This window comes from Lytechinus variegatus, chromosome 15 (genome assembly GCF_018143015.1).
Source record: "Lytechinus variegatus isolate NC3 chromosome 15, Lvar_3.0, whole genome shotgun sequence".
Classification (NCBI taxonomy): domain Eukaryota; kingdom Metazoa; phylum Echinodermata; class Echinoidea; order Temnopleuroida; family Toxopneustidae; genus Lytechinus; species Lytechinus variegatus.
Genome location: NC_054754.1, coordinates 21,039,482 through 21,182,406, shown reverse-complemented (window position 1 = coordinate 21,182,406; position 142,925 = coordinate 21,039,482). Strand labels below are relative to the sequence as shown.

The 142,925-nt window shown below is 36.0% G+C and overlaps 4 protein-coding genes and 1 long non-coding RNA gene across 5 annotated transcripts in view; 2 read left to right on the top strand and 3 right to left on the bottom strand.

Moving 5' to 3' along the window:
* Window positions 1-1,918: 1,918 nt before the first annotated feature.
* Window positions 1,919-4,216, bottom strand: LOC121428777 (sulfiredoxin-1-like). Its single transcript, XM_041625599.1, has 2 exons — window positions 3,311-4,216; window positions 1,919-2,443 (listed from the first exon to the last, which is right to left on the bottom strand). Exons 1-2 carry the CDS (start codon window positions 3,638-3,640, stop codon window positions 2,234-2,236), a joined length of 540 nt encoding a protein of 179 aa, XP_041481533.1. The 5' UTR covers window positions 3,641-4,216; the 3' UTR covers window positions 1,919-2,233.
* Window positions 4,217-28,042: 23,826 nt separating this feature from the next.
* LOC121428482 (protein FAM102A-like) lies at window positions 28,043-83,739 on the top strand. The gene is made up of 8 exons (XM_041625110.1): window positions 28,043-28,187; window positions 40,372-40,515; window positions 51,715-51,761; window positions 75,419-75,600; window positions 76,397-76,641; window positions 77,701-77,818; window positions 79,977-80,046; window positions 80,706-83,739. The coding sequence occupies exons 1-8, from the start codon at window positions 28,125-28,127 to the stop codon at window positions 80,749-80,751; spliced, it is 915 nt and encodes a 304-aa protein (XP_041481044.1). The 5' UTR covers window positions 28,043-28,124; the 3' UTR covers window positions 80,752-83,739.
* A 160-nt stretch (window positions 83,740-83,899) lies between these two features.
* LOC121428813 lies at window positions 83,900-86,815 on the top strand. The gene is made up of 2 exons (XR_005971839.1): window positions 83,900-85,817; window positions 85,934-86,815. It is a non-coding gene; the product is annotated as an uncharacterized LOC121428813 (long non-coding RNA).
* Window positions 86,816-118,504: 31,689 nt separating this feature from the next.
* On the bottom strand, window positions 118,505-124,565 carry LOC121429075 (inner centromere protein A-like). Its single transcript, XM_041625979.1, has 5 exons — window positions 124,560-124,565; window positions 122,173-122,452; window positions 119,948-120,282; window positions 119,190-119,573; window positions 118,505-118,726 (listed from the first exon to the last, which is right to left on the bottom strand). Exons 1-5 carry the CDS (start codon window positions 124,563-124,565, stop codon window positions 118,505-118,507), a joined length of 1,227 nt encoding a protein of 408 aa, XP_041481913.1.
* A 9,939-nt stretch (window positions 124,566-134,504) lies between these two features.
* LOC121428320 (cubilin-like) overlaps window positions 134,505-142,925 on the bottom strand; it is a 15,675-nt gene continuing 7,254 nt past the window's right edge. The window contains exons 9-15 of the mRNA XM_041624879.1: window positions 142,454-142,592; window positions 141,880-142,070; window positions 139,564-139,742; window positions 138,410-138,807; window positions 137,506-137,611; window positions 135,837-136,050; window positions 134,505-134,839 (exon numbers count right to left, since the gene is read on the bottom strand). Coding sequence (XP_041480813.1) covers window positions 134,664-134,839; window positions 135,837-136,050; window positions 137,506-137,611; window positions 138,410-138,807; window positions 139,564-139,742; window positions 141,880-142,070; window positions 142,454-142,592 — 1,403 coding nt within the window. The 3' untranslated portion in view covers window positions 134,505-134,663. The remainder of the gene's footprint in view (window positions 134,840-135,836; window positions 136,051-137,505; window positions 137,612-138,409; window positions 138,808-139,563; window positions 139,743-141,879; window positions 142,071-142,453; window positions 142,593-142,925) is intronic.

The following is a 142,925-nucleotide window of genomic DNA, read 5'->3' as shown; positions in this document are numbered from 1 at the left end:
AACTGTTTTCACACAATAAACTTTGAAATTCAATAACTTTGTTATTTGTTTTTCGATTTTGATGAAAATTTCAGCATTTTGCCCTGCAAATTTTACTCTATTAAGATGTAATACTTTCAGCCTGGACCATCCTTTTAAACTGACATATAACATGTCATTAGGCACAACATGTATTTGTGAATCATGGTCTATATTAATCTGTTAATCTAGGACCTAGGTGGGGGCAGTGGCACTCAAACACACTAGATGCAGAGATTAGAATTACCTCAAATTCCGTATACATGTAGTTCCAAACCTGGGCTCTGTATACATGTACATGGATAGTAACTCTGCCATTGATGGTAAATCCCGGGGGGGGGGGGGGCACTTCCATTCACGAGTGGATACCATGCGTGACCATGGAGTCTTGAAAAGCACCCTAAACACGTAATTTCCATATTCTGAAAATGCACCCCTTAACAAGTATTGGCGTGTGAAACCCTACCCTTAACAAGTATTGGAAACAAAACGATACTCTTGGCAAATATTCCCTGAAATGAACCCCTAAACAAGTACAGGAATGTTTTATTGTTACGGGTCCTTTGGTTGTCGGCTTTACCTTATTTGGTTTAGTACGACCCCACCTTCTACACCTCGCGCAAATAGGACTCTAAACACGTAGTGTTGGGGCAAAAAAGACATCCTTTATAAAACATTTTAATTTTGTTTTATCATCCCCGCAAATTCGACCCTAAACACGTAATTTTCCTAGCAAAATAGATACCCTTTTTTCATTATTTTTGTGTTTTTGACACCCTTTTCACGTTACGTACGTAACGTGCCCTATCGTGAAAAGGACATCCTTTTTACGTGTTTTTTTGGTCGCGCATGGTATCCACTCGTCAATGTAAGTGGCCCCCCCGGGTGGTAAATACCATGGTAACATCACTCAACAGCCAATCAAATTAAAGGTTCAATGTGAGTTATCATCAGTGATGACAAAAGTACATTGATTTTCTTTTTCAATGGTAAAAAAAAAAAATTAAGAGAAATTAAGGTTGTGCATGGATAACCAGTGACAAACTGGAGCTGTTCTTGTTTATATCTATCTTCACTCAGTTTTCAGGCATAACTGTATTTAAAAAAGGAACATGGAATTGTGAGATTGTTTCCCTATGGAATTTGGGTGCGATTTTAATTCAAGGGGAAAAATTTCTAAGTGGTGGCAAATCCATGTTTATTGATATTCCATAGAAAGGAGAGTAAATTTCATTAAACGTTTAATGTTAATAAACCTGGAACTGCAATAATACTGCATTTTATGTCAGGAACATTGATTTCCTGACAGGTAGCATCCGTGGAATTTCCTCCATTTCTGCTGATACACTTCATATGAGTGAACATAATAAGAATTATTTGCCCATTGACCAGAGATGGTAAAAATACGGCTATGAGATGTATTCCTATTCCAACCAATCCTACACCTTTCAACTCCTCGGGAAGAAAAATGTGGTGTGCATTTGGCACACAAAACCCCTGGTTTCTATGAAGATATGCTACAATGATCTAAAATTTCAAGACTACTGGACTTCAATTATCAAAGACTAATAGGCCTGACTTCACAAACATGGTTTGAAAACCCACAGTTGCATCCATGGTTTATGCAGATTTCCTGTATAAATTACGCTTAATTTAGTGCGTATCGGGCACATGTATAAAAATTCCAATGCTGATGCACGCTTTTGTCACAGTGGGCTAAATTGACACCTGTTACCATAGATATGCTATTTTATTCATGAGTCCACTGTTTTTAATTAATGAGTCCACTCTTCAAACAGTGGAATCATGAATATCTAACCATGGTAACAGGCATCAATTTGGCACACTGAATAATGCGCGCATCAGCATTGGACATTTTTTGATTTACGAAATACATGGACTCGATCGTGGAGACCCTGTTGTTGATGTTGACTAGTAACATTTGCTTGGGCTTTGACTTTATTTCGTCTAAGATGTAAGGTTAGGGCTGCAAGAAAATTTTATGTTAGGTTTAGGATATATCATTAAATCCAGGGCTTAAGTTGGGCATTCCATAATGTGTGGAATTTACAGTGGAGCAATTGTTGCCGGGGCAAATGTCACGGAAGTTGACGGAACCAGTTACAGTTTTAATTAGGGTCTGTGCCTGCAGACTACCAAACTGTCCCATCATTCAAATGGACCCCTACATCTCAAATAATTAAAAACAGGCCAATTATAGAAGGTCAGGGGTCGATGAACCCAAGTACATCCGAAGGTCATGAACAGTAGATCGAACTAGTTTGCAAGGTATAGTCTTCATCTTCAGTCTCTTATAGGCATCAAATCTGTGGCATCCACCAAACGAGTAGTAATAGTTCCCACCGGCACGACCCTTGATCCAGAGGACATCTATAGGAGGTACCTTGTGAACTTGACTCGGGTCCTACATGTTTCCAAGAAAATGAAAATTACACAGAAAAAATGTCAATGTGTATTTGAGGAAAAAACATGAGAACAAATGTATTGCTGTACACACGCGTGGCCAAATTATTTCCAAACACCCCCTAAACGAGTTTTTCTCTGAATGCAAAATAACCCTGTGGGCTTTATTTACACATTTTATGCCCCTAAAAGGCCCTAAACAAGTTGTCGCCAGAATATGACCTCGGGAAAAAAGCTCGGGAGAAAAAACATACCCTAAACACGTTTGGCTAGTCTTAAAAAAGAGCTTTCGGGAAAAAAATACCCTGAATACGTTTGACCATTGACCAGTCTTTCAAAACTATCCATTTTGGAGGAAAATCAGTGTTTTGATACCTGTAGCAAGTGCATGCGCGTTCCGCGCCCAAAACTGAAAAAACACCCATTCAAAGATGTTTTTTTGGTCATGCAAGTGTACAGCAATATATTTGACTGCCCCCCCCCCCCCCGAGATTAAATATAACATGAACCTACTACATTAGGTCGATCCATGAATATACCAAAATCAAAGTCTGTTAAGTGTGTAAAAGTTTGAAAGTATATACTGTATAATGGTGTATAAGGTAGAGATCAACTATGTAAATTGAGCTCTGTTCCATTTGAGTACTCAATTTAAGTACCAATTTTTCAAAAATATATGATCTTATACAATTTTAAATCTCTTCAGACTTTAACTTTAAGAATTTTCTGTTCAAATTCTACTGGAAGTAGGAAAAAAAATTAGAAAAAGAGAACAGCAGAAGGATTTGACTTTGGTTTTTGAATATTTTGAATAAGTAGAGCCTGGAGGGCACACATATAATGGAAGAATTCCCACTTCAGTGCCAACCTGTATGGTCTCCATCAGGGACTCAACTTTGGCTTCATCCAAGGATGGTGGAATGGGTCTAATGATCACATCCATGGGAACATCATAGACATCTTGAATCAATTCAGTCTGAATGCTTCCTTTATTTATTTCTTCACTCTTCCCATCATCACTCATCATCCTGCAGATCTCTCGCCCTACAGCGACAGAAAATACGTCTTCAGCACGAGGAAAACGGCAAGTCCTTGTTAAGATTTGTGGTTTATTGATGGAGTCCTTAGAGTGTCTCAAGGTCGCCTGTGCGATGCAGATTCTTGCTGCGATACACATGTAAAATGTCTGTCGAAACATCAAAAGGTTTAGGTGTTTTTACTTCGTTAGTACTCCAAGACTGGTCCAAGTCCAACATTATTTGGTTCACTTCAGATTTAGATTTAACTCATTAACTGTTTAGATCTGTATGAAACAGCACAAGACTAATATGTTCGGGTAGTCGTGTACATGCACATTAAAAAACATGGTCATGAACATGACAAAGTCATTCAAAATTCAGGCCTGGCCTTGGGGCCCCCTGGGCTAGTACAACCAAGTCGCAATCGAGACAGGAATCATCAAAGTTTCCGGCCGAAACTCTGGCGTCTTTATGCGTTTGCACTGCCGCAGACACTGCCTAGCAGTTACTAGCACTGCACAGCAAGCTGGATTCTGGCTAGGGCACAGTCCACAGATAAAATACAATTAATCCGCATAGCAGTAAATCTGATAATTCTGGCAGTCGTTGAAAACTTAAAACGCTTTATTCCTGCTCCATAATCTGCATAAAATTGTAAATCTTAAAAATAGACAGGGAGTTTGGGCTCGGAGATTACTCGGGAGCCATTAAACTTCCGGGTTTGCGATTTCGCAATTGCTGCCCTCTCGTGTCCGGTACCGTACCGTAAGAAAATAATTGGTGATCGATCGATTTTGCGTTTTCTTCACTCAGAATTCAGTTTTGAGGCTGAGATTAAACTCGTCTTCACTTCTCTGGAGAGTTGTTTGTGCTGAAGTAAATCTAATAGTAATAGCTTCACAGAACCGTTTCAGTCAGGAATTCCCTTTCCAGGACGTATATTGGGTTCGAGGTGAGTTTTAAATGAACGTTTACGTTTCTTTTCAGTGTCAGTGTGTAGACTGTAGTGTTCAACGTCAGTGAATGAGAGAGTGACTACGTCTGAATACTGTGCGAGTGCTACTGCTAGTGCAAAAAGAGCAGAGATAGCATTTCGAGTGCCGTGCTGTACAGCCTGTAGTGTTGGCATACTAATTCGTACGAAGTGATCAATGGGAGTTAGGCCTAAATTATAAATGTTTTACACTTTGAATGCATTTGATAGGGGAACTTTTCAAAATGAGGATTGTTCCGCTGAACTCCTTTGGCTCCACCCCCCGGGGGGGCCACTTCCATTCACGAGTGGATACCATGCGCGACCATGGGCATGGGGTCTCGAAAAGCACCCTAAACACGTAATTTCCATATTCTGAAAATGCACCCCTTAACAAGTATTGGGGTGTCAAACCTTACCCTTAACAAGTATTGGAAACAAAACGATAATCTCGGCAAATATTCCCTGAAATGAACCCCTAAACAAGCCGATAGGAATGTTTTATTTTTACGGGTCTTTTGGTCGTCGGCTTTACCTTACTGGTTTAGAATGACCCCACCTTCTACACCTCGCGCAAATCAGACTCTAAACCCCGGGGGGCCACTTCCATTCACGAGTGGATACCATGCGCGACCATGGGGTCTCGAAAAGCACCCTAAACACGTAATTTCCATATTCTGAAAATGCACCCCTTAACAAGTATTGGCGTGTGAAACCCTACCCTTAACAAGTATTGGAAACAAAACGATACTCTTGGCAAATATTCCCTGAAATGAACCCCTAAACAAGTACAGGAATGTTTTATTGTTACGGGTCCTTTGGTTGTCGGCTTTACCTTATTTGGTTTAGTACGACCCCACCTTCTACACCTCGCGCAAATAGGACTCTAAACACGTAGTGTTGGGGCAAAAAAGACATCCTTTATAAAACATTTTAATTTTGTTTTATCATCCCCGCAAATTCGACCCTGAACACGTAATTTTCCTAGCGAAATAGATACCCTTTCATTATTTTTGTGTTTTTGACACCCTTTTCACGTTACGTACGTAACGTGCCCTATCGTGAAAAGGACATCCTTTTTACGTGTTTTTTTGGTCGCGCATGGTATCCACTCGTCAATGTAAGTGGCCCCCCCGGGCTCCACCCACCAATTACATTACGGTAGATCTACAAGTACAGAGACTAAACTAAAGTTCTACTTGATCTGTATTACAACATAATCAAAACATACAGAGGGTCATCAATGGCCAAGGCATAGCCCAAATAATATGTTTATTTTATGTTTAGTCTAAGTTCGGATAAACCAGGGAAGTGGGAGTTGCGCGACAGCCAAAGTAAGTCACTGTTTTTTTTTTCCTTTTAAGTTTATTTTTCCCCGTTCTGGTGCATTTCAGGCCAAAACAAAATAACCTTTTGTGTATCAACTATCAGGGCATGATGTCTACTCCCGCGACTGCGGTGCGCATGGGATACAATACTTTGGTCTATGGAGAAAGAGGTGCTGCGAAACCAGGCAAAGTCTCGCCAGACAGAAATGGACTGATTTTTTTTGTAGGTGTTGGTCTAGACTAGTTTCTCTAGCACTTGTTTGCGCAGTGCACAGGACCAGGGGCTGTTTCATAAAGCTGTTCGTAAGTTAAGAGCGACTTTAAGAATGACTGGTGATCCTTTCTTTGAGTAAATGGTATTGTCAATGGTACACCATTGACGATGGTTTAGTGCGTAAGAAAGGTTCACCAGTCGTACCTGTACTGGTGGGTGTTTCATAAAGCTGTTCGTAAGTTAATAGCAATTTTAAGAACGACTGGTGATCCTTTCTTTTGGTAAATGGTATCATCAGTGGTACACCATTGACGATGTTTTAGTGCCTAAGAAAGGTTCACCAGTCGTTCTTAAAGTCGCTCTTAACTTACGAACGGCTTTATGAAACACCCACTAGTACAGGTACGCGATATGCAGTACATGTCTGTTAAAACACTACAATCTTAATCTTCCCAGATCCTTCTCTGCCTTTAAATTCATCAAGGTATTATTTGTGGAATGAGGATGTCTACATGTACATTTTCTATGACAATCCTTATTCACAGAATGGTTCCCCTGTCTCCTATCTGTGGAATTCTTAACACAGAAGAATGACCTAAATGTGCAATACACAGACAGTTCCTTCTAAGACTCTGGTAAAAAAAATGGTAAAAATTCCAGCTATTCCATGTTAAAACCTTAAAGGGAAGTTCTTGGCTGAAAATATATAATGTATAATGTAAAGTGTATATAATAGAGCAAAATTAACAGAGCAAAATGCTGAAAATAACGAAGTTATTGAATTTTGAATTAAAGTTTAGCAATATTTTGTGAAAATAGTTATATGCGCCTCACAATGAAAATTCATTAGGTGGACTGATGATGTCTCTTTCCCACATTCCTTTTTCTTTTATGTTAAACATGTACATGTACATGAAACTTTTTTTTCAATTTTCATACATGTGTGAATAATCTGTCTTCTTTATAATGAAATAAGTTGCACTGCTCAATGAATATCAAATGCACTATTCAGTTGTAATTTTTAAATCCAATGTTTTTCAGTTTTTGATAGAATTTTTGAATAATCCTGATTTCATATAATGAAATTGTACAAAAGAACCAGTAGGGGTACATGACATTATCAAGTTGCTCATTGAATATTCATGAAGACATGCCTAGAACTGTTTCACCAGATATTAAATGCAAATCTTTAAAATGCCATGACCTGCCATGGCTTTGTTATTCCTAGTCCGATTTTGATCAATTTTTCAGTGTTCAGTTGTCTGATTTTTCTTTATCTGTTTAAAATCATATTCTTTGCCCAGAGCATCCTTTTAAAATGCAGAACCCTCTCCCCCTTAAAATGTGTGTAAAACGTTTTTATGTGATTGTGCAGACAGTAGATATTTTTTTTTCTTCAAAAGTATATAAATTTGTTTCAATTTTTGTTGGATTTTTTCGCCTTATCTATATTTTGTAGTTGGTACACTTTGTGGAATATAAGGAACGGTTCATATTAAAATCTAAAGTCCAAGTTTAGGTTTATAGATATGTTTATATAGTTACCCTCACATACATATAATTACAGTGCAAGGAAGTTTTGTTATTTTCGGCAAAATTAGCTTCCCAGTCCACTGATTATGCGTTTTGATATTTTTGAGTAATTCTGTTTTGTTTACATGTACGTACACACAGTCAATAACCCTTTTACAATACATTACATGTAGACGGCTCTTGATGCACATAGCCATAGGAAACTACTGTCAAATAAAGTTGTGATGTTGAACAATTATTGAATCAATGGGAGCAAGCGCAAATCGTTGATTTGGGACTTTGTGAGAATCATTGTTTACCTTATTGATTTGATAGTGGACAATTGAGGGAGTTTTGATATCACCCAATACATGGAACTTGTTAATTCAAGTTTAGTTGTTTTATTTTTCCAACATAACAATTAACACACGACATAATTTTTTTAAATTTTTCAACAAAAATATTTAAGATTACACTTGAAACTATTTGTATTCATGACTGCCATTTAACACCAGGGTGGAGTGTGGCAAAGGTGTATTATTGCATCCAAATTCTACATGAGTGTCTGATGGGATTTAATTCCTGACAACCCTCACTTTGAGTCCCACGGGACTGAACTGCTACTCCAGCACATCTCCACAATATTTTAATTTACTGGTGACCTAAATTAGGTTAGAGGTAAATAGTTCAAACAGAATCCAATAAAATGACCACCTAAGTGTTTGGACCATATGCCAAATGGCTCTGGAAAAAAATGTGTAATACTTGCTGAGAAATTATCAAAATAAGCACAGAATTCCATAAAATGTCATGTTTTTCCAAACAATTAATCCCACATATATTATGTCTTATTTTTGTGTTATTGATCATCAGAATTATCAGTGTTCTGCTACAATGTATTAAGATTTTATGATTTCACAAAGATAAGTTTATTTCAATGTACCAGATCTCGATCATAAAGTACATGTGTATGGTGGCAGTTAACCCTGATTTTATAGACTTTCTCATTAATCTCATGAAGTAATTGTTTGCTGAATTGCTGTTACTACTTTCCTTTACCTTTGATACCAAAAAAGGCTGATATATCTCTCTTCTGTCTTGCAGGTTACAATCTCTAAGCTACAATCTTCTCATTGCCTTCCAGTGACTTAACCTAGGATATACATAACCATTGCTATTCCTGGTCATGCGATGACTTTCATCATGAAGAAGAAAAAATTCAAATTCCAGGTGAATTTTGAGCTGGTGGAGTTGTCCTCCGTGCCCCTCATCAATGCTGTGCTGTTCGGAAAAGTCAGGCTGTTGGATGGGGGAAATTTTGCCCAGGTTTCTTCGAGGTGAATATGATTTTTGTTTTCTTCCATATTTGATCCCTATTATTCCCTACCCCATTTTTAGTTTTGACCAGGGGATGGGAAGTATTAGAAATGACCGTGTGAGAATATTTTCAAGTTAGAAATATGTAACCTGTTTATTGCATGGTTAGCTCAAAGATTATTCTATTTTATGAATAATACAATATGTACATGTACATGTAGCTCAGAAATAATCATGAAATACAACTGAAGAGAAGTAGAGACCAAAACAAAGTCTTGGATTAATTTGAAAAAAAAGGAAAATAATACAACAAAACTTTTCACAGGTCTTGTAATGTACATGTACAGTGTACATTGTATGTCTGCCACTTTCTCCAGAAAGTTTTAGAGCTTTGGTATGGCATTAAAATCCAACAAGGGCAATGTCATTTCAGCTGTCCCAGCTGGGAGCACGTCCCCTGAACTTTGCTTGAGAATGAGAGGGGTGGGTTGTAAACTACACTCTGCTTGGCATAGTGCAAGTGTGTGACTAGTTCAAGGATATCCATTATAACACATCACTTCCTGAGAACGCTGAGAATGGGTACCTATTTTACACGCAGCTTGGGAAGAAAATTCATTTTCTACTAGGCTCTCTGCATCTGACAGGAGAGGTTTGCTTTTTGTGTATATAGTACATGTATGTACATGTAGCTGCAGATTCCTGAAAAGTAATGGTAACCAGTATGGATGTTTAAATTTTCCTCTTGACTTGTTTCGGTGTTCATTGACTGGTTTATTTTAAAAACATGATTTGAATTGAGAATAATTGATAGTCTTTATGGGCACTTCTGTAGTTTTAAAAGTTATTTCTGAAATAGGGCAGGGGCTGTGGAACCAGGGAGGGGGGGGGGGCTGGGTGTGCTTAACCCCCCCCCATTCTTTTTTTCAATAACCATGTACAAAAATGTATATAAAAATGACCATCTGATTGTGATATTTTGCATGGTCAGCACTTTCAAACCGTTCCACAGCTCAGCAGGTTAATATTATTTTACTTTTTTAGGGGAAGGGGGGGGGGGGGCTGATGTCCAGTTTGATACACTGAGTCCATTAAGGGCTTGGAAAATATATTGTGTTTTTTAACATAACATGTGTTGAAAAAGGGAAAAAAATGCCTTTTGATATTCTCTTTGGGGACTGACTTGACCTGTGTGCAGTGTGCAATACATGCATAATTTTGGTTTACAGTGAAACAGCTAGGGTATACCTGTAGTGGCCATCCCCCCCCCTTCTTTTTCTTATTCTCAAGATCTCTCTCCAAGGAGCTCCTTGCTCTCTCTCTCTGGTCATTGAATTTGTCGAAGTTGTTTCCAGGTTACATGTAGGTCATTCAGACTGCTAGTGTGACAAGCAAACATTTCTAGCTAGGCATATATTTGTTTTGACCAGTTCTGGAAAGTAGAGCACTTCTTACTGATCCGAGGCTGCACAACGAATATTTTACTGCTTGTTTGTGCAATTTAGTCTTGAACTTTAAAAAGCTTTATAAAGCTTTCTGCATTATTTATAAATATTTTTCAGCGGCATGTATTCACAATTGCCTTGTGTCGTGATGAAAAATTGATTTTTTTTTATTTGGTACTGTTCTTTCTTAAAGATCAGATACTTTATAAAGATTGTCAATCTAATGCCCAACAACAGATATAGATTATGAGACCTTTTTTTATAAGAAGCAAATTTTCTTAAATGTCTTTTTAATATACAAAAAAACGTTTACAAAACTCAGGCCTACACATACATGTACTGTATACTGGATCTTCAAGACTTGAACCATATCCCTGCTTGAACACTGGGCATTTTGGCATAAACTTTGTAGGCCTACATCTGACATGTTGGACCTTCATGAAATTTTTCTATCTCTGAATTCTGATTCTTTTGACAGTCTGTAATGCTCTGATCATGATTTGGTCACTTTATGAAGTGAAGTAAGACTTGAGAAAAATGGGGGTCGGATGTACAAAAAGGTTGATTATTTTACGGAATTATTTTCAGGCCAGAACTGTTCTCTTGAATTTCATTCACAAATATTTTCTTGAAGCAAACTGCATATATGTGAACATATGTACATACACATGTATGTAGAAGCCACTGTTTCCTGGTCCCTTTCCTTATCAAAACAAACTTATTTTACAATAACTACATGTTTCCTAGCTATGTGTACATGTAGTACATGTAGCTATTAGAGCTGTCAAGAGTAGGAAATATAAAAACGGGTGATTATTTTACGGCTTCATGACAGCCAAAATTCCCCCTGAAAACTGCAAATTGGGACGCTTTGGGGCAACCATCTAAAAAGTTTCCATAACATCTGCCACAAACAATCCCGGGGGGGGGGAGGGGGGGGGGCGTCAAATGTCTTGCTGTACACACACGTGACCAAATTATTTCCAAACACCCCTAAACAAATTTTTTGTGGGCTTTATTTATACAATTTGGCCCCTAAACAGGTTTGTCGCCGGAATATGACCTCTGGGAAAAAACGTACCCGAAACACGTTTGGTTAGTCTTAAAAATAGAGCTTTTGAAAAAAATACATACCCTATTAATACGTTTGACCACGTGATCGACCATTGACCATTCTTCCAAAACCACCCTTTTTCTTGAAATTCTGTGTTTTTGATGCCCTTTTAACGGGTGCACGCGCGGCCTACATCCAAAACTGAAAAAAATACATCCCTTTAACACATTTTTGGGGTCACGCCTGTGTACATCAAAAAAATGTTTGACTTCCCCTGGGAAACAATCATCATCATTATTGAACATTTATTTTGAGGAAATCAAAATTCTACATTCTACAATACATGTGGGCTTGCATACATGTACGAAACATTTGAAAAAAATAGTCCTTGAAAATAAAGAAATTTTGTTTTTAATCAAACAGGCTATTACTGTACAGTAGAAGTACTGGCCAGTATCATCATTTTCATTCATGAGTGACTTAAATTTTAGATCAATTGAAACTACATATTGATTTCCCCATTTCCAGATCTCATCTTTCAGACATTTCCATTTTTATTTTTTCTGTATATAAAAAAAAGGTGCAATTTCAGTCAACACCAATAAACATTTCGGGACTATCAGAAATGGTGAAATGTAACCTCTTTGTCACTTTGGGGGACAATATTTAGAAAAGAAAACTTTGTCACCTTTCCAAGGGATAGAGAGAGAAAGCAGAATACTCTAGTTCTTTTTTTTGTACATGTACATGTAGGGCCTACATGTATGTGGATATGGTATGTATAATGACTTGCATTAATCATATGACAAACTTTCATTGTAGAAAGACATACAGAGGATGTGTGAAAAGTAAACAATCAAATTGCCTGTTTGCACACCTCAGGACTCACAGTGGCTTGATCTATTCCTGACTGATGCAAGAAAGCTCTATTTAGTCCCCTGGTTACCCCTGGAGCGTTTCATCCCACAGTACAATTGGGCAGAGGCACAGTACATTTGTATGCTTTTCACACTGCACATATTTTCTGTAACCCCGAGAAATTTTTGGGGCTAAAGGGGGGGGGGGTCTTAGCCCCACCAATTTCCCCAATTTCCCGGGGTTATTCTTTAGCACACTTCGTTTTCACACTATGTTTTCAGAGTAAAGTTGGCTAGCAGGATAGTACGGTACTATCTGGCCCTGCAAAAAAGCAGGGTTAGCACTTTAGCAGGCATATTGCAGTGCTAGCACCACAAAATAATATTTTGACAAATAAGCCTTCATTTAAAAGACTTTCTCATGAAATCATTGTTTGCTGCAACTACTACCTGTATTGCCATAAAGAATTCAATATTAATACCACGGTCTCATTCGTTCTACGGCGGCCGTACGGCGAGTCAAAAACAGTCATTTTAACATTTTTTGTCCAAATACAGATGGTTTGAATCAAAATTAATAAAACGGCTGTTTTCGACTTGCCGTACGGCCGATGTAGAGCAAATGTGACGAAGGTATAACCAATCAGGGACGTCTCATCTCCCTGAACCAATTAGGCCTACATGTACACGGGATCTACAGTAGTGTCCATAACTAGCTACATGTAAAAAGTGAAAAAGACGGTTTGTATTCATTAATTGGAAACAAAAGAAGCCACTTTTCTCACTAGTATAACCTATTCCTGATAGGATTAAGAGGGATTAAAGAATGAATGGCATGTTAATCCTGGCTTAATCCCTTAATGTGATCAAGCGGAAGTCATTCCTGGGAACACAAACAATCTTGCTCACAATAGGCGGTTTCAAACCGCCTCGATCACAAGAATCCCCGTTAAATTACGAGAACTTTTAAAGGCTAAAAAATACCCGTTAATTATTCCTGCATTCACACCGCCCCGAAACACATCCTTCGGGATAAGTTCCCGAAGTTACGAGCATGCGCAGTGTGGTCTGATAAGCAGGCAAGGCGGGAGATTCAAAATCTCTAGCCCAGCAGCCACCCACGCCGCCGCGCCCAACGACACGCTGGGATAAAAGTTCCCGTAATTTGCTTTCACATCGCCAAAATACCTGCGACCTTGGAAAATCCCCACGAAAGTTCTCGTACTTTCGCCAAGTACCTACTATTTAGCGGGTATTTTCTTTCGGGGAAATTACGCGTAGTTTGCTTTCACATTACCAAAATACCTGGTATTTTCTGATCGGGGTAAATTTCCCGATCAGAGAATACCTGGAACTGGCGAACTTCGAGGCGGTCTGAAACCACCTATTGAGTATGGGCCTTCAGGGGCCCTGTAACACAAAACTTTATAGCAATGATCATAGAAAAATTTTTTATGTGGATTCCATAGACTACAATGTACAATCAATTGTAGAAATCAAGCGTAGGATCAATTGCCAACCTTTGTGTTACGGGACCCAGGCCTGTGCATCAGAATTATAGGAAGGGCTGCATGTATGCACATGTACATGTACATCTGATTACTGGCCCTGTGGAAGTGGTTTACACATATATGTCAAAAAGAAAAAGCCAATATTTTCAATGCAAATATGAGAGATGTTCATTAAAAACACATCATCCACAGGTATCACACCATAACAGGTTTCACACAAAAACAGTTTGAATACATAAGGCCTACACATTTTGGCTCCCAGTAAAGAAGAGAATTGTCTTTAAATTACTTCTTTTTGTCTTCAAAGCCTTTAATAACTAGATGCCAAAATATATCAAAGATAGCCTTTCTTCCCATAGACCAACTCGCCCTAATCTCCGTTCATCTAAAGACCCATATTTGCTTGCCATACCCAAAACTCGTACAAAATCAGGTGATCGCACATTTAGTGTTACTGCTTCTAAAGAATGGAACAACATACCCACTTTCATCAAACTCTTCAGATCAATTCAAGAAACTTCTTAAAACATACCTCTTTTACGATTAATTTCTTTTGAATGTATTTTTATTGTAATTATTATGTACTCTTGTTTTAAACTCGTTTGTAAATGCTGTGATATAGTTAACTATGGAGAGCGTACTAAATGCTAGTTATTGTTATTACATGTATTACACATTGTATAGGTCCTACATGTACGTTATAATGTGGAAATTAATTGGTTACATACATGTACAGTTGTACAGTGTAGGAGAATACCAAAAACCAGAAAAAAGGGCTCTACATGTATGTAGTGCTGAAAGAGGAAAGAGATACTGGTTGGTACAAGAATGAGAAACTTTTTACCCATCCTTTTCTGTACTGACTGCTGCATGTACAGTCAGTCATACTTCATTGTGAGTGTGATAATTGCACTCCAAACAGTGGGTGTCTCCCTCCATGGCATGACAATAGGGCAGCCACCTTGAATAGGAAACTGACAATGATGGGAATCATGTCTGGAATGTATGGGGGTACTAATCCTGGCACCCTGCTCCAATGAAGTGGGCAAATTCTGTTCTTTTTGTATACATTGATACATCATGTGGTTCTACATGTGGAGGCCTACATGTATTATTGAATGGGGCTCTTCTACAGAGTGAGTCAGAAAATAAGCCCAAACTTCAAAAATTGTCAATTTAATTAAAGAAGTGTCAATGGAAAGAGTGCTTCTCCCAAAATAATTTGATACAATTTGAGATGGTACATGTAATGTAGGCATATCAATCTACAGTTTGGACCTGTAGCCTACATGTATGTGCACTGTACATGTATGTCGGGGGGGGGGGGGGTACCTCCATTGATGAGTGGATACCAGGCACATAACGTACACGTAATAAGGGTGTCACAAACACTATACTGAAAAGAAAATTCACTAGGAATTAAGGAAAGCTACATGATTACAGTCAAATTTTCGAGGGTATAAAAAAGACTAAATGGCTTTACATTTGCCCCAGGTGTGGGAGGTGGGGGCGGTACCAATTACCCATTGTAAAGTCGACGTCGTGATCATGTCCATGATAGAACAATCAATACATCACTGTACTTGTTAAAGGGGGTCAATTCAGGGAATACTAGTCAAGGGTACCGTTTGTTTCATTTTTAGAATATGGAAAAAAAACTTGTTAAAGGGTGCTTTTTGAAACCCCATGGTCACGCCTGTGGCCTGTATCACTAAGCGCTAAGATGCGTCTAAAGCATTCATAAGTCCGGTTATAGGACTTAGTGTAAGATGCATCTTAGCGGGAGTTTCACAAAGACCACTAAGCACGTACACTACAGGGAAAAAGAAACTTGGCATGATTTTGCGGGATGCGCATTTTCCCGTTAGGCACTTTTTGATCAAAACACGATGCAATCTCGAAGCAATCACGATGCAATCCCGTTATTTTTAGGCCACTTCAAAATGGATAACGGGATTTTCAACCCGCAAGATCGATATTTCAACACGCTATCAACCCGATAGAAAATCCTTAATTCCCGATAGACAGCGGGCCACTGCTAGCGCGCGCATCAAACGCGTCCCCCGATAGAAATCCATGTGCGCAGCTCTTGACCGAGTGACCCAGTTATAGTTATAGTTACGTCTTTGGCTTAAAGGACGAGTAGATTCTCTTTCCAATGTTTATTTACGGTGCTAGCTCCATGATTTATTTTCCAGTGTTTGTTACCAATGACTTCTTCCGTTTAAAGGACGATTAGATAATCCTTTTTTATCTTTCATTTTTATCTTTTCTGTAATTTTATAAAACTTTAATCAGGTACGTATTTCATTCAAACAACGAGTATTTTCATCATTTTCTGTTCATTACGTTTTTTTTTATTTCATCATGTCTTTTATAAAAGATTCGCTTTCCATCATTTACTGTTCATTGTTGTTGTTTTTAATCAGTAATAATTCGTTCATTTAAAGGACGAGTAGATTTGCTAACCATCATTTTGTGTTCATCAATTCTGTGTTTTTTTTATTTCATCATCACGCTTTCCGCCATTTCCTGTTCATAAATTCTGTATTTCTTATTTTATCAGTTAGTCGTTCATTTAAAGAACGAGTAGATTTGCTTACCATCGTTTTTCTGTCCATTCTTTTTTCCCATTTAATCGGTCACGACTTTCATTCAAGGACGAGTATAATTCAGTTTTGAGTTTTATTATGGAGTTATGAAATAGAGATTGCAACAGAATTAATCGTAGTTATAGAAATTTGAATAAAAACACAACCTTGAGATACGAAATCCATATTAAGAATGGAACAGAGATGACTATATTTGCTAACCATCATTTTTTTGTTCATCAATTCTTTGTTGTTATTTTCATCACTTATGACTTTTCATCAAAGAAGATTTACTTTCCATAATTCCATTATTTTCTGTTCATTAATTTTTTTTTATTATTATTTTATCAGTTACGTCTGCATACGTCGTTCATCTAAAGGACAAGTGAGATTCGTCTCCCATAATTTTCTGTTCGTCAGTTATGTGTATTTTTTTAATTTCATCACTTACGTCTTTTATTCGAGGAAGATTTGCTTTCCATCATTTTCTGTTCAATGTTTTTTTTAATCCGTAATACGTCGTTCATTTAAAGGACGAGAAGATTTACTAACCATCATTTTCTGTTCATCAATTCTGTGTTTTTTTTTATTTCATCACGTCTTTTGTTAAAAGATTCGCTTTCCGCCATTTTCTGTTCATAAATTCTGTATTTCTTATTTTATCAGTTACGTCGTTCATTTAAAGAGCGAGTAGATTTGCTTGCCGTCATTTTTCTGTTCATTCTCTTTTTTTTTTCATTTCATCGGTTACAACGTTCATTTAAAGGACGAGTATTATTCAGTTTTGAGTTTTATTTATGGAGTTATGAAATAGAGATTTAGAATCAAGTTATTGTAACGGAATTAAACATATAGTTATACTTAAATAAAAAAACAACCTTTGAGATACGAAATCCATATTAAGAATGGAACAGAGATGACTATATTTGCTAACCATCATGTTTTTGTTAATCAATTCTGTGTTATTTTCATCACTTACGACTTTAAATCAAAGAAGATTCACTTTCCATAATTCCATTATTTTCTGTTCATTAATTCTGTATTTTTTTTATTTTATCAGTTACGTCTCTAATACGTCGTTCATCTAAAGGACTAGTGAGATTCGTCTCCCATAATTTTCTGTTCGTCAATTATGTGTTTTTTTTTATTTCATCACTTTTACGTCTTTTATTCGAGGAAGATTTGCTTTCCATCATTGTTCGTTGTTTTTTTAATCCGTAATACGTCGTTCATTTACAGGACGAGAAGATTTGCTCACAATCATTTTCTGTTCATCAATTCTGTGTTTTTTATTTCATCACTTACGTCTTTTGTTAAAAGATCCGCTTTCCGCCATTTTCTGTTCATAAATTCTGTATTTCTTATTTTATCAGTTACGTCGTTCATTTAAAGAGCGAGTAGATTTGCTTGCCATCATTTTTCTGTTCATGCTTTTTTTCCATTTAATCGGTTACGACGTTCATTCAAAGGACGAGTATTATTCAGTTTTGAGTTTTTATCTATGGAGTTATGAATTAGAGATTTAGAATCAAGTTATTGTAACGGAATTAATCATATAGTTATAGAATAACTTAAATAAAAAACACAACCTTTGAGATACGAAATCTATTAAGAATTGAACAGAGATGACTATATTGGCTAACCATCATTTTTTGTTTATCCATTCTGCATGTGTTTATTTTCATCACTATCGACTTTTAATCAAAGAAGATTCACTCTCAATCATTTTTCTGTTCAATTCTGTATTTTTATTTTATCAGTTACATCGTTCATTGCAAGAACAAATCTATTCCCTTTCCATCATTTTTTTAGTCCCCAAAATTATGTTTTTTAATTGTTTCATCAATTACGTCTTTTATTCATAGAAACGCTTTCCATCATTTTTCTGTTCAACAATTCTGTATTTTTATTTTATCAGTTACATCGTTCATTCCAAGAACCAATAGATCCCCTTTCCATCATTTTTCTCTTCATCAATTGTTTTTTCATCAGTTATACGTCAAAGAACGAATAGATTCGCTTTCCATCATTTTTCTGTTCATCAGCAACTCTTTTTTTATATTTAATCAGTTACTTTGTTTATCTGAAGGAGGGATGGATTCGCATTTTCTGTTCATCAATTCTATGTTTGTTTGTTTTTTCAGCTACGCCTTTCATTCAAAGAAGATGTAGATTTGCCTGACATCATTTTCTGTTCATCAATTCTGTTTTTTTAATCACTTGTATCCATGGTTCATTCAAAGAACGAGTAGTTTTATTTTCCATCATTTTTCTATTCATCAAGACAGACATTGTACCTTAATTCCTAAGAGGATTTGAATAGTAAATGGAAATGTTCAAAACAAATTGTCAAAGCCTTCATTTGCTGAAAATAATAAATTGTTTAAAATAACGTGATAAGTAATTTTCCTATATTTCCAAATTTTCACAACATAATGAAGCGCACTATCAGAGATTTTATTTTCAAGAGGCCAAACATCTTTATGGAAAGAGGGGTGCGATATTCCAAAGCTGGTGTCATATCGTAAAAAAATTGTAATAGGCCTATCTGTATTTTGGTGTATTTTTTCGGGGGTGGAAGTCTGATTGATTTTAAAAATATTTATGTATTTGATATGATGAGTGTTAAGTCATATCCATTGGCATTGCGGCATAGACCCCAACCGCCCTTCAAAGCATTATCATATTTTGTGCGAATAAATCTTTCATCCACCCAACTAATGTATAGTGAGTGGAATATAATGTGTACAACTTGTTATAAAGTTTTGTATATTTTTCTAACAACTGCGGATCGAATGCTGAGAGAGAAGAATATTGGGGATAATGGGAAATAAAATGCAGAATCGTGTGCAGGACACGGAGAAGATGACAAAAAGGACAACTCCATATTCCGTATCCGTCCGACCGGGACATTCATGAAATTTTCTGTCCCTGATTTCTTTTACTTTTGACAGTCTGTGCACTGCAAAAACTGCGGTGTTAATTCAACACCAGTCTGGAATCTATATGACCACACTAGAGAGGTGTTAAAAAAACATTGGTTTGGTTTTGGACTAATTCCAAATATGCGTTTATACAACACCAATTATTATTAATAAATCATCGATTTGAATTAAAGCCGGTGTTGTTTCAACACTTCTTTCGTGTGGTCATATATTCCAGACTGTTGTTCAATAAACACCGCAGTTTTTGCAGTGTGGTCAGTTTATGAAAATGAAGTAAAACTTGAGAAAAAAGGGAATCGGACGTACAAAAAGGTTGATAATTTTTTGGAATTGTCCAAAAGGAAGGGAAATAAGAAAGGACCAGGTTCAGGACATGGCTAAGAAGTCGAAGAAAATTATAAGGAAAATAAAAAAAGGAATAAACTACAAAAGAGGAGGAAGAGAAGAGGAAGAAAATATTTCGCTCTGTGCAATCAAAATGAACGTCTCTTTTATTGCCGTAAACATGGTAAATGCGTTTGTTTCCGAACAATTTTGTTTTGGTGCCTTCTTCAAGATCTCAAGTCGTAACGAAACTCATTTGAAAAAAAAATATTTTAGAAAAGGCAAGTACAACTCGTATCTTTCAAATGTTAGGGATGATTTCACGTCGTATAACATATTTTTGTGATATTTTTACCTCACAACTCTTTACGAATACGAACCTTCAACAATTCTTAGATTATTATTTCTTATACCTCTTTACCATGCCGTGTGCTCCAAGATCCAATCGAATCTCGTATTATTTCGAAAGTGAAGTATCCGATTTTACGTTATAAATCATATCGATATGATATGATTTATACTTCAATACATTTTACGAATCCATATGTTGAAAACCAACAATATTTCTAGATTATTCATACTTTTTATCAAGCCAGGGCGCTCCAATATCCAAGCGAAACTCGTATCTTTCAAAAGCTAATAATGATTTTTTAACTCCAAATTCTTTACGAATATGTTAAGAACCTTCAACAATTTTACATTATCATTTTCATATAATTGGATCTGGCTAAGGTGCTCCAATATCCAAGCGAAACTCGTAGCTTTCGAAAGCTAAGAAAAATTATGTTACGTCATAGATTACAAAGTCATGGATATGATTACTTTCTTCCTTAAAACTTTTTACGAATAATTATGTCAAGAACCTTCAACAAAATTAATAGATTATCAATCATTTTCATACGCTTTAATCAGACCAAGGAGCTCCAATATCAAAGCGCAACTCCTATCTTTCAAATGCTGAGTATAATTTCATGTCATAAATCATAGCTGACATGATTACGTCATAACTCTTACGAATAAAGAACCATCAACAATTTCTAGATTATATTTTGTACCTTTTTATCAGGGTCTGTGCTCCAAGATCGAAGCGAAACTCATATATTTCGGAAGTAAATTTGAGTGATTTTACATCATGAATCATATCGATATGATTATATTTTAACCTCAAAACTCTTTACGAATTTGTTATAAGAACTTACAATTATTTTTAGATCATCATTAATTTCAAGTCGTAAATGGGTGATTTCAAGTTCGGTGTTGACCTTTTTGGTGTTGGTGTATGGTCAATTTTTACACGATTATAACGCCAAACATAAAATGAAGATGGTCCCGAAAAGTCAATCACTAGTTGTTGAGATGACAATAATGTGATCTGAATCAGTTATGCAAACTTGAATAAGTTTTAGAGTTAGGGGAAGCAATCAAAATTTCAACACCATCAGGGCCGACACCGGACTTGAAATATCTCAATCAGATGATTTCCATTTCATAACTCTTTACAAATATGTTAAGGAACTTCAACCATTTTATAGATTATCATTTTATACCCGTTTTTGTCACACCGGGATGTCTCTATTATTCCGAAAATGCGTCTTTAATATTTCTTATCGGAGAACATAAATTCTGTTCAAAATGTAAATGGACATTATCTGAAATTGTGAAAGCCTCAAGACAATCTTAAAACATGTCCCGCCTTATAATCATAAGAAGGGTTTCCTCTTTACAAAAAAAAAACACATTCGGATATTCAATGAATGATCTGTGAACACGCAATATTCATGTCAGAGTAAAAATGAATTAGCAATGAAAGTCGTCAATACAGTTACATTTCCACTTCAATCCTTTTTGTTCAGTTTCGCGCAAGGGTGATCATTCCCTTTAAAATCATTTCCTGTTGTTAATGTTGTCTCGCCTTTTAAAAGGTGCGCGCGCATGTCCTGAAACTAGCTTGCGCATACATCTATCGCGCAAGAACGCGCGTCAAACCAACGGGATCTCGGTGGAAGCATGGAAATCACGTTAGAAGCGGGGATGAAAATCACGACCGCGCACGATAAAATCACGACCGAGCACGCTAGAATTTGCGTCTCACTTTTGAGTTTCCCGCTACAAATCCGTTCAAATCCCGTTAGACCATCCCGCACATTTGCTAGCGTGTTTCACGATCCCGAATGCCAAGTTTCTTTTTCCCTGTAGTGTACCGTACTTAATACCCATTTAACTAAGTTGCATACAGAGCGTAGCCCACGGCTCGTCGAGACGTAGGAACTGTTCTTAGTGTAATGCCATGTTTCCTAGTGGCCACAAACTGCAGGAGCGCTTCGACTTCGACCCTTTGGAAGTCCCCAGAGACCTTGCTTCTTTTTCTAGGCGTTTCCTAAATTTTCTGAGGCATATGCATATTGTTATTAATTTATTTTTATGAATTGCCCAACATCATGTCATTGCCTGTCTGTACACCTCCAAATATGTTTATAGTAGAGAGAGAGGGGGGGGGGGTATGAGCACTATTTTTTGTACTCAACACCCCCTCCTCGAGAAAAAACAAAAAGGTAAAATTTTGGTTAATCTTTTGTTTTTGTCGAGGTATCAAATATAACTTCCACTGCATACATTTCACTTTCAATATTTTACTTCTATATGTTGTCTTAAGAAAAAGGTTAATACCATACCTTCCCCATTATCCTCCTACAGTAGTCAAAATTATGTTAAAGTGACAAAATTCCTCCTCCTTTCACTTTTTAGTCGCAGACGATGCAGACGAAAACTTGCGGGAAATTACTACTTTTTATCTTCACACAAGGTCGAAGGACACAAAATTAGGCTTCGTAGACTCAAAATCCAGACGTTTTATTGTTGAAGACGCGTCACACACAGGACTAAGTAAAGAACTGTTGAGTGGAACTGACGCACCAACAGGACGTCAGTAAGACGGGTCCGGTCTTAGTGTATGACGAGTCGCAGTGACACTAAGTCCCGTTACACTAAGTACTGTTTAGTGAAACAGACCCAGGTATCCACTGTCAATAGAAGTGGCCCCCCTGGGATGTGAAAGCCTTATGTAGAGGCTTTTAGGGTGTATGCCTGTGCACAGTGTACATATAAACTATCATGGAAACATGGCATGCTGCATTTTAAATAGTTTCAAAGTTTTTTTTCGTGTATACTGTAAAGGTAACATAAAACACTGGAATAGACAACATAAAAATAGTCAAGTCATTCAAGATAGGTATGCATGTACATTGTTGCTCCAGTGGTTGCTTCTAAATTTAAGCAGTGCAGCATGCATGAGTAGGTGGTTTCAGACCGCCTCGAAGTTCGCCAGTTCCAGGTATTCTCTGATCGGGAAATTTACCCCGATCAGAAAATACCAGGTATTTTGGTAATGTGAAAGCAAACTACGCGTAATCTCCCCGAAAGAAAATACCCGCTAAATAGTAGGTACTTGGCGAAATTACGAGAACTTTCGTGGGGATTTTTCCAAGGTCGCAGGTATTTTGGCGATGTGAAAGCAAATTACGGGAACTTTTATCCCAGCGTGTCGTTGGGCGCGGCGGCGTGGGTGGCTGCTGGGCTAGAGATTTTGAATCTCCCGCCTTGCCTGCTTATCAGACCACACTGCGCATGCTCGTAACTTCGGGAACTTATCCCGAAGGATGTGTTTCGGGGCGGTGTGAATGGAGGAATAATTAACAGGTATTTTTTAGCCTTAAAAAGTTCTTGTAATTTAACGGGGATTCTTGTGATCGAGGCGGTTTGAAACCGCCTAGTGACTGCTAAAATCCAGGAAGTTTGTTGAACTTTTATCGATTGATTCCCTTGTGTTTACATGTATGTATTGTCCACTGCACTCTTTTTGTGAAGGTTTTCATTCAATCCTATTCAATAGCTCCAACACTGGGAGGCCCTTCCATGTTTGTACACATGATAGGCCTACATGTATATAGTCTGCATGAAACTTGAAAGTGAAACAAATTTGTGAAGGGGTTTCTAAAATATGTCTTAACACAATACCCCCCCTCCCCTTTGGCTTGTCAGATTTCTGGACACTGTTTGGGGGTATTGTGACCCTTTGTATTCATTTGTTCGTTTGCTAGAAATAGTGAGGGACATCATTGATTCTCTCTTTTGCATGTGACTATTGCATATTATTTTATGACAAATAAGCAAAACTTTATAATGTTCCACTTATAAATTTCTTATTTTACATCCCATTTTGATGACATTTTTAGCATTATGCTTGTCTGATTTTCTCTATTGATTCAAATCAACATTTTTCTAAGGTGGACTTGACCTTTAATAGCACAGATGCAGAAAGTGCAGTGCATGTACATGTATGTAGAAAAGCTGACCAGACTATAAACTGTAGTACTGCAAATTCCTGTTGATATCGGAAGTTATCCCTGAAACTTCATCCTGCAACAAGTGCATGACTCCTTTTTAATTGGAGGTCATTTTTTTAATTCATTAGTGTATCAGGTGTGTCCAAGTTTCTATTACATACATGAAGGTTCATTGATTTGTATCAAACAAAGGCCTAGAAGTGATTTCCAGGATAAATAAAAACTTGGTCATCTCGGTTTGCCATTAATGAAATGTCCCAACCACTTTTCTCTGTATGTTTACATGATGTAAATGGACATTGTACGTTAGGCCTTATTTGCATTTTCAGACCCCCCCCATAACTGTTGCACAAATATTTTGTACATGAGCAAGCATTGTGCATGTGTTTTTTTGGAGGGGGGAGTGTAATTTGTATTTTTCGACAGCTAAAAAATTTGTGCATGTACAGTGTACATGTACACACCAAAAAAATCAACAAAAACACTTTAATATGTATATTCTTTATTCCTACCCAAGAATTTGAATTCAGCTTTTTTTACATTTTGATTTTTATATTTGTTATATTTTGTTTATTTTATGCATACAAGTAACAATTGCACAAATGTCAATGACCTGCATGTTGCAAAATGAGAGCCAATGACCTTTTGTTTTGCTTTACAGATTTTTTTCTCACTTGGCTGTTCCCTTTGGTACCGTCCATTCCCATAAAGCTCTCTCATTCATTTACTTTAAATTGGCTGGCCACAAGCGATTTTGCTGGATAATGGCAAAGCTAGATTGCTCTTTCGCCACCCAAATGTGTGGCGATGCCTTGCATGCACTTGTTAAAGGGAAAATTTACCCTGACGATAAATTAAAGATCAAGTCCAACCCAGAAAAGAGTTGATTTGGATCAATAGAGAAAAATAAAACGAGCATAGCGCTGAAATTTAATCAAAGTCGGATGTAAAAATAAGAAAGTTACATGTATGACATCTTTCAATTTCACAATTTTTCACAAAGATACATGTAGAGCAGTTTAATATGCATGACTCGGTGATATACAAGAGTTGATGATGTCCCTCACTATTTGGATATTTCTTTAATACATGTACATGTAGTTTGTTTATCATGTTAATTATGTAATATTTCAATTTTTACAGATTTGACAATAGTGAACAACTTGACTGTTCACCGTAAAATGTTAAAACATCGGTGATTCCACATTTTCACGGAGGAATAAAACTTTGTGATAACATGGTACTGAGGAAACAATTAGAATATTTAGATTTCATTAAATAAAATGAAAAGAAATACACTGTAGTGAGTGGGTGATCGATGACAACAGTCCCCTCATTTGCATACTCACCTGGATGTATTTGTATGCATATGACTGCTTTGTGAAATTAAACAAAATTTGAAATTGTCATAGCTCTCTTTAATATTTTACATCTGAAAGTTTCAGTGTTATATTCCTTACATTTTTTCACTTTCTACTCAAATCAGCTTGTTGTTGAGGTGGAGTTGCCCTTCAAGCAAAAGTAAAAAAGTCGCATGCAATTCTAATGTGACACTGAAAAACATTTCTTCCAGAAAGTACATGTACATGCAAAAGGTCCCCAATATTGTATGTACATGAATGTACAGTATAACATTGCATAGTGTATTGTAATTTTCATTCGAGTCCCCATCTACATGTTCTACCTGCATTGATTATTTTACCACCGTTAGCTGTGATCAATAAAGCTTTGGTGCACGAACCTTGTCAAATGAAAGCACTCACCCAGATGTTCAGGTAGCAACTCCAAGTCTTATACCCCTTTCATAGCCCAATTATACGGCTAATAGCAGCATAAGTTGGTCGTAAAATTGGAGGAGGACCATAGTTCTCCGCATTATTTTGATGCTGCTATTATCCGCATAATAGCAGCATTGGGACAAGATTTTGAGTTTATGAACGCATTTCCAAATAATGCGGATAATTGCCATGGTGCGGTCAAAAGGTCACCCTTTTCCAACACAACCGCATCGGAGGGGGCGTGTCCAGTTGTCATGACAATTATCCGCCTTTTTCAGGACGGGCACTCGTAAGTAATGCGGCTTATTTTCAGAGTTTGTGAATGCAATTTTTATTATCCACATTACTCTTAGGCAGCTAATTGGAGGATAGGTTTATGAAAGGAGTAATAGGCCTAATACAAGAAGCAAGTCAAGTGCATACATGTATGTAGACCAATATACTGGGTTACAACTTCATACCTCTGCCAATGGAAAAAATCATTGAAGTGATTATTTCAGTAGAATTTGTTAATTCCAAATTTGATGACATTTTCAGCATTATGCTGTAATTGTTTTATTTTTCTTTTGTCTGAAAATATTCATATCCTTTTTTAGGGTGAACTTGACCTTTAAATGCTAGAATTGATATCCTGAATCAAAATTTAAAAAAATGAGCACAAATTTTCTGCAGGGTTGGTCTTTTTCAAGATATGTTGGGGTACCAGTGCCTGTCCATGGGAGTAGTTTCTGCTACATGTATATTAAATGATATTGAATTTAAGCCCATCGCACATTGCAATTTGGAATTCAATTTGAATATTCCTACTGGGAGGCTCGAACTACATGTAGCCTGAATTTGAGTAGCGCCTTACCACCATTCTTATGTCTGATCACTCTTAAAGATTTTGTTGGTTGGAATGTTCATATCAAATGAATCGCATAGTGTGCGCTGGGCCTAAAATCAATTTCACCAAGAATGCAGCTCTAGGCATTACAGATTTTGCAAAGTTCTTGAAAATGTTTTATATACCTCGTATCTATTAAAGCATGTTTGATTACAGTGGTACTTGGAAACAAATTAGTAAGAATTCAACTACGATAAACCAACCCGTATATTGTCCCTGGAATTAGAAGCAAGGTATAATTTCATTTCCAATGAAATCAATAAAACTATTAAAATAAGATGCCTGTTTGATTGTGTGTTCTGACTTCTGAATGATTATAATTTGATTGTGAGCTGAAAAGTCAGTTTTCACATGATTACATGTTTCCTTTCTTCTACGCAGTACATGAACATGTCTCCACTATTATCCCCCCCCCCCCCCGAAAAATAATTCAATATTTACAAAATGTCGAAAAACATGTCTCCATTTATAATTAAACCACAGTATCTAACAAATTGGATCCTAACTCAATTTTTTGGTCTGAAATGAATTTAATGAATATATATTGCTTATTAACTGGAAACAATGCACGGAGGGAAATTTTGAATAGGTGCTTTTATACCACCCCGATTAAAAAAATAACTGATGATTTGTTCTCTGCATTCACACCATTGAGACAATATGAGAGCCAGCAATATATTATGCATGCTGATACTTGGGCCTTCAGTGTATAGTTCTGATGAACAATCGTCTGGGCCTAGTAGCTTGCAAAAATTGCTTTCACATTGCATATTCCTTGCAATCGTGGCGGGTTCACATCAATAGTTCCTTCAATTGTTTAAAAGTATGTACCAACTTGCAGGCATTTTCTTATTGCTTTCACACCAGTTTGCAAAATGCAAGGCATTCTTTGTCATCAGGTGGCTGGGTATGAAAGTACATGTACCTACATGTATTGCGAAGAATGAAATTTGGTATGGGAATATGAAAGTGACAGGAGGGGAGGGGATTATTCTTATGACAAATTGCAAATTATCTTCTCAGAATAGGGGATCAGGGAGGGATGGGCAATTTAGCTACATGTACATGTACATGTAGTTTGCAATGCAAACCCTATAATACTTGAGAAAAGTGGTCTCTTTATTTTTTTACCAGCTCATCTTTTCATAAAAGGATCTTTTGGCTGGCCAAATTTATCTTTCTACCAGGTTCTTCTGACCGGACCCTATCTTGAACTAGATAAGGATGGGGTTATTGGGGTATATGTAGGAGAAAGGAGTTTAGTATTAGGGAAGGTGGGGGGAGGGAGGGGCAAATCATGCACTTTGAATCATTCACAATGAAGATGCAGGTACATGTAGGACTATCCATTTTCTTCATACACCTGGGTACAGACTGCCACTTTCTTTCAGTTGCCATCTGCAGATCTACATCTATGGACGCTGCAGACCTACAGAATTTCTATTCATTTCCATTTGATCTATTTCAGAATCTCAAAATTCTCTGTCATCCTAATGAAAAGAATATTTCTTATCTTTTAAATTGCAGGGAAGAAATTCAGGACCATGTTGTTCACTGGGGAACAAAGTTTAGCTTCAACTGCCGAATGAGCGCCAATGCTGCCACAGGGATCCTAGAGCCGTGCTCATGTAGAGTCTCAATACGGAAGGTAAGAACCCTGTTAAGATAAATTCCAGTTGTGGGAACGATCTCAAAATGACTTTACAAAATTTAATATAATGATCACCAAAGTGTCTGTTTGTATTAATATGTGCCAAAGTATTCTGGAAGAAATTGTGTAATTGCTGTCAAATAAGCACGGATTCTGGCACTTCCGTCGGGTCTTTATTCCAGCCAGAATAATACACCGTCCCACATGTGCCTATCTGTGTTGGCGATCTTAAGTGTGTATGTAACTGTACCAGATCTAGATCCACAATGATACTACTTACCCACGGTTTTACAGACTTTCTCATGATATCAGTGCTTTACTGCAACTACCCTCATTTCACTCTCCAAGGGTAGGGGAAGTCCATCTTGCAATGTGAACTGCCACAAAGAACTTTCTCCCATCACCTAGTCTTTTGTGCAAACCTTTCACTCGGAAAGTGGTCGGAATATATGCAGCCTATAAAGGTACATGTACATGTGCCTGCCTTCGACTTGTGTTCAGAAGACCTGAAAAATTGAACATTTGTGCTAGTCTTGTGTGAAGACCCACTTGATGTTGATAAAAGTTTCAGTGAAGTTCTGTGCCTGCAGATTACCTATCACCCGTGTCCAAATATCTCGATGGAAGGTTCAGAGACCATATTGGAGGGGAGAGTGGCTTTGAGTCTGATTTGATTGAGCACAGCTCTTTGAATGTGTGAATGTAGTACAGTATTTGGTGTAAGGACGGCATGCCTATCCCAATCATAGCTTGTTATACTGGTGCCTCATGACACCAATATAATTTGCCTTTAATACGCTGTATATTTGCCATCTTGCCAAAGATGTGCAGTCTGTGCCTACATGTACGTCTCGGAGACTGGTGCGAATGGTTGGTTGAAAAAGCCTCTCCCCTCCCCTGAAATCTGAATTTGAAGGAGAATGAAACATTTGGAACAAGATGTGGAGGTACATGAAGGGCATCTATCCCTCCCCCATATATTTTTATACAAGGTCATAAAAAATGATTTTTCTAATTTTTATCACTGTTCATCATTTATCTGAAAACATGATTAAACTACAAGATGCAAAAATTTGATGCGCTTCATGTCAACTTTCATATTGGAATGCTGTATCCTTCCTGTCTATCCTGTGTGATGCAAAATTAATTCAAGGTCTGTCATTTATTTTTACTTTCACTTGCAATTCCTAATAATTTGGATTTGGTACTTTGGTACTTTTGTTTGTCTTTTTTATGATATTGAAAAGTAAGTTGTATATTACAGGGGAAATTTTTTAAGGGGAATACTGTTCCCCCCCCAAAAAAAAGATGACGAAAATGCAAAATTTGGTTTGAATTCCATTACACCTACATGTACATGTACCTACATGTAGGTTTAAAGAACTGGGAAGGCACTGAGAAAATTAAACACAAAAAAGACACGCATCCATATGAAGACTAGCCAAATTATAATTCAGAATACAAATTACGATGATTTAAAAAAGCAATTTCTAGCAACCAGGGATATGGTTGATATTTTCTAACTTTTGCCCCCATTTCCATACCTGGTGGCTTTACTTAAAATATTTTGACATTCGAGGGGCTTTTTTTTCCCTGCCAGAAACACTATTTTTTCAGATTCACGTACATTTTGAAAGTTTTTTTGTCTACAGGGTTTGAGATGAGGTTTGAAAGTAATATTTAGGTATGGTCCGGATCTTTGGAAGAGGCACTTTTGGAGGAAGTGTATGTGTCATACCGGCATGTCCGTATTATTTCCTGGCAGATATGCATTACATGCATATAAAGTTAACCCATTACTGGGTAAAGAAGGGTACATGTACATGTATGATTTGTTGGGGAAAAACAGTATAAAAATGCTGTGTAAAGTTTGAGCAGTGTTGAACATAATTATAAAGAAAGTAGGTACAGGGGATGTACATGTAGTAGGCACGAGGCAGGATTTCATTCTTGCCTGTGCCCTCTCTAAACCATCCAGAATAGGAAATAACTTTTATTCTTTGTCGCATTGGGGCACTTGCTGACTTTAGGAGGCGATTTTCTTTATTACAAGGGCTACTTTGTCTGATCAATGAGCAATTATGCTGTAGAAGCATGCAGAATATTGGTATTCTAATAATATATTCTTGAATATTGCTTGAAAATACTGTAGAAAAAAAGGTCACCCCAGAGCATTCCGTTTTGCAAATTTTAAGGGCAGTTTTGGCTGTCACGAGGGCAAAATCATCTGTCACCATCATGTTTTTCCAGCGCTGCAAGCCTGCAACCATCCATCTTTATTGAAGCAAAGTGATTCCTTAGACTTCTTGATATGTTTATGATATTGTGTACATGATTTGTATGAAGGTTAAAGCTAGATCTACATGTATGCTAAAAAAATTTCAAGTAGAAACCAGAGCAATCACGCGCACTGGCACTACTAAGCATCTCCAAGGCATTATCCTAACTTCTCTAAAGATATCAATCATCGTCTCATGATGCTAATCTGGTAGATCAGGAGAAGACGGGTTCGGGTTGAACCCATTCCCTCCATCCTGAAAGGATAAAGAATGTTCGGTGTTGATGCCGATGTCACATACAAATCACCTTGATGCGTGCCAGAACGTGAGATTGATCTTCCTGGTCGTTGAAGTTGATGCTGGAGGATTGATCGCTATGCCAACAAGATGATGCTATGATGAGAATTCCTGCAGACAATCGATCGGAAAATGTTGTACTCTACATGGACATGTAGATGCATGAAGAGCTGTTTTCGGTGACTTTATACTGACTTTCAGATGGTTTTGTAGCAAGACATACTATTCATCTTCTTTTCAGGAGCTTTTCTTTAATATGGGATTTAGTGTCGTCCTATAGGCTAATTTGTTTTTGATTGAGCCAAAATGTTCGATGGTGCTTTTACAAGAGGTACATATAGTACATGTAGTTCAGTGCATACTTCTTTTTTTGAATGACAAAGTTTGGGGTTCTAATCCCACTCCTCACTTACATGTGTTCTTTGGCAAGGAATAAAGTGCACTTGGCATATACAAGTACACGTACATGTATCTAAATTGCCACTCTCCACCCAGGTGTCATTTGGTCAGTAGGAAATATTGTAATGCTGTGGGCCTTGTGAGAGATCTCCCAGGTACCGGTACTACATGTATATAAAATGTATGTGAAGGCGGAGTAATAATGGAGTGTTAAAAATGGTTGTTTAAACAGTGATATGTACAATGTAGGTCTAAGATTTGCTGGTCTTCACAAGCAAAGATCATATTATACATAGTGTAATGTAGGCGAGACCGGGGTTAGTTGGAACATGGGGTAAGTTGAAACGTTGTACTTTTCTTAAATGCCTGCAAAATAAATTTATGCAATACTGCCCTCAATTTATTGCAATAATGATTCAACACTGTTGTATTATTAATAGCAATAAATTGAGGGCAGTATTGCATAAATTTATTTTACAGGCTTTAAAGAAAATTACAATGTTTCAACTTTATACCCCATGTTCCAACCCCGGTCTCCCCTACAGTGAATACATATACATGTACAACCATCATTCTACCTGAAGAATAGCAATGCAGTAGGATACATGTACATGTAGGCTGTGACCTGTATCAAATTGTTCATTAGTGTAATGAGAGTGACTTGAAAAGACATCAGTGGTTTATAGATGGGTTGCACTGTCTGAAGATCACGAGAGCTAATGATACGTGTCACGACCAAACATGCTGCTTGTCCAAATTAACGTCGCCAGGAGAGTTGATTGGAATGCAATAATGCATACACATGGAAATTATTTTGGACTGCTAGTGCGAGATCATACTGTTTATTTAATAGAAGATCTCATGCAAAATTGAAATTCTTCGGCAATGCAGCCTCAAAACCAGGTTTTCAAATGGGGGGGGGGGTTGATCCTACATGTAGTCTAATGTGCAGACCCTCACTCAAGTTAAGGGTCTGAATGTGCAGCCTACTCATGTGAAGGGAGGGGGAAGCTTTCATTGATCCCCCTTAATACATTTAAAAAATAAAATAAGGGAGGAATTAAAGAGAAGGGATTGATCAACAAGTGTGTCTCTATGCAAAGACTAGCCATATATACAAAACTTGCTGAACATTTCAATTCTTTTTAATATTAGGCCAAGACTCAAAGTTCCTATCATAATATTTAATGTACTCTGTTTCCATTATTTTGCTTTAGTACAAAGCTGAACAAAACAGTCAACTACATGTACATGTACATGCATGGCAACAGGTCAAACAGCTGTTCATGAAACCACTCTCTCTCTGTATCTCTTCATTATAGTGCGAGATATAAGTCCCACTGTTCACAGTATTGCGCAGGCCAACTGACTCAAGGTGGCTGCCATCATACAATAAATTCACACTTCCCATACTACTGTACATGTGTACATGTACATGTACATGTATGTATATCGCCCAATGCAATCAGATAGTCCTGCTTGGCATCTAACAAACACTGTGTGTAAATTCAATCATTATTCGTAAACCCTCAATGCGCCTCTTTTTGTGGCAGTAATAATTATCTCCCAATCTCTTCTCCTTTGCATCGCTTCCATTTTTTCTCTTGATCTGCTTTATTTTCACCCCTGTACATGTATATTTATAGCAGACCCAAAGTTGACACTATTTGGATTTGAACTTTTCTATTTTATTATTTGTAAACTTTCACATTGCCCCTCCCCCCTTTTATTTCCTGTCCTTTGTTAATTTATTTATTCTTACTTTTCTTTTTTTTTACTAGTATGAGGCACATCATGTCATGGAATTAATAAAGGCAGATGAGGCTGATGTTAAAGGCCCCGTCCACCTCAGAAGAATGTTGAATTCAATCAATAGAGAAAAATCAGACAAGCAATACATATGCTGAAAATTTCATCATAATCTGATAAAAAAATAAAGTTATGACATTTTAAAATTTTCGCTTATTTTTTAGAAATTAGCTTTATGAACAATTATAGAATCGATGATGTCCCTTACTATTTTTTTTATTATTGTTTGAATTATACAATACATGTATTTCAATTTTTATGGATTTGACAATTGGGCCTAAGGACCAACTTAATTGACTGAACCATAAAATGTGAAACAATGGTAATTCCACATTGTCAGGGAGAAATAAAACTGTTACACAGGACAATGACGAGAAAATTTTTATTATTTCATATTTCATATAATAAAATACAAGAGAAATGCATAGTGAGTGAGTGATTTATTGTTTTATTTCATGATATGCGTGTTTCTGCTTGAAGGGGGGGGGGGGGGCTTCCATGCACATTATATTTCTATCACCATATTTCATGGTGTGGAAGAATTTGTTACAGCCCACAGGCAAATATTGATTTTTTACCCTTACTTCATTTGCTAACTAATGTTGAATTTGATATTGATTTTTTATTAAACTACTAAAAGATTAAACAAATGCAGACTGCAGAGAATACATGTATGTGTACTTGTATACTGTACATACTACATAAAGTTCTTTGTTTTAAATATGTGAAAAAATCAGACAATGATTATCTCGTACATACGTACATGTAGGCCTACACACACGATGATATTGGCCATGCATGGTAGGCCTACATGTACAACACCTGTACATGTACATGGATATTTTGGAGAAACTTTGAAAGGAAGCTACTTTCAAGAGAAGTATACTGAGAACGAAGTCAAAGCCACACAAGATGGTTCCAAATCGATTGGCCTTCTGAGACAACTGCTATTAAAAGTTTGGCTTCCCAATATTATGTTCTGCAATACATGTATTTAGTGACAACCCCCAGATGACAATCAATGTATTTGGTTTCTCTGCATATTGGATACTGGAGTGTGTTGGCTCTGAAAGGAATTCCGACTTGAATTCCTGAACGTGATCAGGGGCCCTTCTTACAAAGAGTTACGACTGATCCAATCAACCTCAACTACATGGAAATCCATCAATATCATAGTTTTTTTCTACAGGAAATTTGCTCAATAAAAGCAAAGAGAAGCACACTGAATTTTCAAGAAAATTATGTTTTTTTTCATGTATGAATATCATTTCCAGAAAGTATTTGAACAAATATGCCTTTCAGATGGTGACATTGTTGGCTTTCCATAGATGTGGTTGATTGGATCAGTCGCAACCATTTGTTAGACAGGGCCCTGAACTTGTTAAACCAGGGGAATGTTTCTGCCGTGCCTTGCCAAGACGAATTCTGCATAACGGGTAGTCCAGGAAATAGCAGTCTATTAGGTTATGAGCTGTAAACCAACCATAGGACATTGATAGTTCCAGGGAATACCCACAATCTATTTCCAAAACGAGAGACGCTGCCCTGGACAGCCTGTATTAATAGCCTAGTGACACAACATTTGCTCATAATGCGACATTTGCTCTGGTCCTTAATATCTCAGAGGGCATAGCCATAGGGTTAGAGTTTTATAGGATTATATTTAGAGTTTTTGCTTTGAACAGAATGTTTATAAAGGGCAGTGTTTATGTTTGGCTTCAGTGCAGAATCAGATGTTCAATTGGAGTACCGGTAATTGTTGCTGGAGCAAAGATCATGGAACCAATAACCCATTCCATTCATGCGCATACATACATGTAGGCTGTGTTTATGCTTCCATTTTTCAGGCCAGAATCAGCGTTTCCAAATGTGATTAGTGCAAAACACGGTTGCGTCAATGCTTACTTTCATATAAACGCTGTTTCAAAACGCAGATCGTAAACTCACAAAAAGGTGCGTTTGTAAACGTCGTTTGACCAGAATCAAGTTTTCTGGGGAAGCATAAACAACCGCGATCGTAAACGTGTTTAAATGACGTCATTTGGTACCTGCTTCCGGTGAGATGAAAATCCGCGGGGAAATACAGTCGTATTGCTCCATGTTATCTCTACGTAATAACAACATTGGGAAAAAAAAACTTTCGAAAAAATGCGCGCCCAATTTGACCTCGCTTTACGATGCGAAGCCAGCTGGAGATCATGATTTGCTCTGAAAAGTTAAGCATAAACAGCAATCCCAGAACCATGTTTACGATCGGCGTTTTGAATCGACGTTTGAAATCGCTGATTCTGTCCTCGCAATGGAAGCATAAACACACCCATAGATACATACGTGTGTTAACATGGGCATTTTCATACATTGAACACGAGCTTTATTCTTGCAAGATAGTTTACATACCTGTAGGCCTACTTGCTAATATTTACAGATACATGTACATCATACATGTAAATGCCAGTTGTGGTAATGATCTCAAAATGAGTTTGAATAGAATCTTATGAAATTACCAACCAAGTGCTTGTATATAAAAAAATATGTGCCAACTGACTCTGGTAGAAAATTTGCTTTTAAAGCAAATATCAGGTATTTTCCCAAGCAATATTGATACATTAGCTGTTATTAAAATGCTTTTCTGTGTTAGTGGCAGTTAACCCTGATTTTAACAGATTTTCTCATGGAGTAATTGTTTGACTGCAACTACTTTCTTTTACCTTCTATGAACCATGATTTAAAGTCCATTAGATCTCAAATTCTCTCTGCAATTTCATGAGTTTAGCTTCAAGTGCTTTTGTTGGCCTCCTTATTGAAACTGAATCTCTCTCTTGTTTCTATGGTAGTGGGTACAAAGTCACTTTCAATGTGAATCTTGAGAGCGAAAAATATGAATGCTTGAAAAGTGAGTCACGACTTGCACAGTATGATCAGGATATCGTTTTGGTTTCTTTACAGATCCTCCAAAAAGATAAATTATATCTGCTTCAGATCAAGTGTTTTGTGGATGAGATATACATGTATTCTACATGTACATGCAGCTATGTTTTTTAGGCCTTCACGTACAGTTGAGGCCAATCGTTTACATACACCCATGGAATTCAGTTAAATTGATTCGCTTGCCAAACATCATTAAGTATATCTTCAGAAATATACATACTACCATGATGGATTTGGTATCAAATGAAAGAGTGTAGCTCTTTCATATGAATGGGATGCCTTTGGGATTAAAGTGCATTTCAGGTAGAATTTTCTTTGAAGAAAAAAGTATTCTGGTTGCCGAATGTATTTTATTCAAACATTGTATCATAGAAATATATAAATGCCAAATCTATGATTTATATTAAATTTTCTAGCATGATATGTCACCACTGAACAAAGATGTGTAATCTGAAACGTTTGTGTTGAGAAGTAACTAGCACAAATGTTTTTGTCAAGTTTTTATTTTTGATTTGTCTAAAATATGAAGATTTTTTGGGGAAAATGACACCTTAATATTTTTCAGCTCCTGATGACAAAGCAAATCAAACTATGTCAATCTGTTTTAATATATGTGAAATTGGAAACAAGGCTTTTACATGTAATACACAGGATGTACTTAAAGGTAAATGCTAGTTTTGGTAACGATATCAAAATGAGTTTTTACAGAATCCAATGAAATGACCACCAAAGTGTCTGTTTGTATAAATAAAACGCATGTGCCAAAGAATTCTGGAAGAAATTGTGTAATTGCTGAGTAATCAGTAAATAAGCACAGGAATCGGGTAGGGCGTCGGGCCCGACGCCCTAAGCAATAATATACATTGTCCCACGTGGGCTTATCTGTGTTGGGGATCTTCGGTGTGAACATTTTTCAGCATAGATTTCAAGATTTCACAAAGTTCAGTTAATGTAACTGTACCAGATCTAGATCCTCGATGATATAACTGACAATTAAGCCTTGTTTTACAGACTTTCTCATGAAATCAGTGTTTACTGCAACTACTGGAATTTCTCTTTAAAGATGATTTTATAAGTTCTTGCAAGTACAGTACTCCCGTGAATTGTGTAGGCCTGCTTGTACAATTTTAACTTTAGCTGTGAAAGTCATTTCCAGCTTGTTTTTCAGCATTGCGTTTATGAAGTGCAAGTAATTATATGTCACTTCCTTACCTATCAATCAATACCCTCTTTAACAGTCTATCAAAGCTTTGTTCTTTATTTTATTTAAAACATAATTCATTTCCTCTTGCGGTAATTATGCCATTTTAAAGTGGTTGATGATTTGAAAATACCATTTCTCTGAAAGTATATTCTCAAAACACAAAGTAGTTTTCTATCAAGGAATGTGAAATGAAATTAATGAAAAACACTTGAAATATAAGCTGTTAACAAAAACACTTGATATAATGTAGATCCGTTTGGAGCTGTGTAGTTGGATTCAAATGTAATCTCAAGTGCAAATGTAAATATATATCCATTTGAGTGTGTTTAATGAATTGAATATGGCACATTCTGTAATTGGATAATATGAAAGAAAATAATATGCTTTTTTAATTTGAATCTGTTCTCTATTTGTATACATCCTTTTCGAAATGTGGGGGTAGTTTTAATAGCAATTAAATGGGATATTGAGAATATCTCTATGGCTCGCACAGGGGGAGATGATGCTATTTTTTACATGTATATCTATAAAAAAATGGCCCTCACCATACTAGTTAATTAATGAAATCATGTACACAGTACAGTAATAACTCTATGATGTTATCATAGTTCTTGTAAAACGCTGTTTCCAATTTATACAACCATTTAGTTGCTTGACAGTTAACAACCATAATTATACTCGCTTAACACTTTGTCAGAAGTCTCTAAGCGCTCTACAGTATATGCAGCATAATTACCCTGGCTTTAGCAGTGCAGCTGTTACGCGTGCTGCGTTTCAAGGAATAAATTCCTGCCAGGTACCCATTTACCTCACCTGGGTTGAGTGCAGCACATTGTGGATCAATTTCTTGCTGAAGGAAATTACGCCATGGTTGGGATTCGAACCCACGACCCTCTGTTTCAGAGTCCGGAGACTAATCCACTGGGCCACAATGCTCCACTTGAATTTATGCTTGAATTTATTGAGAATTAAGGGGTTTTTTTAGGAGATTTAAACATTTAAAGCTGTTTAAGAAACAATTGAAACTAAGGTTCATTACATGCAGTACCACACAGCATTGTTTAAAAATTTAGCAAATGCTGTGTATTAATCGAATTTTAAATACCCAAGTTTAAACAGGGGAAGAATAAAAATCTGAGATCTCTCCTTCTGTGAGAGAAAAAAATATCCTGTTTTTGGAAGGAAGAAATCTTATAATTAGGGACTTCTTCATCAGAACAAGTTGGTGCACTAGCTTTACAGCTCTTATACTGATCCAATAAACATGCCTAATCAGAGAATATTAGGTGTATTTTGTGCATGAGCACCCTTTTTCATTTTTTTATAGCCCAAAACAATTCCACGCCTTGTTATTTTATTATTACTTTGTTGATTTTACCCAAGTCTTCCAAAAATACACAAATTTATTTGTGCATTATGAGCAACATTTTACAGTCACTTTTTAGACATTAAAAAAAATAATTTTCCATTGTTAAGGCAATGACTGCAGTTTATCATTTTTAACAGAAAGTCCCATATTAAATATGATCGCAAACCTACCAGGATGGCGGATGTGTCAGGGAGTAATGACAACTTAAAGGCCTTTACACTGGCCCTATAAAGAAAAATACCTGACATTTTCTGATTGAGAATCCTGGCTATTCTAAAAAAAAATGTAGTATCCTGAAAGGAAGTACTCACAATTATCAAAACTGAGTTTTTAAAGGCTTTCTCTGAGGATGCAGGGATATTTGCGAATGATCATATTGAAAACTTGTTAGTTTTTTCTTTTTCTTTTTTAAGAAATACTGTAGCTTTAGAAATGAGGCTCCTTCTTCAGACTAGACTATGCACTATACGAAAACAGACAAGGCATTTTGTACAACAAGATCAATGGCATGTGTACAGCTAATTATGATATTCAGTATATTTCCCAATTGGGGCGGTGTGAGTATGCCCGTCTGTCAGATATTAGAGTTATGAGGAAGGACCTCTTCCTTATTCTCCGAAAAATGTGCAGTATTAGTTCGCTGATGGTACTCAGAGGATATAGATTACCGTCCATACCGTGTAATTCTAAGCTTCTACAGTATGCATCAAGAAGGACATCCAAAGAAGTTCCGGTCGATACACTTTAGGATTAAAGATAAATACCAGGGGGGTGTTTCACAAAGATTTAAGTATGACTTAGAGTCGCACTTAAATACCGACGCGTACATGATATGCAACGCGCGATCTTATTGATAGATACGCAATAGTGCGCGTCCTCATGACACGATCTGACCAATGCGGTCAAGCCTTTCATACCGTACGCAACTCGGTATTTAAGTGCGACTCTAAGTCATACTTAAATCTTTGTGAAACACCCCCCAGTTGTGGTAACGATCTCAAAATGAGTTCGAACAGAATCCAATTAAATTACCACCAAAGTGTTTGTATATATTATGTATAGATAAAAAAATATGTGCCAGAAAGCTCTGGAAGAAAATGCGTAATTGCTGAGAAAAATGTGCTACACAAGCACGGAATGCCATCAAATGCCGGGTATTTTTGGAAGCAATTTTAGTACACTGTCCCATATATATGTTTTTCTGTGTTAGTGATCAGCAGAATTATCGATTTTGAGCTAAGATTTCTTGATTATAGTACAAAGATAAGTTTACCGTTAAAATGTACCAGATTTAGTGTACATGTATGATAATATTTTGACAATTAACCTTTATTTGAAAGACTTTCTCATGAAACAATTGTTTGCTGCACAACTATTGGCTTTTACCTTTAAAGAGCTTAGACAAGAAGGGATGTCTGATTGTCTCTGGCTGAAAATTACTATTTCAATATTCATCCTCTTGTATAGTTCTGAAAAAATCCTGGTGCCCGAGTTTAAGACTTCTTTTATTTACACATTCAAAGAATCTTATGAGCATTCAATAAAAAAAGTCTGTTATTATGCTTCATTCACAAACATTAATTCTAAATCTGAAAGAAAATGCAAGACAAGTTAGGAAGCGGTTTCAAGAAACACAAGGAAGTTTGTAACTAGAGACTTTTATCGTCAATAATCATCACCGCATAATCCTTCAGAAATAAAGTCTTTTTACGTATCGATAATGGAGAAAAGTAAAACACAACTGAAACATCGTGGAATTTTTGTATTTCACAAAAACATTTGTTCAATATGAACAACTTGATATTTCTTATATTGTCACTAAAATATATTTGAGATAAGTTTGATGCGGGGAAAAGATGTTTCTTAATTCTGTATATTTCTTTCTTTTTTTTGCAGGAGGTGAAAGGAGGCAAGTCATACACGAAGTGTGGTTTTGTTGACATCAACCTTGCGGAGTTTGCTGGAGCAGGTTCAACATCCAGGAGATATCTTCTTGAAGGCTACGACTCAAAGAATAGACAAGACAACAGTACATTAAAGGTAGGTACCGCCTATGCTTCTGAAAGGGGGGGGGGCATTTCATAAAGCTGTTCATAAGTTAAGAGCGACTTTGGTGATCCTTAATTGTGTTGAATGATAGTCACCATTTCAATGTTAATTGGTGATTATTTAACGCATAAGAAAGGTTCACCACTTGTTCTTAAAGTCGCTCTTAACTTGCAAACACCTAAGATATGAAACAGCCACCTGGGCTTATTGGTAAATTGCCACTTGGTCTATACCAGGGCCCAGTTGCATAAATGTTACTTTTATGGTAACTTTGCCATCCAATGGTATCTTTCATGGATCTTTGATTTTGATTGGCTAATGAGCATTCTTACCATGGTAGTCACCATTGGATGGCAAAATACAGTAATAGCAACTTTTATTCAACGGGACCCTGGCCAATTAAAAAAAAATGTTTTGTTTTCGGGGACTACTTTTCACAACTTATTGCCTGAATATGCAACATTGGATAAACTTTATCAATGCAAAGAACGGGGATTTCCAGGACTACATTTTTTGTGGTTTCCTTGGGCCCATCTTACAAAGAGTTGCAATTGATCGGATCAATCACAACTATGGAAAGCACAGTCAATATATAAAGTGTATGTTAATAAAAAAAAAATTGGACATGAACATTGATTTCTGGACAATTTAGTGTGTTCTCCTTTGTTTATAAAGGACATTTTGCAAGTTTCCTGCAGAACAAATTATGATACTGATGGATTTCCATTGAGTAATGATTGATTGGATCAATTGTAACTCTTTGTAAGATGGGCCTAGGGCTCTTTTAGGCATATCAGGAGATAAATCGCCCTCAGCCCCTGTGTAATTTTTTTTCCTGTGGGCCCCATCTTTAAGAGTTGCAATTCATCTGATTGATAGCAACTATGGACGGCCAGCAATGTCAACATCTATTATGCATGTTTGTTCAAATTTTTTTCTAGCTATGATGTATATTCATGCATTCATCGTTGTCTTGAAAATTCATTGTGCTTCTCTTTGTTTTCAAAGGGCATTGTGCACTTTTCCTGTAGAAAAAGAAAATGACACTGAAATCAGTCTGATGTATACCATAAAGTTACAATTGATTGGATCAATCATAACTCTTTGTGAGACAGGGCCCGTGGTCTACACCTACTTTCCTGCTTTTATGTGGTGTCATCCCACATTTTCTGATCCTAGTCCTTTCTATAGTTAGAACATATACATACACGTTGAGATTGGGTGGTCCCTTTCAGGACCAACACTTGCCCAAGAAAGATACGTGTAGGCCTACCTCGAAACCTACAACACTATTCTTCTTCGCCATGGAAACTTTCAGAAATTACATGGAATGACTTCAGAAGGTTGATACAGAGGCCTTCATGTAGGCAGATACAGTGTACATGTGTCAAGTTCTGGTGTAAACTTCAATCAATGGGCAATAAACAATTTAGAAAAAATGCCATTGTTGCCAAACCTACCTGTAAATTCTATTCACCTTTCAATGAACCAACCGATTATTTATCCCAAGATCTCAGTAGCCCTGAAAAAGACCCGGCTTTCTTTCATGCAGGAAGCCGAGAGTTTTGAATTTCTGTTGTATGCGCTCTGTCAAATCTTGTCAAAACACTGTCAATTTATGAGTGCTTGATTGATGGCTTGTCAGTGGGTTTCAAACACAAAATGTTCCCGTTTGTGTTGTATTGTTTCTAATTGTGCAGATGATTTGTGAAGAGACCTTTTGTGACTCGCCACAAATTGACCTACGTTTCTGCTCCAAAAGAGATGGTGAATAGAAGAATGTAGCGATAGAATAGACAACCTCCCTCAGCCTTTAAAATGCTTTGTTTTGACAAGGTTTTATGTTTTCATGAAAGGAAACGTTTTGTCATTCATGCTTTCAAAGTCATTTACACCCCATTAAAGCACCAAAAAGAAATATAGGCCTATGAAGTCACGTACTAGGATTTGAATGCTTCAAGAAATAAACATTCGGCATCCTGGCTACAAGCCTATACATGTACATGTATGTCGTGTGATATTGTTATATCATTATCAAGGAAGTTTAATAGTGGTTTGACTTCTGTTTTGATCTTCAATTATAAATCATGCAATATATTGCATGATAAAATGTACTTTGAGCCTCGTTTAGCATATTTTTGGATCTTAATGGTGAAGTATGTATACACACTTTAATTTTCGTAACTACTGATGGTGAAAGAAGAGGCTGCACCCATTCCCAAGTTGCTATCCTCTGGTTGTGTATTCAGACTACAAATATATTAAAAACTGCCTAGACAAGACCTAGGCAATTTACAATGGGAAATGTATTAAAATGTACTTCTTTATAATTTATGATCACAGTGGCTGTACATTCCTGGGTTGCTACGGTAATTAATTTACTTTCATGCATTCAGACTGACAATGTATTTTGTCATATAAAACATTCCCTCATCAGATGCGATATTCCAAGCTTCATGCATTTCCTTGCAATGAACAGAGTGGCTGTTCATGTAGGCCTACATGTTATTTTAATAATGAAATGTAGAAAAATGAGAGAAAACTATTGGGGAATGTTTGACGAAAGTCTGTCATTTGAAGAAATTATAAAAGATAGAAAATTTTAAAGATTTTAATATGATAAAGCAGCTATCCAGTCATGTTACGGGCATAAATGAAATATGAATAAAATCTTTTTAAGGGGGGGGGTGGGGAGGTATGAAATAATGTGTCTGATGATAAAGCCTGGGCAGACTGCGCTGATAGAATCACTTGTTTTTTTCTTAGAGGAAAATGGCATTTTAGGGAATGTCACACAACCTACTCGCAGACAAGTTCAGCGCTCGCCTATTATGTCACATAATAAAAAACCTTTTATAACTGCTATTTTCTGATGGTTTTTCATCATACTTTCACCATTAATTGTCTAAATAAAACTTTGTCTATATCAAAACCAGGTTCCTATCAGGGTGAACTTCCCCGAGAAACAAGCTTGAGGTTTAATGATTTAGCAGTTAAATTGCTCCACGTGCATACATTGTACAGGCCCTGGGAACAATTTTTTGAAGAACAAGGGGTTGCTCGTTTAAATTTGACAAGCAATAAAAGGGGGGGGGGGTTCCTCAAGGAAACGAAGCTTTTTGGTTAAGAGAAATTTGACAAGCCCCCCCCCCCAAAAAAAAAAGAACACAAAAACAAAAAACCCTGTACCCCTGCTTTCCAGGGTGGTGGTATTGATGTAGGCATTGGTCAAGAAAAATAAATTCAGAGGCAATATGAATAAGTCATGGATTAAACAAGTCGAGACCTGCATCCAGTGCTTTCTCCTACACCTCTGTTTTAGAGTGAGATATGTTGGATATGTTTTAATTTTGAAGAGTAATACCCCTAAAACCAATCCAATTATCCGCCTAAGAGTAATGCGGATAATTCAATAAAAATTGCGTTCACAAACTCCCAAAATAATCCACACGATTTTATGAGCACCAGTCCTTCATGTTTATAATTTCGTGGAGCTCAATAAATCGCTCTCCTTATTTTTTTGAGGAGCTCAATTGAGCTCCTCAGAATCGCTCTCCGGCGTGAGGAGCTCAAATCAATTCATTACAATACATGTATGATAAATTGTAGATTTTTCTTAACATTGTATATATGCAATAGCTGTGTTAGCTATTAATTAATCTGTGGTGAAACAAGGCCTGGGTCATGTCAATACGTTTACAAGATGTTGTACGCACTCCTGCTAAAAAATAAAAAATAAAAATAAATTAAAAAAAATTGCTAAAATTTCAAATTTTACATCTTTAAATCCATGAAATGGCCTTTTTTTTCCATAATTCCTTGAAATTACTTTGATTTAGTTGAAAACTATCAGAAAAATGAACAATATTCACCACTTTCCCCGACTCTGATTTGAACTTACCTCGGTAAATATTGTAGTCCCACATGTAGACTTCCATGGTGTTGCCATGAAAATCTACATATGGGACTACATGGGACTGCAATATTTACCGAGATTAAATTAAAATCAGAGTCGGGAAAGAGATGAATATTCTTCATTTTTCTGATAGATTTCAACTTAAAGTAATTTCAAGGAATTATGGAAAAAAGAAGGCCATTTCATGGATTTAAAGATGTGAAATGTGAAATTTTTTCAATTTTTTTTTTTTTTGAGGAGCGCGATTTTTTGCTCTTCTTATTTTTTTAAGGAGCGCGGTAGGAGTGCCGGCCCGATCGCGCTCCTCAAAAATGAAGGTCTGGAGCGCCCGACCTGAAAAAGGCAGATGATTGTCATGGCAACTGCACACGCCCCCTCCGATGGGGTTACTTTGGAAAAGGGTGACCTTGTGACCGCACCATGGCAATTATCCGCATTACTTTGGAAATGCGTTCATAAAGTCAAAATCTGGTCCCAATGCTGCTATTATGCGGATAATAGCAGCATCGAATAATGCGGATAACTCTGGTCCTCCTCCGATTTTACAACCAAATTATGCGGCTATTAATTGGGTTTATGAAAGGGGTATAAAAGGCAATAATTTGACCTCCTGTTTTAAACATAGAGCAATACCGTATTTTATCAATCTCTTAATAACTTGTGAAGTGCACATTGTCATGATTTCATTTTGTGTACTGGATTTTTCTTAAAGGACAAGTCCACCCCAACAAAAACTTGATTTGAATAAAAAGAGAAAAATTCAACAAGCATAACACTAAAAATTTCATCAAAATCGGATGTAAAATAAGAAAGTTATAGCATTTTAAATTTTCGCTTATTTTCAACAAAATAGTTATATGAACGAGCCAGTTACATCCAAATGAGAGAATTGATGACATCACTCACTCACTATTTCTTTTGTATTTTGTTATAAGAATTATGAAATATTTTGATTTTCTTGTCATTGTCATGTGAAATAAAGTTTCATTCCTCCCTGGACACTGGAATTCCATTAAACATTTTGTGCTTCAGGCGAGGAGGTCCTAATCGTCAAATTCGTAGAAATTGAAAAATTGTATTATTCAAACAATAAAAAACAAAACAAATAGTGAGTGAGTGACATCATCGACTCTCTCATTTGAATGTAACTGGCTCGTTCATATAAACTATTTTGTTGAAAATAAGCGAAACTTTGAAATGTCATAACTTTCTTATTTTACATCCGATTTTGATGAAATTTTCAGCATTGTGCTTACCTGATTTTTCTCTATTGATTCAAATCAACATTTTTGTGAGGTGGACTTGACCTTTAATGTACCATTTAGTTTTATCATGATTTTACTATTGTTTTATGGTACGTGCAAATGTTGTACCATTGTAAATACATATATTTCAGTGTTTTAGCTGCAGTACAACAGGCCTGAGTACAATATGTGTATGATTGTTTTTATGGAAATACATAAACCATGAAATGAATGAAATGAAAATCTGAATCCCCCCAAAATGCCGTTATCTTCTCACCCACTATTTTGTACATGTATGTGGGGCTATAAATGTCAATACAGGTGGATAATGGCCTCACGTTGCCACGCACATGCACGTACTGTAGGGTCGCAGGCGAGGTTTGTTGATGAATATGCCTCTCGGCTTTGTTGGATAAGAGACATAAGGATATACTGGATGGATACTGATTAAAGGGATGTTATGTCGGTGAACTTATCCCTGGGGGCGTCGGATGCCTTGCATATAGAATGATCGAGTTACAACACGTATAGGCTTACATAATTCATGGTCAGTTGTCATCAGTCTGGGTTATCCTAAATTATTCTTTTAAAAAAATAGTAGGCCTATAATTGGTTCCAGCAATGCCATCACAAGCAGAATTAATTTTCCCTACTTGAAGTGGCACTGATGAAACAAGGAGTGTACATGTATGACCCTGTTCCCATTACCGTCCTAAAACTAGTTGGAATCTAGCTTTAGAAACTAGTTTAACGTGTAATAAAACCGGTCAAAGTGGTCTTGGAAGCGATCTTCCAAACCCGTTCGGAAAACCACATTTTATACATGTAGTATTTAAGATCGCTTTGCCTCCTTAAACAACCGTTCTTTGGGAAGCGATCTTCGCAAATTTTGAACGCAGTACTCCACACACTGTGTGTAGAATGTCTACGCTGCGGTTTTGATATGCATAATATCAAAAAATCGCCCAGCACTTCACTTTAGGCCTGTACTGAAAATAAACTACACTGTGCAGAGATTGTATCCTGATATTTTCGTTTGAGGAGTGGATTAACACCAATATTAAAGGGGTTCAAAACATTAGTCCAGGAGCAGAAATTCAATATTTTAGCACTTTGATTGTAAATTTCAGCAATAGATCATTGAAATCACATTTTCGGTGTTTGAGATCTTTAATATTTTATATCTCATCTGATGGCATCCTTGTGTAAAATATTAAAATAAGAACCGGTAGTATAAACGTTTAACAAGTAAAAAAAAAAGAATTTAAGAAGAAAATGTAAATGGTTTTTAAACATGTTTTTGGGGAAAATGTATTAAAAGTAAATGATTGGACAATGGAAGGAATGTGGGACTCTCAATTTGGGAAAACGAAAGATTCTGTACATGCGGCCTTTGTATTTACACCACAGTTTATAACAATCAAGGAGATTATTCATTCTTGGTGCATTTTATCCATGCAAACAAACAAGTCATATTGAAATCTTTCGCAATCAACAAAACACTAAACATTGAAATTCCCTACATTTCCCGGCAATGCTATCTCATGTTGGTGATTGCAATTAAGTGATCTTTGATCAAAGTAAATGTCAGTTTTAGGATTTGTACACAAATAAAAAGATTTTTTGCACACCGACAGCATGATAGTCCTGTCGTATTTATCTGGGAACTTCTTCCTTTTATTGTCGTTTGAAAAGTTTGTGAACCCCCAAGTCATGTTTTCGAAGACAGCAAAGTATTTTTGGATTGGAATTGTTTATTTCCAGCACTGATACACTACCATTATCTAGACTTTAATACCTCTTTTTCCTAGAGACTTTGAAGAAATGGGAATTCTGCAGATTAAAAGGCCGTTTTTTTCCTAGTAAATAGTTCGATGCACATCCTTTTTAAAGACAACAGCAAAGAGCTTTCAGACCGAATCAAAATACAGAAATATTATTTCCTGATTTGGGAATCTTCCCTGATGCACCCCCATAAGAAAATACAAGGCATTTCTGCCCTTTCCCTTGTGTGTAATGATCGTCTTAATTTTTTTTGCTTGATTAGCCTCTCCACCGCCCCTCCCCCGCTTTCAAAACCATTGGTCATTGGTAGAGGCGCTTCATATCCTTCTCTTCCAGCGAGTTGCATCATACCTTGCCTCTCAATTCCCTTTTTCTGCCTATCATGATATCTTTTCTTGATAACTAATTCGCACCCTAATAATTGACAGGAATGCATTCCATGTTGTCTTCCTCATGAAGGCCTATACTTTTATGCAGTTCCAAGTTCCAACTACGATTGATAAGAAAATAGAGGTTTGGGTTCCAAACAGTCAAACAATCCTTGGATTACGTCATAAAGCTATTAATGGAATTCAAAGATAAAGATCATAATAGCTATAGGCCTGCATTTATATATGGGTCCTCAGGGTTAATCAGAATAATTTGAATAAGGAATGAGTGGTCATGAAAATGGCAGTATTTTCTCAATGCAATATGAAGTATAAACTGAATGAATATGTCTATTATAATTACAATTACATCGCAAGGTGGCTTGCATTCGAACCCACAACCCTCTGTTTCAAAGTATAGAGACTCATCCACTGGGCCCAAATGCTCCACATGAACATTGTTATATGTATACAGGTAAAGAAGAATTTGGAGTTCATTTTATGACCATTTTTACAAGTGTCAAAGTTTGTCGCTGGGTGACAAGATAATGTGCCATAAATTGAAATTTACATGCCAGAAGATTGTCTTTTATGTCAAAGTGCTCTATATGGTTCTTGTTACATTTGGGCAGAGATGTCCCCAATCTGTTCTGTTAGTCCAGGATAGAAGAGGCATAACCTTGTTTTTTTATATATACAATATTTTTTGATGGTTTCTTGTCAATTCGAGGGTGCTGATTACGAATCTGAATGATGCCACTCGTGTAACCTTGAGCATTTTCCGTAAATTGGCAAAATCCAATATGGCCGCCAAAATATGCACATTACCCATGAAAATCATAAAATTGTCCGCACATTGGCTGTGAAATGCATGAAATTGTGTGGCAGGAGTGAAATACAATCATAAAAAATATTTTTTGACAAAAAAATTATTTTCATGATATTCAAAATGGCCGCCATAGGCCATTGAATACACTATCATGTACAACATGAATAGGGAAAACTAATTTTCACAAAAATGAGCACTAAACTGCAAAAAATCGCAATGTATGAACGAAGTAATATATGCAAATCACCATTACTAACGAGATATTTCATGTGTAATGTCATATATGGAAAAATTGCAATATTTTGATATCTAAAATAGCCGCCACTGGCCCAAACAGTATTGCGTACAATGGCAATGTGGGCCAAAAAAAATCTCAAGAGTGATCACTAAAATGCTTATTATGAAGATTAAACAGTTGGAATACTGACTATAAACATAATTATTAACGAAATATATTATTAATATGCCATGTATGTGGTGAATGTTGTATTCTGATATTCAAAATGGCTGCCAAAAGACCTAAAAGTATTATACACAAGGAGAAATGGGAGAAAAGAAATCACAAGAGTGAGCGCTAAAATGCATATGATATGTGATAGATTAATTGGATACTGTCTAAAAACCTATTTTCTAATACATTCTAAATACAATATATCATTCAGGTTTCAAGTTTGTGTTAAATACTGTATTTCGACTTTCAAAATGGCCGCCATCGACATTAACCGTATTATGTACAATGCAAAGTGGGAAACCAATATTCACAGGAGTGAGCACCATAAATGCACGTAATAGTGATCTGTGAGTAAAATATTGTCTGAAAGCATAATTTATATTAATATATATCATTTATTCTGCCAGTTAGGTGATAAATACCGTTATTTTTAAGTCAAAATGGCCGCTACAGTCCCTTACGGTATTATACACAATATGAATGGGAACAAATCAATTGAACAGAATTTGGCTTTGCTTGGTCAAATGGTGATATATGAGTGGAATGTTGTCAGAAAACATGATTTATAACAAAATATATCATATCTTATGTAATTTAGGTGATAAATACTGTATTTCAACATTCAAAATGGCTGTCATATGCTCTTTTTGTGAACATCGTTTTGTCTCCACCCAAATTGTATATTATACGATAAGTGCCTATGGTGACCATTTTCAATATAAAAATGCAGCATTTATCACCTTAATTACACAACATTATGATATATCTAGTTAGAAACCATGGTTTTAGACAATAATTCACCTTTACTTCACAATTATATACAATATAAAGCAAAGCCAAATTCTGTCAAAATTATATGTCCCTGTTACAATGTACACAATAATTGTAGGATCTATGGCAGCCATTTTGGATTTCAAAGTACAGTATTTATTACCTCCACCATGTCCACGACCCATAATTGTGATGTATTTAGTTAGAAATAATGTTTAAGACAATATCTTTATACCCGTACATCACAGTTATATGCATTATATGATTCTCACTCTTGTGAAAATTAGTTTCCCTGTTCGCATGTTACATAATTTAGTTAGGGCTTGTAGAGGTTATTTTGAATGTCAAAATACAGTATTTATCACCTATATGAAAGAAGAAATGCGATGATTAAAAAAAATGTTTTCAAACAACGTTTTACTCATACAACAGGATTATATGGATGTCATAGTCAAGCAAATCCAAATTCTTACAAAATTATATGTCCCAATTCACATTGTAGATAATACTGTTAGGGCCTATAGGGGCCATTTTGAATTTCATAATACAGTATTTATCTCATGCATGACAAAAGAAATGATATGTCTTGCATAAAACATGTTGTCAGACAATATTTTACTCATAGATCACAATTACATGCATTTTATGTTTCTTACTCGTGTGAAAATTAGCTTCTCTATGCGCATTGTACATGATGAATATAGGGGCTAGGGCGGCCATTTTGAATTTCAAAATACAGCACTTACCACATAAATGGCATATTTACAATTATGTTTTTAGTCAGTATTCCACTCGTTTATCTTAATAATATGCATTTTAATGCTCAATTTTCTCATTTTTTGGGCCCCGGCCATTGCCATTGTACATAATACTATTTGGGCCAGTGGCGGCAATTTTAGATATTGAAATACAGCAATGTTCCCATATTTGACATAATAAATAATATATCTCATTAGTAATGATGATTTGCATATTATACTTCGTTCATACATCGCGATTTTTGCAGTTTAGTGCTCATTTTTGTGAAAATTAATTTTCCCTATTCATATTGTACATGATAGTGTATTCAATGGCCTATGGCGGCCATTTTGAATATTTGGAATATAAATATTTTGTCAAAAATTATTTTTTAAGATTGTATTTCACTCCTGCCACACAATTTCATGCATTTTACAGCCAATGTGCGGACAACTTTATGATTTTCATGGGTAATTTGCATATTGGGCGGCCATATTGGATTTTGCCAATTTGCGGAAAATGCTCAAGGTTACACGAGTGGCATCATTCAGATTCGTAATCAGCACCCTCGAATTGACAAGAAACCATCAAAAAATATTGTATATATAAAAAAACAAGGTTTGGTCAATTTTCTATGGGGCCTATCCTGGACTATTTCCGTGATACTGCACTTTGCTGGTGCCATAAAATTTTTTGGATGCAAAAAGGACCCAAGTCCGTTTCCTTCAAATTTTAGGTGTTTAACCGTTCGGCTGATTATGAAAGTGATCATCATTTTGGTATTCAGTGGTGATGGTGCAGACTTGTATTTTGGTATTCATATTCTGTGAAATTAGCAAGAACCTTTCACTCAGTTAATATTCATTTAGGGCTGTTCCACAATTTTTTTCATATTTCACATGTTTTTTTTCTCTCTCTCTAACATCGGATGATCATTTCATTCTAACAAATAGTTATTTTCCCTGACTGTAATTTTCATTATTGTTTTTTTTTTGGCTATGATTTTGGTAAAAATAGGTTAGCAGATTAGGTTCGCAAAAGTTGTCTAATTCTAAATATTGTTTTCTATTGGCTCTTTTCATCCACAGGTCAACATAGGAATGTTATTAATGTCCGGTGACCCATGCTTCAAAGCGTAAGTAGACATTATGAATGTAAATGAGAAAGTAAGGGGGGAAAATGTGATTTCACTAGTATGTTGAGAAGAAGGCAGAATTATTGTTGTTTTTGACAGGCCTTGTGTTAAATCTTATTGGGAGCTAATACCATTCACATGGCAAAAAAGAAGACAGATATTTGAAATAATGGATAAAGATATACACTTTAAATTGCAAGGATTGAAATTAAAATCCAGATGGACTGTAGTTGGACCGATCAAATTCTGGATTTAGTTTGAATATCATAAATTTATTTAGAAATCTCGACGGATTTGAATTTAAATCCTTTCAGATTTAAATATGAATCTGTAGGATTCAAGCTAAATCCAGAATGCGATTGGTCCCTTACTGCAGTTTGTCTGGATTTAATTGAAATCCCTGCAATTTATTACAGTTGAGGAATTTACAAAAGGACTATCAATGACAGAGAAAGTGGAAGGGGGGGGGTGGGAGGGAGGAAGGAAAAAGAGAACAGAATAGAGAGTTGACTGGAAATTACCTGAGAGAATATTTATTGTAGAAGAAGGTACTAGAGCAGGGGAAAGGAATGGAAATGAGTAAAAGATGTTGAAAAGGAGTTGATATGCTCAGAATGTGTTCAGACCCACAACATACATGAAGGTATATCGGTAGCTGTTTTACAGAGAACAGTATAGCCATATTTACATACATTGTCTGATGTTCATAATCATATGTGAGGGCTATATGTGTTGAATGTGAAATGTTTTTAAAAAAAATTACGAAAGTCAGATTAGAACACAATTTTTGCTGGAACCACCTTTGTGTGATTGTTGGAGTATTGGGGATGCTAAATTTGTATCAATATCAGATGAGAATTGTGACATTATTGTGCAATATATGGCCTGTATTCTGTAATCAGATTTAATTTAAACTCTGGTTTAAAGTTGTGGTTTATTTATTGAAAGTCAATTGTGGCATAAATCTTTAACAGTAGAGATACAATAAATCAACTCATTTGACTCTCAAATAATACTTAACTGTCTTGGAAGGATAAATGAGATAAAGGTCTCCACCAATAAAGAATTAAGAAATTCTGACATATGTGGCTTCCCATAATTTTATCACAGAGTTAGAACATGGTATAGTTAAACCTGACTTAACATTAATAAGTTAAGGATATGGGCCTAGAGAACAATTATATGAAATTGCACAGTATTGGCCTACACATTTACATGCAGGCCTACATGGTAATATAAATGTTGTCCTCATTGGTCAAAATGCATATCTGAGTAGTTTGTTGACTGTGTTTATTAAAAAGCTGAAAATGTTGCTTCATCCATTTTGCATATTTGTGTCTGAACTGGGCAGCCCTTCTCGCCTTTCAAGATCTGGAGATAATAACTCTCAGCATATTACTTCCGATACTCTTCGGTTTTCATCAGATGCTCCTTTGGGTTCAACAGTTGATAGATAAGCGTATAAATTCTAGAAAGACAACCATTACTAGAAATTCATGTCAAGAGATATGTCACGTCTCCCGTTTTATTATCAACCACTTGTTATTGGCAACTTTATCTGAAAGATACAAAGTTCGCTCAAAGTTTATACATTCCTAAAGCCTCTTGTATACCTAGAAGAAAAAAGTGATGTGCCTTTCATTCCAGGCTGTAGGTGTGCATGATTTATGACATTTTCTGATAATATTGCTGATTATTTACAGTTTTTACCAGACATTCCATTATTTCTTCTTTTTTTGTATATTGGTGAGTCTTTGATTAGGCTAGTCAACTCTTGGAATCCAACACTGCATTGCTTGTTACATTCTATATTGAGATATAATTGAATGTAATATTGAATATTGACCATTCTTCATAACTTTCTAATAGTTTTTCACTATCTAACTATAAAACACAGTCACAAACCCATTATTTTCCATTTGTAAAATAATAGTTAAAATTGATGGTCAGCATCAATTATAGTGATGAATTAGAGATGGACTTTGATACACAGTGTAGGCCTATAAAACCCCTGCTTGAAAAAAATAGTTGAAAATATGTCACCATTGCTGATTTGAGACTGGAGTCTGTAAGCCTTTCTTGTATCATGAATTTCATTCCTAATTTCCTACATTGTAACTGAAAACTTCAAAGCATCAACCCAAACTGTCTGTAATTTCCGACCTGAAGTTCAAATCCTGTCTTTTCTCTGTCAGATTTGGATTGAAGGAAATATGTAGTTCAGTTCGAGACTTTTTTCTGAGGTTAAATATTTTTGTTTTGATTGTTGAAATGATGGATTAGGGTGTATTTATAGGCCATTTCTATTTGTTGAATACAGACAAGTAGTTCAAGAAAAGTTCATATTTCACTTTTCTTTTTTCTTTAGTCTCTACCATATCTCTTTAGGTCTTTGCAAGAAGGAGTATTAATATGTTCCTTTTCATTCTAAGTGGCCAGTGTATTTTCCTTATTATGTGTATGCCTACACAAGAACAAATGGTGATATCTTCTTTCTGTTAATATTCTATTGACTTATAAGGAGCCTACCTATATTATGCACTAGGTCTGACTGATATTTAAAAAAAATATAAATGCTGTTTACTATATTTATCATACAGGAGTTATTTAAACGGTTAAAATAAGTGTTTAACATGTTCAACATTTAATTTGATGTTTTAACTGTTACTGAACAAACTACTGTGAGCTTTCTTTTTTATAGTAAATAACGTGAAAATATCAAACATTGTTTTGTTGTGTAGGACAAAATGGTTAATGGACTCGGTGGCAATAGAGTATCGAAGTGATGACTTCCCCCATTTTTTTTGCATTTTAGCATTTTTAATACCATATTTTTGTAGCGCATGATGAAAAAAAAACCCACTTCCAAATTTTGGTGAGAATCGGTCCATGGGGGCCTAAGATATGACCTCATGAATACATAATTAGCCCCACTGAAGTCAGTGTATCAGTGGCCTTGTTCCTAACTTAAAGAACCAGGTCAATACTATTATACCCTTTTTACACAGGATTTTCTTAGCCCTGGACTATCGCTAACCCCGTACTATCCTTAACCCCGTACTATTTTTTTCCTTTTCACACATGCCAAATTGTTATTGCTAACCCCAGATAAGGAATGCTGCTTTTCACACACGAAACTCGCTAACCCCGTACTAGTGGTTTTTGTCGATCATTTGTAGTACAAGTACTTCACTCGTACACTTTTTACACACGCTAAAATTTCCTTAACCCCGTACTATACATGTAGGTGGGGCTAAATTGCCATTTAGCCCCACCTATAGTACAGGGTTAAGCTTAGCCCACTTTCGTTTTACACTAGCGATCTTAACCCTGTACTATCGCTCATAGCACCGCAATTGCTGGGATAACCATGCTTTTTTGCAGGGCCAAATAATCCCGTACTAAAGGTGGGGTTAGCCCACTTTGCAAAAATGCTGTGTAAAAAGAAAGTGGGCTAAGCTTAACCCCGTACTATAGGTGGGGCTAAATGGCAATTTAGCCCCACCTATAGTACGGGGTTAAGGAAATTTTAGCCTGTGTAAAAAGGGTATTAGACCAAAGATTGGTAGACCAGCTGTAACTAGAAGTGGACCAAATGGAATGGAGACAAAAAGGGTGTAGACCATGTGGTAATTTACCAATTTACTATTATAACTTTGCCATCCAATTGTAACTACAATGGCAGCAATCAGCCAATCAGAATCAAGGATTTCAGTGGAGTTACTATTGAATGCCAAAGTTACTATAAAAGTAACTTGCATGCAACGTGTCCCATATCTATTTTGAGGTATTCACCTTATTGGTGAAATATGCATCCCTGGAACCTGAAACAAGTAGGCCAAGCCAAGGGCTAATCTTGAAACAAGACTTCCAAAGCCATTACCTCCCACAAGCTCCCAGAGGTCTTTTAGAGCTGTCTAGCCAAGGCTTTGTGCATTGATTGCCCCCCCCTCCCTCTTCGGACCCATCTTCACCAGCCTTAGTTTTCGATGTAACCGCCTATATCTATGATATGGCGAACTATCACATTCCGATAACAGTCTCAAGATTATTTGAATTGATTGGCTTGAAGTGAAACAAACACTAAGATACTGAATCTGAAGAGAAGAAAACGAACAACGCATTTTTTCTATTGTATGGATGAAAATATTCAGACCTACCAACTGCCACATGATTGTGGCAGAAAATTAGGCCTACATGTATTTGCTAAATAAATAAATAAATCAGATTCTGGTAGGAAGTTGGTAGGCCTATTTGCTGAGTGTAAAGTAAAATAAGCATGAGCATTCTAAGTGACTTGTGGACAGGTCTTTTTTCCAAGCAAAAGAGACATGCCCACATGCGGCTTGTGTCACATTTGAGCTTGGGCTGATGAAGAACTACCTTAATTAAACTAGTTGAAGTCCACACCAGGTGTTCAAATATGATATCCAAGGTCGCCTTGAGTCTGAGGTGGTTTGAAGGTCAAGGCGAAGGTTAGTTTGAAAGTCATGGGAGGGATTAGTTGGTAGTATGCCCCCCTTCAGATTAGCCTCCAAAGCACTGCTAATGGCTAGCTTGAAATGGAGTGAACTTCCAGGTGCAGCACTAAAATGAAATATGTCCTCAATACGTGGTTTCAGACTGCCTCGAAGTTCGTCAGTTCCAGCCTTCCAGGTATTCTCTGATCGGGAAATTTACCCCGATCAGAAAATACCAGGTATTTTGGTAATGTGAAAGCAAACTACGCGTAATTTCCCCGAAAGAAAATACCCGCTAAATAGTAGGTACTTGGCGAAATTACGAGAATTTTTGCGGGGATTTTTCCAAGGTCGCAGGTATTTTGGCGATGTGAAAGCAAATTACAGGAACTTTTAGCCCAGCGTGTCGTTGGGTGCGGCGGCGTGGGTGGCTGCTGGGCTAGTGATTTTGAATCTTGCGCCTTGCCTGCTTATCAGACCATACTGCACATGCTTGTAACTAGTCGTAACTTCAGGAAGTTATCCCGTAGGAGTATGTTTCAGGGCGGTGTGAATGCAGGAATAATTAATGGGTATTATTCAGCCTAAAAAAGTTCTCGTAATTTAACAGGGATTCTTGTGATCGAGGCAGTTTGAAACCACCTATTCTCACCATGCTCTCACTGTCTCTTGATCTCTTGATCTCTTGATTTGTTGTTCTATCAAATTTTACAATTGATGACCAGTGTATAGAAGACTGAATAGACTAGCAAAGAAATATGGGCCTTACTCTTTATAATATTTTTGTAAAAAGAACCTGCAATCTATCAACATACACAAACTAAATTACAAAAATGCTCATCTACTGTTGGTTAGATGTGATAGAAGAATAAAATCTAATCGGATGCGGGGATTCGGAGGAAAAAAATAACCAATTGAAGTATACGATTACTAAACTCTGTAATGTATGAACCGTACTTGAGATATAAAGTGAGACAATATATCACCCTCCTCCTGCACCCCCCCCCCCAAAAAAAAAGTAGTCCTTTTCATAATCAATGCAGGAACTCTTAGCAAATTGTCTCTAAAAATATATTTAAAAAAGGAAGTTGTAGATTCTGGTCAAGCGATTACTCTATTAAGTTCAATGGTAAGGTCAACTGGTTTTCAAATGTCCAGACTGTCTATTGGCCTTCCCGAGACTGTAGGCCTACATTAATTCATACAGAGTTCCAGTTTGTATTAAAAGTAAGATCTTTTTCAGTTTAAGGTTGTCACTTGTCAGTACTATAAACAACCAATGTTAGGCCCGTTCTCATCTTCTTTTCTAAAACCAGTGTCCCTTAAACCGGTTCAGGAAACCAGTCCAGTCTGGAAGATCGCTTCAGTAGCATTCCTATCCGATCGCCCGAATGTTGTTTTAAAAACCACTTCTGAGAGAGCAGTCTTGTTGCTAAGTAACGCTCTCATTGGGGTCACATATTTTGCGCAAGTTATGGAACCTCGGCGTAAGCATTCTTCACACAAGTGCGTGGAGAAGCGCACCCAACATGTGCGAAGAATCGCTTCTGAAGAACGGTTGTGTCAACTAAGCCTAAACAAGGCAAAGCTGTCTTTAAAGCCACATCACAAGGTGATTTTACAAACTCTTAGGCCTGTATTCTGAAGTCGGGTTTTAACTTTAATAGACCACGGTCTGTAACTCTGTGCTAAAATTATGGGGAGCCAAAAAATCACAAATTGTGTTTATATTGCATATTTCTTAAGATTATTATTTTGTTTCGTTTTGCTTTCATAATGAAGAAATATACTTCAGTTATCATTCCCAGACAAGTATGAAAATGTTAAGGTATCATATTATGAGCTAATCAATTGAATGTGTACTGTTAGGTTTATGCCCCAATTGGCTGTCCATAGTTAAACCACAACTATAAACCAGGGTTTAATTTAAAACCGAGTTCAGAATACAGACCCTACTATTTAGAGGGTATATATTCTTTTTGGGAATATTTAAAATATATTCTTTCATGTTGCGAAAAATGCCTGGTATTTTCTTATCAGGGTAGATCAGGGCAAATTTCCCTGTCAGAGAATACCCGGTATTCTCGAACTAGATTCAGTCTGGGCTGAATACGCCTGCTGAGTGCCAGTCTTGGCACTCTTATATGAATTTCAGGCTCAGTGCTTAATGTTTGGGTCTTAAAATTCAACATGAATATGCATAGAACTGATTTCATACTTGTGTTTATGGCAGGATAGTGAGGATGCCAACTCTTTTTAGAATTTGAAAACAAATATAAATGTGTTTGTAGACCACAGAAGGAGGTTTCGACATAAAAAGAATAAACAACAGAAATTATGTAAACCCATCTGGGGGAAATCATTATGAAGTCCATTTTCATACCTGCAAGTCAAAGAGATAATGCCTATTATATCGCTATGTTCTTGTGGTAATGAAATAAAAATTGGCATTAAATTGAATTGTAGGATTTTGAAAATAATTTATTTGTTGGATTTGAAGATATTGAATTCATGTAGTGCACTGTCTTATTTCTGAAGATTTCTTTTGGTAATATATCAAAATCATGAAAAACGATGGATCTTTTTAATTTTATTAGGAGCTTTGCTTTAATCCCATCTTAAAATTGAAAAGATGTACAAAATATTCATATAGATATATGACATACCATAGGTCTATGTCATTTCATGGAAAGTTATTAGGAATACCACCATACTGTCAGCGCTCTGGTCCTCTTTCGGGTTCATCTAATAATGTGTCTGACTCACTGCTTTGAATAGTTTTCCTGCGGATTGTTTCAATGGCTTTTGTTTTCCCTGAAGTTACATGTTTAATGACTTGGATATCCCTTTCTGTAAGTACTTGTCAAGTGGAAAGGAAGAAGATACAACAACAACAAGTCACAACATATTGTATGTTATTATGTCCTGTGTTAATTTTCTGACTAAGTTATTTAAATAAGATGGTGTAACTTTTTCTGTTGAAAATGATCTGATATCATGACAGCATGCAGGAAAATGTTGAAATTGCATGGACATGCTGTGACTTGGGTGAAACTTAAAAGGGGGCACAAATAAGGCAAGTTCTGAAGAAAAAAAAGTTTGATTTGATCAAAAGAGGAAACCACTGGGGATAATGAGTTGTGAGATGTGCAATTTAAAGGACAAGTCCACCCCAACAAAAAGTTGATTTGAGTAAAAAGAGAAATATCCAACAAGCATAATTGTAACACTGAAAATTTCATCAAAATCGGATGTAAAATAAGTAAGTAATGATATATTTTTTTAAGTTTGGCTTAATTTCACAAAAGAGTTATATGCATATCCTGGCTGGTATGCAAATGAGGATACTAATGATGTCATCCACCCACTACATGTATTTCCTGTGTATTTTATTATATGAAACATTCTAATTTTCTCCTCAACGATTGATTCTTCTCTGAACATGTGGAATTGGCTTTGTTTACTGTATGGTTCAGTCAAGTCGGTCTTTATTGTCAATTCTGTTAAAATGATATATTGTATGATTCAAACAATGAAAAACAAAAGAAATAGTGAGTGAAGGGTATCATCATCTGTCTCATTTGCACGTCACTGAGTTGTGCACATCACTGTTTTGTGAAAATAAGCGAAACTTTAAAATGAAATAACTTTCTTATTTTACATCTGATTTTGATGAATTTTTCAGTGTTATGCTAGGTTGAATTTTCTCTTTTTATTCAAATCAGAATTCTTCTGGGGTGGACTTGACCTTTGATTAAATTAAGCTTAGCTAAGGTACTGACTCTACAATGATGTTCATAATTGATCGTATATTGTGGTAAATGCAATCAGATATAAAAATATGTTCTCTATTCAGATGACTAAAGAATTGTCACGTTCAGACCAGTTATTGGAAGGGGGACAGCTTCAGGGCTTGTCCAAGGCACAGTTTTTCCCTTTTCCAGGTACCTCAGGTTTGTATGATGATTGTAGGCAAGGTTGTAATATACTTGCAAGGCCATAGTGCTATAATGGGTGAGCATGTGAATGGTTAAATAATCCGATAGCTTTTTTATAACATGAATATTGTATAATTTATCATGTCCAGAAGTGAGCTTGAACTATTCAAGTGGACCTGGGGGATTCCCCCTGTCATTGACCTTTGTGGCATTTCACACTAGCCTACAGATAAAGACCCTGTAATAGAATTGTTTTGTTATTGTATGCCTTGCGCTAAGAATAAACCAGCTTGACATTGCTGGCGATTCTAAATATGAATGTGTTGAACCCGACTCTTTCACTTTGTGAAATGGTTGTGTAGTCTGCCTCGGGTTGCAGTTTAGACCCATTGACACATCCTTGAAAGGGGTTTGTCGGTGGAGCCTAACCCACCCCATCTGTGGCTGTCCCAGCTCACCTCATCCGATTAATGGATTAAATGATTTTCTAGTTAGGGGTAGGATTGAGATCTATTTTGGGCTTGCCGGTTGAATGAATGAATTCCCAGGACGGCAGACATCCTGTCAGCTGTGTATCCTGGCCGGGTCTGTTGGTTGGTCGGGAAGTTCCAGAGTGTGTCTCCATGCAGACAAGATTGCGTGGTCTACCCACTCAGATCAACTTCAGATACAGAAGCATGTCAAAGTCAAGGATACAGAGAAGGACAAGGGGGAATTTATTTAAACCACTTGACAGTTCATTAGGAAATTTGTCCTGATCTACCCCAGTCAGAAAATACAAGGTATTTTTGTCAGTAGGTGGCTTCAAGAATCCCCTTTAAATTACAAGAACTTTTTTAGGCTAAAAAATACCCTTTAAATGATTAATTCCTGCTTTCACACCTCCCCGAAACATACCCTTCAGGATAAATTCCTGAAGTTATGAGCATGCTCAGTATGGTCTGATAAGCAGGCAAGGTGCCAGATTTAAAACCACCAGCTCAGCAGCCACCCACGGCGCCGGCGCCCAACGACACGCTGGGCTAAAATTTCCCGTAATTTGCTTTCACATTGCCAAAACACCTGCGACCTTGGAAAAATCCCCACGAAAGTTCTGGTAATTTCGCCAAGTACCTACTATTTAGCGGGTATTTTCTTTGGGGGAAATTACGCTAGTTTGCTTTCACATTACCAAAATACCTGGAACTGACGAACTTTGAGGCGGTCTGAAACCACCTTTGTGAAAGCAAAAAATAGTTGTCATATTCCCAAAAGAAAATATCCACATATTAGGTACATGTACTTGTCAAAGTTACAAAAACTTTTGCAGGGATTAATCCAAGGTTGTGGGTATTTTGGCAGTTTGAAAACAAATTACGAGAACTTTTTCAGCCCATCGAGTAGTTACCTGTATGTGGGGGTGCCATGGGCTGCTTGTGTCTCTTGTGAAGTTCAAAATGTGTACAGCTACTGTAAGTTCATGCGGTAAATATTTAAGGCTGCATTTTTACTCCGCAGTAGTTAATTTTCTGAAATATTTTTCTTCGATCAATGTATGGATATAAATCCAAAGGTTTTACATTTAGAAGTCAATCCTGTAAACAGTTCTAAGATATTTTCGAATGAAGAGAATAGAGAATCAAATTTCATACTAACTTCACTGCACATTCTAATACAAATGAAATTGAAAATATGAACAAGCTATTACAGTGTACATAGTATGTACATAATGGGCACAGAGATCAGTGTGAGAGAATGGCTTATTGATTACACAAACCAAAGCAATGAAGAGCAAAAATTGTATGCTATTGTTCCCATCAATCTTCTTGTGCATTGTTAATGAGTCAGAGTTAGTCATATTTCTAAATGGGATTCGATGGAGGGGATTTCCATTATGAAGATTAGATTACATCAAATTTGTGAACCTGTATCATATTCTCTCATTAACTTCACATCATATCAGGTTTTTTTTTAAATAATATCCTAATAGTTTCCATTTGTGTGATTCTCAACTTTGAGTATCCCTTTCATGTTATAAATACTTATTTCTTAGTCTATGTGGTAAATATAGCAATTAAAGATTAATTTCAATTTTGGTTGTGAACACAAAATTTATTATTCTATGTGGTTAATACAGTTATTAAGTATTAAAATAAATTTTGTTTATGAACACAAACTTAATTCTGAAAGAATTCCCAAAATGGCTACTTCATTTTGGTATACTATACAAATTTGAATACTACATGTATGTGTGATATGATTCCGGGAGAAAATGGCTGTTAGTGCAAAGAAATTAACAAAATAATAAAAAGCATTCTGCCATTATCAGATATTTACTTTAAGGTGTAGTTAATTAGGTGCCACGGCCCCACAATGTTATGTGCACATTCAGGTTGGTGATTTTCAGCCAACAAACTTTGAAGAGCCCATTTCTATCATTATTACCATCTATTATAGTATATTTTATTTTTTTGCGCATAATTAGGACTATTCCTTATATCATCATATGTTGTGCTCACTAAATTTTCTAGATTGGAAATCAGTCAAATACATGTAGATTGTGGACAGGGACCAATCCAAAATTAGATTGAAAGTTTCAATCGAGTAAGATTGAATTCTAAATCTATTAGGTTGAAAACTTCAATCCAACTTTGGATTGGTCCCTGATTGCAATCTATTTCAGTCCAAGGAACTTCAGACTTGTTGTCATTTAATGTTCTTTTTTCAACATACTCCAGAATCCAAATATGAAAACAATTCTGAGTTGGAGATTTCCCAACTAAATTGCCTTTGGTAGTTCTCTGGATTCAAATGCTTATTCCAGGTGCATGACCCTTCTTGAAGTCAATTTCTTTTCAATTCTTGGTTCATAGTTTTTTCCCCCTAATACAGGCCTTTAAAATGATGTACATGTAAGTCCAGTTTCAGGGGGGGGGGTGTGCATTAAATAAAAATATTTATTTACAGCGAGTAGTCTTATAAATGTCATTTTGACATTAAGAAATGGGATTTTGACAATCTGAACTTGGGTTTTCCAAATTTGCTTCAGGTGATAAAATAAAAGAAAAAAAGCAAAATATTCTAGTTGCTTTCTGTTCCATATTCTGATTGATGTCCTTTGCTTTTTAAAAGTTAAAAGTTATGCCTCGTGTAGGCCGATGTATCTTTCATATACTTTTTTATAAATGTAAATTAAACTAATGGATCCAAGTAGGGTATGTACAACTTGATGCGTGATGTTTGTCTTACGTGGCTGCTAGAATGTCATTTATCACAGATATTTGATTATTATTTGTTCTTCAAAAATGCCATAGATCCCTTTGCCATGCATCAGATGGTTTAATTGACTTTGAGGTTACAGAACTACAAACAAAACATTTTGTTTATTGCAATTTTATTGCAAGGTGACAAACAAATTCTACTGATTTTCAAAATTAATTATTATGATTTGTAGTTTTAATGTAGTTTAACATGTTAGAAAAATTTGACAATATTGAGTTACTATTAATTGGTCCAGTGATAAGCCATTTAGGCCCAATAAGATTATTAAACTGTATGTGATGAGTATAACATTCTTTATTTCTGGTCTTTTGAATATAAAATATGCAACATAAAAAGTGTTCATGATAAAATGTACTTTGAAACTTGAGAGTGGGCTCAGCATAATCATTGGGAATTGGCGGGACGAAGACCCCCCCCCCCCCCGTCTGAAAAGCACTATATTGCGAGTAGGTATTCGTTACATTTGCATGCTTTATAAGTATTCAATTTAACTCGTAATTATTCAAGAAGCACTTGCTAGTGTAATAGGCTCGAATGAGCCTATTCCTTTTATTTCTCATCTTACAAGTATTATTGCAATGGGATCTTTATCAATACGATCAGGTGACCATGTGTTATTTGAATGTGTTATGTTTGAAGTTCAATGGTATGCAAGCTCTGTTTGGTCAGTTAGCCATAGGAATGCAGAATGGTATGCCTCAGTATCTCAAATTGCTTGTTCATAGCCTGCTATTAGATGCCCATATGCAAGGTATGAATGCAGGGTGGGCTGTATACAGGGCTTTATATTTTATGTTTATTTATATTCATTTATTTTGTTTATTAATTTATTGAGTCTACTTAACTAGCTTTACCCCCCCCATCTCTCAGTAGAAATGATTCCTTATCCTTGGTATCAATCCATTATCCCTACCCCATCCGACCCTCTCTAAAATGATGTGACCTTTGAACCAGTTAATATTGAACTATTGAATGAACTATTTCACCCTGTATAACAGATATCGATTATTTTGAAAACCGGTGTTCGACAACTCTAATTCGATCGAACATCGATGCATCGAATATTGAAGGCGGGGAAAATTTAGTCTTTTGTTTTTGCGTCGATGCGATGCGCTTTGCATATGCACTACGCACTGACGGTATGCGCTGGCGTTGGCCGGGTGAGCGTTGCACAAGCAGATGACAGAGCAAAGTTCGTTTGTATTTTCCATGATCACAAAACACACAAAAAAGGCCGGGGACCAAAGCAGAATTCTTCCCAAAATATCTTCAACAATGATATTTGCAGATGACAACATATAAGTTTAAAATGAAACAATAATAAAGACATGAATCACGCAGAGTCGATCCGAATGATTTTCGGTCAACTAGCATTCGCAGTCCATTCACCAGCCCCGTCCGCAGCTAGCTCCGTACACTCACTCTCCCGAAACGACAGGCGTGCTTGACGTCAGCGCCAGCAAACAATTGCAATCAACGGAGAGCGCTGTAACTTGCCTGAGATTGTGTAGTTGGATCCAAAATGAGCTCCAAATAAATTTATGGGAATAAATACGTAATTTTCTCTGGATGGTCATTTGAATTGCTATTCAATGCTGATATAACGATTGTGAGGAAAGATTGTGGAATATGAGTTATGACGATGTTCGAGAATTAATCCTGATAATGACAATCCAGTTTTTTAGACGCAATTGAGCATGCGATCAAAATAAATACGAATGTTTCGAATCGAGCCCTAAATTCATCTAAATTATTACGATTTAACAAGATTTTATGGTCATACTAAGAATATTGACGATGTCAGCAAAGTATGTAATGTTCATATGGAAGAAATAATACTGGGATTATTTCTATTGTTCCATCTCTGGACGTCTCCTCCAAGCTCCGAGAAAATAAGCACAATGCGCATGCGTGTTTGATGACGTATGACATATTTTCCCATTCATGAAATCAGAGCCCAAAGTTGGGCACAAACTAGCTTCAAATTGATGGGAAAAAATATCAAACGCAATTTTCTCTGTTTTGTCATGTAAAATGATATTATATGGTGATATTACGAACTTGAACAGAGTTTTTGCATGTAGACAATGTTCGAGAATCAATCCTGACGTGATGATTATTTTTTTTAGACAAGTGCACTAGCTCGACTCAAGAAGTAAAGTCGATCGTCATGAGATGTCCGCCATTGAAAATTGAAACGAAATACAAACGTTTCACATCAAGCTCTAAATTCATATTAATGATTATCATATGCAAATTATTGTTAAATATTACGATTAAATAATGTTCTATGGTCATGATTTTAATATTGTTCATGAAGGCAAGATTTATTTTACGTTGATCGCGTCAATTTCCGGCCATTTTCTGGTTTGATTAAAGAACAGTACGGCGCATGCACGATCGATGGCCATGACTTCCATTCATGAATTCATCGTGCATAAATTATCTCGGCACGAGCAGACGAGTAAGACTCGAACTATGATCGAAATAAACTTCAAATTAATGGTGAATAGCATCATAATTACTCATTCGGTTTCATTTTGGGGGCAATAGAAATCAAGTAAGTAGTAGTAAAGTTGGACATTACTGATATTTTGATGATTGATTGTGTAAACCAAACGAATCGGCCGGCCAACGTATTTTTTTTTTTTCGATGCACCGATTTTGCAAAATCTGCACCGGTGTTCGATGACATCGATCGAACACCGATTTTAAAATCGATTCGACTCAGGCTTAATCATAATAATGACCATTCTTTGTGAATTGAGTGTAATTGAGTTATTGATGGAATTCCAGCGGCCACCCATAAAGCCAGCTAACTGTCTTTCTTGAGAGAAGTTTCAGATAATATTCCAATACACCTGTGGCCTGATAACGAAACCTGGTTTTCTAAAACTCTAAATTCCAAAAAAAGTACATTTCATTGATTTGAATAATACTTCCCTTCAGGGGATATTCTTTAAAGTATTTAAAAAATACTTATTCTGATTCTGAATAAATAACACAATTGTATGTATTATAGCATTTGTTGTTTGAGAAAGCACTACTTATGAGTCTTATTGGTTGAGCATTGAAAGAAAGAAAGCGACCTTTTTCAAAGAGGGACACTGCATATTTTGATTCTCACTTTCATGAAACTATCAATCAGGATTTAACTATGAAAGTTCCATGAACTTTACAAGACCCATATGTTTGTAAAGAGAGTTATTTGTGACTGACAGAAAATGAAGTTTCCTTTGATCTTTATTCAAAACAAGGCCAGACTGGAAAGAAAAGAAGATAAATTGATCGGAATGTTTGGCCTGAGTTTGAACTTGACTGTGCAAGGACAGCTGTGGCATGTGCAAATGCAGACGTACTTGTATTATGAACTTTTATTTTATGTTCAAGAAGTTGTTTTTTTCAATAACATTAAACATTACACACAATTGCCCCATTACATTAAGGTATGCAGTTGATAAATGATAAAGACAACCAAAATGCATGTTGCGTGGACGAAAAAATGTTAAATCACCAATACCATGGTTTGAGGAGTGACAGGTCCCAGAATTTCCAAATTTTATATCCAACCTTGAATAAAGCTGAATCCAATATTCTAAGTGTTGGATCGAACCATTCAAACGGGGGTAAATGCAACATTTAAAAAAGGTTGTCATTCCTCCAACCTTTCAATGAAAAAAAATTCAAATTAGAAATTCGAATTCATTTATTTCACATCTTTTAAAAAAACAGGGTAAAATACATAGTGAGGTAATGCAATTGAGTAAAAACAACAATTACAGTTGTACAATTTAGACAAAAAATAACAAGATAAAACATAGAGTAATGAGTGGGATGTGAGGGAGTAACAAAAAACCATTGGCCTATCTGGGCTACTCCCTTTTTACATTCATTACTGATAATAATACAAAACAATATCTTCCAATCAACTTTTGAGATTGAAAACAAAGATCTCAACCTGGTAGAACAAAACAGCAGCAATTAAAAGAAAAAAAATAAAGTAAAAAAAAAACAAAGACAAAAAACATAATTGCTGATTTAACATTTCAGATATTTAGAGTGGACATTTTGTTCTGAGTATTGATTAGTGCCCTGTAATACAAAAAATGCATGATTAATTCATATAACAATTTAAGCAAAACTTAAAACAAACCCTGTAAAAAAAATTACAATTCATAAGTTGTAAATCATGATCCTATATCTTAATATCGAAATAAAAAGGACAGTCTAGAAAAAAAATGTATTTTAGAAATTTGGCAATAGTGGTAATATTTTATCCATTTTATCGCCTTTTCACACGGTATAAAAATTGCAATGATGATTCCAGTGAAAAATACTAGGCTTGTGACAAATTTTTAGCACGTGTGAAACCAAACTAGAATTACAAATGCTAATCACAATCATGAATTGAAAATTCTACTCGGGAGGTGAATTCCAGTTAAGTTCCACTCAAATTACGGTACAAATTGTGTGAATTGCAATCATCATTGCAATGATGGTTCAAGATTCACGTGGGAAAAGGCATGTAGAGAACTCTATCTAGGGAATCAAGGAAACCCTGAATAATAAAAAATGCTGATATTTCAACAAAAATTCTTTATATGTCTAGACCATGCATGCGAATGACATGTAGTGATTTTCAATCATTTCTTCTAAAATAATGTCATAAGTTTATAGTGTAACATTTCATATAGTCCACCTGACATTTTGCAAAGTGCAAGGTTTTCATTGTCAATCAAATGTTATTACGTTAGAAAAAAAACTTCACTTCTCATTTTGAAAAAACAAAAAACTTTGAATTGGATTCAAGAAGTATTCCATTTTTGAGTCGCCAATGTAAGTTCAATCGTAAGTTTCAAAATCAACTGCAATTAAAATAATCATTGAATAGTATTTTAATGGGTTTTTTTTCATATAAAGACCCAAGATAAGAGGTCAAGTTCACATTGGATTTTTGTTCAACCTTCTATTGTTTTATTATTCATCTGCTTCTCTTGAAATTTTCTTAATTTTGGAATGGATTTACCCTTTAATGGTATAACAAACTTGAATTTTCCTTGAAACAATGTGTTTGTGCTCCTTTGTATATGTTTCAGTCCATGATGGAATGTTAAGCGAGTATTTTTATTTTGTATTTCCATGAGTTAAGAGTTCATGTTTTGTTGCCCGGCTGCTAGATGTGTTGATCGATTTTCTTGTCTAGATTTTTTTCTCTCTCCCTCTCTTTCTCGCTCTATGACCCCGTTCTCATTACTCTTTCTAAAACCAGTTTATTGGAAACCGGTTCAGGAAACCAGTTTGTAAGATCACTTTGCTAGCATTACTATTTGATCACCCGAAAGTGGTTTTCAAAATCACTTTAGGTAAAGCGATCTTGTTGCTAGGGGAACGCTCTCATTGGGGGTGTCACGCTACGTACGAAATTCGAAACCACATCAAAGGCATTCAACATAAAGTGTGTAGAGTAGAGCGCTTAAAATGTGTGAAGATTGCTTCGCGAAGAACAGTTGTGTCCTAATGCTAAAATCAGTTTAATGAGGCAAAGCGATTTTGAAAACTACATCGCGAGGTGGTTTAATGAACCGGTTTGGAAGATCGCTTTGACCTTTCTCACTACGCGTTAAACTAGTTTCCACTAAACTAGTTTTAGGAAGACAGTGAGAACAGTGTCTATCTCTCTCTCTTTGCCATAAAATTTGGTAAATTCTCTATTTTCCTCCTGCAAAGTTAATAGGAGGGTAGCTATCACAGTCTTTCTCATAAACAAGAAATGAATGGAATTGAGAAAATTGCTTGTTATTTCATTTATTCAACCAATCAGACGTCAAGTTGTCATATATACTAAAATCAAGAAAAAAAGGGTCAAAATTCCATAGCTAAATAGGCTTACATTTTTACAAGTATTTGTGACCCATATACTGTAGGACTATTCATGTGCTGTGGTGAATGATTGTGGTGGCCATAAAGATTATGTGAAATTTTAAAGAAAAAAAAACCCTAATTGATAAAAAAAATTCAGCTTCTGATCAGGGGCCAGTTTCATATTAAGACCTTGGTCACATTTGTTCTACGGCGGCCGTACGGCGAGTCGAAAACAGTTGTTTTATTCATTTTTATTCAAACCACCTATTTGTAACTGGTACAAAAAAAATAAAAAAGGGCTGTTTTCGACTCGCCGTACGGTCGCCGTAGAACAAATGTGACCAGGGTATAAGGACTTGTTACTGGTGTAACTTTGCCATAATGGCAACTACCATTGTAACAGGACTCAGCAGCCAATCATCAAGGTTTTCATGGTAGTTGCCATAATGGCATAGTTACAAAAGTTGCAAGTCCTTTATGAAATGCGTCCCATGTCTGATTGTCAACAGGACTTTTCTCTAGGTCCTATAAAAGTGTAAAAATGAATTATGAAGAAATATCAATGCTAAATAGGCCTATACTAAAGCTTTGATTTGAAATCTTCTCTTTATTCCTTATCAGTAATAGCAATAACTATTCCTCCTTGTCTGTCAACATTAAATAGGTATTTGATTATCTCTTAATTATGTTGCAATTAACGCCTCCATAGTACTTTGATGTCGACACCTTCAGGGGCTAAGCACTCTTCTGGGAATAAGTGTCAGACACCCCTTGAGGTGTTATGACTGGTGTTTACGATTGAGTGAACTTGTGATTGGAATCAGTAGGGAGTGTCTTTAATGAACGTCGCAAGGCCAGTTCACACTGCATTTATTCAGTATTAACAAAGGAATTTTTGAAATGTTACTGAATAGGATGGTATGGATTTGTCAAGGCAGTGACCTTTTCGTAATCTGCCTGAGATGATTAGGTGGAAGTTGATTGCATTCTGACAGATTCCTTTGTATATGTAATTGTTGTTGATGTTTGATGGCTTTTTGTACAGTAAGAGCAGCCATTTTGGTTTTGGCTGTGCTCTGTATATGACCAGGGATATGAACGTTAGTCTCTTTATTTTATGATTAAAAACTTCATAAAATTTTGAAAAAAGAATTTGAGAAAATAGACACTTTTGTAAGAAACATATTTGTCCAAATTTAATGGCTGAGTATTCACAGTCTTGAAAAAATGGAGATCGTACACAGTAAAAATGCTGTTAAAGATTTTATATGCTGTTTACTGTATGAACCTTATAGCAGTTGTTTAACAGTTTAAACAATCATGTCTAATGTATTGAAGATTAGATATTGAAAATTAAACTTTGTTGCTTAACATTTAAAGACTTGTTTAAACTGTTTAAACAATTAATGTAAGGTTCATATATTAAGCAGTGTTGTTTAAAAATTTTAAACAGCGTTTTTACTGTGTAAAGTTGCCCAGATGCGATTTGAATATTCAACTTTGCGGTCAAACGTGACGAGTTATAGAATATGAAGAACAGATTGCGGAGAAGCTCTTGATTTTCCAAATGTGCAGCACGATATATAACAAGAATAACATTGGTTTGTGTGCTTTCATTGCTTTGTAAGTTGTAACGCTCATAAATTATGGGCGAGTGAGCCCATTTAATATGATCTTTGCCAAAATGCAGTGGCTCAAGATTGTCATCAACACATTTTCAAATTCATTTCGTTTATTTCCATATTCAAAGATAAAAGCAAACATTGTAATCAGCAACTCACTTTTAACAAATAGGCCTACACATTAAAGTGAACCAACATAAATCAAATTTAAAAAAAATATTGCAGTTTGCTCACTCTTAAAAAAAATCCCTGTGTGAATGACCCTCCTGAGTCAAGTGTTGATTGATAGGAAACTATAGGGAGTGCCTTTAATTAGTGGGTAATGTATAGATGGCATTGGTATAGAGGGTATACTTACATGGGCAGGTGGAATGTAGAGTGGCTCCACACCCAGTGATGCCAGCCCTGGAGGTTCTGTGTACTGATTGCGCTTCGGTGTATTTGCAAAGGTCATTATCGACATCATTCTCATCAATTATCATGGAATTTTATTTGACATACATTTAGGCATGAACTAAGACCTATATGTACTAATGTTGTGTTGTCATAATAGAAATTATTGAGGGGAAAAAATACTCTAAGGGCTGTTTTGCAATGGTATATATTACTTGAAAATTATTCTTTAATATATTTTAAATATTTTTTGTTAAACCATCAATTTTTTGTCTCTGTACATCCTGGAAATTTAGACTTCTGAATTACTTCAGAATGGTCCAAAACTTTGTTTTCTTCCTTTTATTTAATATTAATTGGCATATTAGAGATTTGATGGGGTCCGGTTTTAGCTCTATATTTCCATTTCTAAGGTTTTTTGGGGGGCAATGGTTGGGGTGATTGCTGAAATTTTGGGAGACATTTCTTTCAGTTCTAGGGATACCTTTTGCACTGCGAGCAGATGTTGCGGAAAAAACATATCTCATTCTACTGTAGATTTTCAGAATGTTCTTGAATATTGGTTGTGGCAGATATTGGGGAAAATGTAGAAAAGATAGTCACCCCAGACCATTCCATTCTGCAAATTTGAGAGGCGATTTTGGCTTTCATGAGGGAGAAATTGTCGTGTTCCCTGGGAGGTAATTGACAAAGATTTAAGTATGACTTAAATGCCGACACGTACATGCTATGCAACGCACGATCTTATTGATAGATACGCAGTAGCACACGTTCTCATGACACGATCTGACCAATGCAGTCAAGTCTTTAATACCGTACGCAACTCTGTATAATTAAGTGCGAATCTAGTCATACTAGATACAGTAGTGAGAACTAGAATTAGTTTTAGTTTAGAAAATAGACAACTAGGAAGGTATTGTGATACTTCCTTCAGCTCTTGGGTGCGATTTCAAGGAAGCGGATACGGTTGATGTTGTCAATGGTGGGTGGAGGTGATGTACAGTAGACAGTGACAGAGCATGTTATTAGAGAGATTTCGATTGTCTGCGACTGCAACGTATTCCTAGTTCACCGGAAGTGGTGACACCGCTCGTTCAGTATCACGTTCGTACATTGATGAAAACAGTTTCGATTTAAGTCGACGTACCCGTACCACGCCACAGCATAATATACCAGCGTGATAGCGAGCGGGCCGTGGGCCGATGCTTGGCCGGAGAATCAGGCGTAGCATCACGCTACGAACCAGTGGGGCGACTGTGGGTGCAACATTTGCACTCTTGCGCAAAAAGCCGAAAAACACGGTTGTTTGGAAATAAAACATCAATTACCTATCGGATATATGTAGTGTCTGAAAACAGGACACACTAAATGTAATGGAAAAGCTGGTAACAAGCAGTAATTTGCAGTTTACCAGCCCTGCTGAATCAACGAAACTCGAGTGTTGATGCGGCTTCATTCATTTTTTCCAAGCTGGGATGACGTCATCATGTACGAACTAGCGCTCGTTCGAGCACTATGACACCGAACGTCAAAACCCTCAAATACGAGTCACAGATTTGGTCAGTGGACGAGAAGGCTCGTCACAGATTACTTCGCGCATGCGCAGTGCTCCCAAAATTCCTTAATCTCGTACGTCCACATGGCACGTCACAGAAAACGAAAGGTCTCAATTGTTGATATCATATTGTCATCAATTTGTAATAGTCCCAAGCAACACTTGACCCTATCCAGGGGAAATTCTTATCATAGTTGGAAGGAGGAAGAGGAGGGGTTGATTCTTTGTTTTTTATTGTCTGATGATCTGATCTGCTTTGTAATAAGAGGGATATTGAGTAAAAAGTATCAGGGGGCAGAGTTGTAGATGTGCAAGGAAGTGAAGCGAGTGAGCCCCAAATTGTCATCAATTTGTGATTTAGCACTGTGACATGTGACACTGTCTCAACAGGGGAAAGTCTTATCATAGATACATGTGGGAGGGGCTGATCTCTTGAATATTGTTGTCAGATCTACTTCGGGAGAGGCATATTGAGTAATGTAAGGGGTTTAGTTATAGATTTGCAAGAAAGTAAGCGAGTGAGCCCTAAAATGTCATCAATTTGTAATAAATATCCTTTAGCCTTAAGCCACACTTGTCTCCAGCCAGGAGGAGCTTATCCTAGATGAAATGCAAATGCAGGGATCTGGATTTCAGGTTTGTGAGAAAATGAGTGAGCCCCCCCCCCCTCGGAAAAACAAGAAAATAATAGATGAATTTTCATACATTCAGTACACAAAATGAATGGAGCAGTAGCAGTGGCTTTTAGTCCTTCACCCCTCCCCCTTCCAAACAAAGGGTAAAAAAAACTATGCAAAGTAACATAGGGCGTACAGGTGCATCTAATTTACTTGTAAGATCTAAGGTTTACTCATTGACAACCTGTCTGTATACAATGCCTGTCCATGGAGCATTGTGGCCCAGTGGATTAGTCGTCTGAATTTGAAACAGAGGGTCGTGGGTTCAAATCCCAGCCATGGCATAATTTCCTTCAGCAAGAAATTTATCCACATTGTGCTGCACTCTACCCAGGTGAGGTGAATGGGTACCTGGCAGGAATTTATTCCTTGAAATGCCACCGCGCTGTAAAAGGCTGCTGAGCTAAAGCCAGAATAATATCCAAGTCCTTTGGAAGCACATAGGGACGTTATGACATAATGTGATATGCGCTATACAAGAACTGCGTTATTATTATCATTATTACAAAATAGCATATCATTTTATGATCCCTCTGTGCTTTTATCAACATATATTTTTGATGCGAGTATCCTGTGCTAAGAAAGACCGAGTGGGAGTGTTCCATGGGAAATGTGTGTCTTGTTGGTCATTCGATATCTGAGGATGAATATTTGACGAGGACGAAGCTATTTGAAATGAAGAATGATGGATGAGAGGAGGGAATAATGGAGGAGACTATTAGTGAAAGGAGGTGTGAAGGACAGACGGTAGTCTGCAGACACAGACCCTGATTGAAAGTCTGATCAACAAGTGGGTCTTCATTCTTGACACAAAGACTAGCACAAATACAACTTTCTGTTTCAATAGGGCCTTCAGTACACTACATGTACAAGTCATTATAAATGTAGGCTTTACATTCAGACCCCTTTAACTATAGCGAAGGGTTTGCACAGCAGAGAAGAGAAACAGGACCTATAATCTGCCATTATATGAAAGTTTTTCTTGACAGAAACTGTAACATGCATTCAAGAGTAAATTCAAATTTGTGGATGATGATAGTATGTACATGTAGATCAAATAAGTCTGTAATAAATCAGTTGAATAAGTAGAACAGAAGACTGAACTTCAAATTAACAACTAATTACAATATAGACCCATATTCTGAAGTCAGGTTTAACTTCGATAGACCATGGTCTAACTCTCTGCTGAAATTATGGGAAGCCAAATGTGTCAAAAATGTTTTATTCAGTTGAACATGTTTCTTACGTATACTGTGCTCTTTCCTGATTCATCGACGGTGAAGACAATCATCTATTTATACTTCCTAGACAATTATGAATGATTTGAGAGCCAAATGAGCTGAAATCTGATATCTCCGCTGTTTAGTGATTTATATAACAATTGGCTTTCCATACTTAAACCACAACTTTTAACCTGAGTTTAAGTTAAACCTGACTTAATACGGCCAGTGAGAAGTGACTTTAAACATTTGTGAAAGGTGCTGTAGATGTAAATGCTTGATCATTTGTAAATAAGTAATTTTCTTTCAAATTTTTTTCATTTTCATATCCAGCTTTATATTGAGCAGTAACAACAGCAGCTCTCAAATAGCGATTAGGGTATTATATGTTCCAATTTCATTTTGATGGATGGGATTATTAAGTACACTTAGGTCCATGGTAGGGAAAACATGACTATGTTACAACATGAAAATGGGTATCTTTATGTCATAAAAAAAACCGACAGCTGTCAGGACTAATAATATAAAACAGTTATCTTGTATTCTTTTACTTTTAGCTTAACATGATAACACTTTTGAGAACTATAGAATGTCACTAGTATTACTGCTATCATTTTCATTTCAGAATACACCTACTTTACTTTCATTCTCTCTCTGTCTCCTATTCAGGCCGGATTTCAAGCAGCATCAGTTACCGTGCGACATGACAGCAGAGACGTTACTCATGGGTAATTCATCGGTACGGAATGGTGATGAGCTAACAAGAGGGGGCAGTATAGCTAGCAGTAGTACATCAAGTAATAGTACAAGGAGTAAAGGCTCTAAACACAGACCGAACGTACTCACTTCAGGTATGTCGTGTCATTTTGAATTAAAAAAGTTGGAAAGGTCTGGGGCAATATTCCTACATTTGCCTCTCAAGAAATAATGCAATATCTAATTGGTCGAGTGGTTACGACTCTCGTCTTTCAATCAGAGGGACGTGAGTTCGAATCCCAGCCGTGGTGTGTTTTCCTACAGCAAGTATATTTACTCACATTGTGCTGCACTCAACCCAGGTGAGGTGAATGGGTTCCCAGCAGGATTATCTCTTTGAATGCACAGAGCTCGAGAAGGTAGCTCGAGCTGAAGCCAGGGTAACGGTAAATGTGCCTTGGAATAGATGACTTTTTAGATTGATGGCGCTATATAAATGCCTAATGTTATTATTATTAATATTATACAAGTATTTTTGATATTGGAATATTGTATTACTTTTCAAGTCATTAGAGAACCCTACAGAAAGAACCCTTTGAAGATGTGTGTTGGGTCTCCATTAAATGAAGAACATTTTTCTTACATGGTAATTTTTTTTAGGAACTTTGTTTTACCCTAATGACAGGTTTCTTTAAAATTGTAGCAAATATTGTGTAATTTTGAATATTTGATTGTTTATTTCAACAGTCTTCACAATGTGCTGTTCCCCCATGTATTTTCAATTCAATATTTATTTTGCAAATAAGATAAAACATCATACAGAGTATTGAACATTAATGTGCGAGTTGATACAAAATTAATTGAGTGGTTTTCCACGAATATTAATGCACCACAAAATCTGCTTTCATTATTAAATTCATTGCCCCTTTTTTCCTCTCTACCTGTGCACAGGTCTAGTATCGCCAGCCGAACCCGAAGCGCGCATTTCGGAGGAGAGCTTTGAACTCGGTCATTCCAGGTCATCAAGCTATAACTCGCAGCAATCGAGGGCAAGCGGGTACAGCAGTGCGCACTCGGCGTCATCGGGCGGCTTCACCACGGAGCACTTCTCCAGCGCCACCAGTCTGACGGACCTACCGGAGAAAGAACAGATGAAGGACGCTTGGAGAGGGACAGGAACCAATGAAAGGAGAAGGGTAGGTGTCTGAATAATGCTTATGAAACTTATTTGGTGGCTCAGTGGTAGAGCGTCTGCCTCACGAATGAGAGGTCGTGGGTTCTATCCCCGGGAGTCATACCAAAGACTTACAACAAAATGGAACCTGTCGCCTTCTGCTTGCACTCAAAAGTGAGATTGGAGAAGGGTAGGTTTCTGAATAATGCTGAAGAAACTTATTTGGTGGCTCAGTGGTAGAGCGTCTGCCTCACGAATGAGAGGTGGTGGGTTCTATCCCTGGGAGTCATACCAAAGACTTTAAAAAATGGGACCTGTCGCCATCTGCTTGCACTAAAGAGTGAGATTGGAGAAGGGTAGGTTTCTGAATAATGCTTATGAAACTTATTTGGTGGCTCAGTGGTAGAGCGTCTGCCTCATGAATGAGAGGTGGTGGGTTCTATCCCTGGGAGTCATACCAAAGACTTTAAAAAATGGGACCTGTCGCCATCTGCTTGCACTCGAGTGAGATTGGAGAAGGGTAGGTTTCTGAATAATGCTTATAAAACAGACTTTGTGGCTCAGTGTTAGAGCACCTGCCTCACAAGCAGGAGGTCGTGGGTTCTATCCCTGGGAGTCATACTAAAGACTTACAAAATGGGTCCTGTCGCCTTCTAGCTTACACTCAAAAGTGAGATTGGAGAAAGGTAATTGATAACATTGTTATGCAGCACCTGCTCGCAGATCAGCGTCATAACTGAATCGGCTTTCCTAGGTAAATAAGACATTGCTACGATTAGTAATTTATCATTAATTATTGACATGAGTGAGATACATTTATAAGGTTTAAATTGCATGTGGCACTAACATCCTCTGTCAATATCTTCAACTTTCTCTTGAAAAGAATAACTAAAGGTTGAGGATGGAGGGAGATGGGATCCAATGAAAGGAGAGGGGTCGGTTGAGATTAATCCCAATAATTTCTGCCGCGAGGTCTGAGGTTGGAATGCTAGCATCCATTGTCAATATGTCCTTTGGCAATACATAGTTAATAATTTCAATTGCCATTCAGTTTTATCAGTTTTTGTCCTTTCTCCACCAGAAACACGCCGAAGCAGAGGAGTCCCAGAGAAGATTAGATAACACGAGAGTGGATGCAGATGAAGTTATCCAAGGTATCATCAACCAACAGGACTTCCAAGCAGATGAGATGTCAGGTGGTAAGTTAATAGACCAGGGGCCCGTTTCATAAAGCTGTTCGTAAGTTACAAATGACTTTACGCACAGCTGGTGATCCTTTATTTTGTGATGTGTTATCCCTATGTAATTGAGTTATGACCTAAGAACATGTTCCAGTCGTGCGTAAAGTTTTATGAAACACCCCACTTGGGCTCAGTTGCCTACAAGTGACCATCATGGTAACCGTGGTAAACTACTGGTACACTTGCATATAAGTCAACCTTCCGTAAGTTTAACAAAGTAACTGATGCTAGCTAGCTTTGTGTGTTAGCATGCCCCAACCTTTTATTGCAAGTGTGAATGCAGTCGGAAAACACTCCTATTGGAAAGGATGCACATGTTGGCCCCGTGTAGAGGAGCATGTTAAAACCATTCTATTTGTTAAAGAGTAGGATGTTCACCAGGTGTATTGCACTGGTGGCACGACATTTGCTCCGGGCTTAATTCTGTCTAAGATGTAGGGTCGCAATAAGGTTTATGTTAGGTTTAGGGTAGGGTATAGTGTTAAACCCAGGGTTGAACTTGGTCCTGCCGGTTGCGGGGAAATCTCAGCAGTGTGGTGGAACACCGAAGAAGTATTCACAGGATGACTTCCTGTCAGGGACTGATGTGAACGCTTTTGCAGCATTTTCTTTTAAAACCTGTATTGCCTCATGTTACATTGACTTTGGACACAATACCCACCCCCCCCCAGATTATTTGTTACTTAAAGGTCAAGTCCACCTGAGAAAAATCAGCCAAGCACAATGCTGAAAATTTCATCAAAATTGAATGTAAAATAAGAAAATTAAGACATTTCAATGTTTTGCTTATTTTTAACAAAATAGTTATATGGACGAGCCAGTTGCATCCAAAAGAGAGAGTCGATGATGTCACTCACTATTTTTTTCTTTTTTGTTGTTTGAATTATACAGTATTTCAATTTTTACGAATTTGATGATTAGGACCTCCTTGCCTGAAGCACAAAATGTGAAAATGATGGAATTCCACGTGTTCAGGGAGGAATGAAACTATTTCACATGACAATGACGAGAAAATAAGAGTATTTCATATAATAAAATGCAAAAGAAATAGTGAGTGATGTCATCAGTTCCTCATTTGCATACCGACCGAGATGTGCATATAACTGTTTTGTGAAATGAATAGGGACAGTGATTTTCCGTTTCAAAAAATGGCCTTTTCCGTTTCAGAAAATCACAAATTCCGTTTCAGCACGTCAGAAAACGGAAATTCCGTTTCCCCATAGACGTTGTACACACGGAAAAGTGACAATTCCGTTTACACATTGAATAGCAAAATCAAAGCGCATACACTCGCACTGGCCAAAATTTGTATCTGCTACTGTACCAACAACACAATAGAATCCGTTCTAATCGGATCTAGGCTGGTGTATTTAATGACTTTTCAAACTGATTTAGCATGCATACATCCTCACCTTTCACATAATTAGCATTATTTTACGGTGAAATTAAATTTCATCGATAATTTGGGGGTTTTTCGGACATCGTTATCATCAGTCAACGACTTTCGCCAATCCGCCATCTTGGATTTGAAGACCACGGTATCGTGCTGTTACATCTTCAAACGTAGAGGGCAGCAACACACGACCGTGCAGTTGAGCGATCTGAAGCGATGTGAAGCTCAACCCGGCCGGCCGGGTACGATCGCGGGGTACTATCGAGTGTGCTGATGTCGAGAGCAATCACGATGTGTGAATTGTCATGATTGTAGCGAAGTGAGATCGTGTTTTCTGGGGTTTTGTGGCCATTTGATATTCTCATTTTGTTGTTATTTTGGAGTAATTTCTGTTGCTATTCTGTGTATTTTGAGGGAAAATACGTTTTCCGTGATTTTCCGTTTGAAATGCCACTTTCCGTTTCAAAAGGCCTTTTCCGTGAATTCCGTCCGTTTTCCGCGATCGCGGAAAATCACTGTCCCTAAATGAAGTGAAACTTCAAAATGCCATAACTTTCTTATTTTACATCCGATTTTCATGAAATTTTCAGTGTTATGTCTGTTGAATATTTCTCTTTTTATTCAAATCAAGTTTTTGTTGGAGTGGACTTGTCCTTTAACTTTGTTAGGCAATGTTTGAACAAGGCCTTACAATCCATAATTGTATTTTACTTTCCCATCCAGAGGAGGGGCTGCAGCTTTATATTGCAAGAGACGGTTCAACAGCACTAGGGAGTCAACAATTAAAAAACAGGTGAGTCAAAAGGAGAACGTGACAAATTATTCAGTTCAGTGAACAGATATGCCCTGCACAGGGGCAGATCCAGGAATTACCCGGGGGGGGGGGGGGGGGGGCGGCTATTCACAGAAAAAATGGACAACCCTCTCCCTCCAGAAAAGGGGATTATTAACACTCAATGGGACTTTTTCTGTGTAAATTATTCTAAAAAATGGACACAAATAAAAAAATGAATAAAATTGGATTGGGCACCTGGGACCTGTAATAAAAAGCAAAGCAATCATCGTACATCATTTTTCTACAATTTATTGCATTGACTGCAATGTGCAATTTATCCTGAATATCAAGCGTACAATAAATTTGCTAACATTAGTGTAACAGGGTCCTGGTTGTTTACTCTGCCTGAGCAAAAGTTATTTTATTTTTTTATTTCTGTTTAACTTTTGTGGTGAAGTGTTTTCAAAGTTGCTTGAAATTAGTGTTAGCAATTTATGGATATGTGAAGAAAGAGGGGGAAAAAAAAATCTTCGGAAGTTTGTTCAAGTGAATGACACTGTTGCACAGTGTACCGATGAATCCAACTTTTATTTTATTTATTTTTTTTGTTAACCTATTCGTTGATCATTCACACCTTCTTTTTTTCCTCTTTTACTTCCCCACTTACTGCATGGCAGAATGTCAGCAGGTACTTTTGAGCCAGTCGTGATAGACCAGAGATAATGCTGCCTCCTGATTGGTGGACGTACACCTATACTCTGCTGTAATTGGCCCTTTCAAACGTGGACAACTCCTTTGGGGGGCGGAGCCATCCATCCCCTTACTCGAGGTTGCTACATCTGTCTCTCTTTCTTGTTGAAAATTGCAATCCTCAACAGTATTGTAAGAATTGCTTTTTGTGGGGTGAGCGGACGGAATCTAATCTCTACAGCCACATCAAATTGGCAATCATTCATTATGCATGGCATTTCAATCATTTGAATCATTCGATGAAGTAACTGATGAGATAGAACTGTGATTTACGAGATTTAATTTCAGATGAGATGTCAAAGGTCAACTTTAAGAAGAGGAGAGAGTGTCGAGGATGTTAGAAGTTTAGAAGGACCACACAATGCTTTCATGGTGAACAGTGCAAGACTCTTGATAGTATTCTAATCATTGTGCATGGAGATGCCCATGTTCGGTCGTGTTTACCACTTGGCTACAGGACCAGCATGTTCCCTGTGCAAAGTCTGCAGGATTTACAGATTACAGTAGTCAGCGGGTCCCCTTCAAGTCTCGCGTTCTCCAATGTAGCGATGCTTAAGTGCTATAAAGCTTTCTAATAGCAGAACCAAATCCAGTGAAGGACATAGAATGTGGATAATGCTATATGGTCTTAAGTGATCATCCTGGTTTTAGCATGATTGTCCTGTAAGACCGTGAACGGCTCCATCATTTCCTGATAGAGAGAGACCTAACTCCAACGAGTGAAGTTATTGTGGGAATTACAAAAAGATAGTAGTTTTCATGTTACCTGTAATTTTAGCTGTAATGAGCAATGCAATGCAATGCAACTAAATCAAGTTAATAAAAACCATTAGAGGATCCCTATGTTGTAGGGGTAAAAAAGAAGGTTTGTTTTAATCATATCTTCTATTTTTTTTTACCTTTTAAGAAAAGGAATCAGTAATCTATTTTCAGTGAAAAATTTCCTGGAAAAATATTTCAATCAGACATTGATAAATCATAGATTAAATTCCTGTGGTAATATCAGTTGGAGTGAACTTCAATTCTTTTTCTTTTTGTCGCCACTGTGGGATATTAATGAATTTCATTTTATATCCTATTGATTCTGTACTAAAAAAGGTGATGCTGAGCTTTGTTTTTTAAATTTTTTTGCACCAAGTATGTACAAGCCAGGCCCTTACTCTATATACATGTACAGTAAATACCCATTCTGTGAACAGTATAGAATATGTTGATGTCCTTCAGTATGGAATTATGGATGAAATCTCGAGTGTGAAATATGTGAATTGTCTGTTAAAATGGGTCTCTTGCAATGTTTCATGTTACTCCTGCATCGCAAGAATCGAGATATTTTGTTCTTGTAACGGAAAATTGTTAAAATTTATCATATCTTCAATTTCCCATCATGCTTTCTTCTATGTATGCAGCCGTACATTTTAGGGTCCTTATGCTGTCGATGATGTTATGTATTCAGTTTTCTACATTTTCATATACAAGGATTGTTATATGTTTACTTTGTTTATTCTACTGATCTGATTATCCCACTAATCTTGCTTCTTCCCGTCTACTCGGCTTTGATTCCTTTGCAGAATCCATTTGAAGCTTAAATAATCCCCAACATCTATTATAATCTCCTTTTCGCACTAGTAGCGGAAAGTCTGATAATCATATAAAGTCAAACAGCATTTTTTTTTCATAAGGTATTGTACCAAACAATATTTTTTTCCTCTCCAATTGTAAGGGTATTCTATTAAGGGAAAGGATGTAATAGTTAGTAGGAGCATTTAATGCATTGGCATCTTATTATGGAAGAGTATTATATACTGGTAGTACAAAGATTGCTTATCAGTTGCCTTCATGATCACAGTCAAGCTATGTCACTTAACAGCAACAATGTTTGGGTCTAACATTAATGTGTATTAATGGGACTAATCCTATAGTCCCATCCATTGTTTTTTGTGCATGTGACTCCTGCAGTCTTTGGTCAAATGCTTTAGGGATTCTTAAATATAACATATGCTTGTACTCCTTTTTTTGCATTGTAATCAACATTTTGAAATTTATTGGGAAGAAAATGAATTGAATCAAAGCAGAAGAGTGATTTATAAATATTAGTTACATTGAAGAAAAACCTTTCATTTGCCAATCTTTCATTTGCCAGACATGGAATTCCAAAACTTATCTATTCATGGTTTAAATGCTTCCATTTTTGTATTTTATTATTTTGCTAAAATTCAAATTCGTTGCTTCCTTTGCACATTAATTTGATTTGTGCTGACATTTCTTCTGTTTTGATAAGTGTGTTTAGATTTTTTTTCTGCTGTGAATTATGTGTGCTGGTTATCAACAAATTGTTTACATACTACTAGTAACCTTAAGAAAAACAGTTCCCTGTAAAATTGTGCTATGTTTTATGGAGTGAGTCAGAAAAAAAAACAACTTTGCACCTAAAAAATCACTAATTTGATGGAAAGCACATCATAAACAGTATACTCTTATATTGAAATAGTATCTTTTTCCGAATAATTTGGTAACATTTTATTGGGTATATTGTTTTTGTGCTTGAATAGTCGGAGGTATTCTTTGCTGTGATGTTAAATTTGATTTGTGTCACAATGATGCATGGTTGCAGTGAATGTCAGTGTAGTCAAGGTCAATATTCTCAAAAGAGGTTTGTTTCAATGGTACACCCTGGTACAAAACCATTGACTATTCAGATTTCTTGTACTGTTGCTCTTCAATTGAAGGTGCCCTTTGCCTAACGCGTGCATTTATCATAGGACTTTCCCAAGTGTATGCATTGCAATAAGAGTAATTATGTACACAATTCTGCATGGTCCATGTTTTTGGACCATGGCACATTTGAAACCTCTTTCAAGAATACGAGCCTAAAGGGTAGCAGACAGGGTTACACTTCGTAATTCTGAAGGTTCTTTATTCCGAAGGTTCATAATTCCGTTAACGAAATAAGGTTCGTTAATCATTTCGTTTTAGGACTAACGAACCTTCGGAATTACGAACCTCATTTCGTTTTCGGATAAACGAACCTTCGGAATTACAAACCTCACTTCGTTTTCGGACAAACGAACCTCATTTCGTTTTCGGACTACCGAACCTTCGGGAATTACAAACCTTCAGAAATACAAACCTTCGGAATAACAAAGCTTTGGAATTACGAATGTATGCGAGCAGACAGATACATTTTTAATTGAATTAACAAGAGAATTTGATTTGAGAAGTGACTGCAATGCGGTTTACTGCAGCATCGTGGATGTCTGCATTCATTAATATATTCTTTTGGCATCAATTTTACATTGCAGCAGAAATACATCCGAGGGGGAAGGGGGGGTGGTGGTGGTGTTTCACAAAGAATTAAGTCATGCTTGAATGCATATGCTCCAGATGCATAATCCGACCAATGTGGAGAGGGGAGGTATACCACATGCAGCTGAAATTTAAGTGTAATTCTTTGAGTCACGCTTAATCTCTTTGTGAAACCACCCCTCCCCCGATTCTCCAAGCGTAAACATACATGTACACACCACATGAAAATGTTATCAATTTATTTGGGAGAAGGTACACTTCCAGGGGAAATTTTAAAGCGTTGTGTTCATGATGTGGTTTTTTTTCATCAAATTGGCGATTATCTGAGGTGTTGAACAGCTTTTTCTGACTCACTTGGAATATTGAGAGTTTATAAACAGAAGGCCTGAACTCCAATACTCCTGACTCAGTTGTTCCAGAACCCGGTTAATGCCATCGGATTTCAGGTAACACTTTTCTCATTCCAGCGTTCCCACGAAACGATGGATTGCTGTAGAATTAATGCTGATATATTATATCTTAGAATAAAACTTGAGGTATGCAACCGGTGTTCTTTTTTATGAGAGGACATGGAGTCTTCACAACATTATATCATGGATGAGTGGTTTATTATATCATTAGAATAAGCAGAAAAGAGAGATGTTTGGGGGTATGATTTCAGTGTCCAATGTGGACAGTTGAATATATGTGACATCTCAGGGTCTTTTTTTTGGGGGGGGGGTATTGCATAGGAAGATTTACTAGTGATTTCAGCATTCGAATACTCAGCATTTTTAATTGCTTGTCCAAATGTACTCAAACTTCCGTTGCTCTGACTTTTCTGTTTTCACACAAGCTAGCTTGCTCCAAGGGTTTCATTCTCTTTTAAAGTGGTTGAAACCAGACTCTCTACACATGCCTAACTCATCATTTTGGTACCAAATTTACGCAATTGTAAAGAAGAGAGTTAAGTCCTTCTGTTTGAAAACCTCAACATGAAGAAAACCATTTCTTTCTGAAGCTGGTATCTTCTATGTATGTTACTAGTAAGATAGATATTGTACATGTTCATTGATAAAAGTGTCATTTTAAGAGTTTTTCATTCATTCATTGCCATATTTAGGAACAAATTGTATTTGCTTCAAATTAAATAAAATGTACATGTTATATCTTTGAAGGTTGATACTAGATCAAGTTTAGATATGAATATATTTTAGTTACCAAAAGAGCGTTTCTGCAGGCAGGGACAAGATAGAAAAAAAAGATATCTACTTTTTTGTTTTTTCTTCTCTTCTTTTTACTTTGGTAGGTTAATTTAGTCTTAATTCCAAGCCATCTTGTCTGGAAAAAAAGAATGGTAGCTTTACCTTTATCTGTTTTCTGTATAGACTAAGTCAATATCATTATTAAGGCCCCGTAACATAAAGCTTTGTAATCGATCATAAGGCTGATATCTATGGTTGATCATACACAATAATCAATGCAATCAATCATAGAAATCAGTGTCACAATCAATCACTAAGCTTTATGTTACAGACCCCTGATGTAAGTTTCTCCATTAAGACAAGGTCATGTATCTTCAACCCTGGACCCCGTAACATAAAGCTTTGTAATTGATCATAAGGCTGATATCTATGATTGATCATACACAATAATCAATGCATTCAATCGTAGAAATCAGCCAAATGATCGATTGCTAAGCTTTATGTTACAGGTCCCAGCTCAATTATTACTGCCCAGCGCCCTGTTGCACAAAAGTATCAAAATATTATGGTAACTTTGCCATCCAATGGTAACTTCCCTGAAATCCTTGATTCTGATTGGCTGTTGAGCCTCGTTACCGTGATACTGTAGTTATCATTGGATGGCAAAGTTACCATAATAGTAACTTTCATGCAATGGGGGCCCAGAATCAACTGAAGTTCAAGGTTCTCCTTTTTAAAAGATAGCAAACCAAAGACCATTATCATTCAATGTAATCATTATTCCCTTCTTTAAAACAAAATGATTTGTCGTAAATAAGTCTGTGTTCTGGTTTCCATTTCAAGACTTGCTATGATACATTTGCACGATTTCTCTTAACAAATTTACTATCAGCCAGTCAGATTGAAGGATATCAGTAGCATTTAACTGTCAGTGTAAATTGTTATTGTAACAAGTTTTATGAAATGGGTCCCAGATATGTTTTGGCAAAGCTTAGCAACATAAAGTTCCCTTTCATTTTTACTTTGTTTCAAACTAATTCATATCAAATAAATACAGTCAACTGAATAGAAAAATCAGTACAATGAATAAGAAGTGCTTGCACCTCATACTACGGTTATAATAATAATAATGTTTTATTTACCCAGGGTAACCACTTCAGTTAGGAAACTGCTCTACCAGCGGGCCCTGCATAACATATGTTATTATTACCCTTCTCCAATCCAAATGCTGAGCGCCTAGCAAGAAGGCAGAAGGTCCCATTTTTATAAGTCTTTGGTATGACTCGGCAGAGGATCGAACCCACGACCTCCCGTTCTTGAGGCGGACGCTCTACCACTGAGCCATCATGTTCGGTTGTTGCTAAGCTTTGGCATGCCATAGTTGAAAAAACCTTATATTACATGTTTGTATTAAGGATGAGTAATGTTACTTTTAGTATTTTCAAATTTCTGTTGTACAAAACTACATTTTGTTTATTTACCCTTCTGTCAACAATGTAATCTTCTCTACTCTAGATATATTAGGGAGTATTTCTTCTGTTGCAAGTCACTTTGGAAACATGTAAAAAAAATCCTTAACTTCGCTTAATTGTTAATTCAATTCAATTTATTTCGTCCATAAAGGAAATTATGTCTGTATTGGGTGTTTTTTTAATACATGTATTACATGTATTTCAAATTCAGCCCCCCCCCCCTTCATAATAAGTAGCACATACTGCTATTTCATACCAAGCCCCATTTAAGTTGTGATAACATTGGGTTCCAGCATAATACAGGCTTCCTCTTTTTATGAGGCGTTCCTTCTTAATTTGCATATCCTAGAATTTGGCCAAGAAATCAAAATAACTGTAATTATGTGTCATCAGTAGAGCCAATCGAGATTCTGCCTCAGTGATTGTGAGCTTTAGATTTGCGACATAACTGTGATATGTTGTCTAACCAGAAATACCATTATGTGACAAGTGGTCACTGTCTGCGTTCCAAGCACTTAAGCGGTATTTTTGATACCTAATACTGAGTCATAGAACTTGCCTCGAAATGAAAGCTGCTTCACTTAAGCTTCGAATTATAATATATCACATAGTGTTGTATTCATATACAATCAATGCAAGTTGCGGGGAATGTGACATGAGGACATACAAGCAATTTCTACAATCAATTTTAAATGGTTGCAATTGCCTTTTCAATTAATCATAGCTGATTACAATTAATTGTATGATTGATTGTATCCATTGTGTAACAGAACCCTGAATTCATTCAAGACTTGTGTCTTAACAACATATTTACCTCGTGTTTTGAGAGAAATTAATCAGGGATCAATTTTTTTTCTTTTAATACTAATCATATTTTTCATGCAAATTTGTGAAGAAATAATTCATCACTTAAAGAAAGTTAAAGGACAAGTCCATCCCAACAAAAAGTTGATTTGAATGAAAAGAAAAAAATTCAACAAGCATAATTTCATCAAAATCGGATGTAAAATAAGGTATGACATTTTAAAGTTTCTCCCGGACCATATAGAATTAGCATTGGTTAATACTTTATTGTACAGTCAAGTTGGTCCTTATTGTCAAATCTATAGAAAATGAAATATTGTATAATTCAAACAATAAAAAACAAAAGAAATAGTGAGTGATGGACATCATCGCCTGACTCACCTAGTTGTGCATGTCACTTCCTTGTGAAAATAAGTAAAACTTTAAAATGTCATAACTTTCATATTTTACATCTGATTTTGATGATACTTTCTGCGCTATGCTAGTTTGATTTTTCTCTATTTATTCAAGTCAGCATTTTCCTGGGGTGGACTTGACCTTTAAAAGAACTTGAAGAGGGTCCTACTGTTGAACAAATGTAAGAAAATATGTAGCAATGAAATATGATTTTGTTTCTGATCTAAAGAATAAAGCTGATCAAATAAGGCTTCATATTTTATTCAAAATTGGCCTAAACAATGCTATTTAGACAGAAACTCTAATCTATAATAGGGAATTAACAAAACATTTTTTTTATTTTGAAGTGAATGCCGTATTTGGTCATTTTTATGGCAATCATAACTTACCATGGCATACAAAGGTAACATTCTAATAATGAAAGACGTGGTAGAGTGACATTCATTTTCGTTTTTGGTTGGAAATGAGACTTCATTATCTGCAAGAGAGACTTAAAAGATTAAATCTATATTTTATTTTGAGATTCATTTTTTTGTACAATAAGATATATAATAATGCTTGTGTAAATTTTGTATGAAAACATAAAATAGTTTTATTTATTGATCTGTATAGGTTGAATATTGAATGTGTAACTGTTTTGTGTGTCGAATCCTATCATTGAATTGTGTAGAAGAAATAACAAATTTTGTATGAAGAAATTACCCCACAGTGTTTTGTATTCTACCATTCAGGTCTAGTCACTTCTATATATATTTTTCTTGTTTTGTCCCTTTGAAAAAGAAGGAAAAAACAGTCTATGTATCTATCCTTTGTCTGATTCGATGTCAGCCTCAAATTAAAATTGACAAATCTACTATCCTGAAAACGTGTGAGAAATCTAGTTACTGTTTTCACTGAAAAGTCAGGTTATGAGCACACTTGTGCAATAGTTGGTTACTACTGGCAGGGCTGGAATTGCACGGAAGCTATCACCCAAGGCCATGGTCTCTGATGCCAGGAGAACTGCCTTGATGGCTGCCCTTCCAAACATTTGTCGCAGGCATTTTGGCAGTGTGAAAGCAAATAACGGGTACTTTTGTTCTAGGATGTAGTTGGGCGCGGGTGCTGTGGATGGCTGCTGAGCACCTTAATTGCCTATCAGACCATACTGCGCATGCTCGTAACTTCAGGTACTTATCCTGAAGGGTATGTCTCGGGGCATTGTGAATTTGAAAATAACATATTTTTTTAGCCTAAATAAGTTCTTGTGATTTAACAGGGATTTTTGTGATCTAGGCAGTTTGAAACCAACTTATGGGAGGTTTTATCCTGCGGCCTTGTGACTGGAACTACCGGCATCGGATATATCCTTGTCTCACATTCATCCCTTTGTCCTCTCTTTTATCTACCGACATAACTTCTACCACTTTATTATGAAGATGGGCTATTCCACTGGGTTAGGTCAATTTTTGTGACATACATGTACCTTAACTAAACAACTAAAATATGTCTCATTCAAACAAGCATTTATATGCCAACAATCAGCAACAAAATTGGTGTCCCATTAAAGGTTTACTTATCAAACATCATGATGTAAAGCATTTACAGACCCGGTGGGTGTTTCATAAAGCTGTTTGTAAGATACGAATCACTTCACGCACAACTGGTGAACCTTTCTTGTGCTATGTGATATCCCTATGTAATTGAGCTATGACCTAATAACATGTTCCAGTCGTGCGTAAAGACGTTAGTAACTTTACGAACAGCTTTATGAAACACCCACCAGGGCTCTGTAACACAAAGGTTTGCGATGAATTGCATGTATGAAAGAAACCCACCGATTGGTTCCCTGTCGGTATTTAAAACAGAGTGCGTGCAAAGTGATTGCAAACGTTTGTGTTACGGAGCCCTGGTGGGTGTTTCATAAAGCTATTCGTAAGTTAAGTGCGACTGGTGAACCTTACTTGCGCGCTTAATAATCACCAATGATCATTTGATGATGAATATCATTTACCACAAGAAAGGATCACCAGTCGTTCTTAAAGCCACTCTTTAACTTACTAACCGCTTTTTGAAATGGCTCCCAGAGAGTCTATTGTCAATGATATATGAATGGGAAGTCCATGTAGCATTGTTCAAAACCTGAAAGTTTAACGAGTCCATAAAAGATTTTACGATCAAGCATGAATTACTGTGACAGGAGTCCTTCCTCACACTGTCACATCAAAACCGAACCACATCTGAATTGATCTTAAAGTCTGTCAAATAAAATGATTAATGTTAAGGCCTGGTCACACCACCCGAGCGTTGTTGGAGCGGTCGGGGAGTGGTAGGGAGAGGGTCGAATTTCGCTCACAAAATTGGGGGAAAAATCTATAAAAAAAAAAACAATCGAAATCGAAAATGGTGAACGGTAGCGAGCGGTGATGATTTCTTCTCTCTCCGCTCCAACAACGCTCGGGCGGTGTGACCAGGCCTTTACATGGAAATCTTTCAAATTTTGGCCCCAACCCAATGGAATAGCCCAGATATAAATCATGCTGGATGTTTCCCATATGCATCTTTACCAAAAACAATGTATAAATTTAGTGAAGAATGTTACATATACCTTCATTAATTCATCACCACAGCTTTCATCTAGCCATCTTTCTCATCCATCCATCACTCTTTGTCTTTCTCTCTCTCCTGCTCTTTCTGCCTCCTTTTTCTCTCTTTCACTCTCTCCCCTCTTTCTTCTCTCTTTTGTTCTCTCCCCTCTTTCTTTCTGTTTCTAAAATTTCACAATGTCACTCATGAAAAAGAAACCAGAAACACAGATTTGGGTTTTTATTTTTTATATATTTTTTTGACATTTTCATTTTTATATTTTTTTTGACATTTTCATTTTGTATTATTTTTTTTGACATTTTCATTTTAAGATTTTTTTTTATTTTTCTTAGATAATATAAGTAATCTTAATACTACAGTAAACATAATTGTATGCTGACGTAAACTACTTGAGCTCTGTGCTCTTCTCATATTAATACTCATAATCATATGGCAGTTCATTTTAACTTGCATATATGGTGTTGATTATCCGGTAATAAATTGAGTTGTAAGAGATGTGGATGGTTTTTCTGGTTTCTATCCGTTCAAAGTGATAGAACTGTATAAAGCAGACATAAACTACTTGGGCACTCTGCCCCTGTGATGTATAACTTCATAATCATATTCTTGATAAATCTTAGCAATTCAATCATACTGTACTTGCAAATATGGTGTGGATTATCCAGTTGAGTTTAGAGATGGTTCTTTTTTTTTGTGGTTGCTATCCAATCAAAGTTACAGATTTTTTTTTTCCAAATATCTGATAATTGACACAAGACACATGATATCAAACACCGGCATTAGACATAATCATGCCGCTCAGTATTTCAGTACTAGTAATACATTTTTAGAAGTATTTTTGTTAAATTGAAATTCAAATTGATCTATAATTGTTATAGATCAATAAACCAGTCATCTTGAGGTAGAACGTGTTAAAAGGCAAGGCTTCTAAGCTGTTACAGAAAGAGAAAGGAATGGCATCAAACCCTAGGACTTAATCTGCAGTCACTAGCTGTAGGTCTACAGTCTCAGAACTAGATGTTGAGTTCTAAGACCGGTTATCTTGGATTAGATTATTAGTCACATGAGTGTGCCTGCACCTGCATATAACTTGCTGGGATATACCGGTATTGCATAGTCCTACTAAAAACCTGATGGTAGTATGTTAACATTGATAAACTGATGTATGTTTTGATTCATCCAGGAAGAAAGACAAATTACAATTAGAAAATCAATCTGATCATATGGACTTACTGCTATGAAACAGAGAGAACAGTTTCGTGTCCGATCCGAGGCGCTTCTTCAGCTGGTCTGAACTGGTGGGAAATCGTCGTTGCCACTTAGCGCCGATGCACAATAGATATCGTTGTCTTTGAGACGTCGAGGAATGTTCCGGATTACTGGGTTGTAAATCCAAGAGAGGTTGTGTTGTAATCAACTTCCTTTGTTGATGGAAGGGTTCCCCGCGTTGACGTAGAGTGCTTCACGGATCCCCCTCTCAAACCACCCAAGTTCTTTGTCTAGAATAAGCACATCTTTGTCTTTGAAGTTGTGTTTAGATGTGTTCAGGGGGGAGTATACAGCAAAATCATATCCCAATGATTCTGCCGTATACTCCCACCTGAACACATCAAAACACAACTTCAAGGATAAAGATGTGCTCATTCTAGACAAAAAAAAAACCTACTATGGTTTGAGAAGGGGGTCCGTGAAGCAGTCCACGTCACCGCAGAGAACCCTTCCCTCAACAAAGGAAGGGGATTACAAAACAACCTCTCTCGGATTTACAACCCAGTAATCCGCAAAATTCCTCAACGTCTCAAAGACAATAACATCTGCTGTGCATCACCGCCAAGCGGCAACAACAATTTCCCGCCAGTTCAGACATGCTGAAGAAGCGTCCCGGATTGGACGTGAAACTGTTCTCTCCGTTTCAAAATAGTAACTCCAGATGATGCGATTCATTTTCTAATGATCTAATCAACCTTGGTATTCAAAACAAAATGCTAGATGTTGAGTTCTCTTGGATTAGATTGTTGGTCACAAGAGTATGCATGCACCTGCATAGTCCTTCCAAAGACTCGATGGTAGCATGGAATTAACATTGACATTCAGAACAAGATGTAAGGTTCTTTGATCAAAGTTAATTCCAAGCAGAATTGTTGGTCAGCCTGTAAAGTTGTAGTGCAACATTGTAACTTGAATAGGTAAGCAGTGATGGTGGTGTGTGACTTGAACTTGCTGAGAAGACTGTATTGCATAGTTCTTCCAAAGACTTGGTGATAGTAAGTGAATTAACTTTGACATTTCGAACAAGATGTAAGGTTCTTTGACCAAAGTTAATTCCGAGCAGACTAGTTGGTCAGCCTGTAAAGAGGTAGTGCAACATTGTAACTTAAATAGGGAAGCAGTGATGGTGGAGTGTGACTTGATCTTCATGCAGTCACTGATCTCCAGGATAGGCTGTCATACATGTATTCCAAGACTATTCATCAGACAAGATGGTCTGTCTGTTAATTGTGCAACACTGTGACTACATAGAACAGATGTTATGTTCCTTGCATAAGGAAGTGGGAACCATTGATTTTCATTGGTGGAACTGCTTTAAAGTTAGAGGCCCAAATTCGCAAAGGCATTGAAAATCATTTGTTGGAGCTTGGAGAATTACTAGTAAACCTATACTGAGTTTCACTTTTTAAAAAGTATTCTTGCAAATGGAAGTGGGTGAGAGCTTGGTTTATGCCATTTTCATGCCATTTCAACAGGAGTTGTCGGGTTGCATTTATGATGCTATACACAGAAGGCGAACCACCATGAAGCAATGAGCATGTTCAAGAAAAGCTCACCCATCAACTGCCTATTGGACGGACGTGAATTTTCTCGAAACACCTTCGTCCTCAAGAGAGCGAACAGGTTACTTCTTGAACATGATCAGTGCAGTGCAATGCCTCGGTTCACCTATGTTTGTGACATATACTGTCTATTGTACGGTAGATATAAACATATTGGATTACTTTGAATGGTACATGAATGCAGTATCTTTGCTTGTTTGTTTAGGATGCAGCTACAAGGGTCATAGAACATAATGTCCAGTCTGAGTATGTTAGTCCAAATTTACTGTCACAGATTTTCATAACCTCTCTATCCTCTAAAAGGTAAGTTGGACTAGACATATGTTCCAGAGCCCCACCCTAAAAGTTCCAGATGTTATTGCTTTACCCTATCCCTTGTAGCTGCTGTTATTACCACCCCCCCCCCCCACACTCACATACCCCTGTCTGGCTTACTTTAATAAAAGAAGATATCAGTTATCAGTGGGTCATGAATAGAAGCTACGAATTGGTCTCACGTTAAAATTTTCCGATTTAGTATGCAATATTTTATTATCAATCAGATTTGTAGGATTAGAGGCGCATGTCGTTGCTGACGCACAACGGCTTGCCCCTCAGGTCTTTGGTCAGTGCATTCCTGTGCAAATGCTTAAAAGAACATCTGTATGTGACAAGCTTCATTGCGCTTCTGTTGGTAATGCCGTATTTTAAGGAATGATTTTTAGAAGAAAACGATGTTGATTTCTATCTAAAACACGAGTTGCTTGGATATTTTTTATGAGGGTTTCGATTTCCTTTTCAGAATAAATTGTTTCTCATATTACAGGTCAAATTTTTAATGCTAGGTTACTTGGTCTTGGTGTGTACTGTGCCGTACATGAACATTTTGCTGCTGATGGGAATATCTAGATCTGACAATTCTAAGAAGAGTCTGTTGGTTTGACCAGATGTTCAGTCAAAGATCTTTGAAAAGTATCAGACAACACAGAGATGGCATAAGCAGCAAAAGCTCACACAGGCGAGGGAGATACTGGTTAACCTGAAATCAAGCTTGAGAGATCTTGAACCAATTGTGATTGCACAAGAAAGTGGAAACGAATGATTTTCATTGCTGTGACTGCTTGAACATTATAAGGTTTTCGAAAAATATTGGTTTCAGGACAAAAATTTTGAACTCTATCATTGGCCAAAATATTTTCAATTGTGTTGGAGCTTGGGGAGTTCCTGGCAAACCTATACAGAGTTTCACTGGTTTAAAACTATTCTGGCAAACGAAAGTGGGTTAGAGTTTGGTTCATCCCATTTCAACGAGAGTTGCCGGGTTGCATTTATATTGCCATACACAGGAGGCGAACTACATAAAGCACCGAGCATGTTCAAGAAAAGCTCACCTGTCAACTGCCCATTAGACGGACGCGAATTTCCTCAAAACACATCCGCCGTCAAGAGAGCGAACAGGTTATTGCTTCTTGCACATGATCAGTGCTTTGGAATGCCTCGGTTCACCTACGTTTGTGACATACACAGGAGTAGTGTCTATTGTACAGTAGATAGAAAAGGAAAAATGTTGGATTACTTTGACTGGTTCATGTGGTTCGTGAATGCATTATGGCATTTTTTTATTTTTGTTTAGGATGCAGCTACAAGGGTCATAGAACATAATGTCCAGTCTGAGTATGTCACAGATTTTCATAACCTCTCTATCCTCTAATAGGTAAGTTAGACTAGACATATATGTTCCAGAGCCCCACCCTAAAAGTTCCAGATGTTATTGCTTTACCCTATTATCCCTTGTAGCCACTGTTATTACCCCCCCCCCCCCCCTCCCCTCTCCACCACCTACCGTGGTCTGGGTTAACCTAAGTTCTTTAAGTTTTGATGGTTATAGTCCCCTTATATTATTATCAATAAAAATTTAGCACTGATTTCATTTGAAAAAAAAATACTAGCAAGTTTTGTGAATTGCTTATAATAAGATTATTCATTTAGGATGCAGCTACAAGGGTCATGAAACATATGTCCAGCCTAATGACATTTAGTCTCAGTTTACTTTCAAATTGGAACCATTCCCCTTAATGCATGCTGTATGTAAGACTAGACATATGTTCCAGAGCCCCACCCTAGAAAGTTCCAGATGTTATTGCTTTACCCTATCCCTTGTAGCTGATGTCACTGAATGTTGTTGTTGCATGACTTTTTTTCATTTCTTTATGCCAAAAATAAGTACCAGGTTTATGTTTCTGTTTCATTTACACGACTGTTGTGAATTTTTTTATGCCAAAAATTATGAACCCCCCCTGCAAGTACCAGGTTTTCAGGTTCTGCTTCATTTACAAGACTGTTGTTACATTTCTTAATGCCAAAAACTATGACGCTACCCCCCCCCCCCCGCAAGTACCAGGTTTATATGTTTCTGGTTCATTTACACAACTTTTGTTTCATTTCTTTAAGCCAAAAATTATGACCCCCCCTGCAAGTACCAGGGTGATAGGGTTTTGCTTCATTTACACGACTTTTGTTTCATTTCTTAATGCCAAAAACTATGACACTACCCCCCCCCCCACAAATACCAGGTTTAGTTTCAGTTTCATTTATGCTCAAGTTCTGTTTCATTTCTTTGTGCCAACAATTATGACCCCCCCCTGCAAGTACCAGGGTGATAGGGTTTTGCTTCATTTACACGACTTTTGTTTCATTTCTTTATGCCAAAAAATACGACGCTACCCCCCCCCACAAGTACCAGGTTTATATGTTTCTGTTTCATTTACACAACTTTTTTTTCATTTCTTTGTGCCAACAATTATGACCCCCCCCCCTGCAAGTACCAGGGTGATAGGGTTTTGCTTCATTTACACGACTTTTGTTTCATTTCTTAATGCCAAAAACTATGATGCTACCCCCCCCCCACAAATACCAGGTTTATATGTTTCTGTTTCATTTACACAACTTTTTTTTTCATTTCTTTGTGCCAACAATTATGACCCCCCCCCTGCAAGTACCAGGGCGATAGGGTTTTGCTTCATTTACACTTTTGTTTCATTTCTTTATGCCAAAATATGACCCCCCCACAAGTACCAGGTTTATATGTTTCAGTTTCATTTATACACAACTTTTGTTTCAATTCTTTATGCCATCAATTATGACCCCCCCTGCAAGTACCAGGTTGATATGGTTCTGCTTCATTTACACGACTTTTGTTTCATTTCTTAATGCCAAAAATATAACCTCCCCCCCAGAAAAAGGTTTATAGGTTTTTCATAACTTGTGCCCCCCTGAAAACGAAGTTGCATGTACACAGTTTGCAAGATTGATAGATTTTCTTAATCTGGTTATTTAAATGACAGTTGCTTAACAGAATAAATGATATATGCACAACTCCGAATGATCTAAATTGCTTGAGGTTCACAAAAGTATCACATATTGCATAGCTAGTTGAAGTTGGTTAAAAAAAATGTTTGCAATTATACCAAAATTTGTCTAAAATTTGATCCTATAACTTACTAAGCAATTGTTCGATTGCTGCTCAAATTTAGAATCTGATGTATAATTGATTATCATTACAAATCATTTGTGTTTCATCTGCACAGATTTTGTTTTCATTTCTTGAAGCCAGAAATTATGCCCCCCCCACCCCCTGCAAGTACCAGGTTTGTAGGTTTGCCCATACATGTAACTTGTGCCCTTCTGTAAACTAATACAGTTTGCAAGATTTTATTAAAATGCTTATTTGATACACCTCCTACCCCTTACCAAAGTTCCATAAATTTCTGACACCTTCCCAATTTATAAGGCACATTCAGCTTGAAATATGATAAATAGTAGTACTGACAGATCCTTGAGTTTACTTTTCTGTTTTTAGAGAATTCAAAAAATGTTTATACCAAATTATGACCTGACTCTCCAATGCAAGTACCAGGTTTAAAAGTTTTTATCGTTTGGATGACTGTTTTTTTTCATAACTTGTAAATTTCTTAATGCCCCAAAATCATGACCCCACCCCCCCCCCCTCATTTGCAAGTATCAGTTTTATTGTTTTATAACTTGTTTATCATCCCACCTCCATCCAGCTATAACAGAAGCTACAATTAGTTGGCAAGATTGCCAGAATTTCTTAAACTGATCATTTCATTTGCAGATTGCAAGTTGCATGACTCCAAATTTACCCTTGACCCAATACCATATATAATTGAAGTATGATCAGCAAAATCATCATTTTTCTTAATTCCCTTACATTACTCCCCTCCCCGAAAGTTACTTTTAATGTTTCCTTGCATTTGTTTCACCTTTTCTCTCTTAAGCATTAGCCAGTTATGCTTTCAGTTTGAATTACAATGTAGTAAATCGCCAGATTTCCAGTGGCTTTTAGATGTGTTATCTCCCTTTCATCAAATTCTTTGTAACCTCTTATGAGGATGCACTGTAAAAAATGAAGTGCTCTAATTTAGCATTTCCAGTGCTTGTATAGTGACTGCACTACTAGTGCTGACTTTCTAGTTTAAATCCAAACTAGAAAATCGGCACTCAATGTGCAGTCACTATACAAGCTCTGTAAGTGCTAAATCAGCACTTTATTTTTTATAGTGTGAAGTGCACAGAAGTATCAGAAATTACATTGCTAGTTGATGTTGGTAAAAAAAACTGTTTGCAACTATATCAGATGATCAAGCAGGCTCAATGGGGTTTTGTCTAATATTTGATCCCATAACTTACAAGGCAAAGTTAGATTGCTTTTCTAATTTGAAATCTGATGGACAATCGATTATCATTACATATTATTTGTGTGGCATGGTGGATTAAGAATTAGCAGCTACGAGGGTCATGGAAAATATATCTGCTATAACTACATTGCTTCAGTTTGCTATCCAACTAAAACAAGCTTTCAAACAAACCTGCACTTGCAGTTAGAACAGATATACCCTCCAGAGCCCCACCCTAGAAATTCCAGATGTTCTTGCTTACCCCTATCCCTCACAGCTGCCATAAAATGAGTACCCCCCCCCTCCAATTTAAGATTGATTCTGAGAGTACTGATTTAGATTCACACGAATGGGAAAATTATCAATGTTATAAAGTACAATGACAAAAAATGCCTTAAAATTCTTACACAAACTGAAATTCAGCTCGAGTCGAAAGATCGACCTTATTTTGTAAGCTACAAGTAACTTACCTGTCCAAAATTGGAAGGAAAAATCCTGCGCAGGCACATTTTCACACCTCTAACTTAAGTGAACACTGTTCATCGAAGCATGATTTTTTTCCAATTTTTCATATTATATGAAAGGTTGGTCCTTCAGCTTTCTATACATATCGACATTTCTTCATAAAATTACATATGGTCAATTTGGCAACCATTTCAAAAGTGTTACGTTTTTTTTGAGACACATGGTAGAGCCTTTTTTTTAAATATATTTTTGGCTTTTTAGCAGCCCTTGTGTAAATTTGTATTTCCATTCTAGTGAAGCTAGCCAAACTGTTTATTTGTTTTTAATTTTGCTTTGATTATATCTGTATAGCCTGGTGGATTATTAAAAACTTCCCAAGAGAATGAGAATTTCCATTCTGTTAAAGTTAGAAATCAAACTGTTTTATTTTCAGTTTTGCTATAAGTACATTCATTTCAATATCCTTTTAGCCTGGCGGATTAAAAAAAATCTATGGGAACTACATTTAGTTTGAACTTAGATTTCATTGCCAGTTGCCTTAAGGTCATTTAGATCAGCAATTGTAGCTTTACTTGGTTTTTACTTGGAAGAATTCTTATTAAGCCTTAAACAATTTGCATTTGGCAGCAACAGAGGTCATGGAACTTGATACTCAGTCTAACTACAATGCTTCAGCTATTTTTCTAAAACAAATGGAAGCAGTAATTTAGACTGAATATATGTTCCAGAGCCCCACCCTAAGTCCAGATGTTCTTGCTTGACCCTTTCCTCTGTCACTGCTTTTCTCAAACTAATCACTATTGATGAATTCCTCCCTCACTAAAAGTAATTTCCTTTTCCATACAAGCCTCGGTGTTTAAGTTTGAGATTTATTCATCCTATTCCAGATTGCTTTTTAATTGACATCTTTAATACATATGATTTGTTCTTAAATTAGGCTATCTTTGGTACAGCTCTTCAGTGTTGCTGCTGTTGTCATTGTTGATAATAATGTTTGTCCTGTATTATATCCCTTATAGCCTAATTTAATAAAGAATTTGAGATCAATCTTTTTCCTAAAGTCAGATCAAATTTGGTAAAATAAAGGATTATAATTTTGTGATTCACTGGCACTGTTTCAATTTTTTTAACACATTCAAAGAATTTCAAAAATATTCTGTCTACCTTTTTGTATACAAGCTGCAAATTCCTTAGTTTTCATACTGATTTTTTCGTTCTTTTTGTTTGCTACATGCATTTACATTACAACTTATCCTCTAAATTGAAAATATGTGTGCTTTACTAACTTTACTTTTCTGAAGTAAATATACTTCAGAATTCATAAGACCACTTTCATTATTTGCTATTATGGTTATTTTTCTACGGAAGTGGCAAGACTTTTGAAAAGTATTCATTAAATCATCATACACGTCTCTCAATACAGTGCCTGGTAGATCTACAATGTATTTGGAACTATGAAGGCAACGGAATATACTGTATAGGAATTAATCAGTATACATGTATTGAATTTTAATGCTTCAAATTATTAATCAAATGAGCCCAGCCATCCCTATTCAGGGGCCTGTTGCAGAAAAGATCAAACTCTGGCAATTTCTATTATTTTTTTTGCCAGAGATTTTTAATGTGTTAATGTATTGGCACAATTTTGTTTGCCATAGTTTTATTTTCAAGTTTTAATGGGAAAAGTTTTATGCAACAGGCCCCAGATGTTTTGGTTTGTTTTCCTTTCTTCTTTTTCTAAATTCCGTCCTTTATAACTGCAAATTTGCTGCAATATACAGTGTTGTGAATGATCGCAAATGAAATCGGCTGAAATTGCAAAATTTCCTGTACTTTTGTCCATACAAAGCTCAGAAATACATGTAGCTAAAAGTATAGAAAAGACAAGAAATAACTGAAATCAGCGAAAAAGCTGAAGTCTCTTAACCTTGAGTAAAATGTAGAAAAGCTGAATGATGAAAAGTGGACAGAAAGACAACGTAAGTTCATCTTCTATATACACCCCTATGTTAGTTTCGATTGTGTTATAAATTATTAAAAAAGAAGAACAAAATTAATATTTCGTAATCCCATATGGATTTCATTTGATTTTGAATGAAAAGTAGATTTCATTGCCTATTTATTTTCATATGATTGTCGGGTGGTTTTTACAGGGATTGTCCTGCTTTATTGCAGTTAATGATTTACCCCCACCTTCTCTTTTAATAGTTTTATTCCTTTTGTTCAAAGTCTTACTTCATACATAAATTAATGTAATTGTATGCACTATAACAATCACTAAAGAAAATAAATAAGTGACCTTTTAGTTTCTACGTAACAATTTCCATTTTATGAAATAACAAATATTATTAATGTCATTTTGTTTTCAATGTGACAATGGGTGAATATATAAACTATTCGGAATGAAATCAAGTGACAGTTTCTTATATCAGGAAGAACCTAGTGTTCAAGAGACTTTCTTTACTTCTTCATGTTATGGATCAAATTTCAAACGAAATGTTTTTAACACAAAAAATGATTGCTAGTCTTGCAGAAATTACTCCCCAATGGCATTAATATGGATTTTTCTCAGGGCCCACAATATTTCATGAATTTCAACAACCCTGCCAAATAAACAAATTGTGTAATTACTTTTCTTGAGACAAGGCTGGGATAGTAATTTGTTTGCTTCTCTTTGCTATTTACCCCCCCCCCCCTCTTACCTTCCACACTCTCCAGAATTCATCATCTCTAAATCATTTATGTGTCACTAGCTTTTCCAGAAATTAGCTTTAAATTTCGGCTAAATCAAGTTCTTTTTGGCCTAGGTGCTGCATAGTATGCATACATGTTTGCAAATCAAGTGCTTACATGCATGGGTGATTTCTCAAAATTTTATGGAAACAATGATTGAGTACTACACATAGCTTGCTTATCATGGCCATACAATATAGATTCTGTGCACTTTCTTTTTTTTCTAATTTTTGCAGTGTTAAGGTAACCATATATCGTGTAGGCTAATGTTCTTTTTGGTGTCAATATAACTCTTTTTAAGTTCTCTTCGGGTACTTTGCATATACTAAATATTTGTTCTTGAAGTTAACTAGCCCTTCCAATTAAAAGATTTGGTAGCAATCTGACTATTAAAACCGGCAATTAAATAAGTGATTCCTTAAAACATTTCTTCAGCATACATGTACATAGGAGGGACTAGTTTTACATATACAATTTATTTCATATTTGTTATCAGTTAAGACTCTCAGGAACTTTTGCAGTGTCTAAGGTAGCCACATCAAATTTTCATAGCATGTTTTGAAGAATTTCTAATTCTCTACATTCACATCTACATTAGATCTTGGCCCCAACTCACAAACAGTACAGAAGTCAAACGATGAATATTTTGCAAGTTATCCTATTAAATAAAAGCCATGTTTATTAGTTGTCATTTGCAGACAAGCTGGCAATTGAATTGCTTTCTTTCATGTTTTTAAAAATGATTTGTAGTGCAAAGTTAGCCACATATTATGCAATGATCTCTTATGCTAAGCTTTAATCTTTTTAAATTTTATTTTAGTAAATGGTATATCCAAAGTCTTGTTTATTTCAGTCACCTAGCCTTTTCTAGGTCATTTTGGTCAATCTGCCCTTGAATAGATAAAAAGATTTGGTAAAAATCAGACATTTAAAAAGGACTATTAAATAAAGGTTTCCTTGACCATTTCCTCCAAGTACAAGTAGATAGGAGACTGGTTATATATTTCATATTTATCATCAGTTAGACTTTTACGTACTTTTGCTGTGTTTAACTTAGCCACATCAAATTCGCGTAGCTCGTTTTGATGAATTTCTAATTCTCTATGTTCACATCTACATTAGATCTTGGCCTCAACTCACAAGCAGAACAGAAGGCAAACGATGAATATCTTGCAATCCAACTTACATAAATTCTGATCTTGATTGTTAATCATATTGCATAAAGACTATAATTGTTATTTGTAATGTGCAGTCTTAAGAGCCATTCCATTTCTAATTTATTTTTCCATTAATTTTAATTGGCACCTAGCTATTTCACCTGTTGTTTTTTTCACTCTCTCTCTCTCTTTCATTCATTTTTCATAGTGTACCATAATCACATTTCATTTTCTCTTTTCTCTCTTTAATATTTATAGATTCAAAGGAAAAAATAAAAATAAACAGGTAGTACTCTCATATCCCCAAACTCTTAATTATGAATGAAATTCAACAGTTAGGTCTGTTTTGGGAAATAATACATTATATACTTTGTGAGATGAACATGAATGCTACAACACGAGAGATGCATGGCATAAAACTTTGCAACATGTGCTTGGTCTAAAGGAAATATTCAGCGGCATGTTTATGGCAAAAGATACTTATCTTGCAGCCAACCCAATAAATCCCAATCTCAATTTCCAATCCACACTCGTGTGGTTGGTTATCACATTGGATACAGACCTTTTCAATTGTTACTTGCAGTCTTAAAGCTAGCCATTTTCTTACATTTGGATTCATTTTTTCTTATTCAAATGGGCAATTATGTTTTTTTCTTCCTCTTTTGATTCTGTCTCAAGATTTTTTTGTTCATAGTCTACCACAATCACATTCCATGTTCTTGAATATATATTTTGTCTCCTAACTTTCCTATGTCCACAATATTTTGTGTAAATTGTGCCTGCAATACATGTATGATAATAATAAAAATGATAATTGGATTTAGTGCTTTTTACAGAGGATACAAAATGATGTTAATGGCACAGTTATGTTAACTTATATAAGGTGTGTTTTAAGATGTATAAATATGGGGATTTCCCCTACTTTCTTCCCCATCCTCTCTCTATCTCTTTCATTTTAATGATTTATAAATGCATGCATTGCATTTCATTTTATTTCATGCCATCTTCCTTACTTGCATATTCCCAATTACAAATGATATGCCATGGATTTCCTTTACCTTTTGTGCAATAATTTTTATGCAGACATGGCTGAATTTTGTTGTGATTTCATTACCTTTTGCCAATTTCTGTAAACTTTTTTCTTTTTGAATTTCTGTGTATATCCTTAATTAATAGCCCCTTATTTCTTAAAAACTCAGGGATCGATGATAATTCTAAAATCAATTTAAAAAAAGTTTTGTTTTATGGTCCAGACACTCATTTATTCGGCCCTATCGTTTACCTTTATTAATATAATGGGTTTGATATTTATTTCTTAATATGCCACATTTAAATTTTCTTCATAATTATTTTCTTAACTGACATTTTTTTTTAATTTGCATTGTATCAGGTGTCTAACACTTTTTTTAAATATCCCAATATGCCACTCTAAGATTCTTTTCTTCATTGACATTCTCAATTACCCTTCTGTTTTTATTTGCAATGTATCATAAAGGTAGCTTTTTCTTTTTCCAAAAAATAAATATATAATACAGTACTACATTTAAAAATCCTTTTCCTCATCAAAATGTATTTGGTTTACATCCTGAAATAATTTTACACACACCGTTTAATTTGCAATATACCAGGGGTAATAGGCAGTACAGCAAGATGTAAATCTTGCACGAGAGATAACTGTAGAGCAAGATATATTTCTGACCAACAGAACATTATAGATATATATTGCAAGAGAGATAACTGTCATACAAAATATAGTTCTGACCAGCAGAACATTATAGATAACATCTTGCAATAGGTACATGTAACTCGCAAGCAAGACGTACTTCTGACCAGCAGAACATTATAGATATATCTTGCAATAGATAACTGTCTAGCAAGACATACTTCTGACCAGCAGAACATTATAGATACATCTTGCAAGAGATATATCTGTCTTACAAGATATATTTCTGACCAGCAGAACATTATAGATACATCTTGCAAGAGAGGTATCTGTCTTACAAGATATATTTCTGACCAGCAGAACATTATAGATACATCTTGCAATAGCTAACTGTCTAGCAAGACATACTTCTGACCAGCAGAACATTATAGATATATCTTATATCTTGCAATAGGTAACTGTCTAGCAAGATGTACTTCTGACCAGCAGAGTATTATAGATACATCTTGCAATAGCTAACTGTCTAGCAAGACGTACTTCTGACCAGCAGAACATTATAGATATGTCTTGCAAGAGGTATTTCTGACCAGCAGAACATTTTAGATATATCTTGCAAGAGAGGTATCTGTCTTACAAGATGTATTTCTGACCAGCAGAGCATGATAGATTTATCTTGCAAGAAGTACCTTTCATACCGGGGCTCCATTACATGAGTTACTATTATAGTAAGTTTGCCATCCAATGGTAACATTGCTAAGCAGCCGATGAGAATCAAGGATTTCAGGGAAGTTACCATTGGATTGCAAAGTTACCATAATAGTAACTTTTTTGCAAAAGGGCCCAGGTGTATTTCTGACCAGCAGAACATCATAGATATGTCTTGCAAGATGTACATGTCAGACCAGCAGAACATTACATCTTGCAATAGGTAACTGTCTAGCAAGACATATTTCTCACCAGCAGAACTTTATAGACACATCTTGCAAGAGGTATTTCTGACCAGCAGAACATTACAGATATATCTTGCAAGAGAGGTATCTGTCTTACAAGATGTACTTCTGACCAGCAGAACATTATAGATAAATCTTGCAAGATGTATTTCTGACCAGCAGAACATTATAGATAAATCTTGCAAGATGTATTTCTGACCAGCAGAACATTATAGATATGTCTTGCAATATGTATTTCTGACCAGCAGAACAAATAGATATGTCTTGCAAGATGTATTTCTGACCAGCAGAACATTATAGATATGTCTTGCAAGATGTCTGACCAGCAGAACATTATAGATATGTCTTGCAAGATGTATTTCTGACCAGCAGAACATTATAGATATGTCTTGCAAGATGTCTGACCAGCAGAACATTATAGATATGTCTTGCAAGATGTATTTCTGACCAGCAGAACATTATAGATATGTCTTGCAAGATGTATTTCTGACCAGCAGAACATTGTAGATATGTCTTGCAAGATGTATTTCTGACCAGCAGAACATTATAGATATGTCTTGCAAGATGTATTTCTGACCAGCAGAACATTACAGATATGTCTTGCAAGATGTATTTCTGACCAGCAGAACATGATTATTGTCTTGCAAGAGAGGTACACGTATCTGTCTGTCTAGCAGAGTATGATAGATATATCTTGCAAGAGAGGTATCTGTCTGTCTAGCAGAGTATGATAGATATATCTTGCAAGAGAGGTATCTGTCTGTCTAGCAGAGTATGATACATATATCTTGCAAGAGAGGTATCTGTCTGTCTAGCAATAGCAATAAATATGTCTTGCGAGAGGTAATTCTGTAGTATTTCATATTATGTCCTGCTAATTTTTACGCCAAGAAATGACTGTAATTTAGATTCAATCAAAGGCAGGATGTTTTTTCCTTTTAGTCGCCTCCTACGACATGCAGGAGATACATAAGGCCTATTCTTAGACCCCGAGCCTACAGGGGAAAATAAATTTTTTGTATGAAGAAAAGCACCCAAAACTACACATCAAGAATCTTAGAATGGCATATATTTGAAGATGTTTTGAATTAAGAGAACCAACAGAGAAACGAACTATTGGTTCTAAGCAGACAATTTTGCGTATAGTTTATTTTTTCTTTTTATCACAAAATTATTTCCAAATGTTTTAAACATTATTTTCATGTACATGTAGGGTCTTCATCTAGATATTTTTTTTAACCACCTCCTATTCTTGAAGATGAAAATAAACTTTAAAAAAAATCATCTGCAATGTACATTTTTAGAATCAAACATATTAAAGGTATTATTTTTTAATTCATATAAATGCACAAATTTACAGATGTTTAGAAAAAATTACAGATACTAGTATAAAAATATCACAAATTTCAAAATATACATGTACAGAGTTATATTTACAGATATTTATAGATATTTACAATGCCATGAAATATAACATACAAATGCTATGTTTTTTATTCTTGTTATACCGTAATGTGATTTGGAATGGTCAATTTCTATTAATTCAATTGTATTTGGATTTGTTCATGAGTGTATTCATTCATTTGCTTTTTTTCTTATGTGAATTCATACAGGGGCTGTGGAATGGTTTTCAAAGTGGGGGCTGAGCCAAAAGTGGGGGGGGGGCTGACCATGCCAAAAATCACAATCATATGGTCCTTTTTATGTTTTTGTACACGGTTTTTGAAAAAAACTGGGAGGGCTAAAGCCCCCTTCCCCCACTGCCACAGCCCCTGTCATATTCTATTTTTCTATTTGCATTGAGTGTATAACTTTCTTCATCTCATTTAATATACCTTAATCAATATTTTTCTTCTATGATATAATTTGCTTTACACTTAGTCCTCAAGATTTTATCATTAATTTTTTTACATACCATGTAATGCTGTTATCTACGGTACATATATCCTACTAGTGTAACTTCAATTCAATAATTCAATAATTTCAATCCAATTCAAATCAATTGTAATATAGGAGCAACTTACAGAGGGGATACGTTCATTATGTAAATCCTACGATGTATATATTTCCTATTTTCCTTTCACATCCTGCTAATATTCATGCAAATAAATAGCTGAAATACACACATAGAGTAAATGAAAGGCAGGACGTTTCTCCTTTTAGTCGCCTCCTACGACATGCAGGAGATACATTAGGCCTATTCTTAGTCCCCGAACCTACAGGGGAAAATGCGTTTTTTGCATGAAGAAAAGTATCCAAAACTACACATCCAGAATTTTAGAATGTATCTGGAGATGTTTTGATGTAAATAAATTCCCTCGTTGTATATAGTTTATCTTTCTTTTTATTACAAAATTGTTTCCAAATGTTTTAAACAATTTTTTTTCATGAAGGGTCTACATCTACAGATTTTTTAACCACCCCCTATTCTTAAACTTTCTACAAGAATCATCTAGTTAAAATATTTTTATCAAATGAATGCAGATATTAACATATCTTTAGAAATATTTACAGATATACAGATATTCACAGGTGTTCAAATATATACAGTATGTACAGAGATGTATTATTAAGAATCATATTTACATGCATTTTATAGATATTTACAATGAGATGAAAATTGCTAACCTTAAAAATATGGCCTTCAAAATTCAATCATCACAATCTTAAATTCTAATGCAACCTATGTGCCCTTTTTCTCATGATTCTCTAAAAATTCATTCTATTCTCTTTTAAGTCATTTTCATTTTTTTTCTTCATTTCCTTTTTCCATACTTGTTCTCATGGATGAAATTATTCTACATAGGCCAACCCTTTGATGATCTGTGTTCCACCATGGACCTAGTGGTAGGTCCATGGTTCCATCTATTTTTTTTGTAAATTTTACATATGATTGTCCCTCTAAAACTATTATTCATGAGACAGCAATTATCATTAGTATCACAGACAATGAAGGTAATTTGCCCACATACTCGCCCCTTCTTTCTTATATTGTTTCAGCTTTATTTCTCTTTGATTTGATAAATGGCTAACTTGAAGCTGCATTTTCTGGTATATTATTCCTGTTTATTTTTAGAAATAATTTTCTCTAAAGTTTTGCTCTCCGTAATACTTTGTTTTATTCTATTCATTTGCATCATGCATATCTCAACATAACATTTATCTGAGTTTTTCTTGTCAAATCAAACTAAAGTGAAAATTAAAAAATTGTAGTATTTGGTATTTTATTTTGTTATGAATGGCTTACTTGAACCTGCAATCTGTATAGGCTCATATCCTTATTTGCCCTCAATCTTTTCCCTTTGTATTATTATGTATTTACCCCCCCCCCCCCCCCAACACACACTTGTTTGCAGTCACATCCTTCCTCTCTGATATCAGACTGATTTCTCTACTTCTTTGATTTTTTACTTCTCTGATTTTTTACTTCTTTTTTTTCTAAATTATTTTCTTCTATAATCAGTTCCTACATGAATTTCAGAGTAATAAATATCAATAAGCCAACACTTCCTTTCAATATTTATTTAAAATTCAACTTCATTTGCCAAATCTGGACCTTGTAAGATGAAATAGGCAATTGTGATAATGCCCCCCTCCCCCCTCAATCTCTCTCTTCTCCACTCCTGCAATATTTGTTTTTTCCATTATAAAATTGTTTTGTTTCTTTAAAAAAAATTCTTGCCAAATTTAAGGTGTGTTGAGTCTTATTTTGATTTTCCATGTTGTCAGCATGTCCTTTGACATTCATTTTTTAAGGGCTCATTCCCCTCCCAAATTTTTTTTAATCTATCATTCCATACATTTGACACTGCACTTAGCAATGACAACGTAGTATCCCCCCCCCAAATAAAAAAAAAGAACCTAAACCTGAACAGTTTTAAGGTCTATATTAAAATACTTTAACAGTGATAGAAATGTAAATCCTTTACGCCTTTAAGCTGGAAAGATTCTTTTTTGTGTGTTATCATTTCATTCTCTTGCGCTGGTTAGCTCTACCTTTTTTACTTGTATTGCACACAAAATAGTTGTTTTACTCATGCACTTGCCTACAATAATTATTGAATATTCAATAATCTACATGCATACTCATCTTTACAAAATGGTGGCTACCTAACACTGTAATTAAAACATATCAAATTTATTCATATTTTCTTCATTATTTTAGAAAGCAACATGGTTTCCCTTTCACATAAATACAATAGCAATAGTGTCCCTTTTATTATGTTTCAACCTCCATTGTTTTTATTTGCCTGCCTTAACACTGCAATTATAAATCCCTGCACAGGAAAACATATCAAATTTATTCATTTTTTCTCCATTATTAAAAAAAATATGGTTTCCTTTTTCACATACATACAATAGCAATAGTGTCCCCTTTATTATGTGTTTCCATCTCTATTGTTTTATTTGGCCTTTCAGATTTGTTTTTTGTACCACCCTAGTAACCATTATTTCTTCTTTTTTTTCTGCAGCTGAAAGGTTGTTCTCTAAGGTTTCAAATTTTGCTTTTCTACTTTGTTTTATTTATTGTTTCACCCATGCACTTGCCTATACATGTATGCTCACCTATGTAAAGCAATGGCCACCTTAATACTTCTTTTTCACCGAGATACAAATGATCATTTTTTTTTCTTTTATTTAGCCCCATATGTAGATGAATCTCTGCCAGATTCTTTTTTTTTGTTATTTATTTTTAATAATTTCTGCATTTGGTCACAATTTTCCAACCTATATTGAATGACATTAGGGTCACATCCCCCTACCCAAAATAGTAGGGGGACATATTATCAAATTTCCCCCATACTATTTTTGGTCTTTTACGATGGAGCAAAATACATCACTTGACAATCAAAATAAGAATGTATTTTGGACTAAATGACCTTACATATTGGGTGATAACCTTTTTTTTTTGCTTTTCAAATTTTCCAGGCCCTGGTCCCCCTATCTTTGGGGACAGCTTTCTGCTCGTGTGAATAACAGACAACTTTAATGAATAGTGACCCCAATTTATCAATTCCTTTAATTCATTCTCGATTGACGAAATTAATGATATTATAATATTTTTATATTATGGATGGTGACCCTATGTTGGGAACTATTTGATGGATTGGAATTAGATGACCTTAAATTTTGAAAGTCCTCTTTTAATTTCTTTAAACTGGCAATGCATACAAACAGGAACCTCTAACAGATGCCTTAATGAATTGTGACCCTTCTCTGCATTAAGCAAATGATTGTTGATGCTTACAAATGTTTAGACTAGTAATTTCTCCCAAACTTGATCCCTTTGAGAAAGCCTCTACTAATCACTCAGCTGTTCACTCTTAGTACATTACTTCCTTGTTTTAATTCTTTCATCTTCAATCAAATTTCATTTATTATGATTATTTTTTCCTTCCATCCTTTTTTGATAATTTCTTATGTATTTTTCATTTTGATTCTTCATTTTCTTTTCTATCAAATTTTACGTACATGTATTTCTGTGCTTGAATTCTTTTCTCACCTTGCCTTATATCAATTTTTATGTATTTCTGTGTTTCAGTTATTTTTCATTTTTTCTTCAATCCATTCTTAAGTATTTCTTTGTTTGAATTCTTATCGCATCTTTTCTTCTAGCAAATTTTATGTATGTGTTCTAATTTTGCTTTCATCTTTTCTTTAATCAGGTTTTATTTTTTGTTGCCTCCTCATTCTTCCATTTTAATTTCTATATTTTCTCATGTATTTCTTTGCTTTAAATTTCCTTTCACCTACTCTTCTATCTATCTAATCTGATGTATTTTTTTTGGTTTATCCTTCCTTCCATCTTCATTTTATAACTACTTATGTATTTCTATATCTAAAGCTTTTCTCCATTTTCTTCCCTATAAAATTTTGTATATTTCTTTATTGCATTTTTCAATCTTTTTCTTCTAACAATTAATATGTATTTCTTTTTTTTCAATTCTTCTTTCATATTTTCTTGCTTCCATTATCCATTTGATAACTACTCATGTATTTCATTGTTTTAATTCTTCTTTCATCTATTATTCTATCTAATATTATGTATCTATTTGTTTTTTCCTCCCATCTTTGTTTCAAAAACTTCTTAATTATTTCTATATTGTAATATTTTTATCATTTTCTTTCCTATAAAATCTTATGTATTTCTTTTTTTAATCCTTTATTTTTTCTTCTACCAGTTCTTATGTATTCCTGTCTCAATTCTTCATCTTTTCTGTAATTAATTCTTATATATTTCTTTGTTTTAAATTTTCTTTCATCTTTTCTTCTATCAAATCTTACTTTTCAACTTTTTGCCCACTAAGCCCTGTTCCAATTTTGGGAAACATAAACAGTAAAGCTACATTATATGTATATACATTGGCAACTGGCCAGGGAATTTTTTGGATTTATTTTACTTTTGGATAAAGGGGAATCTACTTTACACATTTCACTTGGTATTTTTTTCTTTTGACATTTCAGTAGAGACTTCCAATTCTTAAAACTCATTAATCCTGACATCTTTCAATGCTTTGTACATTTTTATGGACTTAAAGTTTCCACCAGGCTTGTAGGTTACATAATTGTGATTTTTAATAATCACAATTTTATCTTGATAAAGCTTACAATTATCCTTTTGTTTATCATTCACATTCTATATCAATTTTTTTTTTCTTAATTGCAAATTTTTCACTGTCAATGAGTCAATCAGGAATTGGCCGATGTCACACCCCCCCCCCTTCCTAAATGACTGAATATCGAACGATGTGCAATGCCCTGACATTCTCATTTTCCCATTTATCCACCTAGCTAGAGATGTTAATTTTTAAATAACCTTATAAGGCTGACCTACCCCCAAAATGAGTCCAGATTTGGTTTCATTTATTCTAATCTTGGATGTCAACTATGCCCTGCACATACATGTACTAGTACCTAAACGTTTGGATGAATATATCTGTAAAGCTATATTATACTGATAACATGGGAAGTTGTTGGTTTTATTTACTTTTGGATAAAGTGGAATCTACTTTACACAAATCACTATTTACGGTGCATTTTGAAAGTTCAGCAGTTACTCCAAATACAATCTCCAAAACCAATAATTTCTAAGATATTCTGTTTTGATGTAAAATATTTTTCATGAATAAGCAGACCACAGTGGTCATTTATTTACTAGTATACAGAATGAAAATTTTATTTGTTTTGTTGGTTCTTTGTTAAGGCTAAATACTACCTTCAAGTCTTCCAATACTTTTATACTTAACTCACTTTACTATGTATATCCATAAGTTAAATCTCCACCAGGCTTGGAGGCTATAAAGGTATGTGAATCTCATTGCTTATATTGCTATTAATAATCTATCTTGATAAGTTACCCTCTTCTTTAACGTCCACAAATGAAAAAGAAAAGTTTTATTGTCGCAGACTTTTCACTTTCATTTCATGCCAGTGTTAGATAGCTCAGGACTGACCCTCTCCCAAAGTGAGTTGGGATTTTTTTAAATCTATATTTCAGTCTTGGGTGTCCACTAAGCCCTGTTCCTATTTTGGGAAATATATCAGTAAAGCTGTAATATATTGACAACTGGGAAAGTTGTTGGTTTTCATATGCTTTAGGATGAACTGGTATTTACCTTTATATAAACCCGGATTGAATTCATTTTTTTAATTTGTTTATAGGGGACTAGAATAATGACTTCTAATTATTTTCAAGCCTGTTATTTCTGATACATTCTGTGAAACATCAATTGTTATAATTGTGCACATTAATGGTTCAGATTCTTTGTTTTCCATTGTGAAATGTAAATCATTTTTCATTTTTCCCTGAATAAATCAAAAAGATTGTTCAACCCGATTCTTATCCTTAATCTTCATGAATTAATATACATGTAGACACCTACCCCCTCCCACCAAAATTGAAATTGCATTTTTGAGTATGCATTTTCCCCTTATAAAACCTGTCTTAAACGCAACATTTGTTTTTATAAAAAAAAAACAGAGGTCAATATTTTCTTATTGAGTTAATCATGCCTCTTTATAAGTCCTTACAGACACTTGCTTTCAATTTTTTGGGAATATATTCTTCTATACAACTTGGTACTTGCAGTCCTTTAAATACATTTTACTGGTGGGTGATGTAAAACTGTTTTATTTTTATACAGTATTGAAACTCCTCATTTTGCAAATTATTTGCACTGATAACCTGAACTGCAAATGTTCTATAATGATTTGCCAGGAAATCAGTTTGATGTCTCAGAAATTTTATATTTTTTATTTTCCCTACAAAACTTCTCTTCTTGGCCAAATTCAACCTGTAATCAGTGGTTTGTCTATTTTCCTTTTACACAACCCATCAAGCCAACAAATTCATGATTTTCAATTGTTAATCATTCTAATCTAGTAGCTCTACTTAATTTCCATCAAGAAATATAACTATCTTCTTTTATCATTTTCCCTGGTTAATTCAAGATGCTGATTCTCACCTGTTATATATCATAATTATGGATAAATCAACATCACCCCCCCCCCCCCCCCGCATTTGCAATCATGTCAACTGATACTACAAATCTACTTTTTGTGTCCATACTCTTCACTGAAATTGAATTTGCATTTTGTGAGTAGGCATTTTTCTATGAAAAACCCAGAATGACATTCATACTTTCTTTTTGAGTTATTTATGTCTCCTTAAAAATCCTTACAGACATTTGTTTCCAATTTATTGGGAATATATTCCCCTATTGAACTTGGTACTTGCAGCCCTTTGAAATAGTGCTGGTGACACAAAACTGATTTTATACAGAATTAAATCTCTTTGTCTATGTAATCATTTGCTCTGATAATCTGATTAGCTGTAAAATGTTTTGGTCATTTGCCTGAAAATCAGTTTGAAATCTCAGAAATTTTCATATTCTTATTTTCCCTTGAAAAACCTATTTTACCAAATTTTACACTTGTTTGTTTGTGGTTTCATTTGGAACTGGTTTCCCTATAGAATTGATTTTCTCAAAAATTCATCAGATGCCATTTTAGGTATAAAGTTAATTTTATTGATTTTTATACAACTACACAATCCCTTTTTTTTAATCTCTATACTCATCACTGAAAAAATGAAATTGAATTTGCATTTTCTCGAGTATACATTTTCCCTTTACAAAACCGGTCAACGCAATATTTTTTTTTTATTATTCAATACACAGATATCAATATTCCTTATCGAGTCTTTCCATCCCCTTAAGAACCCCTCACAGAAATTTGCTTTTAATTTATTGGGAATTTATTTTTCTATTCACCTTAGTACTTGCGGCCCAATAAAAATATTATATATGTTGTAGTTCTTTGCCTGGTAATCGCTTTGAAATTTCAGAATTTTGTTGATTTTCATTTCCCCTTCAAAAAGCTGCTGGTATTTCATCAAATTCTAATGTCAGTGATTTGTTTCACACTTATCTACTTATCTCTTTTTTCCCATCTGCAACTTATTTCCCCATTTGCTCATAACTACCAAAAAACACTCATCTCTATATCACTAAAGTATTGGTGGCTTATGTTTGATCATTATAGCATTAATTTGAATTAGAATCCCAAAGATATAAAGACAATTTTATTGATTTTTATAATCTGTCAATTCAAACTACTCATTGTCTATTTCCACACTCATGACTGACATTGAATTTGCGTTTTTGGAGAGTATGCATTTCCCCTTTATAAAACCTGTTAACTTATGAATTTTTTTCTAACACAGACATCATTTTTTTTCTTGAGTTATTTATGTCTACTTCAAAATACTTCCAGACATTTGCTTCAAATTTATTCAGAATACATTCTCCTATTCACTTTGGTACTTGCTGCCCTTTAAAAACATGATTTTAGTATTGACGGAAAAGTGATTTACTTTATACAGCATTGAATCTCTTCATTTTGCATGGATATCAGTTTAAATCTCAGAAATTTTATATTTTATTCCCCCTCCCCCTTTGAAAACCTATTTTGCCAAACGTTTCAGTGATTTGCATCACAATTATTTTCTCATTTTCATCTGGTACTCATTCCCTATAAGCTAAATAATTACCGAAATTACTCATCTTTCTATATTATGTCATGCCATTAATTTGAATTCAAATCCCAAATATATGTCATTCTAATTATAAAGTTTTTTTTAGAAAGTTCAGCAGTGAACCTTGATATTTGCAGCCCTTAAAAAATATTATTTAACTGATGGCGTAAAACTGAATTAATTTCTATAGAATTGAATCTCTTCATTTTTACTTTTTGCTCTGGTAATCTGATTAGACAATTTGGTTTAATCATTTGCATGGAAATCAGATCAAATCTCAGAAATCCTATTTTCTATTTCCCCTTTTGAAATCTATTTTTCGAAATGCTTCAGTGATTTGTATCACAATTTTTTTTCATCTGGTACTTATTCCCTATTAGCTTAATAATTCCCAAAATTACTCATCTTTGTATAGTATGTCATGCCATTAATGTAAATTCAAATCCCCAAAATAAGTCATTTTGGTTATATTTTTTGAAAGTTCAGAAGTGAACCCTGATACTTGCAGCCCTTTAAAACATCATTTAACTGGTGGCGTAAAACTGAATTACTTTATACAGAAGAGAATCTCTTCATCTTGCTTATTTTTTGCTCTGGTAATGACTAAATTGCTCTGTTCCATGACTTCCTATCCGGCATAGTTAAAAAAAATCAGAAACGTTATGTTGGCCTCCACCTCCCCTCACAGCCATCCGTTCCACCCACTATCTTACTCAAGACATGTATATCTATTATTATTTGTATATGGGCCGTTTCTGACCAGGGTACCATTTTCGTTTCACCAACACCCAAAATTTAAAATTATCTTGACCACAAATTTTCCCAGAATTTTCCAAGATTTACCATGACTGTAGGAACCCTGCTATTTGCTTTTCATTGAACCGGTTTAAAACAATTGAAGATTAAGTCTGTATCCCTCCCCCCCCCCCCCCTCCACCACTAGATATAGTTCTTTTTCTTGCAAAATTATTAGGCTACTCGCATTTCACTGAACCAGTTCAAAATAATTTATGATCAAGTCTGTATCCCCCCCAAAAAAAAAAAATTCTCCCAAAATTTCTTATGCTAATTGCTTTTCACTGAACCAGTTCAAATTAATTTATGATCAACTCTGTACCCCCCCCCCCAAAAAAAAAAAAACATGTTTTTTTTCTTGCAAAATTTCTTATGCCAATTGCTTTTCACTGAACCAGTTCAAAATAATTCATGATCATTAGAATTGTTTCCACATTTCAGGATGAAATGGGAATGGTGTGTTTATATTCAATGTAGTACCAGTGCTAGGTAACACAGAGCTTAGATATTGATTGCAGATCAATTGCACAAATCGACAAAAAGATCAATCACTTGGCAATAGATGTGTTGCTGGCAGTTAACCATATGCAATTTATGACACTTCCCTGTATATACAATATTGTGATTTTTTTAGTTTTAGCTGAATTTGAGGCTTTGGATTTATGTACATATTAATTATTGGCATATAGGTTTACCGGGAACTCCTAATCTGCCATATTTATGGAAAGGTTCAAGCCATTGGCTCCGCAATCTTACTGGGTCTTTCCCTGGTGTTGAGGCACAAATTGTGACATTTCAAGCATAACCCAGTACTAATTATAATTCAACTTTATTGCTTGTAGGCTTTACATTTATATCAATACCATATATTTTACTGGGACTTTGGATTCATTTAGTTTAGTTTTTTCATTAGGTTATCTAGCAAAAGTGTGTATAACGCTGTTACATGGGCATGGCCTTTGGTACCTGTGACATAGCATTCAGCTACACACTAGTCATTCTGCTATATCTGATCCGTGACTTGACAGTTCATTTCATAACCCATCTGTGAAAAATAGCAATGGCCAATCCCTGTGTATCAAACCTTAATCCCCTGTCTAATAACATGCTTCATTAGATTATCTGTTTGTTACATGCTTGATGTATTCATCGTCCAATATAAACCAAAACAATCCACTCTTAACTTTAATTTGACAACAGCGATACAAACTACTTCATGACCTCTTTTAATTTTGTGGCTGTTTCCCTGGAATAATTAATGAATCAAATCAATTATTTCAGGGAAACAGGGACAAAATTAAAAGAGGTCATGGAGGAAGTTTGTATCTCTGTTGCCAAAAAAGTTTCAAAAGTGGATTGGTGTTTTGATTTATATTGGACGATGAATAAAACAAGCACGTAACAAACATATAATCTAATCAGCCATGTTATTAGACAGGGGATTAAGGTTGATACACAGGGATTGGCCATTGCGATTTTTCACAGGTGGGTTATGAAATAAACTATCAAGTCACAGATCAGATATCGCAGAATGACTAGTGCGTAGCTGAATGCTATATCACAGGTAAGAAAAGCAATAGTTATTGGATATAGACTTAATATGCTAGCATGTCACAATACAGATATTGCAGACAAGCATTGCTTTGGGCAGCGCTTTGGTTTTGATAGTTGAATTGTCTTGATACAGATGGGAAATAATTAATTGCAGACAGTTGTTGGCCGGCCGGCGCATTGCTGAAAGTTTCCTGAAATTTGTCACAACAAAGATGACAAAAGTGTTGACGGTTGGTTATAGGGTATACTTGCTACAAGTAGCAAGTCACAATACAGATATTGCAAAACGGCCAAGTTGTTGGATGGTGGCCTGCTGATAGCTAATTCGTCACAATGCGGGTGACAAATACAGATTTGAAGAATGGCAGAGAGGCTGGCTGGTGCAGCACGGAAAGAAATTTAATACAGTTTCCCGTACTATTGATGGTTATTGGATACTTGATACAATATACTAGCTGGTCATAATTGCTTTTGGGTATAAGTCAGACTATGTTGCACAGAAGATTGTTATGTGTCAGTGTGACATATTTGATGTCAGCCACAATAAGCATATTGCAAGAAGGGGGATAGTTGTTTGAACTAGCAATGGATCGCTAGTCACGATGCGGTTCATATGGATGCAGGGAGTAGTTGGTAGCTTCAAGATTACAGTATTGCCACAATACTGCCTAGGTTGCAGTTGATAACTGTTTGAAAATTCAATAAACTAGCCTTGTCACAATGTTGCACATAAAGATAGGACTATGCAATACACTCACTTCTCACAACAAGATCAATGTTGCACATAAACTTGGGACTACATGCATTAGACTAGGCTGTCACATTATCAATGTTGCTGCACAAAGAGTAGTTAGTGGGACTATGCAATACCCAGCAGTTTCATAAAATACACAAACATGTACCTACCAAAGTGCCCCTCACTCTCTCCAGCTGTAACATGCATAAAAGCCTTGCCTTGTAACCTACTTAGAAAGTGAATTGTTTGTTAAATATCATAATGGAATATTTTTGGTATAAATTCAAAATATAATCATATCATATGTCTTTGTGTCTTCATAGAAATTCATAAGATACTACAGTACATAAATATATATCTCAAAATTATTTGGAGGGTGCAGTATTCATTCCTCAGCACCTTCTCCAACAGGCTTATCAAAGAAGTCATCATACTGCTCGTCTTGGTCTACAGAAACGAGACAGGAGCTGGTCTTGAAGTAAGATGGGGGCAGCTCCCCACTCTTGAGACTGCCCGTGTCACTGCAACGACTACCACTCCTGCTGCTGTTATTGCTGCTGCCATTGTAAGTGCTGATCTTGTCATAATCTGGGTCTGGGCAATTTTGCTGTAAAAGGGAAGGATTGTTTGCATGAAATATTCTACAAAAAGGACATTTATCAAATTTATAATTAAAAAATGACTATGTGCTTTAAAAGGTTAACTGTCCTAATTGTTCTTACGTGTACCTAATAGCACATATGCCAGTGATTACCATCATAGTAGGTTACCTTTGAAAAACATTTTAACATATCTTCAGCTAAATAGAAATGATTAAAAAAGCTATTGACAGATTAACATTAGAAAAACATCCTAAGACTGTATGAATGCTTTTATGAAACTAGTAAATTTGCAAGCAATCAATATTATCATTTCATGAATAAACTCTAATCCATTTAACTAGACAATTATGTCAAAGATCCCCCATTCCCCTATTCCTAGATCTAACCCAAAAAGATTTTTTATCATACAGTGTATATTCCTAAAAGCTTAAAGATGACAATATCGTTACAAAATATACTTAAACTTACACATTCGCAGCGTCTGCGAACACTATCTCGGTGCCTCTTGGTAGCAGCTACTTTGGCCTTTCTCTCCTGGGTAGAACTCAGGCGGGCGCTCTTCACCCGTTCGGCCTTGCTGGCAATCTTCTCAGCAAGATCATTCTTCTTCTGCTCATCGGCCGCAGCGATGGCGTCGAGGACCTTCTGGTGTTTCTGAGATTTCATCTCGACCTTGCGCTGGCGGTCTTGAAGCTGACTGAGGCGGGCGCTCTTCACGCGCTCTGCTTTCAGGGCGATTTTCTGTGCGGCTGCCTGCTTCTTCTGCTCATCAGCATCAGCTACAAACTGAACAGCTCTCTTCTTTTTGTCATCCTTCTCCTTTTTCTTCTGGAGCCTGGATTCATGAATTGCCTATGGCAACAATGCAACATGCATGGTGAGATAAACAATTTGCCAACTGCCTGACTTTCAGAATGACAGCATTTTCTTTCTTCAAATTAGGTTTTACAAAAAAAAAGATATGAACCCTTGACAATTTTTGAAAAATTAATTTCCCACATCTAGCCTGTTATGCATTTTTTAGTATCAAATCTTGGATCAGAAAATTCTTGAAGCAGTTTACCTGAAAAACACAAAAATATTGCTGGTCTAATATTGCCCAAAAAAGAAATTCTGAAGTACTTTTATTTTGCCGAAACATAACAAAATCATAGGTATAATATTTTGTGGGCGTGTGAACTATTTCTTATTCTCTATTGAAGTTACAAGAAGAAAAAACAAATTACCTGTCTTTTGCGGGCAGCTTTCTCCTGCTTCTCCTTGATTTTATTTGCAATTTTCTCCCCTTCTCCTTTGGCGGGCAACTCGAGCCTCTCAAGACGACGAGGTGCCTTTGGGACACGGACGCCCTTGGCTGTCTTGGGGCGCACCCTCACGGTGTCAAAGTGGATATCAAATGCCACGCCCTTTGGCCTGACATTGCCGCCGCCAACGCCTGCAACTAATCCAGTGTCCCGGAAATCCTTGATGATTTCATTGGTCGTTCGGGTGTCTTGCTCGGTGCTGCACTCGTTAGGCTTTGGAAGTTCAGTGATAGGTACAGTCAGTTTGGCCACTGGAACTATAAAAAAAGTATACATGTAGTTACATGGATAAAAAGGATACAAACAGAATGACTCAGTTTTGGCAAAGTTGGAGAAAGTGAAATATTGAAGAATTCCAATCAGCAAAAACTATTTCAAAATTGATATTTTAATAGGTTTTAGTGCTTGATTGAACTTTATTTAGCTTAACTGTTAAAAAACACAAAAACGCATCAACCAGCAGACTGAAATATGAAAAAAAATCAAGACCATGCAATACAATAACTTTAAGAAATTAAGGTTCTTAATCTGATAGATAAATAACCCTTTTTGGTAGTTTGCCACTGAAAATAGTTTTTTAACATTGAGCTATCCACTAGGTTCCCCCAATCTTGTTTGACACAAGCGTTAGATCTGTAAAAATAATTCTAATTCTAGGCATATATCAATTTCCTTTAAAAAGAGTAAAAAAACATTGACTATAGTCAAAATATTTTCAAGGATCTTGGGTAGATGCTGACTCCTTGGTCCAAATTCCTAAAGTCATTGCATACCAAATATTATGGCATTTGATATTCATAATTTTTTCTCTTCCTGGCTTAAAAAAAATTAACCGGAGCCTAACAAAATATGTACATGATACATCATGGTTAAGCTTCCACCTAAGTGAATCTTTAGTAGATGTTAACCTCTTGAACACAATACATCCAATCACTGAATGATAATGCTATACGGTAACATATTTTCTACTTGGAGATCTTTGTTTAAGAAGGAATAGATATCACCTTTGAGAAAAGGGAGATTCTTCATGGTTAATCCAAGTTTTGGATGACCTCGGGTAGATATTAACATGGTATCAATGGTAGATGTGAACATATTTTCATTTTTAACTCATTTTCTTAGGAATCCTCGGAAAGTCCAACACTTCAACATATACATGGCAGTCACCAGAATAAATTTATATCAATGCTTTAATTTTTTCTTCAGGAAATTTTGCACAATATACTTTGTGAACAAAGAATAGCACACTGAATTGTCAAGAAAACAATGAATGTATGAGTTTACATCATATGTAGTAAACATTTTCAGCAAACATGTATTTTAGATGTTGACGTTGTTGGCTTTCCAATCATATTTGTAGTTGATTGGATCAATCATAACTCTTTGTAAGATGGGGCCCTGGGCTTTGTTAATCCATTACAAATTTCCTGTAGAAAAGATTGTCATTGATGGATTTCCACATAGTTAAGTTTAATTGGACCAATCGCAACCCTCTGTAAGATGGGGCCCTGATACATTAGGTAGAATTCATGTTCCTGCATCAATTTAAATCTGTTGGGACTGAATGATTGGTATCTATGGTAGATGTGAACGTATATTTTTATTTTTCAACTCATTTTTTTAGGAATTATTTGGAAAGTCCCTAACTTCAGCATTTACATAGCAGTCACCAGAAGAAATTCAATTCAACAGCTTCATGCAATCGTTTAAAACAGAACTTTCAACTAGACAATTGATGGATTATGTAGAATTAATTCATGTTTCTCTGTTGAGACTGAATGATTGGTACATGTATCTATAGTAGATGGGAACACATTTTATTTTCAATTCATTTTCTTAGGAATCCTTGTAAATTCTGTAACTTTAACATTTACATGGCAGTCGCCAGAAGAAAAACAGCTTCATAAAAATGCAATAGTTTAGACAGAGCTTTCCACTAGAGACCTGCTAGATTAGGTAGAATTTATGTTCCTGCATCAATTTAAACCTGTTAGAGAATGATTTTGCTGTAACATGTTTTCTATAAACTCAAGCCCACGCATCTGTGGGCTAAGTCTCCCATGGGCTAGCTTAATACACTCAACCAACCAATTGTGAATTCTGTTCCATTTAAAAGAAAAAAGAGTGAAAAGTCATAGAATTCATACCTGGAGCTGCTTTAGGTTCTTCAGGTGTTTCATCAGCTTTGGCTGCTTCATCGCTGGTCTCTTTGGGCTCTTCTGCCATGGTGAACTGGACCTCCTGGAATCCCTGACGTGGCCGTCGTGGTCGTACAGGGCTTGTGAATTCATCATCTGAGGAACGTGGCCGTCGTGGTCGGACAGGGCTTGTGAATTCATCATCAGAGGAATCCGAGTCGGAGTCATCGGCATTGGCGTACATGGATAATGGAGCCACAGAGTTGTTGAATGGCTTCGAGGCTGATGCCTGAGAGTTGAGGAAGACACATGATAACAAAACACAATATAAAATTTTAACATGAACTTATGTTTCCTTTTTTGTCCCTTCAGGTTTTGAACTAGATCCTAATTGCTCGTAGAGACAAGTATAGGATCCTTTCAAGTCTTTGAACCCTTTGTACCCTTTGAATAGCTCTACATTTAGAATTTGGATCCTATTCCCAGCCAGAGACAAAGTGATATGGCCCAACTTAGCTCTCAGTCTCTCTTGATGCTCAAGAGTTGGGATCAATAAGTTAGGTCTGTTCAATAAAGCTGGCTCAATTGTAAGAATCGACATTATCATGCCACGCATTCTTCACATGGTCAGTAGAGACATGGGCCGCTACAATCTAGTTCCGGAGATCCCGATTTTGTTACTATGGTCAGTTCAAGAGCATTGCACTTTTACAAATCGTTTTATATGTTAGACTTTTAGGCTGAAGTCAGGTTAACTTATACCACGGTCCAAGTCTGTGCCAAAATTATGGGAAGCCAAATATTCTGTCCATATTGTATATTTGTTTTTGTTATGACTTTCATGTTTACTATTTTTGTATTCTTTTGCTTTCATGATGAAGAAAAATATTTCAATTATCATTCCCAGACAATTTTGGACAATGTCGGTGTCATATTATGAAATCATACACTGAATGTGTACTGTTAATGTAAGGGATTTGTGCCCCTATTGGCTCTCCATAGTTAAACCACAACATTAAACCCAAGTTCGGAATACGGGCCTTATTGGGGAATTGCAAGGAATTTGCAATCAATTCCAAGGTAGTGTGAACTTAATTCGCACGTTATCTAATTTTGCACACGGGCGAATACCTCAATTTTTAATTAATATTTTGAAAAACTGATATCACCAACAGAAAGAATGACTTGAAAGGCTAGTAGGCCTATAGTAATTTTCTTGAAGGTTAGGTCTCCATTAAAGAAAATATTGGCGAAACATCGCGTTTGCTCCGAGAAAATCCGACCTTCTCGACAAGCATCAAGAATTTGCCAGTTTACCAGCGGAGGTCTCCAAATAAGTAAAATTTGATACCAACAAAATTTAATGCATTTTAACCTCCAGCTGATACAATTATCTTACCGTTGTCTGCTTGAATTCTTTTCTAAAGCCTTGCAAAACAATTCAATTGTGCGCAAATTAAGGTCACACTTTTTAATGACACTTTCAGCTGAGGGCGCACTAGTCGATCACTAGGGAATTTTTGAGATCGCAATACCAGCGAAATACTCGACCTTCCATACCTTATTATTCCTTCAAGCAAATTTGAATTTAAGATCTTGCCTTCTGTTTGTTATTCATGATTTTGATTAATTTTGTGTGAGCTGGGCAATGGAAGAACACAGACAGTGTGAGTGAGACACTGACAAAGTGACAGACTTGTCTTTACTAGGCCTAGGCTACACTTGCCCCGGGGACCTGCCGCAGTAAGGCCTACCGCCTAGATCTACGTCACATGCAATACATAGATCTAGTCAGATATTCATTTTAAAAATCCGACTCAAAATGGTGGGAAAATAATGAATTAAGCCAAGGCCAGGGTATTTCATGTGACGACCTCAAAGAGCAGCCTTTCTCAATTAAAATCCCCGAATCGTGTGCAATGAATGGTGCGCAGGCATTTTTTTCAATCTGAAAATGACTGCCAGACGTTTTTCCCCCAAAAAATGTAATAATTTCTTTCAAATTTTTACGAGATGTTTGGTAAACTTCTTCATAATAATATACGGAACATAACAGAAAGATTCTTTTGAAATAAAAAGAAATTTATGGTAAATCTTAACTCAAATTGTTAGATGCGCAGACTTTCGGACCACCACTGGGCTTTACCGTTACGTTAGCTGTCTGTGATGTGCACTACCGTACGTCTACGGTACGGTACGTCTACATCGGGAACTTGCAGTTTGATTAAATCCAGCTACATCCCAGCAATCTACCAGCTAAATTGGCACATCCATTTATTGAATGAACATTTAGATCTTACTCACCATGACTGGGGTCTTTTCAGGTCCATTTTGTCAAATGTGGTTATAGTTGATCATGCCGAAATAAGTAAGAATTTACTTCTACTGCAACTTACCACCATGTTACAAAATAAAAAAAGAAACTGAGCGCATGATGACGTCATACAAATAGCGCATGAGCGTGCGCGCTGAATACACATGGGAATGAGACACTAACTCTTATAATCGATTTTAGGGAAGCAATAGACCAATCAAATTTAAGGAAGTTGATTTTATTTCACCGAAAAATTGATTGAAGTGTTTTTGTGTAAGTGGATCATTTGCAGAATGAAAACAACATAACTACGTCATTAAACGTCATAATGTAATAGTGGTCAAAAGTGAGCATTGTCATAGAGACAAACTTTTATGAACGTTAGGAATGGGCTCGGTCCCGTATCATCATTTTACGTGTTTGTTTACTGTTCTTTTTCTTTCTACAGACTACAGTAAAATAGCGTGAATACTTCAATTGATAGTAGTATTGTATTACAAAATTTTACGAACATGAATATTAGCACAAATATCAAAATATTACTATATTTAGGCTATATATTTTAATGATTTCTTTGTCTGTGTGATAATATCTATCAAATTTGATTAATATCTCCGATTGATATGACTACTTAGTAGGCCTATTCTTTTTTAAAGCGAAGTGACATTCTTTTTAATTGAAAACATAACAAGAAGTGTTTCCTTACACACATAATGCCTGCAAAGAATGATGTGAACATTTTCCAAAATCCCTTCCCGCTCTTGGCCTTTCGTCGTCTGACCTTTGCTCTGATTGCTCTTGGTGGCTGGTCATTTTCGGTCCCAGGATTTTCAACATCCTCAGACACGGGCAAAACCCGGTTCCGTTTGGGAAAGCAGCCCATTTTCCCTTTATATATTAATCACCAACAAATTTCTCTGTGCTTGAAAGTCTTTCAATAATTTCTCAAATTTTCAGCACGTGCGAACTTGGAGGCAAAGGTAGATTAGCTTGTGAAGGGGAAATTTCTCGCATGGATTATATATTTGTTTTGGATGTGTGACGTCAGCGCTTAGATATTTTCCACTGCGCGTAAGTTTAGTTTTGCGCGCCCAGCTTTTATCGTTGGCTCCTATGCATTTTTCTCGAAGTTTCTACAAGCAGTGGCTATGCGCGTGATTTTCCCTAGTAACTTTCAAAAGGTTAACGCCCAGTCGATGCCTTAACCAAGACCATACCATTTTAAAGCAGGTGTATGATAATCACAAATAAATTTTATAGCATCAGGAAATTATTTAGGATGAGGAAGATAAATCTGTATACAACATGCTTTGAACAAAAATAAATGTCCCTTCAGATTAAATAGGATTAATTCAAAGGTTTTATCCGTTTTTGATATAACATCTTCACTTTTCCAGAAGTAGCCCACCTCCAAATTTAATGTATTCTGCCTATTATTGAGTCATCTACGCAATTGTGTTTCCTTAATTTTCGTTGGGGATGGATTGTACCACTTTAGGGAAGGGGTAGCTCGGGTTTACTTGAGTTTCTGATTATTTTTTTTTCTAACAAGAAGAAGCGCTACTTTGGGAATATAAACCTCTCAAAAAAGTTTAAATCTGTGTTTGGCCATTAATTTCTCCCTACTCCCAATTTTAAACAATGCATATTTTACATCATACAAAAGATAATTTAATATTCTTTTAAATGTTACGATCATGTCATCACGAAAAGAGCAGGATTCAAATGTGTTGGATGAGGTCTGAACCGAAAAGCTGCAAAACGAGCAAAAGGGTTTGGAAATCTGATTTTGACCATTCCTTTCTCCCAACTCCCAATTTTACACAATGCATATTTGATACCATTCAAAGGATCATTTATTTCTCTTTCAGATGATACCATGCTCATGCCATCACCAAAAGAGCAGGATTCAAAAGTGTTGGATGGGGTCTGAATTGAAAAGCTGCAATTCGAGCAGAAATAATCATGAAGGGTCAATACAGAACATATTTGTCTGTGTCAGTAGAGATGAAAATCCATTCAAACCAAGCCCCTGCTTCTGTAGTGATGGTTTTGTGAGATAACATGGTTTGAAATACCCATGCATGTTTGTTTGATATGCTTTTGCTTGTGCAGAGGTTTGTTTGATTCCATGTTAATGTTGATGGTAAGGTGCATGAAAACAATTAAAAGAAATTACTGAGAAACTCACTCATCACCACGGAAAAAGAACAGTGACTTTCAATATTGCGTCATTTTGCAACTGAATTTTGACCTTGCCCCACATTTCAAGGCACTGCATCTCCATGTGAATGATAATCATATCTTATAGGGTATCATTTTAAAGAATATTAAATGATCTATTCATTGATATTAATTACACATTGATATTTACTAAAATTAATGAGGAATTATCGATCAAAGTAAAAACAAAACCGCTGAGTCATCACCACGGAAAAATGACCAATATTGTGTCATTTTGCAGCTTTTGAATTTTGACCTTGCCCCACATTTCAAGGTACTGTACCTCCATGTGAACCATAATCATATCATGTAGGGTATCATCTTAAAGAAAATTAAATGCTCTATTCATTGATATTAATTATACATTGATATTAAATTTTACTAAAACCAAAGAGGGATTATCGATCAAAATCAGATTTCCAAACTTTTTTTGAGGAGTTTATATATATTTTTCAATATATAGACTGTGTAACTTGGAAAAGAATCCGTACATAATATTAAAAAGAGCTATTTACCTAAATAAAAGTAGATCTTGTTTTAATTATCGTTACTATTATCATTATCTTTATTAAGAGGATGAAGAAGTAGTAGTAGTAGAATAAGTAGTAGTGGTGGTGGTGGTGGTGGTGGTGGTGGTAGTAGTAGTAGTAGTAGTAGTATAGAGAGTACTAGGTATTCTTGACAATGGCATGGTGCAAGTAAATTATTGTAATTATTGTTCGAAATTGTTGCGGATGTTGCAGATGAGACGGCACACAAGCAAAAATTATTAAGCGATTGAAATTAAACAATATACAGTATTTAGGCTTATAATATTTTTCTTAGAAATTTAATAGCACATCCTAATGTGTGGTTTTCTAACAAAAAAGATAATAATTTTAACATTACAGGTGCACGAAATCGAATGAATGCATATCGATCGCAACATATTCTAAAAGATACAAATAATGCAATTTTTTTAAAACAAGGCACTTATACAGAATGATAAGATATCAATTCAAAGAAATTGTTGATTTGAACGAAATCCAAATGTAAATTTATGAAAATTTCTTAGAATTGTAGGACCTATGTTGAATTTTATATTGAACTGATTTCCTGAGATACTTTGGAATGGGCTCCGTAACACAAAGCACAACGATAGATCGTACCCTTTTTGTAATACTTTTTATTGACTACTTCAATTCATATACAAAATAAAATACATGTAACTAATATGAGTTCGATATCTTTACATATTGATAAATATCTTGACGACTCAAATTTAACACTATTTTTAACGTGTTGCAATAAAACACAATGTCAGACATCTTTCAATACATAATTATAAATACCTTTAGTGATTATAATATGCATTAAGAATAAACTTCTACAATTATTAATTCAACATTTTAAATTTTTTCCCAGTGTCAAATATCAACATAAAAAAGAGATTTTCCAAATACATATAAAAATAAATCATTAACCTAAACAAATTAAAGCCATCAATATCAAAAAAAAAAAAACATAGCCTCGGCCTCTTCACTCAGATAAATTCAAACTCAAAAACAAACTCAGTACTGGACCCCCGACCCTCCCTAAAACACCCCATCCCCTCTCCGGTGGAAAACTGACTCCGGTTCCAATTAACGGTCTAATGTTTATGTTTTCCCATTAAGAGAAATGGATTGTAAAAGTCCCCCTCTTTGTTGCCATTTTCTATTCTTCTCATTGATTCCCTCTAATGAAGTTTTTTTTTTCATTCAATGAAGGAGGGTTTTTTTAATTCTCGGTTTTTGTAAATAAGATATTTAACTAAAATCAAAACATGATTAATTAATTGATATTTACCTTTACTTCTCTTTTGCATGCTTTCCGAAAAGAATTTCCTGCCAACTAAGATTATTTCAAAATTTAAACTTCTTGCACATAGATCCCAAAGGGATTTTGAAAATTCACAAGTATAAAATAAATTTTCATACGTTTCTTCCTTTTCACAAACTGAGCAAAACATGATTAATTAATTGATATTTACCTTTACTTCTCTTTTGCATGCTTTCCGAAAAGAATTTCCTGCCAACTAAGATTCCTGCCAACAAAATTTAAACTTCTTGCACACAGATCCTAAAGGGATTTTGAAAATTCACAAGTATGAAATAGATGTTCATACGTTTCTTCCTTTTCACAAACTGAGCATAAATTGGTCGAAACAAGACCAAAACGGAAAAGGTGGCGGTTAGGGTATAAAATATTAGGCAAAATTTTTTACTGAAATTCCCTTAGTCGACTATTCAGTGTGCAATATATCGTAGTCTTAAAAATATGCTTTGAAAATTCCTTATTGGTAAGATCACAATTCGTTCTAATTCTGTCATAAATAGAGGGTTTAATTTCATTTTTATTCAACAGTTGTTCGTATATTTCTTTTGATTTTAAAAATTTTAAATTTTAAATGTTTTCTTACCCAAATTGAAATCGATTCAAGAGTTATGTTTTTCATTTTAATTATTTCGATATTGTTCTTTCAACTAACGGGTAAACGAGAATAAATATGTTCGATCTTTTCAATATCATTTGCATCTAAATTCAAATTGAGAAAATATCTATCACATTTTAATTTACCATTATTTTCCAAATTATAATGCAATTTATAAACCTCTTTATCGTATAGAATCTTATCAAATATACAACTCCCTGTATATCGAATAAGCTTATTATTAAAAATCAACACTTTCCCAAACTCTGCACTTCTAATATGTCTTATATTTACCCCCTCTAATAAGTCCATGTAAAATTTGTAAGCTGTTAATTTCAATAAACCTTGCATATAGTCACATAAAAATATTAAATTTCCACCCAAATGTTTAGTGGCAAAATTAAAGAATTTTTTCCATTTCATATCTTCATCTTTATTTTAAAAATTTTAATCCAAATTATTCGCTGTGCCTTTACCTTCACAGGGAAGATTAACTATTACTTTTGCCTTTCTTCCCTTTCCATAAGAAATCAAAAGTTAATTCATCCACTGATTCATAAACCCACTTAGGAACAGGGGTAAGAGACGCTCTATAGGGGACTTTAGAATAGATATTATGCACCTTCAATAGTTGAATCTTCCCCATAAGCGTTATCTCCCTTAGCTTCCAAAAGTTCAAGAGTGATTCAATTTTGCTTTCTATTGTTTATTGTAGTCAATGCAATCTATCGTAAACAAATGTTTTACGATCAAGTTTTGTATAACGGGCTCCTAGAGGATGTTTCAAAAAGTTGTTCGACTTGAAGTACAACTGGTGTTCCTAAATTCCTGTGGAAAATTGTATATTCATTGGCGATGTTTAAGTGCGTAAGAAAGAATTACCAGTCGTTCTTAAAATCGCTCTTAACTTAAGAACAGCTTTAAGAAACGGCCCCCTGGATACAAATGTGTTTCTATAAATCTATATTGGAGCTCAGGAGAGAGTGGAGAAGGGGGAGTGTCGTTAAAAGTTAAAACAAATTTTATGAAACCTGCAATGGGTCCAATCGCATAAAAAATATAATGGTAACTTTACCATCCACTAGTAATTACCATGGTAACGGTGCTCAACGGCCAACATGAAAGATACCTTTGGATAGCAAATAATTACTATAACAACTGTTATGAAACGGGCCCCTAAACAGCAATGGTGGATCCAGGGACCCATTGCATAAAAATTTTACCAAAATAAAACTCCGGCAAACAAAATTATGCCATTGGAAATCACTCATTAAAAAATTTGCTAAAAATGAAATACCAGAGATTTTTATGGCAAAATTTTCATGCAACAGGTCCCAGGAGTCACCCCTAGAGGCATATTGCCCCACCCGAACCATCCCATACGCCGTGTATGTATATGACGCTCGAGATAGAACTCACAAATTATTCCCAAGATATTGTTTTATGCATGAAGAGAGCATGTATATTTATTGTTTAAATCATAGTCAATAATGTGGTTAACTATAGTCCTATAGTTTATTGATGAATAATCACAGAGAGGAGGGGCGGATCCAGGATTTTAAGGGGGCCCATTTTCCCATGAAAATTTGACAAGAAAAAAAAGTTTCATCAAAACTTTAGGGTCATTTCGTCCGCAAAAAATAGACAAACCAAAAGAAGGTTCTCACTTTCAAGGGGGGGGGGCACACTTGGGTAAAAATGACATATTTACATTAAAAAAATGATTGACTCTCAAGTGGGGGGGGGGCACGAGCCGGATGTGCCACCCCTGGGGGCCGTTTCATAAAAGCTGTTCGTATTAAGTTAAGAGCGACTTTAAGAACGACTGGTGAATCTTTCTTGCGCGCTTTACCATCGCCAGTGAATATAAAATTTACCACAAGAAATGATCACCAATCGTTCTGAAAGTTGCTCGAAACTTACAAACAGCTTTATGTAACACCCACCTGGATCCGCCAGTGATATAGAGCACCATTGTGTAATTTGTAAGAATGAGACAGGTTTTGCCCCTCTTCGGTCAATATTTTTTTTTTTTTGGGGGGAGGGGTGCACTTTCAATTTGTTATAGTTTTAAATTCCTGCAAATGCTTATAATTTCACTCATTGAGACCACAATAAACACAAATCATTCCTCGATCCTTTTCCATTTATTTTATATTTTTATTGTATTCATCTATTCTCCGAAATTCACAATACAAACGTAACCAAAATATAAATTGACAAGTATAAAACAACTTAAGTATAAAACCAAAGAGACATGAAAATGTCGGAAATTGGAAGGATATCCAGTTCAGCTCTGCCCATGCATAGACAGTTTACTGTTTTTACATGGGGTCCAAGGATTGGATAACAAAAGCCTTGCAAAAGTATTTGGGAACAAAGGGAGAAATTAGGGGATATGGGGAAAATACATAATCAAATCATGTCTATGGGAAACATGGTTACTGAAGCACCCATAATATTTTCCTGGGGGTGCTGCGTGTATTCGTGTATTATTCGCCATGCATATATATGCAACACCCCCTCGGATATCTGGTGGGTGGGACAAATTCGATAAATGTAAGCATAATGACCCACATTTTGTATTTTATTTCTTGCTTTTATTTCGTAGTAAAAACCCCGATTGTTTTATTTTCAAAATATACATCAGCACCCCCTGTAAAAAAAATGGGGCCAGGGCCCCGTATCAAATTAAACATGATAAAAGACGACTTTGAGACTTCAAGGGAAAGAAGAATGACATAATAATAATAATAATGCTAATAATAATACTTATAAAAATAATAATAATAATAGGCATTTATATAGCGCCATCTATCTAGAAACATTCTATTCCGATGCGCGATGTTATTAGTATTATTACCCCGGCTTTAGCTCGAGCTGCCTTTCACCGCTCACGCATTCAAGGAATTAATCCTGCCGGGCACCCATTCACCTCACCTGAGTTAAGTGCAGCACAATGCGGATACATCTCTTGCTGAAGGAGATTACGCCATGGCTGGGATTCGAACACACGACCCTCTGTTTCAAAGTCAGAAGACTAATCCACTGGGCCACAACGCTCCACATTACTATGAACCATTTTCATTATTTTCTGATCAATAAAGTGACGTAATCGGGCTAATAAACATGTAAGTCTACTTATTCTAGAACATATATATTCGATATGCAAATTCCACTTTAAACTGGGATCTAACAGCATGCGAAGATATTTTACTAATTAAACTTGTTATATACATATCTTATTAAAATTCAAGTTCAACCTATTACATTTACTTATCATTATGAGAGAGCCAATAGCACTAACTGTTTTATCACAGTTAAGACTCAATTTGGAATCACACAACCAGTTGTTATTCTTTTTAGGTCAGAATTAAGTTGTGTCCAATAGTTGTTACATTTTTTTATGAGAGAAAAAGACTACCGTGTCATCAGCATGAAGGTCATAAAGAATAATTTTCAATGCAAAAGAGACATGTAAGCATCAGCCTGCCCATATATCATATTCATTAAGACATCAATCCTGTGCCTAGAACTATTTCACCTAAATAACGCAAACTTTTAAAATGTCATAACTTGAAAGGAATACATGAATAATCATCAAATCACAAACGCCTGTGTCAGTGAATTTGAAAGCCACCTTCATGGCTTATCTCAAATGACGCGCAGTTTACAATCGTGAACAGGCTTATTGGTGTGAGTCCGACGGAATGCTTATTGGCGTATTTTTGCATCCACTTCGACGACACTTTTTGCGACATTCAGGAGCTATTGAAAATGCCCGTCAAATCACAATGGACGGATTAGAGGTCATTGTCGAAAAAAATTGTGTACCAGCACAGCACATTGACTTAAGATTTGGACCGGAAAAAAAACTTGCAGATATGTCGTTTGTCCACTATTCTATTAAACATTGTTAATTTCTATTTGTAATTGATAAATTCTTATCACTTATTTATTTCAGGGGACTCACATAACAAGTTATGCTTTTCAGTGAGTTCCCCTTTTTCATTTCTGTTATTCATATTCTGATTTGTAAACTTACTTTGTAAATTTGTTTGAAATGAAGAAGACTAAATTCAATTAATAATAATAATAATAATAATAGCTGGATTTATAAAGCACTTTTAAGGATACAAAGCACTGCTATTATTACCCCGGCTTTAGCTCGAGCTACCATCGCCAGCGCTCAGTGCATTCAAGGATAATCATGCTTGGTACCGATTCACCTCACCTGGGTCGACTGCAGCACATTGTGGATAAATTTCTTGCTGAAGGAAAACAGGCCATGGCTAGGATTCAAACCCACGACCCTCTGTTTGAAAGGCCAGAGTCAGAACCACTAGACAACGGCGCACCCAGTCAATCAGAGTCCAGGACGACACTCGTGTTTTGATTCACCGATTTTCGACAAAGGTTGCTTTGTTATGAAGGGCTTTTGATATAAGATTATCTGCGTTATTGAAAGCGTCAGCGAAGTGGTTGCTAAAGGCATGGTCACACCGCCCGAGCGTTGTCGGAGCGATCGTGGAGCGGAGAGAAAAAAAATCATCACCGCTAGCTACGTTCACCATTTTTGATTTCGATTGGTTTTTTTTTCGATTTTGTTTTCGATCCCCCCCCCCCAATTTTGTGAAACGAAATTCGACCCTCTCTCCCTTCCGCTCCACGACCGCTCCAACAACGCTCGGCCGGTGTGACCATGCCTTAAAGTGCCCTTGCATCAAGAGAAGACAGCGCGGTGTAGGGCACCGCTGATGTATCCCTGGACCCATAACGAGCTCTAAACACTGCGATATTGTGAGCTCCGGATATCGGATTATTTAAAGGACAAGTCTACCCAAAAAAATACTAAATTCGAATAAAAAGAAAAATATCCAACAAGCATAACAATGAAAATCTTATCAAAATCGGATGTAAAATAAGAAAGTTATGACAAATTAAAGTTTTGCTTAATTTCACAAAACACTTATATATGCACATGGGTATGCGAACGAGGAGACTGATGACGTCATCCACTCACTATTTCTTTTGTATTTTATTATATGAAATAGGGAATATTCAATTTTTCTCCTTGGCAAGTGAATTAACGATCCCTCCCTGTACAAATGGAGTGAGCATTGTTTTATACTATATGATTCAGTCAAGTTGGTCATTATATTGTCAAATCTATAAAAAATGAAATATTGTATATTTCAAACAATAAAAAACAAAAGAACCAGTGAGTGAGGGACATCATCGACTTTCTCATTTGAGTTGTGTATATCACTGTTTTGTGAAAAATAAGCAAAACTTTAAAGCGTCACAACCGTCTTATTTTACATCCGATTTTGATGAAATTTTCAGCGTTTTGCTACTTTGAATTTTCTCTATTTATTCAAATTAACAATTTCCAGGGGTGGACTTTACCTTTAAATGATTATCAACACTTTACTCCAAATTCACCTCTTCACCTCTTCCCTTTGGCGCGTCACTGTTGTCACTGACACGTCACGACCTCACGATCAGTAATCATGCCTCGATTAGGGGCTCGCTATCAGAATCTTCATCTTTCGCCGGACTTTTGTAACCTTTTGACCTCTGTTGACCCTTCGAGAATGTGACGTAGGCCATCATGACCCCTGCAGCCAGCATTATTCCGGACACGCCCATCGCCACCATTTTGTTCATATCGCCACTGTAGTTACCTGGAGGGAAATCAAATATATACCATATTTTGATCTTACTTGCAATGCGTCTCACAGAGAAGGTAAACAAAGTCAACGCATATACCGACAAATTGATTCATGTTATTAAACCAAATTAGATTATTTTATTATTACAGGACGGGAATGTTCCCGATAATTTATCACACGTATACTTAAGTGTGACCAAGATGTGACAATTCAATATTTTTTTCTGCTCACTTTATAGCCTATTATTCTCTCAATCAATGGCCACCGAAATGAGAGAATGCACCCTATGATATAAAATACAAGTAAAAATAAAATAATACGAGGCATGGTGAATAGATTGGCAACAACAAGCTTCATATACGGCATCTTATTTGCAAAGTTTGCGCCAAAAAGGCGCAAAAATCAAGACAACTTAACGCCGAGAATTTTGTGACCTTATTCGTAAGATTTGGGGTAATTTTTTTTTAATTTGTCACGATTCTCATGAATTTTGTTCATTCTGATCAAGTATAGCAGCATCATACATTCAGTCCAAAATATAGACATTTTCAGATAAAAAAATTGACGACAAAAAAATCCTAACATTCGCGACAAAAGGGTGTATTAAAAAGGTCGAGACCATCAACGCCGCAACAATTTTGCAACCTAATTCGTGAAGTACAGATGCGTTCAACATTTTCCAATAAATCCTTTTCCTGCTATCTATTTAGCAAAATACATTCTCTTGAAAAAATCATTATTCACGTATTCATGAACGGTTTATTAGTCAAGCTATGTCTGAAGAAGAAAGAAAAATGGCAACATTGTCAAAATAACATTAATTGTCAAACTTGTACCATGATCACGAAATTTGCAAAACTTGCTTACAGAGTGGCGCAGAACTCGAGAAAAAATAAAACACCGCAGATTCATCGATAAAATTTGGAACCATGATCTTTAAAACTTTCTGGATTGTCACCCATAATCGAGTGTACTTTTAGGACAACGTACACAATGAATATTGGCCTACCTGACGATGACTTTGCATGCCCGGATTCATCTATCCCCCTCCGTTTCCGCTGAGGGGAGAGCGGACCGTTTGAGACGGTGTGGGGCTGGGAGCTCGATCCCCGAACCTGCGAGATGGTCGCTGTTCTCTTTGCTCTTTGACTCACACAGCCTTGGGCACAGCGCGAAGATGAATCACTGCCGTCACACACTAGCACCTCACAGTGTATGAACACCTAGCACATATGAAACAAAGAATGTTGAAAAAAAGTCCCACCAAGTTTCCAAGAATGCATACAGCATTTCCATTTATTTAAATGCAGGATAATGAAAGAGCACTGACGATTAAATTCCTTGTTCATCATGTTCATAGGTTCCGCGACCGGGGATCGAACCCCGGACTTTCAAATGTCTAGTTAGGCGCCTTAGACCTTCGGCCAAGGCACCTTTATTTTAGAGGAAGGGTAGTATTTGGAGAGGGGTGCTTTGATTATTATTTGTTAGTAAATAATACGACTTTGAACTGTATAAAATTAGAATATATTTACCATTTAGCTGAACAAATTTGATAACAAAAAACGGCTGAAAATTATATCTAATAAATTCCAGTCTCTAATGACGAACGTGTCCCCCATCAGAGTTCATATTTATATTAAAAACATATATGGCTCTCAAAAGAAGGGGAGGGGCACGACCCGATTGTACCCCCCCCCCCCCCCGATCCGACGGGGGCTGGATGCCACAAACGGTAGAGGTATACATGTAGTACCAATTCGTTTGACTCTCAAATCATTCTTAACTGTCTGGGAAAGAAAAATAAGATAATAGTCATCACCATTAAAAGAATTATCAAAGAGCATATAGTACACATAACAAACATACCATGTAAATGAATTATGACATGGTTGGCTTCCCATAGATTTAGCACAGAGTAAGACCACGGTCTATGTTAAACCCGACTTCAAAATACAGGCCTATATATTAGCAAGAATTACTGGACCGAATACTACACAATTTATGCAGAGTAATATCATACTACGTTCTGAGTGACTTATTCGACATTGCCATTGTTATTCTTCCACTGGAAGGAAATTTAGTGACATTTACATAATTATTATGAAATCTTGAGCAATGACAACTCGCACGCAATGCTGGCAGGAAGATAAAATACAGAGATTGTGTCCTGAAATTGCATAGCATACCCCGTCTTTGCATATGTAGTTCCATTAACACACATACTTCGGAAATCTCAAGCTTATTTCATTTTTTTTTCTGTAATGATATTCGAATGAATCGGATGCACATGTAGTATTAGCAGCAAGATGATTCAGTACTTTAATGTCACCTTATTGATTGCACCATCAAAGAGAGGTCAGTGTTCTATAAAATTAGACCTATGCCGTGAAGACGTTCTATATTAAATGTTTCAAGAGTCGATAAAAATCATGTTATTTTCTTTCGACTAATTCTTCCAAAGCTACAAACTGGATCATTTCAAAACTTTTCAATTTTTACCTTGTCGCAAATTCCAAACCAAATGTTTATAGACGTCTATCATGATAATGCCAACAATATTCACTTAGAAGTAGGGTCCTAAATTCAAGGTAATTAAGCCAATACATATCTGGTAAAACAAAGGGGCAAATAAAAATGAAAAGAAATCTTAACTCAAGGCCTAATTTTCCGCATACCTGGTCATATTCTCCGATAAAACCGAAAGCCAGTAGAGAGAAGGCAGACATCATCGGGTCATCTAAGATGTTATCATAGAACACGACCGTTGGATCTTTAGCACATCTGAAGACAATGAAAACCAATTTAACATCGTGAAAAAATACACTTACACAGAATCGACTACTAGTATAATGATAATAATAATAAAAACATATCCGATTGGTCGATGATTTACAGCCTCTCTAAAGGCTGTCTAGCATGCATTAAATCATCCTGTTATTTTGTCTATTTTTTAAATTATATCATTCTTATTTAAAAATAATACTTTTCACCTTATGTAGGATGGTTTATACATCGGAACGATGTCTCTTAGATACGACGCCTCTTTATCATTGTAATGCGTACTTTTTATCCACTCCTTGGGAGCATTCAAACGAGAGTTCCTAAACTCATTTGCAAGGCATACTACATAGGTATTCACACCGAGGGAGCCCGTTAAACAGTTCGGTGGATAGTGAAAAAATGTGAACTGACGAATTGTCAATGGATTCTAGGCCGTGGTGGGACTCGAACACGAAACCCTCTGGTAACATGGCAAGAGAACCGCTACATCACGACGATTCTGACAGAGAAGGTATATTGCAGAATTCGAGCCTGTACGATTAATGCGCGTGTAGCCACTTTCCATTGGTATTGCAGTGTTTCTCTTGGTCAATTAAGTGTATGGACATGTTGTTTATGGAAGAATCTCTAGCAACCTTTGTCAAGGTTCGATGTAAAGCACCGTAATAGCATTAGATTAGTGTAAAATTGAGTTCATTTTACATTATGGAAATAAATGCTGTTTGCAGCAAAGAAGGTATTTCAGAATTTAAGCAGAAACATCATTATATAAATGGTGCTGCATATACAGCCACTAACCCATCGGTGATGATATGATATTTCGCCTGGTCAAAGGGGAAAGGATGCGGCGTGGCCCAGCAGGACTCGATCAGCACCGTCACGTCAGTTACCGCGGTCAGATTGACCGCGAAGAACACCGGTTCACCGAGTGGTATCCTCTCATCCTCTTCCGCCCGTTCAGCGAAGTTGGCATCCTTGTACCGCGCGAGCTCCAAAGAGAAATTGCCAAATCCGATTTCGGAGAAAGAGACCACGCCGACTTGCGGATGGTAACTGTTGCCAAGGATGACGTGCCGATCGAAAGAACACGTGACCGGTATGTGTAGGATAGCGTCTCGTGTGACCGTCTCGCCATGTTTGGATCTTGGTTCGAAGTAGGTGATGACGTTGGAGAAGGTAATGGTGTCTTCTGTTTCCTGATAGTATCATAAAACGAGACCACAATTACAAACTAACTAGTTAAACTGACTAAAGCTGGGTGTAACTATTATCATATTTCACTGACTTCGGGTCCCAACTGACTTAGAAAACGGTCTGGACTGCATTATATAAGCCAATCGACTAGGTCTTGTTATTTTGCAACAGGTTTCCTATTTAATCTAGCAACTTTCATTAGTTTGGCTTCAGAGTGAATGGGAAGTCTGGATTGCTGAAACAATGGAGAGAGAGGTCAGGGTTTAGGGGAGAAAATGTGGAGGAAGAAGAGGAGGCTTCCTAACACCAATATCAACGGCAGGCCAATCATCCAATGACGCAGACTAAAGGCCTGCTCTGCAGTTTTCCGCGGTCTGGAAACGGAAACCTTCACGAAATACGAATTCATGGAATTTGACGGAAGTCCCAATTTTTCTGGCCCCGAAACAGATAAACCAAGAAAAATACACTACGAAAAATCATATGACAAAACAAACATCCTTGTGCAGAGAATAAAACCTCCAAAGGATGTCCATCAAATCTGTTTCGCAATGTTTTCGAAAAGCTATATCTGCATAGAAATTTGCAATCTTCATTTTTTTCTATTGACAATTTTTATTGAGATATTGATCAGTCAGCGAAAACACGGATAGACATAATGTTCAGAACACGGAAGAATGGAACTGGTATTTTAGAATACAGAAAAGTGGGGTTTCTGACGTAGACCTACTTGAAATCTTCAAACCAACTTGCTTTACCTCCAATGTAGTACCACAGTCATCGAACGACGTCGAAATCGCAACTTTTACACTGTCGTGATCGTAACCAACGCAGGAACCATCGGTGAGAAAGACGTCGGTCGCACCATCGCCCGGCGCCAGGAGAGCGCGATCGACGAGGACCGTCATCGAATTGCTGTCACACGTGACATCAGCACCTGTGTATCATATTAAGAACAAGGGGAATGCCTCTGGCCGTCTCACCTGCATCACGCGGTTCAATATAGCAGCAGTGCTGACTTTGAACACTACTCTAACTCGCACAAGATGTTCAGTGATACATGGTTACTCTTATGTCCACTTTTTATGAACTAGACCAATAAACTTACAGAGATATGATGGTTATTCAACAAAAAAACCCAACATGGCCAAAGTTCATTGACCTTACATGACCTTTGACCTTGATAATGTGACCTGAAACTCGAACAGGATGTTCAGTGATACTTGATTACTCTTATGTACAAGTTTCATGAATCAGATTCATAAACTTTCAAAGTTATGATGGTAATTCAACAGATATACCCTATTCGGCCAAAGTTCATTGACCTTTGACCTTGGTCATGTGACCTGAAACGCGCACAGGATGTTCAGTGATACTTGATTACTCTAATGTCCAAGTTTAATGAACTAGACCAATAAACTTTCAAAGTTATGATGGTAATTCAACAGAAACCCCCGATTCGGCCAAAGTTCATTGACCCTAAATGACCTTTGACCTTAATCATGAGACCTGAAACTTGCACAAAATTTTCAGTGATGCATGATTACTATTATGTCCAAGTTTCATGAATCAGATCCATAAACTTTCAAAGTTATAATGGGAATTCAACAGATATCCCCAATTCGGCCAAAGTTCATTGACCCTAAATGACCTTTGACCTTGGTCATGTGACGTGAAACTCATGCAGGATGTTCAGTGATACTTGATTAAGCTTATGTCCAAGTTTCATGAACTAGGTCCATATATTTTCTAAGTTATGATGACATTTCAAAAACTTAACCTCAGGTTAAGATTTCGATGTTGATTCCTCCAACATGGTCTAAGTTCATTGACCCTAAATGACCTTTGACCTTGGTCATGTGACATGAAACTCTAATAGGATGTTCAGTAATACTTGATTAACCTTATGGCCAAGTTTTATTAACTAGGTCCATATACTTTCTAAGTTATGATGTCATTTCAAAAACTTAACCTCAGGTTAAGATTTGATGTTGACGCCGCCGCCGCCGCCGCCGCCGCCGCCGCCGTCGCCGCCGCCGTCGCCGTCGCCGTCGGAAAAGCGGCGCCTATAGTCTCACTTTGCTTCGCAGGTGAGACAAAAACCAATAGCCAATCAAATTTGCGCTTCGATTCTCATACTGTTAAGGACAATTAATATCATCCAATCAGGATCAGTGTGTCAACTCTGTAACTAATTATATTAATTCTAGTGTTACAGATCGAGGACCATGGAATTGAGCAGAAGATTCATCATCCTAAATCCATGTTAAATCTAATTTGAGAACATACAGAGTAGCTTATAAATGGTTATGGTCGTAGAAGATTGTGTTTGTAGCGCAAGATTCAAAGATCACAACAAATTCAATATCTAATGCTTAGCGAAGAACAAAATAATGACAATAAAAATTATGTTCAACATTGTTTTGATTGTCATTTATTTTTTACTTGTCATTTGTTTTTTAATTTTCAGGAGAATTATTCACTAACAAAATAGTACATGCATCTAGAGAACATCAGGGCTCCTCAGTCGCGAGGCATCAACTATAACATACGACTACAGATTGGTTTACAATGTTCTGGAAACAGGAAAGCATTTCAAAAGTCAACCACCATTCATAGATTCAAGTCAGTAAAGTATTTTTCCCTTGTCCGCTTGTTTTGTCCCTCTTTCAATTCAGAGACCAGATTTTAGCGCAGATAGTTGAGAAGTAGAAGGATATCCAGTACGCTAAATGTATGATTCGCAAAAAAAAATATTGCTCAGCCACTTATGGAGAATTCAAGAACAGAGTACAAATATTTCGTCGATTGCCCTTCAAAATAGCAAAGAATACTAAAAGGTCTTTGGCAAAAATTTGAAAACTGGAATAGCAATTTCATCCTAAGTTGTAGAGCTTACAAACAATTGCAAATATTCATTAGTCCAGAATCAAGGAATGAATTGCTTTTTACCACTTTTCGACAAAGACTTTTTTGATGTTTTTTGACATGACGAGCATATAACAATGCGTGTACATTGTGCTGTTTCTAATCCTCCTTACGTCACCGAGAGACGGCTCCTAATTTATATTTACCTTCTCCACACGTAACGCCGGCGTCCTCCGAATGACCGCAGTTGTTCGTACCGGTTGGCATGGCGTGAGTGCAATCAATTACATGCTTCTCGTCTCCGCTACACTGAAGATCATCCAGCCATATCTGTCCTGTTCCTGGTCCAAAGTAAGCCCTGGACCAGAACGCAATCACGGTCCTGAACCCCAACATCCTAGAGTATAAAATGACAACGCATAAATGCCAAACATCTTACAGAAAAGTTAGGTGTTTTCAACGAAGTTAATGTTAAGACAATAGTGTTAAATAGATTAGCTATAATTTCGAGGTGTTTTGACGGGTACTTGGCAACTGCAACTCACTAGGGTCTTGACCCTGCGGGTAACGTTGCGTATCATACCACATACGCCAAAGAAAAGACCAAAATAATGTACTGACTCTAAAATCCATGGCAAACTTTGTAGGAACTTATGCCTTGCAGAAATACCCTTCTTGCTTACTTTGTACATTATTTCTTATTATTCAAGATTGCAAGAAAAATCCTAGCAACAAACGCGAACCATTCATTCAAATGATCTACTCCTGAATTTGACGTACCTACAGACAACTGTGGCGTCCTCTCTGCCCCAGTCATCATCGCAGACCGTACCCCAGATGTTGTTATGATAGAGTTCGACACGCCCTTCATGAGGCCCACTGCCACCTACCAAACGGATGTCACTGGTAGGCGGATTCCCTGAGAGAGAAGGGTAAGAGAGAGAGGGGGAGAGGGGGGGGGGGGTACGAGAATCCAACATTTTTATACGGTTCATCGTGATGCTTGGTAAAACTAATGGGGTGTTGCAAGAAACTTGCGATCATTTACTACATGGTATACCGTAAACCACTTCCGCGATTGGCCATGCCACCCTGCAAACCTTCAAACATCATCTGATATTGCCAAGAAGTTTATTATTCATAGCACGGAAGGTTACATTGTTTTTCAGCACATTGATCAATTTTTACCATAAGTATCATTGGTGATTTTATCTTGTAATAATTGAAGAAAATTTAAATATTGATATTGTTT

Bases quoted from the DNA above. Each gene is read 5' to 3' on its own strand.
- LOC121428777 (XM_041625599.1), bottom strand. From the start codon at position 3,640: ATGTTTCGACAGACATTTTACATGTGTATCGCAGCAAGAATCTGCATC. The intron at 2,444-3,310 runs GTTGGCACTGAA...GGAAACATGTAG, and splicing joins CCCTGATGGAGACCATACAG to GACCCGAGTCAAGTTCACAA.
- LOC121428482 (XM_041625110.1), top strand. From the start codon at position 28,125: ATGAGCGCCAATGCTGCCACAGGGATCCTAGAGCCGTGCTCATGTAGA. The intron at 75,601-76,396 runs GTATGTCGTGTC...ACCTGTGCACAG, and splicing joins ACCGAACGTACTCACTTCAG to GTCTAGTATCGCCAGCCGAA. The intron at 76,642-77,700 runs GTAGGTGTCTGA...TTTCTCCACCAG, and splicing joins GAACCAATGAAAGGAGAAGG to AAACACGCCGAAGCAGAGGA.
- LOC121429075 (XM_041625979.1), bottom strand. The intron at 119,574-119,947 runs GTAATTTGTTTT...TTGTTGCCATAG, and splicing joins AAGCTGCCCGCAAAAGACAG to GCAATTCATGAATCCAGGCT. The intron at 118,727-119,189 runs GTAAGTTTAAGT...TCCCTTTTACAG, and splicing joins TTCGCAGACGCTGCGAATGT to CAAAATTGCCCAGACCCAGA.